At 38.0% G+C, this 139,674-nt stretch overlaps 7 protein-coding genes, 2 long non-coding RNA genes and 2 pseudogenes across 23 annotated transcripts; 3 read left to right on the forward strand and 8 right to left on the reverse strand.

The window, feature by feature from the left end:
- Positions 1-13,133: 13,133 nt before the first annotated feature.
- On the forward strand, positions 13,134-28,109 carry LOC131314918 (protein CNGC15b-like). Its single transcript, XM_058343849.1, has 7 exons — positions 13,134-13,192; positions 13,328-13,838; positions 15,471-15,683; positions 16,522-16,817; positions 26,339-26,450; positions 26,635-26,871; positions 27,249-28,109. The coding sequence occupies exons 1-7, from the start codon at positions 13,164-13,166 to the stop codon at positions 27,918-27,920; spliced, it is 2,070 nt and encodes a 689-aa protein (XP_058199832.1). The 5' UTR covers positions 13,134-13,163; the 3' UTR covers positions 27,921-28,109.
- A 354-nt stretch (positions 28,110-28,463) lies between these two features.
- Positions 28,464-31,640, reverse strand: LOC131314919 (protein CNGC15c-like; annotated as a pseudogene).
- Positions 31,641-31,796: 156 nt separating this feature from the next.
- LOC131314920 (uncharacterized) lies at positions 31,797-34,218 on the reverse strand. Its single transcript, XR_009196535.1, has 5 exons — positions 34,072-34,218; positions 33,685-33,792; positions 33,224-33,295; positions 32,160-32,315; positions 31,797-32,031 (listed from the first exon to the last, which is right to left on the reverse strand). It is a non-coding gene; the product is annotated as an uncharacterized LOC131314920 (long non-coding RNA).
- A 1,341-nt stretch (positions 34,219-35,559) lies between these two features.
- On the reverse strand, positions 35,560-40,607 carry LOC131314922 (magnesium transporter MRS2-F-like). Its single transcript, XM_058343852.1, has 6 exons — positions 40,073-40,607; positions 39,570-39,761; positions 39,294-39,422; positions 38,639-38,793; positions 37,964-38,093; positions 35,560-35,997 (listed from the first exon to the last, which is right to left on the reverse strand). Exons 1-6 carry the CDS (start codon positions 40,436-40,438, stop codon positions 35,716-35,718), a joined length of 1,254 nt encoding a protein of 417 aa, XP_058199835.1. The 5' UTR covers positions 40,439-40,607; the 3' UTR covers positions 35,560-35,715.
- A 5,235-nt stretch (positions 40,608-45,842) lies between these two features.
- Positions 45,843-56,101, forward strand: LOC131313868 (protein CNGC15c-like; annotated as a pseudogene).
- A 707-nt stretch (positions 56,102-56,808) lies between these two features.
- LOC131314921 (protein CNGC15b-like) lies at positions 56,809-64,193 on the reverse strand. The gene is made up of 8 exons (XM_058343851.1): positions 63,847-64,193; positions 62,637-62,734; positions 61,797-62,286; positions 59,920-60,132; positions 58,845-59,140; positions 58,638-58,749; positions 57,967-58,203; positions 56,809-57,698 (listed from the first exon to the last, which is right to left on the reverse strand). Exons 2-8 carry the CDS (start codon positions 62,663-62,665, stop codon positions 57,009-57,011), a joined length of 2,067 nt encoding a protein of 688 aa, XP_058199834.1. The 5' UTR covers positions 62,666-62,734; positions 63,847-64,193; the 3' UTR covers positions 56,809-57,008.
- Positions 64,194-66,989: 2,796 nt separating this feature from the next.
- On the reverse strand, positions 66,990-72,531 carry LOC131314923 (exosome complex component RRP41-like). Its single transcript, XM_058343853.1, has 7 exons — positions 72,216-72,531; positions 70,424-70,502; positions 69,796-69,898; positions 69,573-69,693; positions 69,085-69,173; positions 68,418-68,567; positions 66,990-68,025 (listed from the first exon to the last, which is right to left on the reverse strand). Exons 1-7 carry the CDS (start codon positions 72,352-72,354, stop codon positions 67,936-67,938), a joined length of 771 nt encoding a protein of 256 aa, XP_058199836.1. The 5' UTR covers positions 72,355-72,531; the 3' UTR covers positions 66,990-67,935.
- A 7,129-nt stretch (positions 72,532-79,660) lies between these two features.
- On the reverse strand, positions 79,661-80,605 carry LOC131314924 (protein CYSTEINE-RICH TRANSMEMBRANE MODULE 11-like). Its single transcript, XM_058343854.1, has 2 exons — positions 80,117-80,605; positions 79,661-80,007 (listed from the first exon to the last, which is right to left on the reverse strand). Exons 1-2 carry the CDS (start codon positions 80,305-80,307, stop codon positions 79,929-79,931), a joined length of 270 nt encoding a protein of 89 aa, XP_058199837.1. The 5' UTR covers positions 80,308-80,605; the 3' UTR covers positions 79,661-79,928.
- A 1,734-nt stretch (positions 80,606-82,339) lies between these two features.
- On the reverse strand, positions 82,340-96,727 carry LOC131314925 (receptor-like serine/threonine-protein kinase NCRK). 13 transcript variants are annotated; one of them, XM_058343857.1, is made up of 14 exons: positions 96,556-96,727; positions 96,170-96,427; positions 95,902-96,033; positions 94,354-94,423; positions 93,138-93,201; positions 92,633-92,731; positions 92,309-92,428; positions 91,097-91,207; positions 87,659-87,931; positions 87,243-87,475; positions 86,816-87,112; positions 86,248-86,484; positions 85,533-85,760; positions 82,340-82,947 (listed from the first exon to the last, which is right to left on the reverse strand). In XM_058343857.1, exons 6-14 carry the CDS (start codon positions 92,700-92,702, stop codon positions 82,696-82,698), a joined length of 1,821 nt encoding a protein of 606 aa, XP_058199840.1. In that variant the 5' UTR covers positions 92,703-92,731; positions 93,138-93,201; positions 94,354-94,423; positions 95,902-96,033; positions 96,170-96,427; positions 96,556-96,727; the 3' UTR covers positions 82,340-82,695. The 13 variants fall into 13 exon arrangements, with proteins under 13 accessions (XP_058199840.1, XP_058199842.1, XP_058199845.1 ...); XM_058343859.1 differs by lacking the exon at positions 95,902-96,033; XM_058343862.1 differs by lacking the exon at positions 95,902-96,033 and having other exon boundaries at positions 92,633-92,724; positions 94,354-94,440.
- Positions 96,728-99,458: 2,731 nt separating this feature from the next.
- Positions 99,459-105,601, reverse strand: LOC131314927 (E3 ubiquitin-protein ligase WAV3-like). 3 transcript variants are annotated; one of them, XM_058343871.1, is made up of 4 exons: positions 105,177-105,600; positions 100,900-102,734; positions 100,752-100,817; positions 100,644-100,718 (listed from the first exon to the last, which is right to left on the reverse strand). In XM_058343871.1, exons 1-3 carry the CDS (start codon positions 105,360-105,362, stop codon positions 100,790-100,792), a joined length of 2,049 nt encoding a protein of 682 aa, XP_058199854.1. In that variant the 5' UTR covers positions 105,363-105,600; the 3' UTR covers positions 100,644-100,718; positions 100,752-100,789. The 3 variants fall into 3 exon arrangements, with proteins under 3 accessions (XP_058199852.1, XP_058199853.1, XP_058199854.1); XM_058343869.1 differs by lacking the exons at positions 100,644-100,718; positions 100,752-100,817 and adding an exon at positions 99,459-99,949 and having other exon boundaries at positions 105,177-105,601; XM_058343870.1 differs by having other exon boundaries at positions 100,440-100,817.
- On the forward strand, positions 99,938-100,742 carry LOC131314928 (uncharacterized). Its single transcript, XR_009196536.1, has 2 exons — positions 99,938-100,064; positions 100,101-100,742. It is a non-coding gene; the product is annotated as an uncharacterized LOC131314928 (long non-coding RNA).
- Positions 105,602-139,674: the final 34,073 nt, after the last annotated feature.

A 139,674-nucleotide genomic window follows, 5' to 3' on the forward strand; every position in this document is an offset into this window, starting at 1 on the left:
AGATGCCAACCAAAAAGACGCCCCAATGGATAAAGCCCAGCATCGAAGAGGCCTTAATTCCCAGATAAGATAAATAAAGCACAAATTGGACGCAGCCCAACTCCAAATAAGGCCAAAAAGCCCCAATACATGGGGCAAAGCCCAACGAAAAAGCCCAAAAATCACCCAAACCCTCGGACAAAGATTTTGGAATTCGGACGCCAAAGCCGCCGCCGCGGTGAAGTACCAAATCTCTATGAACCCACTGTATGTCGCCGATCCCAAAAACGATTGGAGAAATGCTGGCCGCGAGGCAACCACGTCAGAACCGCCACACCTCGCGCGCATCACCTGAAAACCATTCCAGACGTCTGCCCCAAACAACTCCATCGCTGCTACCATCTACTTTCAACTGACCCGACCGAAACTAGCCCCCACTTGAAAGAAAACAAACAAAACACCAACAAAATGGAGCCCTAGCCGCCCCACCCAAAAACCCACAACTACCTTCAACCAAACCTCCGCCACCACAGCCGCGGTAGAAACTAAATCCACCAATGGCAACAGACAACGAAGGCCTAGAACCCCATCAAATGCTCGCCACAACCTAACAAACTCTGAGAATCCCAGCAGCCACCTAGCCAGTTTTCCCAGGAAAGAGAACCGTCAGGGGCCAAAACCACGCCACCACCTGTCACCAACGGGAAATGGCGAGATAGGGGAAAACGAAGCCGGGAAGGGGAACGACAATGGAGGAAGGAGGTGGTATCTTTAGATATATCGTCAAATGTAATCCTCCTATCGAATCAAATATAATGGGCCTTATTTGTCATCTTACATGGCATTGTAATAACTATATATATGGACCAATTGTTTTGTTTAGAAAAACAAGAGCATGATACAATATTTGTTAGGTTGGGATTTGGGAGACTTGAACCTTAAAACTAGATGAACTTGAAACAAGCACCCATTCACTCGGGCTAACTGGCAAGTTAATACCTACTCTATTATTTCAAGATCGATCATTTGAATTTTGAAGCAAGCACCGTTTTCCCGGCCATAATAAACTTTCAATGCATATAATTTTTTTTTGGGGGTAAGTATGATGCATATAATTTGTTATAATCTTTCTCCTAAACTTCAGTTCCGATCAAAGTATCCCGGAGCCGACAGCCAATCGAGGATGCACTAACAGTTCTCCAGTTTGCAAATCACGGGACTTGTAGTTGCTGGATCTGGTCATCTTCTTCATTAGCCTTGCATCATGCATCATTCCTCATGCCGGGGTACGATCAATATTGGCACATCACAAACAATTATTGAGGCAACTTGCAGTTACTCTTTTTTTTCCATTTTGCTGTGCAAAACCAATCCTTGGCAATTTTGGTTGAAAACAGCAAGCCCATTTTCTTAGTGATATTAATAAGAACAATTCATGAGGGGCCGTTTGGAGTCATGTCCCATCAATAGAAAATGAAATTGGTGCCAGTTTTAGGGTAAGCAAGGCAGAGGAAGGAGTAAGGAATCTCCCGAGCTTATTAACTTTAGTAGCCAAACAGGATTTGTGGTCCTAATGCAAAAAAAATATCACTACTGGGTCCAATTAATTAGACCAGCTGTGTTAATGTAGACACAATTTGCATAAGGTTGAAAATGCAGAGAATATAAGTCAGAGAAAATGAGCTTGAAAAGTTTATGCCAAATGATTGAACTCCACTTATCTTCTTTCTTTTGGACACCCAATCACTTTCACATTAATTCATATGTCAAATTGGATTTGTAAACCGCTGATAATTAGTGCCAGAGAGAGGGAGAGGGGCCCGCTCCCCTTTTCTTTTTGGAAGAAATGGAAGTGCATGTATGGTATCCCGTCGCCTTTGTCAGGGAGTATTATCCTGTCACATCATTATATTTGTAGGGGATCCCACCGCAACTTCGTCGATGTGAGAAGCTAAGGTTTCACCACGTGTAAGTGGTGGGAGTATGTTTAGCCCCGCAGGCTTGGACAACCGTCGGCAAGCGGCAACCAAAATATTTTTTATTCTTTTTGTAAACCCAACAATGATAATTTTAGTTTCAGATTAAACAAAGTTTCTTGGAACACAACTAACATGGTGATATTTATGGGGATGAATTGTTCCAAGAACTTAGACATTTGAAAAACAATATTACCGAAAGAAGTAACAAAAACGATTGACATCCTTGATTTTATAAGGTCTCATTGGGTTGCTTATTGAATGTTGTTAACTACATTGATTACATTTACTTTGGCGGAGAGGAGTTTTTTAAGTTGAAATTGGTAAAAATTTACGTTCGATCATGTCACTAGAGAGATTAGAGTTTATGATCTTTTTTCAATAGAAAATAAGTACTTAGATAAATTAAAGAACGATGACTTAATTGAAGAGTTTGCTTCAAAAAATGCAAGAAAAAGTTGTTCTCTTTGAATCTAATCTTACTAATCATAAAACACTATAACATAGGTTATGAGTACTTTTGATAATTCAAGCTAAAAGCACGGTTTAACCATGATTTTTTTCCATTTATATATCCTTTATTTTTTATAACTTGATAGTAAGTGGACAATCAAATTTGGGGCCAAACTCAGACAACCTAAACATTGGGGCCAACACTGCAAGTCTGCAACTAGAGGTGGCAAATGGGCGGGTTTGAGTCAAATTGGGTAAGTTATTAGTGGGTTGGGTCTTTAATGGGTCATGCCCATTTAGACTCATTAACTATGAGTCTAATTACCCATACACAACCCGACCCATTTACTTTATAGCAAACCCGATCCGCACATTAACACAATTACATATATACTAAAAATTATGATCGAAAAATTAGAAAAGTAAAAAAAATTATGATCGAAACTCATAAATTTTTTCAAAAAGACGAGAATAAGTAATTTTTTTTGTCTTATTGATTTTTTTTTGTCTTTATTCAAAAAATTATAAGTTTCGATCAAATTTTTTTACTTTTCCGATTCCTCTCATCAAAACAAATTAATAAGTCACAAAAGTTTGACACAAAACAAAAAAAATGCAAATTTTTTTTGAATAAGGACAAAAAAATAAGTCAATTTTTTAATCCAAACCCTTTGTGGGACTACCATGAGAGAAATTTATTCACGGCGGAGCACAATTTCACGGGTCCATTCGCGCAATTAATGGATGAGATGTGTTTTCAATTTTGACTGGTCAAAATAATTGTTACCGGTCATAATTGATTTTTAATTCGGACCATTTAAAATATTTTTGGACGCGTGTGATTTAGCACAAAATAATTGAATAAAAGAGAGAGAGAAGGCCATGCTCCTGGGGGGACTCCTCGGCTTCCCAATTGCAAAAGAGAACCCAATTAAGAGACGGAATTTGAGTTATCTAGATCTGAGCGGGAACGACCTCGATTCCGGTTTGGATTTCTTGGGCTTCCCAATTGCAAAAGAGACGGAATTTGGTGGGTTACTTTCATTACCCATTGGGTCATTTAAGTTGACCCAATTGATGCCCAATTAAGACCCAACTAATAATGGGTTAACTGTGTTTGAATCCATTCTTACCCAACTAATAAATAAGTTGGATTGGGTCTATTTTTTAGTTGATGGATCTGAATTCAATTTGTCACCCCTACTTGCAACCAGCAAACCAACCACTCCTGGTGTGGCGTTTCAAATGCTTGCCTTTACGGATACCAAAAAAATTTTTTGCGTGCCTTTAAGGATGGTGACTTTAGATCGAGAGAGCCCAAGCCCAAGCCCAATCGCATCTCCAGCCTTTGGGCCAATTAGCACGGGCCTTGGTTTCTCTCGCACAGAGAACCAGATTGATTTAGGCCTCTTATAAGAATTTAATTGTAGAGGACCAAGAGGTTATTCCTCATCCCTTACTCAAATTTCCTCTCTTGATATAATCAGGATCAGGTCAGGAGATATGGACCAGAGCTCCGGTCCGCACCTCCCCATTTCTCACATTTTCCGATTGAATTTCGATGATCCGAGCCGCTCAATGTGATCAGAACGTGATTTTAAGAGTACCCACGTTATATCAGCAAAAAAAATGACTGGAAAGAGCTTGATCTGAGCAGTTTTTTTTTGAACGGTTCAGAAAATGAATCAAATTCTATACTATATATATAGTATAGAATTTGATTCATTTTTCTGTACTTGCCCTTTTCTTTTCTTTTTTGTAATCTTGCTTCTTTAAGTTATCGTCATTGGTAAACTCAGTGATCGGGAGACGATAAATTTTAATAACGAAATGTATTGAGTGGTACTGAACTGTAAGGGCATTGAGCCTAATCGCCTTTGATATTTTCTTTTCTTTTTCGTGATTGATTTTTGCACCATTTTTTCCACAATCTAAACTCTATTTTTTTATCTTTGTTCATGTGAATACACGATGTAGTACGTCGTTTCATGTATGAAAATGATTATTAAAACTCCAATGATGTAAATTTTCAAGACAATGCATAGTAATTGCATACCATAAAAATGTGAAAACAACCACCCTCCTTTTCTTTTTCATTTTTTCAGAAGCAAACCTAATTTCTAGAATCCTTGTTAATTAGCACTTGGTATCAACCATACCAAGACCACAAAATTCTGTAACAAATGTGATGCAAAGAAGGTGTCAGTGTCCATTAATTTTTTGTTTATGAAAAATTTCCCCCCCCATCATCACATGACATAGATTTTTCATTTTTTTTTTTGTCAAAAAAAAAAAAACTCTAGAAATGTTCAGTCTCAGAACAACCCAAATGAAAAAGAGTTTATACAGAACACATCTCAAATTTTAAAATGTGAGATAAACGGTTGACACCAAAATTAAAAATACTCCAGCTGCAGCTTGTTGACAGCAAATTGAAAGGTCTAGAAGGGCACTGCATTTATGCTTAATCAACATTTAAGGCACCTAAACGAACAATATCATATTGACACGTGTTGAGGAAGAAGACTTTATACAGAATGAAAGTCGATGATCATCAAAATAAACAAAAACTTGTTGCAAATGTTTAATTAGTAGGAGTACCAATTAATGAAAACGGCATCTGAACCGGTCCATGTACCTTAATTTGGTCAACTCATATATTTTGGGATACTCATTTTGAGAAGATATGTGGAAAAACTTGTGAACGAGACAGGATTCTCTGTGCTGAAAACCCCTATGTCGCTGTGCCGAAGGGTTTTCCGGTCAGATTGATTTTGCCACTACCTTTTTTGTTAACGTCACTCCCCTGCAAGTGTATTTTTGCACCAAAAATACACTTGTAGCGGAGTGACGTTAACAAATAAGAGATTGATAAAATCAGCAGCCAAAAAAAAATTTACACAATCCAACCGCCGAAAAATCATCTGCACAGCGACACATATAGATTTTCGAGACAGGAGATCAGACCCCCTCATGAACATAATAGTACTCCCTCCGTCCCTTTATTACAGTCCAGTATTCCATTTTGGGCTGTCCCTTAATAAGTGTCCATTTTGTAAAGTTAATGGGTTAAAGTTGGTGAATTGTCTATTTTGTCCCTAAAAGTAGATTCCATTTTGAAAAGTTAGTGAATAAAAGTGTAATGATGATGGGTAAGTAGGGAAAGTGGAGGAAAAAGTTGATGTGAAAGGTATAATGATGATGTCTTTTTAATAAGTTGGAGTTACGAAGTAGGACATTTAAAAAGGAACGGAGGGAGTAGTAAGTTTGAGCCTATACAGACCCTAGTAAAACGTGCAATGTGAACAGACTTTTGCATTTTCACTTTAAATAAATGATCAAGTGGAGTAGCACAAAGACTCTGCTATGCACAAATCCAGTGCCGACTCCAGGTAATTTACAGTAATTAAACTGGGTAAGTTGATCCCATGGGGCTACTAAATTAATATATACTAACCATATCAACAATATGTACTAGTATACATAGAATTAATCCTCCACAATCTTATGGCCTTTTATTTCTTATCAAAGCTAGTGATGTGTCGGATTCAAGACCCTAGATAGTTTGGGTTGGATAGTTCGACTAGGACGAAGCATGATTTGGATGCATATGGTAGCAAAAAGCGATTTTTGACTTCTCTTGACCACGTTTTAAGCACAAACCTCTTAACCATGAAATTAATATGGTCCCCAAATTTGTTTGGCAACCCAAAATTTTATGGGAGACTTAAAGATTCATCCTCAGACCTTAATCGACGTATGTTTTCATCCCAGCCAATAAAATCGATTCCACAATTGTGAATAGATGTCACGAATATGATATGAGGCGATGGTTTCGTGTATGTTATAAAAATCATGTATATAATTAACCATGAAACACTTATTATAAATTTCTTTCCATTCATGATGTGTTTATTCAATGGGGATTTAGTGTGTATATGGAATGGAATGGAATGGATTTTAGTTACATTTTGGGAGACTTAAAAGATTCATCCTCAGACCTTAATCGACGTATGTTTTCATCCCGACCATTTTTTCAAGTTATGTTTTCATCCTCTAATTTTAAAAAACCCCATCTTACCCTCGTAGGACTATATTTATGGAATTTATTTGTTTTTTGGGAGCCTATATAGGCAATGATTTTTGGGACTGAAAAATAACTCACTACAAGAAAAAAACACTTTTGCCGACTAAAATAATAGTTGCCAAATGGCTATTTTTAGTCGCCAAAACCTTTCTGCGACTAAATTTTTGGTCGCCACTTTGGTCGCCGAAGTTTGTTTTTCCCGACAAAACACTTTTGCCGTGAAAGGCATTCGCGACTAACTTTCGTCGCCGCATCTAATTAATTCAAACCCTTTCGAAAAATCATATTTACATACGGCGACCAAACTTTTGGTTGCCGAATACAACTTTCCCCGACTAAAACGTTTTTGTCGCCAAATGTCATGCCAAATAAATAATATTAAAATTTTTTTGGGTGCCACGTGGCCCCGTCTTTGTACCGCCACGTGGACCAACCTGGATCCTCCACGTGGTGCGTGTGGAATAATCCAACCGCATGTCTTTGCCAAGAATCGAACTAGCGACCTTCCTTACCTTATGAGGGCGCACAACTACTGGGCTATACACTTAACTTGTGTTTTAGTCCTAAAGATAACATATTTATTACATAAGAAAATAAAATAAAACTTATAAAACAATATTTATATAAAATAATATATATTATATATTATGTACGAATATATATATATAATATAATTATGTTTATTATGATATAATATATAGTAAAAATATGGTTAGATTAATTACATTTATTTATAATTTACTGTAAACTTTATGCTCTCATATTAGAGCCATATGAACAAATGAAAAATGTAACTTAATCATAAAAGCCATAGAGACAAATATTAATTATGACCCTTTAGCATAAAATGATCAGAAATCCTCTTCGTATATTTTCCATTATTGATATAACTATTTTTTTTATTAAAATTCTAAAATTCCTAAGAACCTAATCTAAATTGATAGTCCACTATCGCAAAACCCCAACCGAAATCCTTTCTTCTACCAAAAAGGACTCTCTAAAACACTACCATTGAGTCTTCGACATCGAAAAAAAAAACTCTAACTTCTAAAAAAATTATCCTCGTCCCACTCCGTTTCTTTATCACATTGAAGCAACCTTCTTCTTCTTCTTCTTCTTCTTCTTCTTTTTTTTATAATTTTGTTACATGCCTAAGGTCATAATAGTCGAACATGTCCCATATCAAATGAGTTTAACGCAACTTTTTCCTGTCTTGCTTTTTTTTTTAAAAACGCTTAATGGACCTGTGGTTATGTCTTGCTAATGAACCTGGAAAGCGTAAATTAAATTAGTGTCTAATTTTTTTAGTGCCTTAGTAGTGTAGGAGGATTTTTTTTCATTGGAGTTAAAAATGAAGAAACCATGGCCAGATAGAGATTTGAGAAGTTCTTCGTAATTCATTTTTTTTTCATAGTGGGGTTTTTATGACGAGAATTTGTGCAATGTACCAATGGGCATCTTAGAAAAACTAAATGACCCACAAACGGTATGTTATTTTCATCCGCTTGGATACATTTTGTAGGTGCGCGCTATTTGATTAGATGATGAACGCGGATCTCCTCCTACCCCAGTAGGAGGACTTCCTCCAACATCAGACACACGACAACCTTTCATTGGCCTAAGCTCCTTTCTCCTTAATCTGCCTAACCTCTGCCTAACGGAAGTTAGCCCAACCCATATTCCACCGTAGGCAAATTAATCCTTTTCACCATTAACTCCAACAATTCAATGTCCTTTTTTTCTCATCGAGGAATTAGTTATAAGGCTAGACAATCTTTCTTTGTCTAAAATATAATAGAGAAAAATCCAAAAAAACCAATAAAATAACACGAAACAACACATATCCAATAGATGAACGCCAATGGAAAACCTTAAAAAAAAATGGAATAGCTAATTTGGACGTTCAATCAAATTCGAAAGAGTCTAGAGCAAAAATGTCATTGCCGTTTGAATTCCAACAATGTCATGCCGCAATTGAAAAATATTTTCATCGGTGTAGATGGGAAAAATGATATCGGTAACTCATTTTACAGTAGCTAGAAGTTGGACTGTATATGATTCATTGAATAACAAGATTATGCAATTTGATTGATCCTTGTAAAGATTAGCATAAGAGTTAATTGGATAAATTCTATTAGATTTTTCCTCTTTCTTATTTTAAACGAAGGTTTTCTCCATTCATAGGAGCATTTTTTTAATTTTTTTTTGCTTTGTTGAGAATATATGGAAGGGAGAGAAACTGAATTTAAAAAAAAAAAGGAAGTGTATGGAGAAAAGTGAGATTTAATTAAGGAGCTTTTTTTTTTTTTTTTGGTTACTTTGGTAGCATTTAACATTAGATTTAAAGAGTTGCCATTTAAAAAAAAAGTGAGATTTAATTAAGAAGTTAACGGTGGAATATGGGTTAAACTTCGATTAAGTAGATGGAATAAATATATAAGTTTATCATGATAAAATATATAAATTTTCGGCGACAAAATGACCTTTGGTAGCCAAATGGTAGCCTTTTGCCGACTAAAGATGTTTTAGTCGCCAAAGGTTCACACAAACGGCGATAAAACAAATTTAGTCGCCAATTAGTAGCTTTCCCCGACTAATATTTTTGTCGCCTAATGTTTTTCTTTGCCGACTATTGGTTGGTCGCCAATTGTTTATTTTCGGCGACCAAATGATCGTTGGTAGCCAAATGGTAGCACTTCGCCGACTAAAAATGTTTTAGTCGCCAAAGGTCTACAAAATCGGCGACAAAAAAGAATTTAGTCGCCAAATGTTTACGATCGGCGACCAAAACTATTTTAGTCGCCAAAAGTTGACAATCAGCGACAAAAATTAATTTGGTCGCCGAAAGTTGGTCGCCAAATGTGTTTTTTCTTGTAGTAACTTCAAAGGTCCCGTGCCGTAATTTATGGATATCTACACTTACCAAATCCCTAAAGTCACGCTTTCCATATCTATTTCAAATCTTCCAGGTCCTAATTGCTATTTTTCCGATTGTAATTCATATTAAATCCCTAAATTTTTGCTTGCCAAGTACTATTATAAGTAATTTGAAATTAGGATGAAAAAACCACCACACAATATCACATCCTCACGGAGAACAAATCTAAGAATTTATTTCTCGTCCTCCGTCGACTTCGTCTTCCATTGTCCATCCTCCGTTATCCATCCTCCATCCTTCATCTCTAGACTCAGTCCTCCATCCTCGCCGGTCCATAATCGACATCGCCGGAAAACATTAGTCATGAAGGAGAAAGAACGATTTTCGAATGGTTCCAGTTCGTAAGTGCCCCAAATTTATTTTTTTATGATTTAAATTGGCGTTTCAATGATTCACCACGTCATCCTCGCTTGGGGTTATATTACGTACATGCAGATGAAATCTGCCATGTTTATAGGTTCAATTTTTTAGAAATTTGCCGTGTTTTGAAGTTCCTGTTTAGATTCACGAAACATGACAGATTTTTATGTTCATGATCATGATTTTGAAGTTCATACAGAGGCGGCGAGGCTTGGGGTTGTATTACGTGCATGCAGATAAAATCTGCCATGTTTATAGGTTCAATTTTTTAGAAATCTTCCATGGTTGAAGTTCATGGCGAATTGCACAACAGGGTACTTGAATCGATTTATGAAATCTGCCATAATTTTAAAGTTTATCATTTGAAATCTGTTGTGTTTATGAAACCGATTTCATGGTGGAATCGATTTCGCGTTTATTTGTTGGGATTAACGATTGTCATGTTTTTATGGAATAGATGTTAGGTTTATTGATTCGAATTGCGTCATGATCTTAATATGTCATGTTTTAATAATAAAATCGATTCCACAATTGCGAATAGATGTCACGAATATGATATGAGGAGATGGTTTCGTGTATGTTATAAAAATCATGTATATAATTAACCATGAAACACTTATTATAAATTTCTTTCCATTCATGATGTGTTTATTCAATGGGGATTTCGTGTGTATATGGAATGGAATGGAATGGATTTTAGTTACTTTTAAAAAGTTTTGAAAAACAGATAACAAAGATTTGAATTATCCCCCTTCATTTTCAAATCATCAATTAAATCCCATTTAATTAGGAAACCATAATCACATGAAACCTAATTACATGCCACCTATTTAGGCAACATCTGTTATGCATATTTATATGTAAGGGTACAATTGGTATTGAAAAAGAGAAAAGATGAAAACATAAGCAAAAAAGTCAAAGGATGAAAAGTTACGAAGAGTGATGCATAAGGATGAATATTTAAAAACTCCAAATTTTAACTTTTGAAACCAAAAAGTGTGGTTCCTAATGCCATTTCCAGCTAGCTGTTGCAGTGGATGAGGCTCTCTGTTGGGATGGAACATAGACTGAGCTCGATCAGTCTTCTGTATCGTTCCAATTTTATTGGATGTCTCTGAAAGGACCTCTCAATCTCATATATGGGATCTTGTACGACCGATCACATGTTTAACAGAGGAAGGGACCTAGTCAAAGAAAGAGATCAGTCAATACAAGAAACATATATATCATGGGAAAGTTATTTGGTACGTAGTCTTGGAGTATATACCTTCATATATATGGTTCACAAGCATCGTCATCCACCGCATAAGATCTCTACTCGGTACGACCCGTAGAGCTCTACTTTTCCAAGATCAAAACTTAGCCACCACACTTCTTTAGTTGTATTAATCTACAAACATCATATGAAATTATAAATCCATCGATTAAATTAGGAAACATAATCAGGGGAAAAAAAAAGAAAAAAGAAAAGTGCCAGCTAATACACCTCCATTCCTCCCCTATATAAATATGCTACCGGTATTTCTTTCAATGATCATACTCACCCGTACGAGGTGGAGGCTAGACTTGAATATAGTACTACTCCCTCCGTCCCTTTTTAAGTGTCCTGCTTCGTAACTCCAACTTATTAAAAAGACATCATCATTACACCTTTCACATCAACTTTTTCCTCCACTTTCCTTACTTACCCATCATCATTACACTTTTACTCACTAACTTTTCAAAATAAAATCTACTTTTAGGGACAAAATAGACAATACACCAACTTTTACCCCCCTAACTTTACAAAATGGACACTTATTAAGGGACAGCCCAAAATAGAATACTGGACAAAAAAAAGGGACGGAGGGAGTATAAGAAATAAATTGCAAATGACTACCCTGAGGCAGTCCATGCCCTAGTTTTAAAGCTTTCTTTGCAATAACTACGTGGCACTGATGAGTTCTATTTGAAGCGTCACCCCTCTGACTTAAGAAAGGAACACATTTATAATCTGAACCAACTTGACCGTACCTCAATTCATTTCGAGGCTCTAAAATAACGACTGAGCAAACCTCCAAGGTATGGAATATTTGGCCTTCGTGAGATTCAAACTTGTGATCTCTTGGGGACAAGCCACTTAACTGTTTTCTCATGCCCACTTGGCCAAACCCCTTGAAATTGTATGAAAAGAATGAAAAAATCAATTTTTTCTGTAACTTTATGTGTGTTTAGTTAGCAAGAAAATTGTAGGATTTACGAGTTCAATTTTTCTACGAGGAAATACTTTCCTAAAAAAAAATACTAGGAAATACTTTCCTATAAAATATATAGATAATGGAAAATGTTGCATATATAGTTACACATTTCATATTTGGATGTTTACACTCTACATCTCCAAGATTATGTAGAAATTCAAAACATTTGGATATAAATTCACAATATTTATCTTATTCTTAACTCTCTCTTCTTTTTTTATAAAAATTAAGCATATTTTCACATAAATCTATTAAATCGACCTTGAATTTATAACATTTGCACGTTGGTAGTTTCGTCTTGATTTACGAATTTATATGCTAATATTGCGAATTTCTCGAAAATTCAAGTACACATATTGTGAGTTTCTATGAAATGTAATGAATTTAAAATGATTCAGAAAGGTTGATATTAATCTACTACTACTTTGCACGGTGAGCTTCCATTAAGGGATCTTTTAAGTTGTTAAGTTAAGGACCTCATGAGTATAACATCGTTCCCGCTCAAATTTTGATGATTTGAACTGTTCAATGTGTTTAAAACATGGTTTTAAGGATACTCCTCAAGAAATCAGCGAATAATATGATTGGGTAGGGCTTGATCCGAACAGTTTTTCATAAAAATGCATTTAAACGCTATAAATGAATTTTTGTGAAAAACTATTCGGATCAAGCCCTTCCTGGTATTATTTTTTCTGGTTTCTCGCGTGTACCCTTAAAATCATGCTCTAATCACATTGAGCGATTCGAATTATCAAAATTTGATAAAAAAAATAGAGATTCTTAACTTAACTCAATAAAAAATCCCTTATTGGAAGGGGACTGCTACTTTGCATTGTACTAGCACCCTAGCACTGCAACAAGGTCCAGGCCCCAGGCCCAAGTAACGTTCCAGGAGTTCCCTTTTTTAATTTAATAATAAAACTGCCGCCCTCCTCAAATTTTAAAAAACCCCATTAGAGATAGAAGACAAAAAAAACATTAGCATTATTGACATTCTTACTGGTGTAGTCGCCTATTGCGCTACCTAGGAAGTTTGTTAAGGATACAAACTCAAAAAACAATATCCATGGCTATAAACCTCCTGATATAAATATGTAGTTTTTGACACAAGTAAGCTTCATTTGATCATCACCATGAGTCTTCCGAATTCGAGTTCCATCAGGTATTTCTTCTCTCAATTTCCTTGACAACGGGTTTCGAATCCATTTACCGGATCGAACAAAATTCATTGCTATTGTATTGTATTTATACGCATGTTCTTACATATTGTTCCTTCTGATCGTCTGTGTATTTCTAGAACCCGATACCAATCCAAACCCGAGATCTATCCGGAAACCCAAGTCGACCGCGGCGGCGACACCATCAAATTCAGGTGCAACGGAAAATCCCTGAGCGCTAAGGCACTATCGCGAGTCTTCTCCGAAGACTTTGGAAAGCTGAAGAAGAAGAAGACCATAATCGACCCCCGGGGACAGTTTATCCGGCGATGGAGCAAGGTTTTCTTTCTAGCTTGCTTGGTGTGTTTGATCGTGGACCCCCTTTTCTTTTTCGTGCCGGTGGTTAACCCCAATGAATTCTGCCTCGACACCGAGGCGGGGGTCCTGCAAATTGCGCTCACAGTTCTTCGATCGATTACTGATTTGTTCTTCGTGATCAATATCGTTGTGCGGTCGAAAACGGCTTATGTCGGTCCGTCGTCGCGCGTGTTTGGGAGGGGAGAGCTGGTTATCGATCCATGGAAGATCTCGTCACGCTACCTTAGAAATGGTTTCTGGTACGATTTTCTGGCTGCGCTACCGTTCCCTCAGGTATTCAATTTTGCTTCCACGTTTAAAACTTGATTTTCTTAAAAAAAAATCAAAATTGTTTTTCTGCCTCTTCATCTTTTTCTTTGTTTGAACTACTAGACTTCAAATTTGAAGGTCTGATAGTATTTGTTGTCATCAATTTTCGGACCCGCACATGAAACTTGTTTCTGCATTCGCAATTTTTATTTTTTTATTTTTTAAAGAAATTCACTTTGCATGAACACCAAAAAGAGGTCTTTCGATTTTGGAAGTCGCGAGGTTTCCGTAGAAAAATTTTGATTGTGAATGTCTTAAATTTGTTTCCATCAAAAGTGTTTTCGTCTTTCTCACATAAGAAAACTGATTTCAAATGATGTTTTTCACTGTTTTCGTGTTTGCATTATTCAAATGTTCCCACAATAAACGAAATTTCAATTATAAGACCCTGCCAAGCAGGGGTGCTTGGGTGCTTGGCAAGGGTGTCGAGCGCATTTCGACCGTCTAAAAGTGTTTTGGACGGTCCGGATGCAAAAGTACCGAACGGATTTTTTTTAAAAAAAAAGGGAAAAAAAGAAGATGTTTTGATCCAGACCGTTGATTCCGAGATGAACTTTGAGATGAACGATCGGATTGACCGCTCAGCACCCGCTCGGCAGGGTCCCCGGGTCCCCCAAAACAAAGTTCTTCAACTTTTTAAAGATGTTACGGAGTAGTTCGTACTTTATTATGTAAAAGAAAGGACAAAAGAAAATTTGCGTAGGTTTTAGTTCATTGGTTTTCCAAAAATGAAACATATTCAAAAACCTAAAAGTATACTTTTAACGCACAATTATATTGCACGCGTGTGGGTCCACTCCGGATTCCACGAAAAATATCTACAAATTTTAAAATAATTTTTTATGGGGTTCTGTACAAAATCAATTTCAAAAGATATCGGTAAATATTTTTTCTGAATTCGTAGGGTGAAACTGGTCAACTACTCAGTTTCGCCTCTTCAAATTCAGAAAAATACTTATCAATACGCATTGAAGCTGATTTTTTTACAGGATTCCATTAAAGATTATTTTAAAATTTATGAATATTTTTTTATAGTATTTTTGTAAGATCCGAAGTGAGCCCCACAAACGTGCGGTATAAATGTGCGATAAAATTTTTGATTAAACCACAAACATATCATATATATATAAGAAAAGAAAAGTACAAAAGAGACACTATCGGTTCGAAAATACAAAAAATAACAAAACAAAATAAAGAAAGGAAACTAAAAAAACCGCTCAGTGTCAATGTGCAATAAGATTTGTGCGGCTAGAGTATCACTTCTGCTCACAAACAACTAAAAGTCAAAAACCGTGCAAATAAATTGAAACGGAAATCAAGAATTAACTGGCAGGGAATAGTCAACTCGACACACGGCCTATAACCCAATTCTCAAATCTCAAAACCTAATAAAGTATTACTAGTATTAATTTCCTCAGTTAATATTTATATTTATTTTAAATACCGGCACAACACAAATGATCCTGTATCACCATCGTCGTCATCATATACTATATCACTATTACGAGTGATCTTTCAAGACAGTTTAGTTCCGTTTAGCCACTGATTTTATCTTAATTAATACAGTAATTACGTATATTAATTATTTAATTCCAGGTGATGATTTGGTGCATCTTACCTAATTTAAAAGGTTCAACGACTTCAGGCTCCGGAAGTTCTCTACGGTACCTGATGTTGATACCCTACTTTCAGAGGCTAACCATAGCATACCCACTCAGTATCCAAATTGCCAAGGCCACGGGTATCGTCGTCCAGAAAGCCTGGCTTGGAGCTGCTTATAACCTCATGCTTTACTTGTTGTCAAGCCATGTAAGTATGTACTTCATCCCCACACAACAATAACAGAATCCATGTCTAGTCCCCGGCCAATTATTAAGGGTACGTATGGGCGGGAGATGATTGAAGACGGATCTAATATTCGATTACTAGAAATTGATCACACAGATACAAAAGATCAAGGCCGGCTCTGAGATTTTGGAGGCCTAAGACGATCTTCGAAAGTGAGGCCCTTAATTATTGTAAACGAAAATCAAATAAAAAGTCAATCACACTGAATAATTTTGATTCGGATAGAGTATTTGTTTGTAATGAGAAGTACCGGAGTAGTAGCGTTTAAGGAGACAAAAAGATGCATCCATACACCCACCACACTGAATAATTTTGAAAGGCCCCAGAGATTTTTGGCGATCCAGTGACCTTTTACTCCTCCTTTTTGTTTGTTTTTTCCTGCATTCTGTGTTCTATTTTTCTGGGCCATTGGGGCTTAAATATAAAATGTCTTATTGAGTTTAAAATTGATCCCTAAAACAACACATATATACTAGGTCCTAAAAATAAGTGGGGGCCCTATTTGTTTGACATTTTTTGGAGGCTTAAGGCCCACGCCTGTTGGGCCTTAGCCCAAAGCTGGCAGTGCAAAAGATAAAAAAGCATGGAAATGTGGAGCTCTAAAAACACCACCATTTTCAAGTTCATAAAGTCTACCCCTTTAGTTTTTTAGTACTTCACGATCACTGCACTTGATCCGACCGTGCTCATGCATCATTTAATTAATACTCTCAGAATGAGTGCACCGCGACATATTTTTATAAATTTGTATCCTAATACTTCTATCTAAATCAATCCAGTACATTGTGTTTGACATCAGGTTATGGGGAGTGTTTCGTACCTCTTATCAATACAACGCGAGGCAGCATGCTGGAGAAGCACATGCGATCAGAGTAACACAACATGTAGCTACGACTACTTCGACTGCATGACAATAGGGGACCCAACGAGGGAAGCTTGGATCCAGGCAAGCAATATGTTTAACGTTTGTTATGCAGGAACTGGTGGTACTTACCCTTATGGCATATACGCCCCCGGTGTGGTTGCCGGGGTCACGTCGTCTTCGTTCTTGCAGAGATACTTCTACTCTCTTTGGTTTGGCCTACGGAGTGTCAGGTACCAACCACTGCACCTACTTTGAATGGCTAAACGTACATGCAATTACACCAAACGCAAAAATTTAGGCACAAACCACTTAGCCTATGTAGACATGTGAAGCAACGTAGCATAGTTGTTTGATAACGAAAACGGCATGTCACGTCCTTGATTTTTAACATAAATAATAATTATTTACAATCAATACTGACGTACCGATAATACCCAAATGACATATTCTCCTCAGTTCTCAAAGTTAAAATTAAAAGTTACAATCCTAACTCAAAGCCCCAAGTTATACAAATGACAAAATAATATTATAGTTTTCACTATTCATTCTTTTAAATACTACTTTTAAAAAAAATGCAAATTCAACTCCTCCTTTATACCTCCGAGACATATGAACAACAAGCACGCGATGCACGCCATGCCGACTTCCTTGTTTTTTACCTGAAAATGATAGGTTGAGTTACACTAGTCCAGTAGAGAAATCTATACTCAAGTTATATGAAAAATACACCAAACGCGAATGAGACTCAACAAGTGAATATGAGATACAAGATGGGTTACCAAAATGAACTAACAAGTTTAGACTTCGGGACCCCAGACATCTTAAAGATAACCCTAACCATCCACACGTCAACTAGAAGTAGTATTAGGACTCATATCAATCAAACAAACAACGACAATAGTTTAACCATCCAACAACTTTCCGAATGAATGCCACAAACCACTTCCTCTTTTCATGCCATCTACCATAGAGCCTTATTTCATAAAACTTTCATTTTTTGATTTCCAAAACAATTTAGAAAAAACTCAATACCATCACAGGTCAAGCTCCATTGATTCGAGCTTGAATGCCGGAGTCCGTTGATTTGTGCCCAAATACTAGATCCCTTGATTCGCTCAAGAATACCAGAGGATTTTTGATAAAAACCCTCTTTTCAAAACAAAATTTCTTTCTTTAATAAAACATCAATAGAATCAACCTTTCATTTTCTTTTTCAGCAGCTACAATCTTAATCACCAAATAATCCAAACGTCAATATAAACTTCCAAAGTCAACCATAATTTTCTTCATTTACCACCCCTTGCATCACATTGAATTCTCTCCACCTGGGTTTTCGCATTACCACACCTTGCGTTACGGGCCCTCTAGAATCTTCGCATTACAACACCTTGCGTTGCAGGACCCTCAATTCAGAATTCAGAACTCACGTAAACATAAAAGCATTATCAATCAATATATAAGCTAACATCATTTTTTAAATTCACATTCGTTCATACATCATCAACAATGTATTACAAACTCATAAACACCCTCATTGCACATTGATAAATACTTTAAATCTATGTTATTCCTAATCAACCTTACGGTACATTCTCTACCTAACGACACAAATATTATACTTGAACGAGTGTCAAGAGACAAGATCGAACAACGAGCCATTAGGATACAAGAAATCATACTTGAGAGTGACTTAAACATGTTCTAACCATATAGAGAGCCATAACACGGAACAAAAACAACGTTAGGAGTAGTTACAGACATTGGCAGATTGACACACCTTTACTCAAATGGTCATAACTTTCTGTGTACTAAGGCTTTTAAGAAGATTCCTGGTGGCAATAGAAAGTTGACTTCAAGACCTTCGATTCGATATAATGTTTGCATGAAACGGACATCGGACGAGAAAGTTATGGACGTTCGAAGTTGGGCGCTAACCCAGAAAACGAGACAGATTCATGACCAGATTTCTAAAATCCACCATTAATTCAATTCTCAACGGTTTTGGGTGATTTCAGTGGCATTAGAACGGGCTCTAAGTCTACTCTATTTCATATGAAGGAATCAAAATTTATTTCCAAGTTTAAGATGATGAAAAACTACCATAAACAGCGACCGATTCTGCAGAATTTCAAAAATGAAAAGAACAACTTCAAACAACGAAGCAATGCACGATCTAACTACACAATCATTGCATAAACGCATAACAAGAGTAAGAAATTCCTACCAAAGTGGATTTTGAGCAAAACTCTAAGTACACCGAGCAAAGATCCATCAAGAACAAGCTTTTCCAAAGCAATACCACTAGATCTACAACCTAGATTATCCAAAAACGCGATCAATGTATGAATCAAAGTTAGGGTTTGAGAAGAGAAAGAAAAAGAGAACCAAAAATCATGAATCTTACCTCCAATAATGAGAAACTTGAAACCCGGTTGATATTTGAACGATTAACAAATAGATCTTGAAGATTTAGTGGTGTTTGAGGTGCAAATCCAAGGAGTTGGGAGAAGAATTGAAGAGAGAAGGTGGAGTGGCGATTTTTAGGCTTAGTTCGTGGTCTTTGAGTGAAAAAATAACATAAGGGGCTTATTTATAGTGTTTGAAATGCATGCTGAAATTTCAGAATTTTTGCAGGATGTATTGGTACTGGGAAACTACAGTACCGGTACATCAAAGACAGATTTGAAATTTTTTGTCAACGTTCACCGAATCAAACCCCGACTGCTATCAACACTTCCACACGTCATTTCAACACAAAAACTCAAAATTCAACTATTCTCCGGATGTCCAGTACACAACAGTAGGCATATCCGTATAACCTCATTAATAAACATATAAGATGATATAAATACGATCTTTTTCATATTAAACGATTAAAGAAAAAAAATTACGACTCTTTACATTCTATCCTCCTTAAAGAAATTTCGAGGAAACCAAGTCCAGCCAAGCCTTCAATCACATTACCTAATCCCATATCACAATTCCATAACCAAAATCTCATCCTTCCTTCCCTACGGTGACCTTCTCTTACCCTTTTTGCTCCACAAAACTACTCGCTAACGGTATGGTCCTACCACCCAACAGTCAATCTTGTATGCCTAGGATGCACATCAGTTTCTCCTCAATAACTACATCAACCTCCAATCGCTCTTCTAAAATCTCAACCTTCACAGACACTCAAATTCTAACATTCACTCCGGGATTCAACGACTTATATCCTCTCGTTCTTCATACTCTGAATTATGCATTCTCTTTTTCCCAATCAATGTCAACTATCCATCTAGAAAACCCTGAATAACCCTTGCGGTAATAAAACCCAGGAACCCAAAATCCAATGATTAGACTTTATAATGATCATCACCCTCTGCTCAGTTTTAACACCGACTCACCATAAATAAACTTCTTAGGTCTCAAAGCTATTGACATCTTTTTCAAATCCAAGAGTAAACACGTCTCACAATCGATTCAACTCAATTGATAATACTAAGGATAGACACCGATACTAAGTGCACTTGAAACCAACTGTTAGCTACGATCTCCAACTCACACCTTTACTTATCCACATGACACCTTATGAGCTCTGCATAAACCTCAAACACCCCTTCATCCATCTAACATTCAAACACAATCAAATTCTAACACTATTTCCCGTTCCCTAATCCATTTAGATTCATTATTGATTTCTACTTTAGAAAACTAAACGCACTTATGTCGTAATGTGTCATTTCTTCGTATCTCTAACACAACTCATTCTTGAAACCATTCGTATAAACTTCCAAATCCACTATTCTCCTTACCGCCAGTCACTAACCACTGCCAATTAAGCGTTGACAAATCATGGAAACCTTTCACCTCCACATCTTACAATATATACACGGAGTTAAATTCTATCATTTTCAAACTTTACATCTTACTATGGCTAGTAAAAGAAAGGACGCACGCCAAATTCCAACTAAAAATTCATTTCCTCATAGCACATATCTACACACCTCAGTATCTAATTTATATCGTATACTAAGAGAAAATTACACACATCGAGATTACATAGAGAGTCAAGCATACAAGTTAAAGCCAAGTAGTAGCACGTGTCACACACGAGTTATCTCAATAAATCAACCATACGATTCAATAGCTTACAACATAGAACATACCCACACATTAACAGCTTCACTCAGTGTCCAACAGACTCGCCACGTATCAACGTACCCATAATGTGTACATCATTTCACAATTCATGGCTTTAAAAGCCCAACAGTTATCTCGTTCTTTTCAATTTCGTAATGGCTCACACATCGTCTATTCACCTTACCAATCTCAAGCATTCCAATTCATTTAGTCAAAACAAAATCACATATTTCTCACATTTATAATCTTAAACATCACACCACAGATACACGTATTATCAATTCAAATTATTCATCTATTCTAACAACATTACAACCTAACAACATGTCTATACTTCTCGTTATATTCTAAGACTCCAACTATTTTATTACTAAAGAATCAATCTCACTCGCACCAATAACCTCTAACAGTTCCGCTCTCCACAAGTCGCATAGCTCACAATTTTCCCTCAATCAAGTAATCACGTCAACCTCAATATCCCTCAAAGGCATTCGCCACATCTACACTCAACTTCAAGAACAACAACTTCCATTACCACCACCATCCCTGTGATCACTATTATCTCTTAATCTTTCTTAAACAAACTCATTATCTCAATGGCACGCCTGAACATGTCCTATACTGTCATTAGTCTAGCCTACATACTCGGTTACACCCCACACACTATCTCTACACTCCAATCCTTCAATTTGCAACATACTATTTCTCCACATGACTATCACTTCAAGGTTCCCACGCAAGACACCATTTATACTTCGTCTCATTGTCAACCTTAACAGTTCACATTCGTATCGCACCCATTTCTGATAAGTCTCTCACCACACACTTACATCAATCACTCGGCTCAAGTCACATCGATATAGGTCACCTCTAGTCTTGTTGTCCCTCTTACAAGATTCCTATATATAGCCATATATCTCAATTTTCAAGCCAAGAGATCTATCCCACTTATACACAATCCTAGTGTCCAATTGACTTTCCGAGACTTCCATCTAGAAGGAGCGATGATCAAGTGCTTCTTCTAACTGGATCTCATCGGTAGTCGCTTGGATGTCCAGAAGACACATACAGTATCCCGACACCCTACCTATAACCCTTATTTTCCTATACACGATAACTGTCTCAATAACTACTACTACAACAACCAACCACAATTATAACCACAACATGTTTTTACCTTTCTAAACACATTCAAGAAACGCACTAACTCAATTCCTAACGCATATATTTCTCACCTTATACTTATACCATATACAACTCATTTCGTAAGTCATATCAACATTCTATCCCTTTCATCACATGCTAACAAATATCCTCTTTCATCCACCAATATCGTCACTACTCATACCCATCTAACATTTCATACAAAAGACATCTTACCACAAATGGTACGAGACCAAGACCACAAACTGTAACAATATCAATAACAACAATCGCAACCAAGAAAACTACAATGAGGTCAAAGCCTCCAACTTTTCAACAGGGGTTCACAATAAAATATCACTCTGCCATAGTAAAATAAAATAAATCCGACAATTCAATGATGTACTGACTCATTCATGCAAGCACACATGTGTTTTAAAAAAAAAATGTAGCGGATTTTAAACCCATGAGACTAAAAAGCCTCCCTACGTTCTCTAGGTATTCAAATCTAAAGTTTTGATACCAATTTGTCACGCCTTCGATTTTCAACATAAATAATAATCATTTACAATAAATACAATCAATATTGACGTACCGATAATACCCAAATGACTTATTTTCTCCAGTTATCAAAGTTAAAATTAAAAGTTACAATTCTAACTCGAAACCCCAAGTTATTCAAATGCCAAAATAATATTACAGTTTTCATTATTCATCCTGCCGAATACTACTTTTAAAAAAAAATGCAAATTCAACTCCTCATTTATACCTCCGAGACACATGAACAACAAGCACGAAATGCACGCCATGCCGACTTCCTTGCTTTTTACCTGAATATGATAGGTTGAGCTACACTAGCGCAGTAGAGAAATCTATACTCAAGTTATATGAAAATGCGATGAAAAATGCACCAAACGCGAATGAGACTCAACAAGTGAACATGAGATACAAGAGGGGTTACCAAAATGAACTGACAAGTTTAGACTCCGGGACCCCGGACATCTTAGAGATAACCCTAACCATCCACATGTCAACTAGAAATAGCATTAGGACTCGTATCAATCAAACAAACAACGATAATAGTTTAACCATCTAACAGCTTTTCGAATGAATGCCACAAACCACTTCCTCTTTTCATGTCATCTACCATAAAGCCTCATTTCATAAAACTTTCATTTTTTCATTTCCAAAACAATTTAGAGAAAACTCAAGACCATCACAGATCAAGCTCCGTTGATTCGAACTTGAATGCCGGAGTCCGTTAATTTGTGCCCAAATACCGGATCCATTAATTCGCTCAAGAATACCGGAGGATTTTGATAAAAACCCCCTTTTCAAAACAAAATTTCTTTCTTTAATAAAATCTCAATAGAATCAACCTTTCATTTTCTTTTTCAGCAGCCACAATCTTAATCAACAAACAATTCAAACGTCAACATAAACTTCTAAAGTCAACCATAATTTTCTTCATCAAGCGAGACATTCAACTGTGTTACCACCCCTTGCATCACATTGAATTCTCTCCACCTGGGTTTCCGCATTACCACACCTTGCATTGTGGGCCCACTAGAGTCTCCGCATTACCACACCTTGCGTTGCAGGACCCTCAATTCAAAATTCAGAACTCACGTAAACATAAAAGCATTATCAAATAGTATATAAGCTAACATCATTTTTCAAATTCACATTCGTTCATATATTATCAACATTGTATTACAAACTCATAAGCATACCCCATTGCACATTGAAAAATACTTTAAATCCACGTTATTCCTAATCAACCTTACGGTACATTTCCCACCTAATGACACTAATATTATACTTGAACGAGTGTCAAGAGATAAGATCGAACAATGAGTCATTAGGACACAAGCATTTATACTCGAGAGTGACTTAAACATGTTCTAACTATATAGGGAGCCATAATACGGAACAAAAACAATGTTAGGAGTAGCTACAAACATTGGCAGATTGACACACCTCTATTCAAATGGTCATAACTTTCTGTGTATTAAGACTTTTAAGGAGATTCCAGTGGCAATAGAAAGCTGACTTCAAGACCTTGGATTCGATATAATGTTTGCATGAAACGGACATCAAACGAGAAAGTTATGGCCATTCGAAGTTGGTGCAAACCCAGAAAACGAGACAGATTCATGACTAGAATTCTAAAATCCACCATTAATTCAATTCTCAACGGTTTTGGGTGATTCTTACGGCATTAGAACGGGCTCTAAGTCTACTATATTTCATATGAAGGAATCAAAATTTATTTCCAAGTTTAAGATGATGAAAAACCTCCATAAACAGTGACCGATTCTGCAGAATTTCAAAAATGAAAAGAAAAACCTCAAACAACGAAGCAATGCACGATCTAACTACACAATCACCACATAAACGCATAACAAGAGTAAGAAATCCCTACCAAAGTGGGTTTTGAGCAAAACTCTAAGTACACCGATAAAAAATCCATCAAGAACAAGCTTTTCCAAAGCAATACCACAAGATCTACAACCTATATTATCCAAAAACGTGATCAATGTATGAATCCAAGCTAGGGTTTGAGAGAGAAAGAAAAAGAGAACCAAAAATCATGAATCTTACCTCCAATAATGAGAAACTTGAAACCCGGTTGATATTTGAACGATTAACACGTAGATCTTGAAGATTTTTAGTAGTGTTTGAGGTGCAAATCCAAGGATTTGGGTGAAGAATTGAAGAGAGAAGGTGGAGGGGCAATTTTAGGGCTTAGTTCGTGGTCTTTGAGTGAAAAAATAACATAAGGGGTCTATTTATATTGTCTGAAATGCGTGCTGAAATTTCAGAATTTTTGCAGGATGTACCGGTACTGGGAAACTATGGTACCAGTACGTCAAAGACAGATTTGAAAATTTTTGTCGACATTTACCGAATCAAACTCCGACTGCTACCAACACTTCCACACGTCATTTCAACACCATAACTCAAAATTCAACTATTCTCCAGATGTCCGGTACACAACAGTAGGCATATCTGTATAACCTCATTAATAAACATATAATTTGATATAAATACGATCTTTTTCATATTAAACGATTAAAGAAAAAAAAATTACGGGTCTCTACACAGCGAATAGAAGCAAGGTTATTAGAGACCTTAGGAAAGCTCGGAAATTAACAAAGAGCAGCAAACAAGGTTTAAACTAGCGGTCATTACGTAGCTTATCGATTTTTCATCCGTCTCGTACAGTCGCACTCTATTGATACTCAACACGTATTGCTTTGTATAAGTTATTTTCTATCCAATCCCCGTTCTATTTTTGACGACTAGAAGAACTATTTTAAATCCTCCAGCTCCAAAGTTTAAAAAATATATATACAATCGCTACATCTGATTCCCACCACCTATTATTTGACGTTGTTGCTATCACTTCATGGCTATCATTACCGTTGCGCGACTTGCTACCTCTCTATTTAAAACCTTAAGGAGTACCTAATTAACAGAAACGTTAACTGATAATCCCACGATCGAGGAAATTAATATTCTTATAAAACCTTTACACAAAGTTCTAATTGACCGAACTTACCAAAAACTAAAAAGTTCTTGACCGCAGTGACGCAAATTAAAGTGATATTTCTTGTCGCATCATTAGGAATGTAAGGCATTTTAAAGGGATGAGTATATCTTATTGGATAGCATGCACTTTCGTTCTATTTTGGGGGGCTAAGGTAAATCGAAAATCCTATAGGTACCGACCGGTACCGTGGGAAAATCGTAGGAACGGCCGCGCCGGGCTGTCTCCAACCTATATATACGAAAATAGAGTATTTGGATCGAGCATCTTATTCGTGTCGGATGTCATTGAATCTCACGTAGGCCCCCTCATTTTTTTTTTTTTAGAATTTTTGGACTGTTCGGATCGGCCGTTCGGTGGCCGGAGACGGCCCGGTGCGGCCGTCCCTACGATTTCCCTACGGTACCGGTCGGTACCTGTAGCAATACTCAAGGTAAATTTTGTTTAACCAAAACAAAGATAGAACATCACACAAGAACTCAAACAAGACAACTACAAAGGAACAGGGATTGGTCTAAGACTTAGGAATTTTGCTTTCTCTTAAGATCTTAAATTCAAAACATTTTAGGTGTTATTAACTCCTTTAGAGCCAGAGAGTCAGTCAATTAATGCAGTGCTTTGCTATGAGTCGCCTATGACTTTAATAGAGACCCCCGCAGCGAAAGTGTACGATAGGATTGGTTCCCAACTTGCAGGATTAGACGTCGTTGTGCGTGTATGCGGGCCCGAACACCTAAGTTATCAAAAACAAAGTATAATTAGGAGAGCACTTTCGTTGGTATGTGAAATTACCTTATTGCCCTCCTCCAAAGGAGAGCACTTTCGTTATTTCTTGCGTATATGCTATGACTCTGTGTTTTGCACCATCCATGTCATGTGACAAAAATAAGATGTACTCATGCATATGCATGCATGCAATTGCAATTGCAGCACCCAAGGGCAGAATCTGGTCACAAGCATATTTATTGGGGAGAATATCTATAGCACCATCATTGTGATTCTCGGCCTGCTTAACTTATCATTGCTTATCGGGAATATGGAGGTAAATAGTAAATACTACCGTACTTACTACTAATTCATGATCACATTAATTAATAGACCACATAACAATAATTAACATTCTTAATTACTGTATTATAGAAAATTTACAGTTTTAATTTTATGCTTGTTGTGTGTGTATATATATATGTTCTGTTTGTAATTGGGGTACTGCATGGCAACTGCAGGGATACCTTCTATCGAGTAATCAGCGGATAGAGGAGTGGAGGGTCAAGAAGAGCGACAAAGAGCATTGGATGCATCACAGGCAACTCCCCCAAGAACTAAGAGAATCGGTGCACAGATACGATAGGTACAAGTGGGTGGCTACTTACGGAGTTGACGAAGAAACCTTACTCTCTGACCTTCCCAAAGGTCTCCGCCGCCAAATCAAACGCCATTTGTGCCTCAATCTTGTTCGACGTGTAAGAACCCCCGGCCCCTCATATATCTACCTATATATAACTTCTCGTTTAATTCAGGACCCTGAAAATTAGTTGAGGTTTCAAGTACTTTAAAACCATATAGATTTGTCCGCCCAACATCGATCTTATTCATGAAAATCTACCAATCGTCCAGTTAAGATTTTCGGAAAAGTAATTATTGCCCTCCTAAGATTTGTGCTAAAAGCATATATACACACACACACCCCACCCTAGCAACGTATGTAAGAATCATTATCGTCCAGCCAGCTTGCACACACCTTGACTAATATCGCAGCCCTAAAGATAACAACTGGACAAAACCCCTAGTGGCATCTGAAACTTTAGTTGTATTACTGTTCTCTAAAATTGCATTGCAGGTACCCTTATTGGAGGAGATGGATGATCGGATGTTGGATTCGATATGCGAGCGGCTACAGCCAAGACTTTGGACCGAAGGCATGTTTGTAATACGCGAAGGTGACCCTCTCAACGAGATGCTCTTCATAATCCGGGGCCACCTCGACTCCCACACCACCAACGGCGGCCAACTCGGGTTCTACGACTCCTGCCGGATCGTCCCGGGCGACTTCTGCGGCGAGGAACTGCTTACGTGGGCCCTCAAGAAGCATCGAAGCGACGTCCTCCCGTCGTCCACGCGCACTGTGAAGGCCAGTTCGGACGCGGAGGCATTTGGTCTGGGAGCAGAGGACTTGAGGTTCGTGGCGTCGCAGTTCCACATGCTGCACAGCAAGAAGCTTAGGCACAAGTTTCGGTTCTACTCGCACCAGTGGCGTACCTGGGCCGCTTGTTTTATACAAGCGGCCTGGCGAAGGTTCAAAAGGAGGAAGGAGTTCCGCGAGCTTGGTGCTGTGGAGGGTGGTTCAGGCTCGCCCGGGAGTTCCGGGTCAGGCCGAGGGGAGGTTTTTGTGGCCCGACCGGGGTCTGGCTTGGCCCATTTTGCGTCAATGCTTATATCAGACATTAGGAGCAAGCGTTACGGGTCGGAATCAGGGGTGCTTAGCCCGTTACCGAAGCCGGAAGAGGATTGAAGGAACGGGACTCAAATGAGGCTTCAATATATTTTGATCACTTGAAAATGCGTAAAGGGAAATTTGAGATTTGCTGGGTTGTACATATTTTTTAGGGGGTTTTAATATCAAAATTGAACCGAGTCTCTGCATGTTACTCGTATTTTTCAAGGCCTGAATTAGTACATCTGTGGTGAAATTGAGATTCAATGCTTTCCAAAGTGTTTTTTGGCTGAGAAAAACTTCTTTACGGAGAAACCTGTAAATAAAGTTTACAACGCTCAATCGCGTGCGTCCAAAGGTATTTTGGACGGTCTGAATTTTAAAAAATTATTCGCTAAAATAGTTACTATTGATTGCCAAGACAGACGGCTAAAATTGGGCGGAGCCGTGAATAACTTATTCAGTTTCTCTCTTTGTTCTCTCTTTGTTGCCGCTTGATCATTTATGGCAACTATTCATTTGTTAGGAGGAAGTGCTATAACTAGACAAAGAAGTCAAAGATTTACACACAGATTTTACCCACAGACGTTTGACAACAGAAAAGATAGGACACATGAAAAGAAAGCATAAAACTGTCCATGAAACAACATTGGCGGTCCAGATTCACACCTTTCAACTGGAGGTCAAATTTGTCCACAACTATGGTTAACAATTGCAAAATTGTCCAGAATTCTGCTCTGAGTTTTTTTTGTAGGAGTTTTGTACAATGTCAAATGTCCACTTGTATGGCCAATTCAACAGGAAAGACAGAATTGAAGCTTCTAAACCTATTTATTGTCCTCAGTCTTCATAAAAATCAGGCTCCGCTGGCTTCGGCTGCGGACTCATAAGGCCCGAGTCTGACCCAAAGCCGTTACTCCTTGTACTCATCCGCAACCTCGCCGCATACCATGCCAACCCTGACCTCAATTGGGACCCCGATACCTCCTCTCCATTCACACCCAAATCCATGAACGACCCCAAGCCATTGTGTTCCTTCAAATGAAGCTCCGCCAGTTCCTTCCGCTTCTTATACCTCCTCCATGCGGCCTGTATGTAACACGCGGCCCACGTCTGCCATTGGTGTGAGTGGAAGCGGAACTTGTGCCTTATTTGCTTGCTATGTAGCCTCCTAAACTGAGACGCCACAAATTTTATGTCCTCCGCCACGAGGGCAAATGCCTCAACGTCAGAAATGGCCTTGACAGTGCACGTGGAAGAGGGGAGGATTCCGTTTGGGTGCGGGTGGAGGGCCCACGTTAGGAGTTCCTCGCCACAGAAGTCGCCGGGGCCAATCCGGCATGAGTTAAAGAAACCAGTGCGACCGCCGTTGGTGGTGTACGAATTGAGGTGGCCTCAGATTATGAATAGCATTTTGGTAACGGGGTCACCCTCTCTTTCTAGGAACGTGTCCTTGGTGCATAGGGTGGGCATCAGCCTCTCGCATATTGAGTCTAGCATCCGATCATCCATGTGATCAAACAACGCGACCTATCGCATAGGCAAATGATGAGGACATTAATCCATGAAGAACTAATAGTATTGGTGCTGTACATCATCAGAATATTTCAACGAAAGGTTCATTTCCTATGTGTCTGCTCACATGGCGTATTGGGTTCCATTACTTTTCAAAAATTGAACACCACACATGGACACAGTCCGTAAGTTGATTAAAAACACAAAGAAGGTGAAAAAAGGTAAAATATATACGGTTACATATGCTATTTATCTTGATACTAAGCTCATTGAATAATAGTTGTGGACTTACTCGTCAAACTAAGTTGAGACATAGGTGGCATTTAATTTGTCGTCGAAGATCAGAAGGGAGGTCTTTGAGAATAGCTTCTTCATCAACTCCTTGAGTGGCAACCCACTTTTATTGATCATATTTCCGCACGTACTGTCTTAGTTCCTGCGGTAGTTGCCTGTGGTGCATCCATTGCTCTGTATCAGCTCTCCTGAGCCCCCACTCCTCTAATCGTTCTGTTGCCGACATGATATACATCTGCCAGTCAAAAAACTTACTCCCCTTTAGACAATATTATTTAGGAACATTTGTTGAGTTCAGAAGGCCAAGACTTAGTATTATTTATTTATTTTGGCACTATTTTCTTTTTGATCATTGACCAAGTAATCTGCCACCACACTAAAATACCGCCCCCCTTTAAGAACCCTAATCAAATGTACTCAGACTTTATCATAACCTTGCAAGTTAACCTGAATTCTATCCCCTGAATGGGGAACGGACGGTCCAACACTTGCCATAACCCATGAGAGACGGGTAGGTAGGTACCTCTGCCTCAGTAGGGATCACATATTTTGAACAACCCAACCTTTATCTCACATACCTTGGACTAGACTGTCTGATCCACACATCTTGGCATTGAGAGACAAGCATCCCAAAGTTTCTATAATAGTTTCATTTCCTATTAATCAACAAACCTGCATATTCCCGATGAGCAAGGCAAGGAGAATCAGCCCAACAGTTGCAATAAGGCAGGAGCCGCAGGAATAAAAATTCTCTCCAATGTCAATGCTAGTTGACTGATTCTGTCCAGTAGAGCTGCACAGATAATTACATACACCAATTACACACTCAAAAAAACTTTTGCTTTTGATTTAAGTGTTCTATTGACAAGTTCTAGAAACTATTTTTACCTCAGATTCCTCGGGCCAAACCAGAGCAGGAGAAGAACTTGTTGAAGAAAAGGCCAGAGGTAATCCCAAATTGTGCTGCGGGACCATATATACCCCACTGATAATAGCTACTACTTGGGTTACAGTCGGTTGTGACATTGCTTGAAAGAAACCAAGCCGTTCTATTGGGGTCATTGATCGTGCTGCAGTCGAAGTAGCTGTAAGTACAAGAAATCGAGTTTTCTTGGTCACAAACACTCCTCCAACAGGCTTCTTCTCTCTCTAGCGACAAAAGGTACTAAGTTCCTCCCACAACCTATATTATCACAACAAAATGGAAAATAAAATTGTAGATTTGCATGAAGTTTTGAATCGAGGTATCTGAAATTCTGAATATGTAACAATTGAAGTGGCGGCGTAATAGTATTAAGAGTATTGACTGATACAGTATAGGTATTGGGAATTGAGTGCCCAGTTGTGAATTTTGCAAAATGATAGACAAGAAAAAAAAATTGAGTAGGTGCGAATCGGCTGTGCAGGTGTTTGGATTTTGTTTCAATTAGGAAGTCCGTGACTCTGTCATCCTCTTTGGCTTTTGCTTCAGAATTATCATCTCTCGTCCTAAATAAAATGTACCGAACAAGCCTAGAGCTATCGACTGGATAGCAGATAGGTTATGTACTGATGCATAATGTGAACCAGCCGATGCACAGCCAATTTTGATTTCTACCAGCATGATGCATAACAATACCAAGTGGCAGAAAAACACAAACATATTGGCTGGCTAATATTTAAAACCATAATGACAACAAGAGATTAAAAGGCGCTAGTTTCTTTAACTTATCTAGACGCTCACATGGCGAGCCTACCACCATGAACAAGATAGCGGATTGGTTATGAAATGATACATATTGCGAACTAGCCATTGCATATGCTATTTTGATTTCTTTAAGTGCACTGATTCTACTGAAATGTAATGGCAGCTGAGAGTCGAAAAAACAAAAAATATCATCCGCACGATATTCAAAACCCTAACATGTCAAAGGGAGAGAAAAGCTTTTAGTTTCTTTAACTTATTTGGAGACTTACATGGCTACCCAGCATGTAGAACATGAGGTTTTATGCGGAAAAGGGATGTTTTTATCATTTTATGTCTCCACAGCCAGCCAAGAAAAGATTTGATGCCCCATGTGAGGCCAGCATGCCAAGTAAGTCCCTTGGCTGACTTTGAACAGCAAGCAAATACCAAGGCTAATGACTTTCTCTTTCCTAAAAGAAATTCTCTGTCCCAAAAGAAATTCTCTGTCCCGACTGGATTCATGGGTGATCGCTAATATTTATTTGTCCCATGGGAAACAAAAATACAAAATGAAGTGGGACACTATGACGTGCCAACAAAAATGTCCTGCACTACAGTAAAACACAATTGAAGAGTTCTTACCTCGGATCAAACCACAACTTATCATATGAACGGGGACATTCCAAAGAGCTCGAATACAACTTTCTCAAGAAACTGCAAGCTTAATTTTTCTTCATGAGGAAGGTGTTCTACTTTTCAAAATATCATAGAGGAGAATATAAATGAAAAAAATCCAGTGACTATTTTACTTAATAATTACCAATGGAAATATGTTCGCCCACCTGTTCTCAGAACATGAAGGAAAAATAGCAAATCCCGTAGTCTATGTTTTCCTTCTTTGACTTCTAAATCAGGGGAAGAAGAAGCCCACTTGTTGACGGTATTCTTGCAATGCTCCTAGTCATTTTTGACGAGAGAGGCACTTATTTTTGAAAAACCTGGTAAATAGTCAGGAAAGTACAAAGAATTAAACAGTAAGTTAAATAATACAATCAGAATACACAAGGCTAGAGAAACTGTAAGAAAGCTCTTAGCCTATATATATTCACTTCAAATATCCAGTATCGTTGAATTCCACATCTTGAAGTCATGGAAATATCAATCATAATCCCAAGGGGCTAAAACCAAGACCATATCTTTACGTTCTGAATTCATTTTGTCTGTTCAGGACATCCATTAGTACTACAGAGTTCAAGATATTAGGACATGGCCAGTGGCCAGTGGTTGCTCAGAATTCATGAAACAAGCGAAATGGGTTAAAGGATATTCCATGACAAATTTGAGATGGTTAAAGGCTCCATGATTCATTTTCAAGTAATAATATTCCATTGACAAAAAGGGCACCATGGGGTTACCACATGAATGAGTGGCACAACAATAGAAAAACATCGAAGAACGCCAAAAGAACAGGCCACAACAAAATCTCAAGCCTCCAACATGGTTTTATTCAAGGGCACCGCAAAATTACCCTGGAAAACTTTGGTTTCGGGAGTTTATAGAGAATTAGATCTGTAAAATTCCAACATGTTTTCAAACATAGCAATTGGATTGGGCGGCTAGGATCTCGGCAATCAGTAGCAGGTGTTATGGGTGTAATTACATCTGGTAACAAGGTAATCTCACACAAGCTAGATTTAAGCCTTGAAATCGCGGTTAATTACACATTCTTTTCAATACCAAACATACAAAATACCAGCACAAGCTCGGTTTTAATTACCTTTGCAGTAGCTAAAACCTTCTTCTTTACCACAAAATAAGAAAAGTCATAGGCCTTACCCAGGAGTTTTTCCCCCATTCAGGCCACAGAATTTTAAAAATAACATTAGTTTACTTGGTAAAAACATACCACATCCGAGGAGCACCAGCAACGCAACACACTTAAGAGCACAATCCATCCAGCTCAGTTCAGCTCTATTTACTTCACTTCAACAAAACCAAAAGGAAAAATGCAAACATGCCACTATCAGAACCCATCAAACAAGGAAAAGAAAGACCAAAAAAATCCACAAGTCAATTGTAAGGGTGATAAAAGAGCCGAGCAATTAGTTGTTCAAGCTTGGTTTGAAAACTTAACGAGCTTCAAGGCTTGTTCAAGCGTAGCTTGTTTAACAAGACAAGCCGATCTCAAACAAGATTTAATTGAGCCGACCAAGAGCCTGATCTCAACTAGCTCGAATTTGTTATACATCATAAGCCGAACGAGACAAGCAATAACTTGTTTGAGCTTGTTTTGGAAGCTTAACAAGCTTCAAATAAATTTACAAGCTTCGTTTTCTGACGAAAAAACAAGCTTTTTAACTAAGGAACCTGAGCTGGAACTTGAACTCGAATAGCTTGGTTTGTTTATCAGCCCCACTCAAATGTCAACCTGCTCAAGTTGAAGTCTTGCAATGCAATTTGGAGTGATAGAAGCAACTGCAATCCAAATTATAAAGAGGTAAACACACAACGGTAAAAGAACAGATCAAACCGTTCAACTAAAGAAAACATAAAAGGAAAAAAAACTGTTTCATCAACTAGGAGGTTGCGGCACCTACCGAGGAGTCCCCACCAATCAAACCGAGGAGAGAGAAACAGCACAGAATCAGACTTTTCAATGCACATATATTATATATGTATATATTTGGCATGTACATGAGATAGGGGCCGTCGAAAGAGGCGATTATTGAGATGGGAGCCGAAAACTTGGAATACCTGTATCTACGAGGTTTCGAGATCTCGTGCTCGTAAAATCCCTCAAAAACGGTGCTGGAAAGTCCCACTTGACAAAGCTCACGATCGGAGAGGGTTCAAAGTCCAACTCCGACCGAAGCTTCAAGCTCCCCTCGATTTTCCCAGCCTTAAAAATACAGTAATAAAGGCTGTTTTTCTTTTTGTCTTTTCTTTCTCTTAAAAAATCCCATTTATGGCCTGAGAGGAGTGAGGGGTAAAGGGGTAAAAAGGAGAGTGTTGTGTTTACATTGTGAATACGGGAAATTGATTTTTACACTTTTTTTTTACAATTTATTTTATTTTTTTTGTCTTTATTCACTTAAATTTATTATTTTACCATTTATTGAATACATTTTTCACATTATGACAATATTGTAAATGCATATGAATAAAACCAAAAAAGGGAGCTTGGATAGTTAAAAGAGAAGAGTGAAAATCATTTTCCTTTTAATGTCCGTAATATGGTAATCGGAAAATTTGTCTAAAGTATTACTTAAAAATAGTGGTTCATTGGGCCATTTAGCTCGGGTTACTTCGGGGTTAGCTTTCTCTAATTATAGTTTGGATGAACTAATAATTAATTGGGCCTAGTTCAGTTGATGTTCCGGATTTATACTTTGTATTTCATATATAATGTAAATGATCTTTTCTATCGATTTAAAAAAGAAAGAAAGAATAGACTAATTGTAGTTTGACACCCTATACTACGGACTGTTTGCTAAAGCCCTCATAGATAATTTGATTCTTGGTAATCTACTAGTACTTGAGATAATCAGATTGTGATAGAATAGTTCAAAAAAAAAAAAAGAACACCCAATGATTTACCAAAAAAAACCACTCAATACTTGAGATAATCAGATTGTCTAGTCTTATGGATGTTAATATTACCTATACATAAACTTTATTTCCTGCCGTCTGTCCAAAAACTTCCAGTTTATTTATACCGTATTTTGTGAGGACAAAAAAAGTATCTACATAGGTGTCAGGGCCCTACGATTACCTTCACTCCTTATTAACTCGATGATCTTTGTGACCAGAGCCAAGCAGCTTTCTTCCTTCTTCTTTTTTTTTGATAGGCAGAAATAATTATGTAAAAGAACTCGATAGGGGTACATCGAAAAAGTGAGAATGATCACCCATTCAAAGGTTGGATGAGGGGAGAAAAAGAAGAACGGAAGAAAAGAAACAGCCAAATACAGAGTAAAAAACTTCATGGTTCTAAACCTTAATCCTCGTAATTCTATCCAATCATTGGTTAAAATCATCCGATAGTGTAATTAAGCATCAAGATTTGCGTTTCCCTGTATCCAAAAATGTTTGTCCTTGTCTTAATTAACCATGTCCGCCAAATCCTCATCATCCACCATTGCTCTCCAGGTTGACCATATAGCACCACGAAAGAAACAGAAATGGTCTCCCTATAGGTTTTCCCCAGATCAGAATAATACAGTAAGAGTTAGAAACGCCGGAAGAACAGAAACATTCAAAATATGTCATTCAAATTTTTGGGTGTAGACTTCACAGATATCATTACAACACATCGTATCCAACACGTCTTAGTTGCGTTTGTTTTGAGACAGATAGTGAATCTATTAACAGTTATCGATGCAAATTACAAGATACTCCTCAACCAAGAAATCTAAACCACTTCAACACCAAGATAACCACGATATAAAGAAAGACAGAACAAACCAAACAACCTCCAACGGCTCCAAACCATTGGGTATAGGTTCCAAAAACTAAGAGACGAACTCCGATATTCATGCTCAAGAAACTAAAAGCCACCTCTGCTAAAGTGATCATGAAAGTTGCCATAGAGATAAGAAGACCCATTCGTAGAAGTTGATTCTGTTTGTCGTCCAAAACGATGTTGATGTAGTCCTCAGTGTTGCGGACATATTCGTGCAACTTTAAGATCAAACAAGAAGAACGGCATTAGAAAAATCACCACGAATTATGAAGAAACATCGGCCTATTTTATTATTATTATTTTTTTCCATTTTCGGTTTCCTTTGTGAATGGCAACGAAATAAATTAAAGAGGAATAAAGTGGAGTACAAACAAATTAAGGTGAGTACGAGGTAACCTATTTATCAATCCTCTAAGTTGGCAAAAGATAAAATTGTACGTTTTGGGGAGACAATTTTTTTTGAACCTAAAAGTTAGGAGACTTTAGAAATGGAACTAGGATAAGGAGTCCATTAATCATGAAAAAATTTCGATATAGCCCTTAATATTATGCCGAATTTCTATCGATCACTTTAGCCATCAACTTTGGGTAACCCCAAGGTGGGGTGATTGTCACGCATAATGAAAAACCTGCAATAAAAACAAGGAATATACTTGATGCCGCATGGAGATTTTCAAAAACATTATTTAAGCTTAAGTAATATTACATTTATTTTTTTATTATTTTGAATTTAGTTATTTTGGTAGGAAGTCTTCCTCATTAGACTTTGACACCATGTTCTTGCTTTTTTAGCTCACTTCCCTGCATTGGTTGGTATTAGAGCCTGCTTTTAAATCCTGAGGGATGATTCGAGGAGGTGGAACTGTATCCAACGAAGGTAGAAAAGCTACCGTTGAAGACGAGTATGTGCGGGAGGTCATTGCACGGGTGGAGGAGAGGTGGTAGGCTGATAGCAGATAGAAGCAGGCCAAATGGCAATACATGAAATTTTTGAATTCGGTGATTAATAAAAAAATTTATTGATCAGATTGCTGCATTGTTAGGGCTTGTGGCTGCTCTAGGCCCTGGAACTCGGCCTAACCACCATTATCCTAACAGACATCCTGAGGAGGACAAGGTACGTTACGGAGGAGGAATAGGATGATGATGTCAAGGAAGAGAATGGTTGCCCGTTTGCTGCAAATACGACAGAGAGGGAGGACCCATGGTGCAAGGAGATCATTCTACATGATAGGAGTTAGGGCGCTTCAATAGTGACACATCGACGGTCAAAGGTTCTGTGCATCTGGAAGAATTTATGGATTCTATTACTGTGGTGAAAAAAGTCCCGGTTGAGGGGCCAGAAAATATTATTCTAGATCCAATTGTGGATCGGAATAAATAGCCTATTTATCATGAAGGATCTACGGGAGAAATAAGACTTGGTGCATGTTTGGAGTGCGTTTGCTATAATGATATGAGAAGTGGTCATGTCTCTCTCTTTTCGGTTGAGATGAAAAAAGAAGTTGTCCAAGCGATAATTCAGCCCACTCAGGAAGTGGTTGATTTGAAAGTCGATGTTTCTGACTATTTGGATGATGGTGAGGTAATTGTTCTTCTAATTTTTGAAGGCTTATCAAAATTCAGATTCGAGAAAAACAGTATGAAGTATAAAATCGATGCGGACAGGCAAAGGAGGATTAGATTGTTTCAACTTTCAAGCCATGCAGAACTTGAGGACGAGTTTTCTCAAGCTGAGGAGACTGATGCAGGTGGCAATTTTAAAATATATTATTTAAGCTTGAGTAATAATATATTTAGTTTTTTAGGAAGTCTTTCAATTTGAGAAATAAGTAGAGTATTTAGTTTTCTAATTTAGTTTATCCAGTCTCCTTTTAATATATGCTTGGTCGAAAAGAATGGTTAGTTTCTAATTTTATTGTTTCCTTTTTCTTTATTTCCTAGAATATAGGTTTTCATCTCTATTATAAAATGAGTGGTTAGCCTTACGGCAATTTGGTTGAGTTTGAATGACGAAGAAAACAGAGAGCTGTCTCTCAATTGTGCGCTTGTTCTTGTGTTGTTCTTGCATTTTCAACAAGATTCCATGCATCACTACTCTACGGAAGAGAAGTGGCATAGCGTCATCTGAAATGAAATAGCAAAAGAGGGGAAAAAAAGAAAAGAAAAGAAAAAAGAAAGTACTGTTGATAGTTTGTTTAAGATTCCCTCAATTTGCACAAAGTAGGCTCCCAATAGCATTTCCAACTCTTCTACATTGGGCTTGAGATCACTGGCAGCTACAGTGCTGCTTTTGCTGCTCATGTTTCCATCGCTGAAAATGAAAACCAAGAGGCTTGATGAAGGATATTGAATGAGAACTCTAGTGAAAACTGAGAAACATTCTTGATTTATTAGAGGTTAAAGCTTAGTATGGTAGTGATAAAACCCCCGGCAGCATCCAAGATTAACTGGGATGTGAGCCAATATACATTATAGTGAACATGATTTGGTCTCCAAAGTCCAAACTCCGAACTCAACTAACAACTTTTTTCGATAAGTCATCTGGTGAGGTAAAACTTTTCTAAACTTTTTTTTGTCACACGTTAGAAGAATTTATAATATTCCAACCTCTACCCAACGCATCAACAAGGGTATCAACTTCGTTTCTATGTATAAGAGTTGAACCCACAACCTCACTGTACCTAAGTGCAGTTAACACAACCGTGGGATCAAGTGCTAATTATCAAGTGGAAGAAAGAGAATCGTCTGACATGTTAGTTTAGATTTTTCAAAAAAAGGACATTGGCAGTGAAGTTTGTGATATAGTAATATGTCGATCGGAAAGTTATTACAGAATTCGCAAGGAAATCTACTTACATAGCACCACCCGCTAAAAGAACGTCTTCTTCATCATCATCTATCTCATCCTCAGGCACCAAGCCTTCAGATTGCAAGGTGGCAAGCTTATCCGTCAAGTACATCTGAGCCATATCTATGTCATCATCCAGTAGATGTTCAAATTCGTTCCTCACCTATAAACAATATGGCAATATATTTCATATCTATCAACCACTTAACCAAATGAGCACAACCTTACATAGAAACAAACCAAAAAAACCTATCGATAATTATTCCTAAGCAAAGCTCAAAATTAGGAGGTAGACAAAATTACAGCAGGCTCATTAGATTCAAGTTAGGAAGACATTGAATTAAGTTGGAGTTTGGTTACATAGATTTCAGTTTCAAGTTTTCAGGGTGAATTGGAAACTGGATAATATTATCAAAGATATCGTGAAAATTCACAAAAGTAATCATAATGTCAAGGTGTGAACTGTGAAGTTTCATTCTAAACATAGGCAGTTTCCATTACACCAAGAAGGAATAGAAGAAGACTTTTTCTTTCTTATTTTTGGCTAATTGAAATGGTAGACATAATTACGAGCTAAAGACAACTTATGGTAACTCATGAGAGTATTCTACCCTTATTTCTATTGAAGGAAAACTGTTAAAAATCAATGAGATAATACTATACCTTCTGCACACGTCCATTCAAAGCAACCAAACGACCTTTAATGACTCTCACCCGTTTGAGATTATTTGTACTGGTTTTGGCCGACAATTGATCCAAAGCAGGATATGCCTCTTCCTCCAACGTCAAAGTCTGGAATAGTATGCAAACATTTAATTTTTTTTTTTTAGATGAATAAATTTCTCTTTTTAGTTGTTAATTACTTTAAAAAGAAATAGACAGTGAAGAGTAGAAATAAACACAAGTAGTCCATGTATGCTAGTCATATATTATATATACCTCAGATTCAAGGCTCTTGCAGACAGATTCTAGGCAAATTTCAAGAGCTCGAAACTCAAAAGGTAAAGGTTTTGAATTTCCCCTCCTTGAATCGACCTGATCAGCTGGGGCTTCTTCACACCTACTACCACTTGCTTCTGGTGGCGTATCTGTGGGTGATTGCTCCATAGAATTATCGCTTCTCATAGTAGCCTACATGCAGGATGCAACATAGTCAAAGCCTAGCCTGAAGATACTTCAGTGCTCTTGGAACACCGGTACATGGTGCTCCATGGTCATTTTCCACCACACACACTTAGTGATGAAGTTCACACAAATGTGTCATGTGTGGTGGAAAAAAAATTCATGGAGCAAGTAATTGTAATTTCCTGTAAATGTGGGAGGGGAGAAAACTTATAAGTTAACACTGCCGCCCCACTGCCGCCCCCAAGGATAGTTTTTGTACTAACTACCATTCTGCGAAGGTTGAAAAGAATAAAAAGTAGAAAGAAAAAACTGCTTACAACGAAGTCAGAGAGCTTGAACTCGAGATCGTAAACAAACGAAGCGATACGAGGGTCTCTAGGATTCGGAACCAGAACTTCGTTGGCAGTTACAATCGCCTTGATATGCTCCAAATTCACAACCGCCGCTCTCTCCCTCCTGAGGATCGTAGACGGGTACGAGAGCTCCGGCTCGACCACCCTCAGGTCTCGCGCCGTGATTCCGTTCTGGCGCATGACCGTCTGCTTCCCCAATTCTTCGACGCTGACCTGGCCTGATTTGGAGACGACGAGCCACGTCCGCGATCCGGCGCCCTTCCGCTTCGCCCGACTCTGAGAAGGAAGAAGGGGAATATACCTCCGACTGAGCTCGATCTGATCCCTCATTTTTTTCCCCAGGGAATTGGTGTTGGGATTAAGGTTTTGGTTTGGTGGGTGGACTTTGAACTTTGAAAGCAAAGATTTGACTTTCCGTCCATTGAAGTAGAGTACAGTGTGGAGCTAAATGGTGGGGAGATTTGTGTAGAGGAGTAGTTATATGGGAGAAGTTTTCATAGGTTCACTGTGTAAATCTCTTCCCGCGTCCCCCACCCCCCCCAAATTTATACAAAACACATCTCAAATTTAAAACGTGAGATAAACAGCCCAAATTTATACAAAACACATCTCAAATTTAAAACGTGAGATAAACAGTTGACACCAAAATTAAAAATACTCCAGCTGCAGCTTGTTGACAGCAAAGAGAAATGCTACGTGCAAAGAAAATGAGCAAAGAATTGACCTTTAAAGTGAATCTGAGCCGTTCAAGTGCACTTTAAAGGTCAATTCTTTGTCCATTTTCTTTGTCCCTAGCACTCCTCAACAGCAAATTGAAAGGCCTAGAAGGGCACTGCATTTATGCTTAATCAACATTTAAGCACAGTGAATCTGAGCCGTTCAAGTACATTTTAAAGGTCAATTCTTTGTCCATTTTCTTTGCCCCGAGCACTCCTCGACAGCAAATTGAAAGGCCTAGAAGGGCACTGCATTTATGCTTAATCAACATTTAAGGCACCTAAACGAATAATACCATATTGACACGTGTTGAGGAAGAAGACTTTTTACAGAAAGAAAGTCGATCATCAAAATACTAACAAAAATTTGTTGCAAATGTTTAATTAGTAGGAGTACTAATTAATGAAAATGGCGTCTGAAACGAGGAACCGGTCCATGTACCTTAATTTGGTCAACGCATATATTTTGGGATACTCATTTTGAGAAGATGTGTGGAAAAATTTGTGAACGAGACAGGATGAAAATCTCTCTGCCCTTGTGCCGAAGGATTTTTCAGCCGTTGAATTTAAAATATAAATAAATAAATAATTTACACAATTCAATGGCCGAAAAATCACTCGACACAGAAGCACATATAAATTTTCGAGACAGGAGATCGGACCCCCTCATGAACATAATAGTAGTAAGTTTTTTTTTTTGACAAAGAACATAATAGTAGTAAGTTTGAGTCTATATAGACCCTAGTAAAACGTCCAATGTGAACAGACTTTTGCATTTTCACTTTAAATTAATGATCAAGTGGAGTAGCAGCACAAAGACTGTGCTATGCACAAATCCAGTGCCGACTCCATGTAATTTACAGTAATTAAACTGGGTAAGTTGATCCCATGGGGCTACTAAATTAATACTAACCATATCAATAATTTAGTTCAATTGCGCCCTGTTTTCTTTTTATCATAAAATAACAACAAATTCATGATAACATTTGAAATACGGAGTAATGTTGTTTTTATATCCATCTTATTTATGTTAAAAAAAAATGAAGTATTATCATTGATCGGATTTATTATTGTTGAGAAATCAAAACATTAGATTTAAGGAAAATGTAGGTATAATTTTTTTTTTTTGATCCGAAATTCATTTCAATAAAGCCAAACGGCATTTACAGCGAAACCATCTGAATACAATGTAAAGGAATCTACAAACTACCCATCACAGGAAAAAAAAATACATGAAAACACAAGGACAAAGAGACAAGCTAGCGTCTAGATCTATGCCGAGCCTAAGCTCCGTCCACACCGCCTCAAAGGGTCGGGTCACGTGGCGCATAAATCTGTCCACCAAACTACCTCGGGTAGGCGTAGAATCCTGAACAAAGACAGCAACCAAGCACAGATGGAAACAGATTGAACACAAGCAGATCGGTTGCCCCGCCTCCTTGAGAAGCCCCAAATAGCACGCCGGCTTGCTCTGGCCGTAGGATGCACGCCCGACGTCATCAAATGCTAGGACAAACCACAACCGAAGCGATGGAGCTAAGAAACTCCGGCAAGCCCTCGCTATCACGACGGGCTCCGGGCACAACGAATGGAAAAGAAATCCTCCTGGGCTAAAATTTCGAACGACCCATGACCACGGCGGCCGATGAAACGAGGCACCGCAGCTTGTTCAATCCCAAAGCTGAAACTGACAAACCCCTCCATGGGCAAAGCCCGGGAGTAGCGTCTTCTCCGAGAACCAAGCCCGAAGTCAACACAGCAGAACCAAACCCTAAGCTAGCATTATTCGCCCACCACCACTCCCTTCGGATCTAGGAAAACCAGACCGAAAAACTAACCGAACTGGGGAAAACCAGCCGGTGGAAGAAAAAAGAAAAGTCGGACCAAGCCAAAAGACCACAGACCAAACCCTAACCCTACCTCTTCGATTATTAATGCCCACCACCACTGCCGACCTCACACAAACTAGATCTAAGCGGGTGAGGAGGAGCCAGAAAGGAACAAGCCACCAGCCATTGCCGGAGATCCACCCACCTGACAACACAACGCTACAACCTCCAAACCGGAGAGAAAGAACTAGACCACGGAGGGGGGAGAGGGAAGAGGGAAGGAGAGGGGAGAAGGACGGGGGTGGGGGGCAGCTCCCACCCCAGGAGAAAACTCTAACGGCGGCGCAAGAGGAAGAGAGAAGGGAGAGGAAAGTTAGAGAGCGAGTCTAAAATGTAGGTATAATTTGATGGATAAACAATACGACTGTTCCACCTGGGACTCCCATAGCTACTCTAGAAATAGTTCCCTGTCCTTGTGATTAATATGTACTAGTATACATAGAATTAATCCTCCACAATCTTGTGGCCTTTTATTTCTTATCAAAGCTAGTGATGTGTCGGAATCAAAACTCTAGATAGTTTGGGTTGGATAATTCGGCTAGGACGAAGTATGGTTTGGATGCATATGATAGCAAAAAGCGATTTTTGACTTCTCTTGACCACGTTTTAAGCACAAATCGATCTCTTAACCATGAAATTAATATGGTCCCCAAATTTGTTTGGCAACCAAAATTTTAACTTTTGAAACCAAAAAGTTTGGTTCCTAATGCCATTTCCAGCTAGTTGTTGCAGTGGATGAGGCTCAGTTGGGATGGAACATGGACTGAGCTCGATCAGTCTTCTGTATCGTTCCAATTTTATCTGATGTCCCTGAAAGGACCTCTCAATCTCATATATGGTATCTAGTACAACCGATCACATGTTTAACAAAGGAAGGGACCTAATCAGAGAAAGAGATCGGTCAATACAAGAAACATATATATCATGGGAAAATTATTTGGTACGTAGTCTTGGAGTACCTTCATATATATGGTTCACAAGCACCGTCATCCACCGCATAAGATCTCTACTCGGTACGACCCGTAAAGCTCTACTTTCCCAAGATCAAAACTTAGCCACCACACTTCTTTAGTTGTATTAATCTACAAACATCATATGAAATTATAAATCCATCGATTAAATTAGGAAACATAATCAGGGGAAAAAAAAAGAAAAAGAAAAAGAAAAGTGCCAGCTAATACACCTCCATTCCTCCCCTATACAAATATGCTACTGGTATTACTTTTGGCTGCTGATTTTACGACTTTATTTTTTGTTAACGCCACTCTCCTGCAAGTGTACACTTGCAGGGGAGTGACGTTAATAAAAAAAAAAAAGTGGTAAAATTATTTCCCTTACTTTTTCTATTTCTTTTTCTTTCAATGATCATACTCACCCGTACGAGGTGGAGGCTAGACTTGAATATAGTATAAGAAAGAAATTGCAAATGAGTACCGTGAGGCAGTCCATGCCCTAGTTTTAAAGCTTTCTTTGCAATAACTACGTGGCACTGATGAGTTCTATTTGAAGCGTCACCCCTCTGACTTAAGAAAGGAACACATTTATAATCTTAACCAACTTGACCGTACCTCGATTCATTTCGGAGCTCTAAAATAACGACTGAGCAAACCTTCAAGGTATGAAAATTTTGGCCTTCGTGAGATTTAAACTTATGACCTCTTGGGGACAAGCCATTTAACTATTTCTCATACCCACTTGGTCAAACCCCTTGAAATTGTATGGTTTCAATTTTCTACAAGGAAATACTTTCCTAAAAAAAGATACTAGGAAATACTTTCATATAAAATATATAGATAATGGAAAATGTTGCATGTAAGTTACACATTTCATATTTGGATGTTTACACTCTACATCTCCAAGATTATGCAGAAATTCAAAACATTTGGATATAAATTCACAATATTTATCTTAATCTTAACTCTCTTTTTTTTATAAAAATTAAGCATATTTTCACATAAATCTATTAAATCAACCTTGAATTTATAACATTTGCACGTTGTTAGTTTCGTCTTGATTTACAAATTTATATGCTAATATTGCGAATTTCTTGAAAATTCAAGTACACATATTGTGAGTTTCTATGAAATGTAATGAATTTAAAATGATTCAAAAAGGTTGATATTAATCTACTACAACTTTGCACGGTGAGCTTCTATTAAGGGATCTCTTAAGTTGTTAAGTTAAGGACCTAATGAGTATAACATCGTTCCCGCTCAAATTTTGATGATCTGAACTGTTCAATGTGTTTAAAACATGGTTTTAAGGGTATTCATCAAGAAATCAGCAAATAATATGACCGGAAAGGGCTTGATCCGAACAGTTTTTCATAAAAATTATTTAAACGCTATAAATGAATTTTTGTAAAAAACTATTAGGATCAAGCCCTTCCCGGTCTTATTTTTTACTGGTTTCTCGCATGTATCCTTAAAATTATGCTTTAATCACATTGAGCGGTTTGAATTAGTATCAAAATTTGATCGAAAAAATAGAAATCTTTAACTTATAACTCAATAAAAAATCCCTTATTAGAAGGTGACTGCTACTTTGCATTGTACTAGCACCCTAGCACTACAACAAGGTCCAGGCCCCAGGCCCAAGTAACGTTCAAGGAGGTCCCTTTTTTAATTTAATATAAAACTGCCGCCCTCCTCAAATTTTAAAATACCCCATTGGAGATACTTCCTCCCTCCGTTCCTTTTTAAATGTCATACTTCGTAATTTTAATTTATTAAAACAATATTATCATTATACTTTTCACATCAATTTTTTTTTCCACTTTTCCTACTTACCCATCATCATTACACTTTTTACTCACTAACTTTTCAAAATGGAATCTACTTTTAGGGACAAAATAGATAATGTACCAACTTTTACCCACTAACTTTACCAAATTGACACTTATTAAGGGACAGCTCAAAATGAAATACTGGACAATAATAAGGGAACGGAGGGAGTAGAAGACAAAAAACATTAGCATTATTGACATTCTTACTGGTGTAGTCGCCTATTGCGTAACCTAGGAAGTTCGTTAAGGATACAAACACAAAAAACAATATCCATGGCTATATACCTCCTGATATAAATATGTAGTATTTGACACAAGTAATTAAGCTTCATTTGATCATCACCATGAGTCTTCCGAATTCGAGTTCCATCAGGTATTTCCTCTCTCAATTTCCTTAACAACGGGTTTCGAATCCATTTACCGGATCGAACAAAATTCATTGCTATTGTATTTTATTGTATTGTATGTTCTTACATATTGTTTCTTCTGATCGTCTGTGTATTTCCAGAACCCGATATCAATCCAAACCCGAGATTTTTCCAAAAACCCAAGTCGACCGCGGCGGCGACACCATCAAATTCAGGTGCAACGGAAAATCCCTGAGTGTTAAGGCACTATCGTGAGTCTTCTCGGAAGACTTTGGAAAGATGAAGAAGAAGACCGTAATCAACCCCCGGAGACAGTTTATCCGGCGATGGAGCAAGGTTTTCTTTCTAGCTTGCTTGGTGTGTTTGATTGTGGACCCCCTTTTCTTTTTCCTGCCGGTGGTGAACCCCAATGAATTCTGCCTCGACACCGGGGCGGGGGTCCTACAAATTGCGCTCACAGTTCTTCGATCGATTACTGATTTGTTCTTCGTGATCAATATCGTTGTGCAGTCGAAAACGGCTTATGTCGGTCCATCGTCGCGCGTGTTTGGGAGAGGAGAGCTGGTTATCGATCCGTGGAAGATCTCGTCACGCTACCTTAGAAATGGTTTCTGGTACGATTTTCTGGTTGCGCTACCGTACCCTCAGGTATTCATTTTTGCTTCGACGTTTAAAACTTGATTTTTTTTTTTTTTTTATTTTTGTTTGTCTGCCTCTTCATCTTGTTCTATGTTTGAACTACTAATTTGAAGGTCTGATAGTATTCGTTGTCATCAGTTTTTAGACCCGCACATGAAACTTGTTTCAAAAACTGTGTTCGCAATTTTCTTTTCTTTTCCTTTTTTTTTTTTAAAGTAACTCACTTTGCATGAACACCAAAAAGAGGTCTTTCGATTTTGGGTGCGATTTCAGTACAAAATTTTTGATTGAGAATGTTTTAAATTTGTTTCCATCAAAAGTGTTTTCGTCTTTCTCACATAAAAAAACTGAATTCAAATGATGTTTTTCACTGTTTTCGACTCAGCACACGGCCTATAACCCAATTCTCAAATCTCAAAACCTAATAAAGTATTACTAGTATTAATTTCCTCAGTTAATATTTAGTATATTTATACCGGCACAAATTAATGATCCTGTATCACCATCGTCGTCATCATACACTATATCACTATTACGAGTGATCTTTCAAGACAGTTTAGTTCTGTTTAGCAACTGATTTTATCTTAATTAATACAGTAATTACGTATATTAATTATTTAATTCCAGGTGATGATTTGATGCATCTTACCTAATTTAAAAGGTTCAACGACTTCAGGCTCCGGAAGTTCTCTACGGTACCTGATGTTGATACCCTACTTTCAGAGGCTAACCATAGCATACTGATAGGTACGTAAATATGCCTATTTACGCTCCTTAACTTAGACTTGTTATGTCCGTTTAGCGCGCTATTTGGGTTTTGATACCTGTTAATTGTGTTTCAGGACTCTCGGAGCCGATGGATAATATTTGCAGCTAAAGCGCAAAGTTCAATTTAATTTGGTGCGAAAGCATATCCGGTGAACAAATTAATTCCAGACGGTTGTTCTGAGCTCTGATTGGAAATTAAGAATAAATGGTTTGGTTGAAGCATGATTAAGGCTTTGCAACACATGCCATCGACGTAATTGACTTTGCCATGGCCAATTCATTGGCTGTTGATTTGGCATAGGAAATCACAATGTACTTGCATAGAATAAAATTGGACTTGTGGATCCAATGAAAAAAAGGCACACATGTATTGGCTTTGCTATAGTGGGCCAAGAGGAGAATAAATAAAATGGGCTTTTCATGTTTTACACGGCCTATTACAGAGTATAAAAGCACCAAGGGTTTTATTGTTTAGGGATCTTTTTTGGACCCGAGGATTTAACAGTAAACAAAAGCAGCTGCCGAGATCACTTTTCGAGGGGAGGAAGAAAAAGAACGCAGGCTGCCATCAGGAGGTTTTGTTCCGAGTATTGTTCTAGCAGTTCATAACTTGTTTTTTCTTTCGAGTTTGATTTCTTTTTAAGTTATTTGAAGTTTTGTTTAATTACTCGCACTTCAATAACTCGTTTTAATTTTTGTTCTTTATAAAAGTTGTTCGTTGATTCCTGTTTAACTTAGATCTTTTATTTATTTATTTTTATCTTGCGTTTTAAAAGCATGATTAATTCTAGAGTTCCTTTCCTTTTATTTCTAATAATGAGTGAGCAGTCGTATGGGTAGGGTTGCAGGATGATTAGCACACTGTGATTAGTTCGGGCACTGCTCCTTTTATCAAACAATGTAAAAATGATTTTAGATTGGAAAATACTTCCCGCGGACGAACCCAGGCATTGTCGGAGCCCATGTGAACGGGAGAATGGGGGTCCAAAACTCGTTCTTCGCTGCGCATGGGTATACGGCGACCATAGGGTCTCGCATCTTGCGGGGTATCTTTTTCAATCTAAAATTAAACGTTTTTAAGAACTTCAAACAAAGCAGGTTAATCCGAACTAGTTACAAGTGCTATGAACCCTACGACCGTGCCTCCTTTTAATTTTCTGAAAGTTGCAATCAATTTCTAGATTTTAGTTAATCTCAATCAAAACGACAAAGGGTGGCCACCTAAGAGCCCGTTTAAATTATAACAACCCGAGTTTTTAGTTAGCACACATCACCATCTCAGTGGATTCGACTCCGGACTTACCGGATATTGTGCTACATCGGTTTCAGCCTTACGCTTGGGGCAACCCATTATTTTAGGATTAGGAATCGGTCAAGCACATACCCACTCAGTATCCAAATTGCCAAGGCCACGGGTATCGTCGTCCAGAAAGCCTGGCTTGGAGCTGCTTATAACCTCATGCTTTACTTGTTGTCAAGCCATGTAAGTATGTACTTCATCACCACACAACAATAACAGAATCCATGTCTAGTCCCTGGCCAATTATTGAGGGTACGTATGGGCGGGAAATGATTGAAGACAGATCTAATATTCGATTACTAGAAATTGATCACACAGATACAAAAGATAAAAAAGCATGGAAATGTGGAGCTCTAGAAAAACCACCATTTTCAAGTTCATAAAGTCTACCCCTTTAGTTTTTTAGTACTTCACGATCACTACACTTGATCCGACCGTGCTCATGCATCATTTAATTAATACTCTCAGAATGAGTGCACCGCAACATATTTTTATAAATTTGTATCCTAATACTTCTATCTAAATCAATCCAGTACATTGTGTTTGACATCAGGTTATGGGGAGTGTTTTGTACCTCTTATCAATACAACGCGAGGCAACATGCTGGAAAAGCGCATGCGATCAGGAGTAACACAACATGTAGCTACGACTACTTTAACTGCAGGGCGATAGGGGACCCAACGAGGGAAGCTTGGATCCAAGCAAGCAATATGTCTAACGTTTGTTATGCAGGAATTGGTGGTACTTACCCTTATGGAATATACGCCCCCGGTGTGGTTGCTGGGGTCACCTCGTCTTTGTTCTTGCAGAGATACTTCCACTCTCTTTGGTTTGGCCTACGGAGTGTCAAGTACCAACCACTGCACCTACTTTCAATGGCTAAACGTACATGCAATTACACCAAACGCAAAAAATTTAGGCACAAACCACTTTAGCCTCTGTAGACATGTGAAGCAACGTAGCATAATTGTTCGATAACAAATGCACCAGCTGCGAGCAGAAGGAAGGCTATTAGAGACCTCAGGAAAGCCCGGAAACAAAGAGCAGCAAACAAGGTTTAAACTAGCGGTCATTACGTACGTAGCTTATCGATTTTTCATCCGTCTGGTACAGTTGCACTCTATTGATACTCAACACGTATTGCTTTGTATATGTTATTTTCTATCCACTCCACGTTCGATTTTTGACGACTAGAAGAACTATTTTAAATTCTCCAGCTCCAAACTTTAAAATATATATATATATATATACACACACACACACACATATAGACACACACACACTCGCTAAATCCGATTCTCACCACGTATTATTTGACGCTGTTGCTATCACTTCATGGCTATCATTACCGTTGCGCGGCTTGCTACCTCTATTTAAAACCTTAAGGAGTAGCGTATATAACCTAATTAACAGAAACGTTAACCGATAATCCCACGATCGAGGAAATTAATATTCTTATAAAACCTTTACACAAAGTTCTAATTGACCGAACTTACCAAAAACTAAAAAGTTCTTGACCACAGTGACGCAAATTAAAGTGATATTTCTTGTCGCATCATTAGGAATGTAAGGCATGTCAAGGGGATGAGTATATCTTATTGGATAGCACTTTCGTTCTATTTTGGGGGCTAAGGTAAATTTTGTTTAACCAAAACGAAGATAGAACATCACACAAGAGCGCAAACAAGACAACTACAAAGGGACAGGGATTGGTCCGAGACTTAGGGATTTTGCTCTCTCTTAATATCTTAAAATCGAAATATTTTAGGTGTTATTAACTCCTTTAGAGTCAGAGAGTCAGTCAATTAATGCAGTGCTTTGCTATGACCAGTGGCGGCTCCAAAGATTTATAATAGGGTGTTCATAAATTACCTTTAACTCTACTAGCTAGGGCTGCTCAAAAAATTCGGTGAACCGTGAAATCAGTCCGGACCGAACCGATCCATACCTTTTGAATTTTGTCTGTGGATTAATGGTCCGGACACGGATTGAAAAATTAGAAAACCGTGACTTGCGATTTGGTCCACAGATTTTCATTACGAAACCGTGGATTAACCGAACCGGACCGTGAGATATTTATTTTATATAAATAATATATATATATATGTGTGTGTGTGTGTGTGTGTGTGTGTGTGTGTGTATTTATATAACAAATTGTTAATAATGTTAATACTTTTTTCCACCAATTTTAGTATTTTATCTTAATAATGGGATATAATGTAGATGAATATAAAATATAAGGAGTAAATCGTAGTTTTTTCGTATAAATTACGAGTAACCCTAGTTGAGTTTCAGTAGTTCGTTTTTTTTTCGGTTCTTTTATGTTATGTAATTTACTATAATGAGACAATCCTACTAGTGTTTTAGATTCTTTTGAATTTGATTTCTAAAGTAAGCCTTTGGTGGTTTATGTAACAAGTATTTTCTGGTGGTGTTAAACTTAATTCTGAATGTCACCGTCTTCTCTTTTATTGTGGGATAAATGCTTGAGATTTATTTTTGCTAAAATCCGTGGACAAAACCGTAATCGATCCGTGAGTCACAGATCGGATTGGAACCGGATCGTAGGACTTTTGGTCTAGACACGGATTTCATTTTTTAAAAACCGTGACTAGCGGTTCGGTCCTCGGATTCCTAAAAATCCGAACCAAATCGGACCGCGAGTAGCCCTACTACTAGCTGGTGTATTGACCAATAATATATATGAAAAACCTCGTATATTAGTACTCCCTCCGTCTCTAAATAAGTGTCCAACGCGCAAATCTAGGTCTTCAAAAAGATTCATTTGTTTCGTTAAAAAAATCAAATTTTTTTTACAAATCAATAGATAGCAATGAGTTCTATTAGATTGTGAAAAAAGAATGAATTTTTCAATGAAAAACATGCATATTTTGTAAGGCTTAGTTTTGCGCGCTGGACACTTATTTAGGGACGGAGGGAGCATAAATAGTACGGATAAAAAAACGTAACCTCTATTCTAAAATAATTAACTACAAGGCAAAATAAGAACTTAAAAATATACACTATATTATTAAACAAAAATTTAAACTTTTTTTACGTAGTAGTAATGCGTAGTAGACAGTATTGAGACTGACCTTTTCGAAAATATGTTGTTTGTTTGGATGACATGATGAGATTTTTTATTGTCGCCTTAAAGTCGAAGGAATATCATTCAAGTTAACAGGATTTTGCAATGTAGTTGATTTTTTTTACAACTTTGTCTGTAATTCTACAAGCTAACTAGACAAAAAATAATAAAGTAGTTATTGCCACGAATTATACCATTGACAATGGAGATAGATAGAGAACGCAGAGCATGATACATAAACCACTAGATACTTCTTTTTCTCTTTATTTTTTTACTACTATGATTTTTTTTTTTTTGCTCGGCGCTACTATGATTTTTTTTCCATTAGGATTGCGAGTTTTGTTTGAAATAATGTGTTAGGTGTTCAAGTATGAATTGCCTAAATTGATGGGCTGTAATTGGATTGTAATTGAGTGTTCTAATTAGTTGTTGGGTGTTCAATTGTTTTTCGGTACGTTAGATGTTCAAGATTATTAGAATTTGGTGTTCATTGATATTTGAGTTGGGTGTTCAAAACAAGACTAGCAAATAATTTTTACATGTATTCTAAGCAAAAAAAAATAAAAAATTAGTGTGTTCATGTGACCATGGATTGCTCCATGTCCAGTCGTCTCTGGCTATGACTTTAATAGAGACCCCCGCAACGAAAGTGTACGGTAGGATTAGTCCCCAACTTGCAGGATTAGACGTCGTTATCAAAAACAAAGTATAATTAGTAGAGCAACTTCGTTGGTACGCGGAATTACCCTCTTGCCCTCCTCCAAAGGAGAGCACTTTCGTTATTTCTTGCGTATATGCTACTCCTTCCGTTCCAAAATGAGTGACTTTTTTGGGATTCCGTGCCATTTTAAAATGCTTATATCTTTCGATTTATGAAGTTTTATGTGATTTTGAAAACTTTGTTTAGTAGAACTAATTAAAATCTATCAAACAAGATCCATATTGCATATTTTTTAACACTCATATTGAAAGATATAAGCATTTAAAAATAACGCGCTTTTCCAAAAAGGTCACTCATTTTGAAACGAAAGGAGTTTGACTCTGCATGTGTTTTGTACTATCCATGTCATGTGACAAAAATAAGATGTACTCATGTATGTGCATGCATGCAATTGCAATTGCAGCACCCAAGGGCAGAATCTGACCACAAGCATATTTATTGGAGAGAATATCTATAGCACCATCATTGTGATTCTCGGCCTGCTTAACTTATCATTGCTTATCGGGAATATGGAGGCAAACAGTACTCCCTCCGTCCCCTTTTTAATATCTAGTATTTCATTTTAGGCTGTTCTTTAATAAGTGTTCATTTTGTAAAGTTAGTGGGTAAAAGTGGGTACATTTTCTATTTTGCCCATAAAAGTAGATTCCATTTTGAAAAATTAATGAGTAAAAGTGTAATGATGATGTTTCCATAGAGGGTAAGTAGAAAAAATGGAGGTAAAAGTTGATGTGAAATATGTAATGATGATATTTTTTTAATAAGTTGGAATTACGAAGCGGGACATTTAAAAAAGAACGGAGGAAATAGTAAATACTACTGTACTTACTACTAATTCATGATCACATTAATTAATAGACCACATAATGATAATTAACATTCTTAATTACTGTATTATAGAAAAATTACAGTTTTAATTTTATGCATGTTGTGTGTGTCTATATATATATATAGACACACTTCTGTTTGTAATTGGGGTACTGCATGGCAACTGCATTCAGGATACCTTCTATCGACTAATCAGCGGATAGAGGAGTGGAGGGTCAAGAAGGAGAAATTATTCGTTGCCCTTGAGGCAACACGTCACTTTTGACAACTGTTGCCTTTTAACAAATCAAAATTTGCCTTATGGGTAAAGTGGCCAGTTACCACTTACATACATTTTCTCTCTCCGCTGAAATTTTGAAACACAACATTCTCTCTCTAAAAATAGGCGCCTACATCCAAAGTTGTTCTCTTAAAATAAGCCACTTAATTTATTTTTTTGTCTTTATTCAAATATTTTTCGCATTTGTTAGTTTATCGTCAATTTTTTGGAGATTATTGCTTCATCATAACGAGAGGATTCTAAAAGGTAAAAAATTACGATTGAAACCCAATTTTTTTGAATAAAGACAAAAATAAGCCAATTTTTTCGTCTTTATTCAAAAAAAATTGAATTTCGATCATAATTTTTTACTTTTTAGATTCCTTTGGTCACGACAAAGCAATAATCTTCAAAAAAAATTAACGAAAAACTAACAAATTTAAAAAAAAATTGAATAAGGACAAAAAATAAGCCATTTGACTTATTTAGCAGAACTTACCCAAGTTCTCTGAATCAAAAGAAATCGCCTAATTTTTTAGTAATTTTTTAATTTTTCGATTTCCATTTGACGAAACAAATCAATAATTCAAAAAAATTAGGCGCAACGTTAAAGAACGCAAACAAAATCTGAATAAGAATAAAATAAAATAAAAAAGCCCAAAATTTTAGCGGAAAGCCTTTTTCTTTTGATTTAGAGAACTTGGGTAAGTTCTGCTAAATAAGTCAAATGGCTTATTTTTTTGTCCTTATTCAAAAAAAATTTAATTTGTTAGTTTTTCGTTAATTTTTTGAGGATTATTACTTCGTCCTAATGAAAGGAATCTAAAAAGTAAAAAATTATGATCGAAATTTAATTTTTTTTAATAAAGACGAAAAAATTGGCTTATTTTTGTCTTTATTCAAAAAAATTAAGTTTCAATCGTAATTTTTTACTTTTTAGATTCCTCTCATCCTGACGAAACAATAATCTCCAAAAAATTGACGATAAACTAACAAATGCAAAAAAAATTTGAATAAAGACAAAAAAAATAAGTCAAGTGGCTTATTTTAAGAGAACAACTTTGGATGTAGACGCCTATTTTTAGAGAGAGAATGTTGTGTTTCAGAATTTCAGTGGAGAGAGAAAATGTATGTCGGTGGTAACTAGCTACTTTACCCACAAGGCAAATTTTGATTGGTGGAAGGCAATACCTATCAAAAGTAACGTGTTGCCCCAAGGGTAACGAATAATTTCTCGTCAAGAAGAGCGACAAAGAGCACTGGATATATCTAGGGCTGCAAACGATCCGAGCCGCTCACGAGCGGCTCAGAGCTCGGCTCGATAACGGCTCGGCTCGGCTCGGTTCGAGACACAAACGAACGAGCTCGAGCTAGTCGAAACTCGGCTCGAATTGGCTCGCGAGCTCGATTATATTATATATATTTATATATATTTGTTTCATAAACGAGCCGAACTCGAGCTCGAGTCCTGCAACTCGTCACGAGCTTGAGCCGAGCTCGAGCCAACTAAATTTTTAGCGAGCCGAGCTCGAACACTCTAAAACTCGGCTCGACTCGGCTCGTTTGCAGCCCTAGATGCATCACAGGCAACTCCCCCAAGAACTAAGAGAATCGGTGCACAGATACGATAGGTACAAGTGGGTGGCTACTTACGGAGTTGATGAAGAAACCCTACTCTCTGACCTTCCCAAAGGTCTCCGCCACCAAATCAAACGCCATTTGTACCTCAATCTTGTTCGACGTGTAAGAACCCCCGCGCGGCCCCTCATTTATCTACCTATATATAACATCTTGTTTAATTCAAGATCCTAAAAATTAGTCGAGGTTTCAAGTACTTTAAAACCATATAGCTAGATTTGTCCGCCCAACATCGATCTTTTTCATAAAAATCTACCATTCGTCCATTTAAGATTTTCGGAAAAGCAATTATTGCCCTCCTAAGATTTGTGCTAAAAGCATATAAATCACCTCATCATCGTCTAGTCAGCTTACATCACCCCAGCAACATACGTAAGAATCATCATCGTCTAGACAGCTTGCGTGCACTTCAACTAATTCCGCGGCCTTAAAGATAATAACCGGATGTAGCCCCAGTGCCACCTGAAACTTTAGTAGTATTACTGTTCTCTAAAATTGCATTGCAGGTGCCCTTATTGGAGGAGATGGATGATCGGATGTTGGATTCGATATGCGAGCGGCTACAGCCAAGACTTCGGACCGAAGGCATGTTTGTAATACGCGAAGGTGACCCGCTCAACGAGATGCTCTTCATAATCCGGGGCCACCTCGACTCCCACACCACCAACGGCGGCCAACTTGGGTTATACGACTCCTGCCGGATCGTCCCGAGCGACTTCTGCGGCGAGGAACTGCTTACGTGGGCCCTCAAGAAGCATCGAAGCGACGTCCTCCCGTCGTCCACGCGCACCGTGAAGGCCAGTTCGGACGCGGAGGCATTTGGTCTGGGAGCAGAGGACTTGAGGTTCGTGGCGTCGCAGTTCCACATGCTGCACAGCAAGAAGCTTAGGCACAAGTTTCGGTTCTACTCGCACCAGTGGCGTACCCAGCGGCCTGGCGAAGGTACAAAAGGAGGAAGGAGTTCCGCGAGCTTAGTGCTATGCAGGGTGGTTAGGGCTCGCCCGGGAGTTCCGGGTCAGGCCGCGGGGAGGTTCTTGTGGCCCGACCGGGGTCTGGCTTGGCCCATTTTGCGTCAATGCTTATATCAGACATTAGGAGCAAGCGTTACGGGTCGGAATCAGGGGTGCTTAGCCCGTTACCGAAGCCAGAAGAGGATTGAAGGAATGGGGCTTCAATATAATTTGATCACTTGAAAATACGTAAAGGGAAATTTGAGATTTGCTGGGTTGTACATATTTTTTAGGGCGTTTTAATATCAAAATTGAACCAAGTCTCTGCGTGTTACTCGTATATTTCAAGGCCTTAATTTGTACATCTGTGGTGAAATTGAGTTTTTCAGTGCTTTCCAAAGTGTTTTTTGGCCGAGAAAAACTTCTTTACGGAGAAATCCGTAAATAAAGTTTACAATGCTCAATGACGCGTGTCCAAAAGTATTTTGGATGATCTGGATTTTAAAAAACTATTCGCTAAAATAGTTACCATTGATTGCCGAAATAGACGGCTAAAATTGCGCAGAACCGTGAATAACTTATTCAGTTTCTCTCTTTGTTGCCACTTGATCATTTATGGCAACTATTCATTTGTTAGGAGGAAATGCTATAACTAGACAAAGAAATTCCAAGATTTACACACAGATTTTACCCACAGAAGTTTGACAACAGAAAAGATAGGACACGTGAAAAGAAAGCATAAAACTGTCAATGAAACAACACTGGACAGTCCAGATTCACACCTTTCAACTGGAGGTCAAATTTGTCCACAACTATGGTTAACAATTGCAAAATTGTCCAGAATTCTGCTAAGTTCTTTTTGTAGGAGTTTTGTACAATGTCAAATGTCCACTTGTATGGCCAATTCAACAGGAAAGACAGAATTGAAGCTTCTAAACCTATTTATCGTCCTCAGTCTTCATAAAAATCAGGCTCCGCTGGCTTCGGCTGCGGACTCATAAGGCCCGAGTCCGACCCAAAGCCGCTACTCCTTGTACTCATCCGCAACCTCGCCGCATACCATGCTAACCCCGACCTCGATTGGGACCCCGATACCTCCTCTCCATTCACACCCAAATCCATGAACGACCCCAAGCCTTTGTGTTCCTTCAAATGAAGCTCCGCCAGTTCCTTCCGCTTCTTATACCTCCTCCATGCGGCCTGTATGTAACACGCGGCCCACGTCTGCCATTGGTGTGAGTGGAAGCGGAACTTGTGCCTTATTTGCTTGCTATGTAGCCTCCTAAACTGCGACGCCACAAATTTTATGTCCTCTGCCACGAGTGCAAATGCCTCAACGTCAGAAATGGCCTTGACAGTGCGCGTGGAAGAGGGGAGGATTCCGTTTGGGTGCGGGTGGAGAGCCCACGTTAGGAGTTCCTCGCCACAGAAGTCGCCGGGGCCAATCCAGCATGAGTTAAAGAAACCAGTGCGGCCGCCGTTGGTGGTGTACGAATCGAGGTGGCCTCGGATTATGAATAGCATTTCAGTAACGGGGTCACCCTCTCTTTCTAGGAATGTGTCTTTGGTGCATAGGGTGGGCTTCAGCCTCTCGCATATTGAGTCTAGCATCCGATCATCCATGTGATCAAACAACGCGACCTATTGCATTGGCAAATCGTAATCCATGAAGAACTAATAGTACTGGTGCTGTACATCATCAGAATATTTAAACGAAAGGTTCATTTCCTATGTGTCTCCTCACATGGCGTATTGGGTTCCACTACTTTTCAAAAATTGAACACCACACATGGACACAGTCCGTAAGTTGATTAAAAACACAAAGAAGGTGAAAAAAGGCAAAATATATACGGTTACATATGCTATTTATCTTGATACTAAGCTCATTGAATAATAGTAGTGGACTTACTCGTCGAACTAAGTTGAGACATAGGTGGCGTTTAATTTGTCGTCGAAGATCAGTAGGGAGGTCTTTGAGAATAGCTTCTTCATCAACTCCTTGAGTGGCAACCCACTTATATTGATCATATTTCCGCACGTACTGTCTTAGTTCCTGCGGTAGTTGCCTGTGGTGCATCCATTGCTCTGTATCAGCTCTCCTGAGCCTCCACTCCTCTAATCGCGCTGTTGCCGACATGATATACATCTGCCAGTCAAAAAACTTACTCCCCTTTAGACAATATTATTTAGGAAAATTTGTTGAGTTCAGAAGGCTAAGACTTAGTATTATTTATTTATTTTGGCACTATTTTCTTTTTGATCATTGACCAAGTAATCCCCACCACACTAAAATACCGCCCCCCTTTAAGAACCCTAATCAAATGTACTCAGACTTTATCATAACCTTGTAAGTTAACCTGAATTCTATCCCCTGAATGGGGAACGGACGGTCCAATACTTGCCATGACCCATGAGAGGGGTAGGTAGGTACCTCTGCCTCAGCAGGGATCACAGATTATGAACAACCCAACCTTTATCTCACATACCTTGGACTAGACTGTCTGATCGACACATCTTGGCATTGAGAGACAAGCATCCCAAAGTTTCTATAATAGTTTCATTTCCTATTAATCAACAAACCTGCATATTCCCGATGAGCAAGGCAAGGAGAATCAGCCCAACAGTTGCAATAAGGCAGGAATAAATATTCTCTCCAATGTCAATGCTAGTTGAGAGATTCTGTCCAGTAGAGCTGTACAAATAATTACATACACCAATTACACACTCAAAAAAACTTTTGCTTTTGATTTAAGTGTTCTATTGACAAGTTCTAGAAACTATTTTTACCTCAGATTCCTCAGGCCAAACCAGAGGCAGGAGAAGAACTTGTTGAAGAAAAGGCCAGAGGTAATCCCAAATTGTGCTGCAGGACCATATATACCCCACTGATAATAGGTATTAATTGGGTTACAGTCGGTTGTGACATTGCTTGAAAGAAACCAAGCAGTTCTATTGGGGTCATTGATCGTGCTGCAGTCGAAGTAGCTGTAAGTACAAGAAATCGAGTTTTCTTGGTCGCAAACACTCCTCCAACAGGCTTCTTCTCTCTCTATCGACAAAAGGTACCAAGTTCCTCCCACAACCTATATTATCACAACAAAATGGAAAATAAAATTGTAGATTTGCATGAAGTTTTGAATTGAGGTATCTGAAATTCTGAATATGTAACAATTGCAGTGGCGGCATAATAGTATTAAGAGTATCGACTGATACAGTATAGGTATTGGGAATTGAGAGCCCAGTTGTGAATTTTGCAAAATGATAGACAAGAAAAAGAGTTTGAGTAGGTGCAAGTCGGCAGTGCAGGTGTTTGGATTTTGTTTCAATTAGGAAGTCTGTGACTCTGTGTCATCCTCTTTAAGAGGCTTTTGCTTCAGAATTATCATCTCTCGTCCTAAATAAAACGTACCGAACAAGCCTAGAGCTATCAACTGGATAGCAGATGGGTTATGTACTGATGCATAATGTGAACCAGCCGATGCACAGCCAATTTTGAATTCTACCAGCATGATGCATAACAATACCAAGTGGCGGAAAAACACAAACATATTGGCTGGCTAATATTTAAAACCATAATGACAACAAGAGATTAAAAGGCGCTAGTTTCTTTAACTTATCTAGACGCTTACATGGCGAGCCTACCACCATGAACAAGATAGCGGATTGGTTATGAAATGATACGTATTGCGAACTAGCCATTGCATATGCTATTTTGATTTCTTTAAGTGCACTGATTCTACTGAAAAGTAATGGCAGCTGAGAGTCGAAAAAACAAAAAATATCAGCCCCACGATATTCAAAACCCTTACATGTCAAAGGGAGAGAAAAGCGTTTAGTTTCTTTAACTTATTTGGAGACTTACATGACTACCCAGCATGTAGAACATGAGGTTATAAGCGGCCCCAACCCATGCTGTTGCAGTAACAATCCCAGTGGCCTTGGCTATCTTCATTGAGAGTGGATATGCCATGAATAGTCTTTGCATGTACTGTATTAGGATAATGAACCTTATGGCAGCATTTGTGTTGGAAATCGTCGGACCTTTTAGGTTAGGTAAAACTGCCCAAAACATCACCTGCAAATTCACATAAATGGGTAGTTGACCAAGTAAAATTGATAAGCAAGATATGATTGATTCTTGAATGGTGATGAAAAATCAGGGCTCTCTAACAATCCGGAAAAACCCTAATAGGATGAATGCGGATCACTAAGTAATACTACCAGCAAAAACTACGCAAGCAATCAATCATACAACGCAAAGATATACGTGGAAAACCATGAATGGGTAAAAACCATGGAAAGGAATCAAATCACTATAATCATTGTGCAGTTACAGATATATCTATCCAAACGAAGTAAATCCTCACAACGTTCTAAGTTACACCGCACCCAGTCATCTTGATCACCAACAGCCTTGAGTCCACAAACCCTCCAATAGACCTAACAGAAATCACCCTTAGGAATAGGTCTCAAAAACAGCCGCATGTCTTTGCTTCTGCCGCTTTTTTTTTTTTCAATCACAGTACACATTTGTATGTGGCTTGCCCACCTTTTGCTTTTGATGCCCCTTTTCTTTTATATCGCTGTGGTCAACCCTAGGAGGAAAAGAACAAGTCTATATTTAGACCTCTTGATTGGACCTCTTTTTCACGTTGGTTTTCATTTTAAAGGACAGAAGGTGCCGATTGATAACCAAATCGATCCCGTCTTTGCCAAAATTCGTCTCGCTATAGTCGACCTCCTTTTTTATCCAATACTCTCACTCTCAATTACAAATAATGACTTCTTCCACTCTAATCCTAAGCATACTCACTAGCCCATAAAAAAAAAAAAAAATACAATTCAATATAAATATAAATGTGTTTTGTTATACAGAATTGCCAATACAAGGAGACTCCCTAATTTCGTCCTTGCAGGTGATGATGTGTATTATACAATATCATATGAGGTTCGTGAATTCTACCATATTCAGAGTAAGACACCATTGTGTCTAGATCCAGTAAGAAAATAAGACAACAAGCAATGCAAACCAAACAGGTCCTATGGTCACTCCAAATTCAACCAGCAAATAATCCTTTGGATCTCGTCCTTATTTTCATAGTTCTCAGAAATCTGAAAAACATCTTGTTGAAGCTTCGTAGAAAGAGCTGTAATCGACAAAAAATCAGCAAACAGTTTTCAAGCATTTTTCAGCGCACAAATGCTAGCATTTAAAAATAAAAAACAGGAAACACAGAACGAACAATGAAAATGACACCAATAAAAGCCCAAATGCTTTTATTTCTGCACAAATAAACTAGGAGAGAAGTATTTTAGACTTACATTTTAGCAGATGCAATCATTTCCGTATCGAAGATGCTCATTTTAGTGTCTAATGTTCGGAAAACTCGAAAACTACATTTTGGTTTTACCGCAAATTGTGCTATTTTGACTTCCCATAAACATCTTCGAAAGACAATATTTGAAAATAGTGAGCCAAACTAGTTTAGCAGGTGTTCTGGAAAGCAAAAACAGGAAACCAGAGAAAAAAAAAAGTTACAGAAACCATATACTTTTTGTTCAGCCGGCAAAACAAAGAAAAAAATAGTAGCCATAAATGGTTGCCATATTGCAACCTGAAACATTTTATTGAAACAGTTCCAAATTCCAAAAAATGCTTCAAACCAGGTACCAAAGAAAACAGAAGAAACTGTCATCTTAGAAGCCAAAAAAACAAGGAAAAACTACTAGAATGAATACCTGTGGAATGGGCAGTGCGGCCATGAGATCGATCCAGAAACCTTTATTAAGGTACTGTTTAGCAATCTTCCACAAATCTATGATAAGCTCTCCTCTCCCAAAAACGCGAGACGAAGGAGCAACAAAAGCAGTCCGAAAGTGGACAATAATATTGATCACATAAAAACAATCTACAAGTGATCTCAAAACTGTAAGTACAATTTGAAAGGGAACACTGGTTTCCACACACATCTCTGGAGTGATTTCCTGCAAGAAAAAGAAGAGAGGATCCACCACAAGAGAAAGTAAACAAGCTGCTAAGAAAACCCGGTTCCATCTCCGTGCGCCACGGCTTCTCGGGTCCATTACAGATCTTGTTCTCGTTTTTTCATAGTCTTCAGAGAAGACTCTTGATAGAACCCTAGAATTTCTGCCAAATCTTTTGGGGTTCACCATTGCATGGTTTTGCTGGGTTGTAGGGAGATTTCCTAGTCCAGAATCATCTATGACCCTGAAAATAGCTGAAAATATTATAACCTGTTGGTTTTATGTTTTCTGCTTTCATATTCCAAAAGCCACAGAAAACTTGTCTGGTTGACAGATTTCCAAAATCGCTATGGTACATAGATTTGTTTTGTATCCTTTTCTTTTGGGGGGGGGGGGGGGACCCAAAAAAATGATGTTTGAAGATTCTTGAAACCAAATGAAAGAAATATCGGAGGTGTTTTTGTTTCAGATAGTGTTTTGGAAAATAGATTTTGAAAACAGCAATCAAATAGATTGGGACATGACAAATGTAAGAAGAAGAAATTGATTTGGCCTTGATGGTGACGATTAGTAATGGGATAAGAGGAGGCAGACCTTTTAAATCTCGATTTCCCGAAAGGCATGGTGTTGGAATCGAAGTCTTGATCTAGCTTCAATCAGAAGACTTGTTATGCATAAGACATGTTGAGTACCTGAGATATTAGGCCAGAATTTAGTGTTTCTTTGGTTCTTTTGAGATAGTTAGCAAAACAGACTGGTATACACATCTATAAACTAAGAACATTTCTAGCTTTTGACCTCAACTCCTTAGTCTGTCAAACATCAACATATTTCAAGACTTATAATTTGATAGCAATGTCAATGGATATAATTCAAATCAGTGAGTACAATAAGGAATGGATGTTAATGTTGATAGCAGTGTTTGGGTTTTTTATTTTTCCATTTTCATGACTACAATAAGGAATGGAGGACTTTTAGGTATATTCTGTTTGTTGTGTGCATTCCAAGGAGTTGACAATGGGATTCAAAACTCAGGTTTTACGAATACTACTACCTCCCCCTGTTGCTTACTCACTCCTTTCAAAGTTGCCTACTGAGACAAGGCATCATAAAAAATTAGAACCTAATTTTATTCTATTAGTAATTGTATTGAATATGGACCCTTCCATATCATAAACATTAATCAATTTATTTATCAAGTTTTCACACACAGATTCATTCAACACTTTAGTGTGTCTCAACTCCAAGATGCAGATTGATCAGCATTATTAATTTAAAGCGAATATGCTCCCCAGGCCAAAATCACACATTTTTTTACAATACAAAAAAGGTTATTGATTTTGGCGCTCCAAAAATTACTGATGTGCTCCAACAAGTGGAGTGCCAAAATCAATTCCTAATACAGATTGATTTTGGCACTCCACTTTTGGAGTGCAACAGTACTGTTTTTATATTCCCCAATTCTGACTTGTTCTCTCACAGTTGGCAACTATCTGTCCCAACCATTGATAATTGTTATTCCAAGGTGGTTTATATAGTTTAATACCAGTACCGTGTGGGGATTCCTGTTGCAAATTGATTCAAAATCTGTACTTGCCGGAGTTTCCTCCTTTTTTGTTGATAAATGTAACCGGAGTTTCCATTATTCTCAGTTTAAGTCCACTCATCATTTTCCTTCGTCAAAAAAATAAAAATTTTCAAACCCTAAAAGTTCAACAATCAGAAGTATTCTACTCCAGCCCGACCCAGGGTTTGAATAAGGAGATTTGAGTATAGAAATTCAAGCATTTAAGTAAAAATTTACCTCTCCCATGCCAGAAGAAGCTCCAATCGATGGTAACCATATCTTCTTCCACATTATTCCTGCACATCGGGTTGTAAGCCCACTCAGAACCGTCGGCGACAATACCCGCCGCCCGTGATAAAACCATCACCACCAAGCTTGGCCTAGTGGTCAGGGTCTCGAACTCAGGGTTTGCTCAGGCTTTGCTATGCTTTAATTGGGCTCCACAAGTGTTCTCGCATCTCGAATTAGCGTGAAATTCAGTTGGGACCCAACTGAGGGGGTGAGGGTGTGTGCTCATTTAATTTTCCCGGCACGACGAGGATAGTGGTACTGAGGTAGAATATATTTCTCTCTCCTCCCAAACAAACAGAGTTGAGGTCCCATTGGCGCGAGATGGGTGCTGTAGTGCCGCTGATTCGGTTGTTCATTTTGGTAATAGATAGTTTGAATTTTCAACCGAGTAATGTACAATTAAGATTTATAGAAGTTTGAATTAAATCTGAGTTGTTCGTACTGAAATGAACAACAGGATCGATCGAACAGCACGGTCTAGTGTAGTGCAGCAGCAGTAACCCCAAACAGCGAGAGACCCATCTGATTGGAGCGAGAAACTAGGGTTGAGCAAGTATGATTAGAAACTTCAAATTATGGTTTCAAACGTCAATAGTAATTTTCTTCCTTGCGCAAAAGTAATTCGTTTATAAACAAAAAAAAAAAAAACCGAAGTCCGATTACCTGATTTTTGGCATGGATATTTTGTAGACAAGTTTAAGCTTTGTTTGTAAATTTTGTAATTTAGGAAAACTGGGAGAAAGGAAAGTTAAAAAAAAAAAAAAATCTCTCCTATTGTCTGGACTGGAGAGAAAATAAATAGTAATTCAAGTTTTGTGAATAGTAAAAATTTTTCCTCATTTTCTTTTCCATTATTTTTCCTAATCCTAAGTTCCAAACAAAGCCTAAAAGAAATGAACGATACCGATCATTTTCTTTAGTGCAAGACGAACCTAGAAAGTTGATCTTAAACGCACTTGATTGGAACTCAAAGCATCTCCAACCGAAGCATGCCAAATTTGAGGTGGATATTCAACGTAAATTTTTGACAGCTTCCTCCGTTCCAATCAAGTTGCCTTTCCTTAGACCAAGTTCATGTGTAATTGAAGCTTGCTCTAAACATGTCAATTTTGGCATCAAGCTAGTGGGATGCCAATTTTTGAAAAACATAACCGTGTGAAATTTTTGACTGTTTGAATTTGAAAAATGTCGTTTGACATAAGGGTTGGAGAGGAATAGATTGATGTCAAATAAAAAGAATTAGGTTTAAGGGTTAGAAAGGAGGTTTTGAGAATTGGAAATGCCAAAATGCCACATAAACCTTCAAAAAAAAAATTGACATCTCCAATTTGAAATCAAGTGTTGGAGATGCTCTCAGTGTATCTCTCGTGTGCTCATATCCCCTATCCAACTACTCTTATGTAATTACTAATAGGGCCGTGATAATGCCACGAACACTTTCTTTAGTGCCACGACATGATGTGCTCTATTGACTGCTCCGGGTAAGCAAACTTTCATCATTACTCTTTCTTCTTCTTCGTCCTCTCTCTCTCTCTGTATATCTTTTTTTTTCTTTTCCTATCCGCTACTTCCCTTGCCGACAAGCACCATCACCCTCCACAGATCCACATTCTCTTCTTCCTTTTCTTCTCATCCTCCTCCATCACCATAAGGCCCCTATTTCCACCACCGCCCTATTCTGTTATCCTTCTTTATTGACTGAAAAAAATAGAATTAAAATCCATGCCTCATTAAACCTCCTTCAATAATTCGATTACATCCCCCTCTATGAACCATACATGCAAATAAATAATTACCGGAGATCATCATCATATTTTCGTTGTGTAAAAACCAATTACTTAATAGAAAACGCAATCAGCCATTTCTCTCTCTATCATCATATTTGATGTTGTGTTCGATTCCTTTTCACAATATTAAATAGTAACATAAATCGATCTTGCTTATCCCAAAAAAAAAAAAGATAAATCGATATTAAAATATAAATTGTGTAATGGGTATGACTGTGTTGCAGGATTTCATTGATCAACAACTGCTATCATGGTTGTCATTACCGAAGGAGGAGGGTGTCGATCTGGGCTTAACCTGCGCGATCGAGATGGGTCTACATCCAAGAAGGGTCAAAGGATATGAAGACAAATCACAAATCATTGCCCTTTGCGATGGTATCGTCGGCGACCGAGAACGAATTGATGAGTGAGAGAGTAGAACGACCAAATAAGAAAAGTGATTACAGAAGCAGGAGAGAGAGAGGAAATAGGGGTATTATTGTAAGACAACTTAACACTGTCGTGGCATTAAAGAAAGTTTTCGTGGCATTATCGCCACCCTTACTAATATCATAATTGTATAATTGTATAGTCGGATATTTATATACAATAATAAAAAACTAATTGTATAAATGTCCGACTATATTTAACAAACATACTTGTATACATCTCACTGGCTGAGATAACTGATTAATTCTTTGTTTCAACTTTCATTGTATGATTGATTGACTTGATTTATAATTATTGGTTTACTAAGTGTTTGTCTATTTGAAACATTTATTTCTTCACCGTTATGGAGAAATGTACTATTAATTAACAATTATTCTAGAATCACACTCAACTTTCACACCCAACTCATATGATTTGTGGCCCCCACACACTTACACATCCAATGTGTGTGGTGACTACAAATTATGTGAATGAGTGTGTATTTGGATGTGTAAATTAGATGTGATTGTAGCATGGTTGATTAATTAAAGCCATCAATAAAATCATCTCTGTCATCCTAAAAACTTGCCCCCCAATCAATTCCTTTTTTTGAATTTTGCATTTTTCTTTGTAAATTGTCTTCCATGAATTATTCTCTTTTTAATCACCCTATATGTATACATATGTATTTTGCTATTGGCATAATTTGGCAAAAAAATATGGCAAAATGTGGACCATAATTGATTGGTCGAATTTGTAACCAGATCTTAGCAAAAATCATTATTGGTTCAGATTCGACACCAAGTTTAGCTTTGGCAAACCTTGCAACATCAGCTGCAAAGAAAACAACAAATAAATTTCTGACAGAAAATCAGATCCGAGCCTCTCAACCACAAGCTAATTTCATGGCAATCCCTCCGTTTTAATCAATCAGTAAAAATAAAGACTTACAAATTCTTCAACTTGAGAGTTAACCCAGGTTGCTGATGGACCCTTGGAATGTTTCAAATCCACCTAAGGATTCAACGGTGACAAAAGCAAGATAAAAGGGATCCAGTATCTTAAAGATGTATTGGTAGATAGATATCGGTACAATTTCATTAAGGGGGCAAGAGCCATCCAACGGTTACTTTTTAAGATCAAACTTTTTTTTTTCTAAAATAGCAATGCAGGGGTGGAGCAGAACAGCCATATTTTTTGCTATATATGTCGTTTTACGGCGAAGTCATTTTGGCACCGACGGTGGACTTGCTTCAAAGAGCCAAAGCTAGATAAATCGACAGAATTTGCATGAATACAAGGATCAAAATTCAGGCCAACCCACATCGTGGAAGTGCATAATTTGTTGACCTGGGTACAAGGAAAAAAAAAAAGAGGAAAATTTATAGAAATGGTCCTAGTTTCATCCGAGTCTTATTTTCGTCATCCAAGTATCAATTACAACTCTTTTGACATTCAAGTTTGGTTTTTGTACCAAATTGGTCCAATTGATAACTCTCAGCCAAACTGGACGGAAAAAATCCATTTGATGGCAGTTTGCACGTTGCAATTCGTACCAAGTTGGTCCAATTGATGACGTTTGCCCTCAATCTCATTTTTTCCATCCACTTTGGTTGATAGACGTTATCAATTAGATCAACTTGGTACAAAAACCAAATTTGAAGGTCAAAAGAGTTGCAATTGATACTCGGAGACAAAAATGAGACTCAGGTGAAACAAGGAGGACCATTTCTATAAATTTCCCCAAAAAAAAAAAAGACAGCCATAATCAGCAAAATTAAAACAAAGAGACATGTATATCGGTGCCACATAAGAGAAAAAGCAAATGATTACTTGATTTCTAATCTTGTACAGGAGAAGCAGCCTCTTTCAAACATGACCTCATGATCTTCCCCAGTTTAGAGCAAGCATCAAGGCATAGCTCCATTGCCTGTCCATAGAAGTTAAAGTTTCGTAACCATATATAAATAGTAGTTGTAGTTAAATCATCAAAATCAAACTATGAGAATCATCTTTTTATTTTCGTGTCCCAAAATAATCTTGAGTTTTGGCATTTTTAACAAACACCACAGAAAGAACAACTTCCGGACGAGCAATTTCTCACTGTGATGCCACCTAGGATACTTTAAGTGATAAGCTGACTGCTAAATATAAGAAAAATGTGACCACTGCCATCAGTTCCCAACCACAGAATACAGCACTGAATAGTGTGCTTATCACATACTCTAAATTTGAGGTATAGACATCCATAAGTGGCCAAAGAATAAAAAGAAAACAGTGAACAAACAAAACACAGGACACTAGTTGAGTTGATTTCCATACCTCGTGAATCTTCGGGGTTGACCATTCTCCAGTAACAGTCAGTTGAGTAACCTCGTTACGGGAAGGCATACAAGTTATCATTAAGCTTCCATCTTGGTAGCTTTCTTCTTCTGAAATGGGATCGATGACAAGGTTCTTCCCTAGACAAGACTAGAGAAAGAAGGAAAGAAAATGATGTGAGAGTTCAACCATAGTACTCTACAGCTTACAAGAAACACAAAATCCTTCCTAATCATGTAAGCAGTATACATATCCAGATACTCAAAGGAAATGGCTCATCAAACTCCTGGTGTAATTTTGTTAAAACCACTTTGATATGTGGTAGATGTCTACACAATTGTTGAAAAAAAAAATGCCAAACAAATTACTTGCTCGTCCAAGGATCAGACATGGGAAGATACTCAAAAATAAGAATGAATAGTTCATCTGAATCCTATTCTGGTTCAATCGAGTCTTTCAAACATTTTCTTTCACAGGAAAAGGAAGCGCGATTTAAATCAATGGGGAAATTTTTTCTAGAGAGCAAACCCTTTGTTTCCACTCAAAGCAAAAAGCATCCTATACGAACAACGAATGCCCCCAAACTTATCAAAAAAATTGAATGCCCCCGACTCCCCATAACATGGAATGTGGAAAATAATTTTCTAATACTGGCATGCATACATACCACAGAAACAGAGGCAATCAAGTCATACATCATAATCCCTGCATCCGCTAGTGCTAGACTAGCACATGATATCACCACAGGAAGATCACCTGCAACAACATTCTTATCACAGTATGAACAAACTAATAGTAATAATGCCTTTTCTAGTTATTATCTAGCAAGAATGACAGAAAGGGCAAGTCAATTGCCATTTCCTGTCATTTACAAAATCAGAAGTCCAAAACTCGGGTCACTATTTACTCAGCAAAAAGCCATTATTTAGTAGTGGTCCCATCAGTACATGTTATTGTCTGGATAAATTGATTAGTGGCAAACCATAAATCACCGAAATGGAATACTTAACCCTCTACAAGGAAAAAAAGGGACGGTATTACAATAAACATAGCCCAAAATCTCTAGTTCATCTTTCATTAAACCAAGCTTCTATGCGTAAAGGTTGATAAAAAAAAATTGAGACTAATGCACTGCTGAATTAAACTCAAGCTTACCGCCACCAGATTCCAACACCAATGCAAAAACATCCACAGTAGTCTTAGGAAAAGAATCCAGTATTATACCACCTTCCAAAGCTTTATGAAGAATCGAAGAAAACTCCTTGTGGTCTGATCCCTAATACATGGAGGAATTGGACATTCAGTATAACAAGAGTAAAACAGGACACGGAAGCAGTGTGATAATATTGTATATACATATTAGTAATATTACCCCTACCTGTCCACGAACTGGGGTAGCAAAAGTTGTATAACTGACATTGCAATTCAGCCGCCCTATATCACTGTACATCATTGCTTTCTTACTTTCCCTTGGCCCAAATCTGAACCAAACAAAAACAAGAAGAAAAATCATGGCCAGATATAATTAAACAAACCAGATGGTTTAACATGTAAAACCAAAATGAACTGGCCCACAACATAATCAGAATGCAAGGGCTATCTTGAATAGTTTTCACTTCAGGACTGTTATTTTACTCCTAATCGGCAATGAGAAACTCAAATTCAGAGATCTAGCATGCAACATCATTGTGTTATTCTAACAAGCCAGTAAATATAAGTGCAAAACCAAAGACAAAAGTGGGAAGGGTGATTTCTGCAATTCGTGCACTAGAAAGCCCATTCAATCCCTCACTGCTGGTCCCGATCTTGTGGTGGGGATGGCTTGCAGACACAGGTACAAACCTAAAACCCATTTACCCATTACACAACGTAGCTTTAGTCAAACGTCATTCCCATGTTCAGCAGGCCCAACTAGTTACGATTGTGCCAGCTGCTAAGTTACCAGACAAGAATGATGATCATAGGAAACAAAAAAAGTCAAGCATGCATGCAAACGAGATACCCACACGGACACGATGACCTTTGTATTCCCAAATTCTGCATAAGCAGATCCAGAAGCTGAATTCACTGCACCAGTCCTTAAAACTGCAAACCACAAACCACAGTGTTCATGTAACTTAGTTGAGCAGTAACTACCCAGTGCCATAGCTCATAGCAATTTACAAGAAAAGGACACCATGAACTAAACACGAGCGCATAAGACAATAATGATTAGGTTCAGAATGCTAAAAAGAGAGATCATAGTATATATCCACAAGTTCCCTGGAAGATTTTTTTTAAAAACTAAGTACCCAAAATACTTCAAGGGATGCAACAACATGAGTTGATTCCTATCCTCTATGCTCAACCTCCTTTAATTAAATATTGCCATCGTGATCGAAAACACACTAAAAAGTCCAATAATGCGAAACAATGAAACATGATTACTAGGAGTCTATGGTCCACAAAAGTGGATTACAAAAAGGTGAGCAGGGAAAAGAGGTACCAATTAGTAAGTACTGAACTACAAGGTTACAGATGACATGCTAAAAGATCATTTGCATTATATTCTAGGAAGTTTGTCTTCAGATGTTAATTGTTGCTTTCCTTCTTTTATGAAGAACAAAATATGTTTGCAGAAGACCCACTTGTTTTAAACTTTAATGAAAGAGTATGTAGTAAGAAAAAAGTATCTTAAACAAGACATTCCAGTGCTCATTAGAAAAGGAACAAAGTTACTTTCCATAGATGAATTTCCACACAAAATGGCGATCTAACAGTGCATCCCAACTATCACCAATTCACCATTATCTAATGTAACTCAAACGGCAACCAATTCATTGCAAAAATGTGCAGTAGAGTGAAGAATGGGTTTGATCAGAATGTTAGAAGAAAGACATCACACACATTGGGGTAAGCAATGTCCAAGTTTCTCCACAACAAAACTGTAACATGAAAGGAGATATCCAATAACACCAATAATGGAACCATTTCAAAGGTTGGGCAGTGAAGATAACAAGACACTTGAGCATAAGATATTTTACGACTAAAAGATTGCAAGCTAAATGAGTTTCACAAATAAGAAGACAGGCCATGCAAGAGAAGCATGCTTTGCCAGTGCAAAATAATTTGTCAGTCACATATAATGTTAGCACTGGTTATAGCAACATGTATGCGAAGGCAGATAATGCTTGCAGTTGACATAACTCATTTTACGTGTCAACAAACTATGCAGGACGCCCAAACAAGCAAAAGAATATAGGAATACCACATAAAAAGAACAAATCAATGTGCACGTAGGCTAGAGACTCTCTCGTAAAGGTTCTTTGACATTACAGAGGATTACAAAAGAAGTGGAAGCTCAATAGTTACTAGCGTGACAATTTCAATAAATACCACAGAAAACGAGTGAATGCGCACTAAGGTTGGTATTCAATTGGAAAGGTTCTTTGATATCACGGAGCATCATCTAAGACACCAAATCTCTACAGTTGCAATTGCACCAAAATAGCTTCCCAACAAAACGAAACCACATACTAGCAATGTACTAAATCACGAGGCCTGGAAGGATTATCGCACATAAAACACCGCGAAAACGTAAAATTCTTAAATGTTGCCACTGGAGAATATTAGTGTATGATATCACACCTCCTTGATTCTACAGACACTACCCCGAACACAAAAGGAACAGCCTTCAAGGCTCCAGAATCAAGTAAAGAAGAAAACATTTACGTGGCATGATTAATTAATTTGGATAACATCATATTAGAAACCCTAGCGCGACAAAACAAACTAACAGTAAAGGGGGGAGAGGCGTACAGGCAGGGCGGCACTGATGGAAGCCGCGGCCGTCGGGGCGAACCCAGTCGACGTCGTTGAAAATGGGCGGTCTCTTCTTGTTCTGTGTAGTCGGCGACGGCGAGTAGGTCGTCGGAGTTGCTCCGGATTTGCCGGCCATTTCTCTGTGTGTGTGTGTGTGTGTGTGTGTGTGTGTGTGTGTGGCTTCTCACTTTACGAAGCGCAGGGGTGCAAGCGCAGTTCGCAACCTTTCTTCTGCCAGGTTTAAAGAACTGGAAAAAGAAACGCTCATTTCGACCCGACTTGAAGCCCGGTTAGGGAGCCCAAACCCATTTTTCCGGTGGGTGATGATGGTGGGCAAAATAAGTTTTTATTTTGGCTGTGTGTTTGGTTCTTGGACGTAGTATCTAGCGCGTGTTCGTGGTCGCGCGGTTCGTTGGTTTCGCCGGCATTTAGCAGCAAAGGATCGTAGCGATTGACCTTTTCGGTGGATGTTTTTTGGATGGTTTATCTTAGGGATTGATAATGTTTAAAAATAGCAACGTATCCTTAATGGCTTAGGAACTGATGTAGGACAAAAATGTAGAGTTTTTGTATTTTATTTTTATTGTTTTAGAATAAAATTTTGGCTAGGAAGATTTTCGTTTAGATTAGAATTATAAACTTTCCATATTCAGTTTGATTTTGATTTCTACATTTATTAGGATTCTTGGTCTATAAGAATTAGGATTTTATTTTAATTAATTAGGAATTATCTTTTATTTAATGCCGCTTGTTTTGGCATGATTTATTATTTCTTCTTTTACAATAGGATTTCTAGGGTTAGGGTCTTATAAAAAGGGCTGTAACCTATTCAATTATAAAACTTTTATAGCTTATTATCAATAATATTCAGACTTTGTCTTTTTCTCTTGAAGATTCAAGAACTGCTCGTGGCTACGAGTACCTATCATTCGTTTGATTAGTACGCAACTAATCTCTTTGTTAATTCCGCTGCGTCAAGTGGTATCAGAGCAAGGCTTTGCCTGGTTCGATGGCACCAAACATAGAAGAAGACACACCCATTGACGTTGGTCGTGGGCTTACTGACCTAAGGAGGATGATGGAGGATAACCGAACACAGTTGCAGGATCGAAGCACTCTATTAGCCGAGATCCGTCAAGATACTCGCACCCAGTTCGCAGAGATCCGTGAGTTGCTGCAGGGGTTAACTCTACAAAATTGCCAAAGGCCAGAAAGGGTTGAGAAGGATCGCACGTTGGGATTTGCCCATCGCCAACCTCCTAACCAGAATAGGAACTGCGTTGAGGGATTTGCCTGCAACCAACCTATTCACCAAAACGTCTCCGGAGGATATTCTTATTATCACTACGATACTATGAATGAATTTGAAGGCGAGCTATTCGAGAACCATGATGATTATCAGTCGATGAAGCGGCAACCAAATTTCAGGTATTATAATAATTTACCTAAATTTAGTGGTTCTGAATATTTTGAGGATATTCTAGATTGAATACTTAATCTTGAGGATGCTTTTGAGTATATGAAAATCTCGAATGGAGAAAAGTGGAAGTACGTGTTGTTAAAGCTTACAGGTCCAGCCCTAGATTGGTGGTTAGACTTGCAATCTTCGCGAGATCAACAGAACAAACGCCATATTTTTGCATGGTTAAGAATAAAAAAATGTCTGATGGTGAGATTTTTGCCGCATAATTATAAACAATTATTGGATGAAAAGTACGAATCAAATCAACAGAATACAACTACTCTTGCCAAAGATGTGATTGAAGAAATTGATAAGGCGGTCATAGAGGGAGTTGATGGTAAAAAAGTTGAAACAGAAGTTGGCGACCAAGTTGTTAAGGACCAAAACAATTATCCATTGGAGATGGTTGATACTAAAATTTGTGTTAAAGAGGAGCCGAGCTCGCTTCAAGTGGATCACGTTGACCTCGACAATTGGGTTTTGCTGACTAGGGATGATTTTACCAAAAACATCCCAAGTAATATTAGAGAGAAAGAGGATGGGGGGAAAGAAGAGATGTTTGTTGATAGCCCAGATGAGTTAATTCTTTCTGTTGCTAATTGGGAAGCAATGACTCCTGAAATTGAAGAGAGTTCGGAGGAAAGAGATGATAGGCGGGATGCGGGGGTACATGAGTCAACCAATGGGCATCACTTCAAAGCTCTTATTGGTCAACATTCATCACTTGAGGGGAATATCAGTGGTCTAGTTGATGGACCTCATGAACAAGAAAATCAACAAAGCCCGACTAGCAATACAGAACTATTGGCTGATACTAGTCAAGAAAGGACTCGTGATGGTGAAGATGGCAATGGTGAAGTTTTAGAATTGAAGGCACATGACTTGTCTGTTTTTAATCTAGCAACTTCTGATCCTTGCATAGCCGACTGCAAAGGTGATGTTCCACTTACTTTAGGGACATCGAAGGAATCGGAACTAAATCAAGCTCAAGATAATTTGCAACATCAACATAATGCTCATTTATTAGATTTTCTTGGAGTGCATCAATTTGCTTGGGTTCCCAACATTCGTCTAGTGAATCTTGTCAACAAATTGAAGCATGAAGAGAAAAGATCATTGCATGAACACTTTTCTTTGAATGATTTTTGGAAGACAAGCGAGAGGTTGAAGTATTCCCAATACCTATTTCTTTGGAAGGGAAGGTGGCAAGTTTCTAATGAGAATTCGAGGGCGAGTTCTTTTGAAGAAAAGGAGACTGATGTAGGACAAAAATGTAGAGTTTTTGTATTTTATTTTTATTGTTTTAGAATAAGATTTTGGCTAGGAAGATTTTCGTTTAGGTTAGAATTATAAACTTTCCATATTCAGTTTGATTTTGATTTCTACCTTTATTAGGATTCTTGGTCTATAAGAATTAGGATTTTATTTTAATTAATTAGGAATTATCTTTTATTTAATGCCGCTTGTTTTGGCATGATTTATTATTTCTTTTACAATAGGATTTCTAGGGTTAGGGTCTTATAAAAAGGGCTGTAACCTATTCAATTATAAAACTTTTATAGCTTATTATCAATAATATTCAGACTTTGTCTTTTTCTCTTAACGATTCAAGAACTGCTCGTGGCTACGAGTACCTATCATTCGTTTGATTAGTACGCAACTAATCTCTTTGTTAATTCCGCTGCGTCAGGAACTTTCACTGCCGTGTAGACAATCACATTTGTCTTTATTGAGTATGTTTTAGTTGTGTTTCCGGGATTGCTTATGGAGTTTTCAATTTGTGTTGGGTGCATCCGTGCATGCCATTTGTTCTTTAGTGTATTGTATCTCTGTAATTCGATTTTCAGATTTTCTCTTTAAATGAAATGACACCGATCTTATTATTTTAAAAAAAACTTGAAAGAGTTTTTAATAAATTACTAATAATTTTGCTACAATCACAGACAAAGACAACGTGTATTATTTGTGCAACCCGACTACGGCCACCAACCCCGGCATGCAAGGCTCACTCTAGGTTTCGCATGGATGGTCCGAATCTTTCAATAACTTTTGAAAAAAGACCGAGTGGACCCGTAAAAAATCAGCTTAATTGGATATTTGTAGGTACTCAATACTAGGGGTGATACGAAAAACTGAAAAAACCGACCGAAGTAATCGGTTCGGTTCGGTTTGGGGGAGGAATTCAGTTCGGTTCGGTTTTGTTTATAGAAATTTGTTTTTTCGGTTCAGTTTTCGGTTTTATTGAAGTTTCAACCGAAAAAACCGAACCGCCGGGATTGGGGGAAGCTGCTGTGCAGCTTCGTGCTGCACAGCGTGCTGCACACCTTCCGGGGAGCCTTGCCGGCATCGGTCTGGCGATCGGAGACGTTCACCGCGTAGAGCTCGTCAAGTTCTACGCGTGCGCCAAAAATCAGCTCGATCAAATATTGATAAGTGTCTCATCCGAACACATATAACTTGAAAAAAAATTGATTCAGTGGTTTTGATCCAGTGTTTTGTATCCATTAGGATTTATTTTTTTCAAATTATATATATTCCGATGAGGCACTTAACAATATTTGATCAAGCTGATTTTTGGCGTACACATAGAACTCGATGAGCTCTACGCAGTGAACGTCTCCGATCGCCGGACCAATTCCGGCAAGGCTCGCTAGCGGGTGCGCAACACGATGTGTAGCACAAAGCTGCCCAGCAGCTTCCCCCAATCCAAATTATACATAGCCTACCATAGTTTTTAATCCTAGCCATTCATCTCTGAAAGTTTGGATCATGTATTTCCATTTTACCAAAAAAAAAAAATTGGATCATTATTTTTTTCGGTTTGAAATTTACTGGCTCAAATGAAGCTTTAAAAGTATAAAATTTGTTTATGTATTTTGGCCCAAATGATTTTGTAGTGTGTTAAGACATATATCTTGCATTTTTAGCCCAAATGGGCCTAATATATGTGTGAATTATTACTTTGTTCTATTTTTTGAGGCCCGAAAGAGGTCCATAACTTAAAACCGAATGAACTGAAACCGAAAAAACCGATACCCCTTTCGGTCGATTTCAGTAGGTGAATATAGAAAACCGAACCGATATTTCGGTTGCTAAGATTCCTAAAAACTGAACCGACTAAACCGATATCACCCATGCTCAATACAATCTTCCAATTTTTCATTCAGATTACATAATCAAATCTCATAAGGGTCCCACCACCAAGGAAATCGAAGCCTTCACGGATAGAATTTAGTTTTACTTTGTGGGTTCGTATTAAAGAGTAGTGCTACATGTACCGACCTCCCCGGTACCGAAATCGTACCGCCGGCCGCCGGTGGGCCGTCTCCGGCCACCGGACGGCCGATCCGAGCCGTCCAAAAATTTTAAAAAAAAAAAACGAGGGGGCCTACGCGAGAATCAACGGCATCCGAGGTGTGTAAGGTGCTTGATCCGAGCACCCTTTTTTCGTGTATATATGTATATTCGCGGGAATATACATATATACACGAAAAAAGGGTGCTCGGATCAAGCACCTTACACACCTCGGATGCCGTTGATTCCCGCGCTGGCCCCCTCGTTTTTTTTTTTTAAAATTTTTGGACGGCTCGGATCGGCCGTCCGGTGGCCGGAGACGGCCCACCGGCGGCCGGCGGTACGATTTCGGTACCGGGAGGTCGGTACCAATATCATTTCTGCGTATTAAAAGATGGACCTTTGAGAATTTTAATGACCTAGTAACTTAGGCATAAGTGTTTTATCTGCCAAAAAAAAGAGACCTGAAAAAAAGCGGCAATCTCGTCTGTGTATTCTCAATGCCGGCCATTCGAGGAGAGAGTAGGAAATAAAATGTTTTATAACTTTCGATCCAACCAACACATTAGTTTTCATCTGCAAGTTTGAAGATTTCACCAATAAAATATATACCTCAATTGTTGAGGCGAATATTTGTTACAACTGCACTCATCTTATGTTAGCTTAAATACATTTTCATACTCCACCTTATGCATAACTCGATTGTGGCAACAACAATTTTCATATGAAACCTCGAACTTTGATATTCAACTCTCTCTCTCTCTCTCTCTCTCACAGCGGCCGTCCCGCATCTCCTCCTTCCCCTTCCCCAAGGTTTTACGCCCCAATGGGTGACGGGAGGGGAGCGATTTCTCTCCCTCGTTGGGTTTTTCCATCTCCTAATCTTAGATCTCGGAAGTTTTTTCTCCTTCCCCCTTCACCCCCATCCTCCTCCTCCCTAAACCACCATCTGCCGCCCCTCCACGATCCACCTCTTCCGTTGTGTAGTACAATGACTTTTTGAGGTAGTGCCTCCCAGATCGTGGTCGCCGAAGGCGTCCTCCCCACCGGGTTTTCTCTTTTTTGTTCTCTTTTTTGGTGTCCCTTGTGTGGGATTTCTCCCCGTTTGTGGGGCTTCTATCACCTTTGTGTGACTGTGTGAGTGCTTTTGGTTGTTTTCTGTAGCAATAATGATTTTCACACAGATTTTTGTGCACATATCATGCACATACATTTTTGTGGGGCAGATATTGGGATCCTACAAAATGATCCAAACCACTCATCTTTTTTAAAATATTTTTTGGAGGGTTCTCATAAAAAATTAACTTCAACGGATATCGGTAAGAGCTTTCTCAGAAATCGTAGAACAAATCATTTTGTTTTGTCCTACGATTTCTGAGAAAGCTCTTACTAATATTCGTTGGAGTTGATTTTTTATAGGAACCCTCCAAAAAAAATTTTAAAAAAGATGACCGATTCGGATCATTTTGTGGGACCCCAATATGGACCCCACAAAAATGTATGTGCATGATATGTGCACAAAAATATGTGCACAAAAATATGTGCAAGTAGCACTAGTGTTTCTATAGTGCTCCGACTATTTGGAGCAATGAGTTTAGTTGAAGTTTGGTGTAGTCTTTGGATAAAATTCCCTTCTGTTTAGTTTCTTAATCTCTTGTTTAAGGATGAAATTTTCTCTTGATGTATTATTTCTTAGATCTATAATATCATCTTATTTCTTAGATCTATAATATCATCTGTTATCATCGTTTCGGCCCAAAAAAAAATGGTAGGCTGGTAGCGTCTTTGCTTTCCCATCCCATTTAGGTTTTTTCAAATTTATCAAAATTTTCCATCCGAATGCTGTGATTCCAATGAATAAAAAGCCGATCCCAATCACACTAGAGTCAACGCACATGTAAATATATGGTAACAGTCCGGATCAAGTCTACACCCCTTTCCGTCTGCACCTCCCATTTTCTGACCGAATTTCGATAATAGAAAGTCTACTGGTACAGACCAAAAATCTGTACCAGTGGATACAAATCCCTTTTTGGGTCTTAAAAAAATGATCGGAGTCGCTCATTTTGTTTAAAATACTTTGTTTGTAGTCCCTACAAAAAATAAGTTTAATCCGGTATTGGTAAAAGTATTTACGAAACATCCAAACTTTACTTTAGAATTCAATAGAGCAAAGTTTGGATGTTTCGTAAATACTCTTACCGATACCGGATTAAACTTATTTTTTGCATGGACCACAAACAAAATATTTTAAACAAAATGAGCGACTCCGATCATTTTTTTGAGACCCAAAATGGGCCCAAAAAGGGATTTGTACCCCCTGGTACAGATTTTTAGTCTGTACCAGTAGCACCATTCTTTCGATAATTTGAGCCGCTCAATGTGATCAAAACATGATTTTAATGGTACCCGCAAGAAATCGGCAAAAAAAAATATCCGGAAGAGCTTCATCCGAACAGTTTTTGTTTGTATTTTATTGAACGGTTCAATAAAAAACTGCTTAAATCAAAGCCCTTCCCGGTATTTTTTTTTGCCGATTTCTCACGGGTACCCTTAAAATCACATTCTAAACATATTGAGCGGCTCAGATCATCAAAATTCGATCAAGAAATGGGAGGTACGGACGGAAAGGGGTGTGAACTTGATCCGGACTGTATACGGTAAACGAGGCTAACACAAAGAGATGTATAAAAGGAAAATTGATGTCAGACACATTACCAGTTCCATGATTTAATCAATGGAGTCGAATTGTTGAACAGTGTGGTGCAACAAAGAGAATAAAAAATCCCAAATCAACTGACGTTTTCCGCATATACCCACAAATTCCTCCCTAGATCCAACCTCCAAATACAACCCGAGGGACAAGAAGAAAAATAAACTTGTCAATCAACATTTTGTCCTATTTTCCTCACGAACACAACCCACTTGAAATTTGTAGTCTAAGTAATGTAGTTCTACGGAGGCGGAGGCCCCGGCTCGAACAGCGGAGGGCAGCAGCTTGCGAATAGACCGCAGCAGCACAGAAACGACAACCTGCAAATACAGAGGGAACGAAATTTCATGAAAATAAGTTCAGTTCCAACTTGATTACCTCTAAAAGAGAAATGGAAGGAAAGTGGAAAAAAAAACCCAAAGAACTTGCCATGATTCCAGAAATCCGCCACCAGCGGGTGGCGGCGGCGGTGGTGCCGATGCTGGTGCCGGTGCCAGCAGCGGTGCTTCTGGTGATTCCAGAAATCCGCCACCAGCGGGAGGCGGCGGCGGTGCCGGTGCCAGCAGCGGTGCTTCTGGTGATTCCAGAAATCCGCCACCAGCGGGTGGAGGTGGATCCATGACTACCGACAGACCGATGAAAACTACCACTACCAGAGCTCCCGAGAGAGAAAAACAACAGTTTGGTTTATGTGAATCTCATGCGTATATATATGTATACGTAAAGTCCAACAATCTTTCATCAGTCACACCTCCATCCACCAGTCAATGCAAATTTGAGAGGGCAGTCACCATCTACACCTAGCTAACACATGAACAAAGTCTAAAAATCTGATCATTTGACCGTTGTATGCCGGCATTTACGGCAATCAGCATGACATGCAATCCGATCACTGGATTTGAAAACTGAGATTTTCAGATGCCTGTTCCCGAATGGTGACTGGAATAGGTTAAAACTTAAAACCAAATACTAGGATGGATGAAAAGGTACAACTACCCAGCCGTAAAAAACTGAGAGAGAAATGATGCTGATTGAGTCAACCCTCAGATGAGGTTAGTTTGGCGTTCCAACAACAGCAGCAGAACACATCTAGTCCACAATTATTGGCAGGTGGGAGAGAATTGGAGACAAACCTAATATTTGACAATATATACACAAAGTGACTGCTCTCATAATATAACGGGAAAGAATTGGAGACAAACCTAATATTTGACAATATATACACAAAGTGACTGCTCTCATAATATAACTGGAACAGTGGTCCAAGAACCAAGGAAAGTTTTCCTGCGGAACCATGCCCCCAAATCAAAGCCAAACCGAAAGGCATCAGAGAGGGCAAGCCAAGAGACGCAAATCAATTTCTGTGCACATATCAATTTGAAGTAAAAATTATTGGATCTATCTTTGGCACTTCGTGTGAACTATGAGCAGCACAGTTCGCTGAGCACCTACAAGTCAAGCTACTTTGACTCAGTGGCGGAGCCACCCTATTCCCACTGGGGGCACCTGCCCCCACTGCACCTCTTTTCTTTTTTTTCTTTTTTTGAAATTGGTGGTTTGAATTTACCAAATATTTAAAGCAAGACACATGTTATTAGATTAAATACTTGTTAAAATATGAATGACTTGTTTGAATTGTTGCACAAATAAGTTCCACAAAATCAATGTCTGCAATCATATCAAAGTAAAGATTCGGTGAATTTATTGAAGAGTAATACGCACATGTTCACCTAGTGTTTAAGTACATGGGTGAACAAAATAGTACTACAAAACTTGAAAACTCTCCATTGTAACATGATGTAACAACTAACACGAAAATCACGCCGCATCACTAACGACCATCAAGTCATGGGTCAGTGGGATGTTGTCGGGAGTTGGCTATCGTCGGAGATTTTGTTTTTATAATGCCCCCACTGATGTATATTCCTGGCTACGCCACTGCTTTGACTGTTCATTGACAGTTTTTATTTTTTTATGTCAAACTATGTGAGATAGATCTTAACAACTGCTGTATTTAAAGTAATAATCCCATTTTTCTGTTGTTGCTGTATTTAAAGTAATAATCCCATTTTTCTTGTAACCATCTCAAACCCTCTCCTCTCTACTGCACCTTGGCTCGAATCATGTCGTAGAGAAGGCATTAAGTGAAAGCCAGGCATCCTAGAGTTATTAATCATGTTGAAGATGAAGCATACCTGTTATTAATCCTTGTAACACTACTTTAACGGTATTTACATAATAAAAATACTCGCCCTAGATAAACAATTTTGCTTCTCGATCAGACATTAATCTCGACTGAGCACCTTCAGTTTAGTCAGCCCGTCTGGGACAACTGGCCAACTCGAGATCTGTACCTATAAAGAGCTCAAACTTTCATAATAGAAGGCTTCAAATCTTCTGAGTTAAATCCGTTCACCTTATGTTGGCGACGATTTTAGATCAATGGACCTTGAGAGACTGCTTTGGGAGTGTCCAGATGATTTCATAAGATAAGATATAGGCAAAAGACTTTAGCTGCTGGCTTTTATGCCAATAACATTAGTACTTCATTTTTGTCCATTATCTTGTACAAATTATAGTAGCTAATTTGCCAAGGCAACCAGCACCAACATAAAAGTCTATCATCATAAGTTCACACAAATATTTGGCGCATCTTTTTGGTATTAACAAATAAATAATTTACATTAAAGAATAAATTGATAAACAACTGCTTTATGATGGGTCCTGTGACAAAAAAAAATCAAATAGAAAATTCTACCACAAGTCATTGCTAAAACAGTTACCCATATTCCTCTCACTTTGCTCTGTGAACAACTTAGAACCCAGAAGGTAACCACAAATCAATTTTCTAACAGATTGTTTACAGTTTCCCTCTATTAACAAGGAAGCACAATAAGAAAGTAAGTGAAGTAAATGTGTGCCCCCAAAATGAGTGTTACCTAGATTCGATGTGCCAATTCTGCTGTAGCACCTTCACTCGTTAGCAAGTTGTAATTATTCAGCGGGACCTAAAAATTTTCCATGCAGAACGATTCAAACCTGGGCTCGGATAAGTCCACTGCTTCAACATCTTGGGAATGCCAACTTCTAGCCTTCGAAGAAACGAGAAACAATTCATTAATTTGCTCAGCGGAAAAGGTGTTTACTTCTTTTCCATGACTGGAAACGACTCGCTTGAGCTCCTCTATTTCAACATGACTCTCAGTTTGTTTGTCAGCCGTCTCGATGTCAACATCATCTTTAATGAGATGAGTGGAGCTCTGGAGATGGATGATATATATTTAAGTGAATCAGTTGATAAACTAGAAAAATCATTCAAAAAGCAGAGTATCAGCAATTTAAGTCCTCTCCACTGATAAACAATTTGTTCATCAGTTTTCCAAACCTTACATGTCCATTTACAGCAACACATGTGGGGAGGGAAACAGCAGCATATGAACAGGTAATGGTCTAGGATATTTAAAAATGGTGGCCAAAAGAGAAAGGGCCATTTAGGACAGCTAAAATAGGTCAAAAAGCATCATCTGAACATCAACTCTGGAGCACCAAACAATCTCCTAGTGAGTACGATATTAGGAGGGTGATGGCATTTGATAATCCAATTTCGAACAACACAAAGGTGGCATTTTTTTCAGCATTAGCACACTAGCTAATCTATTCTAATACATTAAGGGCGAGCAACCTTTGGTGTGGACACCTTTTTGAGGCTGGCTCACATTTTGCTCCCCAAAAATGCCCCACCAAAAAAAAAAAATTTACATTGTACTTCACCCCTACACCTAATAACCGTTCGGGCAAAAAGGTCAATACCAAAAACACAGCACACACACGTACAAAACCTTAGCAGTTATCAAACTCTAGAGCAGTTTCCCGAACAGTGTTTTGTCCATCCTCTGCCCGCAAAAGCGCGCTTCTGAAATCTGTTCCAAGGGAAGATTGGTACTCTCTCTCTCTCTCTCTCTCTCAAATTGACTGTTCCACCCGACACATAATTTCTTTTGTCTTTAACGGAGCTTTACCATGTAGGTATGCATTGACAGTAAATCCAAGGGAAGGAAAAAGGGGCAAAGGGCAACCCTTGATGTCAAAAGGTGGGTTTTTCTTATGTTTTTCTGTTTCCTAAAAAAAAAAAAGGAATTTTAAGAACAATTCACTTTGATATAAGTTCAAGTAAAAAAAAAATGGAGTGGATTTTGAGGTGTTTTTTACTTGAATTTTCTCAATTGATTTGAGTGAAGAGTATTAGTACAATTCACTTTAATATAAGTTCGAGTATTGAAGTGTTTTTTACTCGAATTTTGAGTTGAAGTGGAAAAAATACCGTAAGGTCTTGAGATGCTCTAATGTACACAACAACGGAGAAGGAATTGTTCTTAAATATATACTTCTTATTGTTTCCAATAGAACAGTTTCGCTAAGGCAATGTTTGATTGGCTTGAATGATAGATGTAGATGATATTTTTGCTAACGCAGTGTAGACGATATTTTCGCTAAGGCAGTGTTTGGTTGGCTGGAATGATGTGTGTGCAAGTTAAAATTTCACAATTTTTGTTAAAATTCAACTTGCACACGCATCGTGTGTGCTCCGGCTGCTATACTAAAAGTGTTACTACTGCTATGCAATTTTTTTTTTTTTGTATTTCAGAAGAAGCGTTTTCAATGTGGAAGTTAGTTTATGGCTGAGTTTTGTTGTTTTTGTTTCTATTGACTTCTTGTTGTATTCTCCTTTCAAGTTTGATGACACTAAGACTAGAGGCTGGGGCATATGCGATACATGTGCAAGTTGGATTTTTTCAAAATATGCACAATAACATCCCATTTATTATTTGATTGAATTTTCACAAATTTTGACAAAATCCGACTTGCACACGCATTGTGTGTGCCCCGGCCTCTAGTGCTGACTTAAGCAAACATCCTTGTGTGTAGGATAGGACACATCTAAGTTCTTCATAACAGCGGATTTAAGCAAACATCCTTTGGTGTAGGATAGGACACATCTAAGTTCTCCATAACAGCTAAAACTTCAGAGACTAAAAGGGATTTTACATTTCGAAGCATTTGAAAAGATCTTTTATATGATGCATAAAGTATGTATTAATCCATCTCTCGTCAATCAGAATGTCTGTTATACCAATATCTTCCAAGACTTGCATGTCCTTCACTCCACATGAAACTTATAATTCCAACATCATAGAGAAGGAAAGTTCAAGAATAACATGAATATTAGCTGTAGAACTCCAACAAAATGAATGAAAAGAAAAATGCTTCCTAAGTATGGTGGGATCACAGTACATATTAGAACTTGTCTCGCACCGAGTAACTATCACCTTCAAAACTAGTACATGAGGCTGGATAGCCTCTTCACTCATTGCCAATTGGTGTTATGTTGGATGCTTTTAGATGGTATCAAAGTTAGGCTTCGGAGGCTATTCGGCAATACTCTAGACTGACACCCCTTTGTTTGTGTCATACATGCTCTTTGTTTCGTTATGATCCAGAAGTGTTGGATCCTTTGAGTACCTCTCCACATGTGAGTTAGGCATTGCACGTACAAAGGAGTGTTAGAGCTTGTCCAAAACTAGTATAAGAGCATGGGCGGCCTCTCTACTCATGGCCAACTGTTTTGAGTTTTGCTTTAAGAGTACACATGCCAATAGCATCGATGCAGACATGGGTAATGGATATGACATGATAAGATACTGACACTATGGATTGACAGAAGCTTCGGAAAATTATGACACGGATAAAGACCGAATGAATAGACTTAAAGATACAACGATACCTCCATGAAAGGAGTACGCAAATTAAAGAAATGGAATTAAAGACATGATCAAACTATACATACCGGATAAAGATATATGGGAAAGTTTTGCCTCCTAGATTTTTCTGGAGCAATAGTTGAAAGTATTTGCACAACCTCACTCATAGATGGTCGAGAATCAGGATCCAACAACAAACACTCCTTTGCTAAGTAAGCCATTATATGCATCTCTTCTTCTGGGAAATTCCCTTTCAGTTGCGGGTCAGGAAGCTCCATAATCACTCGCCCACTATCCAGTAAACGAGGGGTAGCCTGCAAGAAGATGTAAAGCTTTGGATCAAATCTACTGAGAAATGTGAGCAGCCAAAACCCCAGGGGAAAATAACTAATATAGGGGAAACAAATAAAAGACACAAAAGCAAAGAACACTTGCAACTGGGTTATTGAAATAAACAACGATAACAAAATAAAGTGCTGAACTGCTGATACTTATGGTGACAACTAAACCAAAATGTGTAACCCGTCATATTACTTCCAGTAACACCATGAAGATTTGAACTATGTACAAAAGCTACAATCATCAACTTAATGCCTAAGGTTCTCATTATGTCAGCTCTAAATTGATGGTATGGCCGATCAATTTACAATAGAGTAGTCCATCAAGATAACATCCTATAACATGTGAATGTCAGGAAAGCACCATCAGGTTGTGGGAAAACCAAACATATGGAAACTAATTTTTACATGAAATGCTTGCATTTCGTGCACAGTTGCACACATAAAAGGAACGTGGTTATACCCAAATGACAAGGCTCTCTTCTGCTTTGTTGGCTGTTTTATGGATGGGTTGCCGACCACAGATCAGCTCAAGAAGAACTACGCCAAAACTGAAAACATCAGACTTAAGAGAAGCTCTTCCAACAATCGCATACTCTGGAGCAAAATAGCCAAAAGTCCCTTGCATTCTAGCCGGAGAACTGGGATGGCTGGGAATGTCATCAGTCATCAAATGTTTGGCCATCCCCAGATCAGTAATCTGCAGATATTAGGTGAACTTAGCAAGGGTCACATGTATCTCTTCTGGAAAAACAATTAAGCATCACAAAATTGGATGCATAAAATATTATTAGCACAGTTAGACTTGATTCTCAATGCTGACTCATTGCATGAGAGAGAAGGGTTTCTTCTTTTTTCCTGGGAAGTGTGCGAGAACCCAGATTTATCGGCAATACAATGGGTTGTTTCTTTCTTTTAGTCCATGTTGAAGATTGAAAAGCCAAGTTGGTTTGGATGGGGTCATAATCAACACAGTTTTTCGCTTCACACCCATTTGCTCACATTTAAGAGCTAGTGGAATACAGTCTTACCTTGGCTCTCCAGTTCTCGTCCAAGAGGATATTTGTAGATTTGACATCTCTGTGCAAAATTTTTGGTGCAGCTGCTTCATGGAGATATTCCAAACCCTTGGCAGCTCCAAGTGCAATTGCGACACGAGTAGCCCAATCCAGGTTTTTCCCCAAAGCCCCATCCAAACACTCTCTCAGATTACCGTTGCACATATACTCAAATACAAGCAGCCTCTCAACATGCTTTCCTTGGTTTTCTGAGCAGTAGCCCAGCAAAGGCAAAACATGACAATGATGGAGTCTTGCTATCAACTCAATCTGACCAAAACAACAGGTCTCAGAACTCAAGAATACCACATAACATGTATTAATTTTTCCTTTTTGCTAACCCAAGGTGTCCGAACATCACAAAATCATGTAGCAGATGAGACGATAAATCATGTCTTACCTCTTTTAAAAAAATAGCTTCAGAGTCTGGCCCTCCTTGAGTTTTCAGTCGCTTAACTGCCACGGTTTTACCGTCTTTAAGATGACCACGGTACACATGACTGCTGCCCCCAACACCTATCAAATTAGAATCAGAGAACTTATTGGTTGCATCCTCCAGCTCAGGATAGGAAAATTGTAGAATTGTCCCATGTATTGTTTCTGTATTGCTTCTGAATAGTAATCGAATGCAACCTGCAGTTAAGGACAGATCCATAATTGTTTTAGAAAAAGCTAAGGCCAAGTTTTTCTTAATTCTAATTCAATGACTGACACTAAGATGCAACTTGTGTATTCAAAGTTCTCATCAGTTAAAAGAGACATACTCTAAATATCCCGGATTCTTTTCAAGCTTGTATAAAAGAAGTCCTAACTTACCTGTGATAGGTTTAATTGGTGAACCAGTATAAACTCTTGATCCAGGTGCTGAAGAAGTTCTGTGACTTATAAGGTTTGTAGCACTATTGTAACTTGTATAGTTGTCTGATAAGAAAAGAGATCTTTGTACATGACATTTTTCCCTTCCGTAGACATAGCATGCCACTGAAGCAATAAATGCCAGAGTAGTGAACAGAACACATGTTAACAGAATGATCACAAGAATTTTAATGGAAAGATGCTTCTTCGACAAATCCAGCTGTTCAGACAAGCCTGTGAAAAGCAGCAAAACAGCACCCTAGTAAAAACTTCAACTTTATGTAGCCTATTCAACAATTTGATGTGGTTTATTCAACAGATTACAATGATTTATCCTACCAAAAGTGCAAGCATGGGGACATATGAATAACCAGACCAAGGCATTATTCTGTATGACCAAAAATATGAAAACCAGATACCCACTTTGTGCTAATCCCTGTCAAACCAAAACTGAAAACTAGGGGCACAAATGAGCTAAGTCAAGCTGACCACTGGGTTGCTCAATCTCGGTCAAAATTTTGAAGTGATCTACCCTACTATCACGAATAGCAGTTTAGCGTTTAGGGATGATAATAATCTAGTATTCAAGTTGCTTATGAGCTAATAAAGCAAAGGTCGTTGTCAGTGCAATGTTAATGAGCTCAAGATTCAAATTGAGCTTTGCTTGTTTATCCGTTTTGCGATCACATTGAAGTCTCCAGTCAAGCCCATCATTAAAAACACTTAAGCCGTCTAGTTCATCTTACCATGCAACTGAGAACTTCCAGTAAAAAGTACCTTTGGAAACGTGATCTACTGCACTTTCCCATTTATGAATGAACTGATCAAGATGAAAAAATGAAAAAGAAGCAGTAGCCAGATGCCATATGATGCATAAAATGTCTTTAAAGAAAAAATCCTATAATCACTCTGCATATTGAATTTATGCCTTCCCGAAAATATGATATACCAACTGACCAACACCACCAAAATTTAAACTACATATATATGTGTGGGCAGCGTGCCCGGAAAAAGGGGCAAATCGATGAACGCATTTTTTTGGCAGACGAGCGCTCAATTCAGAGTCGCCACTTGGGTTTGAAGGTCCGACACCCAAGGAACCGAACTTGAAACGCTCGCTGCGCTGTTTGATTTGAAAAAGGTGAAGGCACCAGTCCGTCATAACCATATCTGGGTTCAGGAGCCAGGTTACGAGAAGGGAAGGGTTTTAAGGCACCCCTCTCGCCCAATCCGGAGATCGGTCTCTACTTAGGCATTTGCGAAAATATTTGTTTGCGATTCTATTTGATTAATCAATTTTTAGCCAATTAGGGCCGGGGAACAGTTTAATGGGGATTAAAACCGTAAATATTTACAAGATGTGATAGATGGCATGGATGATCAATTAGTATAGGATGAAAACAGACTGCTGTGGGAGTTTAAACAAACTGGGAAGCCCCTGTTTTGGAGTGACGTGCGCAGGAAGAAACCAACATGCACTGAACAAGTCACCGCATGCTGTTCACACCTAAGAGCAACTCCAAGACGCGCGCGCGCCAGTGAGCTCAAACCCACAGCTCTTATTCTCAAACCTTCTGGGCTCTGGAAGGACCAGTGCACACCCAGGACAAACCAAGCAGTTTATAGGCAACATAATATACAGTTCTAAGCAATGTTTAAAGGCTAAAAAGCCCTACAAACTAACAAAACACCCCATAAATAGTGTGGGGACAAAATAATGGCCTAAGGTCGAGCTACCCGTGCAAGGCCACTTACTGGTCAGAGGCAGACTATCGCGCGCTTATCTCACTCAGGCGCGCGACGGTGCGCGACGGTGCGCTCCGGCGGGCGAGGGATGCGGCCTATCGCGCGATTGTCTGAGCCTTTTAACCAGTGTTTGGTTTACATGTTTTTGGGTTCTGGTACATGTCCAGAATGATCCCAAGGGTACTCCAAGACAGCAGAAATGCAAATTAACTACAAAGCTAACAGTTTTTACTAAGGAAAGCAGTAAACTAGTTTTTTACATGCTTGCAGAGTGATCTATACGTAAATAAATACACAAAACAGTAGGACACCAATCCTCACGCGGTACATCGCACGCAACCACGGAGTGTCGCGCGCGAGAGTGGGACCATTGCGCGCTGGTTCGTACCATGACGGTTTTTGAAACCTTGCCAGCTTTAGGACAGGATTGATATTGATTACCAATCTTGGCACTGCCAGCCCTCCTCAAGGATCAGAACAGAAAACAAAACAAAGGTAAGCTATACCTTTGGTTTTTGAGTTTTGAAAGAGTATTTGAGCTTTGAGCTTTGAGGTTTGAGGTTGTTTGAAAAAGGATGAACAAGCTATGTTCTTGAGGGCGTATGAATGATAGAACCAAGGAAACAAGATGGCTTGAGTTGTTTGGAACTTTGTAACCTTTTAAAATTGTAACCCTTTTAATGGATGAACCATGGGGGTATTTATAGGGAGAGATGAGGTAGGTATGGGCTGCAAATAGAGGAGTTCAGCCAGTCCACGAGGCTGGCTGAAGGTGCATTGGTGCCCAGGTTTCCTCCTCAAGAAAAGTTGGTGGCAGTTTGGTCCGGCATGCGATGGAGTCAATCTGTTGCGCGAGGGTGCGCCCTGGTGCGATGGTCAACGGTCAAACTTTGACTGTTGACCACCACCTGGCAGTTTGACCATCGCGCGAAGGTCTGGGAGCAACGCGCGTCAATAGAGTTTTTGGCCTTTTGAAGTGGCTTAGGATCAGGTTAGGTTCAAGGGTTTTTCAAACACTCAAAGCTCAAGCACTTATCATTCCCGGGGTGTTCTTGATTCATTTCATCATTGGAGAATCAAAAACCGTAAGTAAACTAATCCGGAAGCCCAGATTGGGGTGTCTACAATATGATCTGAAATTCACTATCTGCCAAGAGCAAGGTCTCACCCCCTTACAGAAAGAGCATAGGCCTACAGGTTTCTATAAAATTGGCTAGGCCTGCAAACCCTCAGTGAGCTGAAACAACTCAAACATTGTATTATGTACAACACAACATTGAAGCATATGTATTGATAAGTGTAGGTTTCTTTGTTTTTAACAACCCTTTGGCAATATGTAATCTACTAAATTTACATTTAGAAGACCAAGCTTTGAATCACAAATGGCTGCAATTAGGAATAAAGAGTAGTACCCTAACACAAAAAACGTCATCATAATGACCCTCATAATCAGAAACAGAAGAACAAGATTTTGAAATTAGAATCTCCAGAAAGGCCTAGTGATTGAACTATATTTACCACCAATACAATCCGTTAAGCAACAGCATAAAAGCTGCTCGTACTGCCTATGCTGTGCATAAAAAGTAATACCATATTTAAGCAATGATTCCTTAGAGAAAAATCATTACTTAATAGATCAGTGCAGAAAAATACCAGAAGTGCAATTGCAGGCTGTAAAGCAGCTCGTGCTGTGATTGCTAGCTGCTACTTCAGGGAACCCAGAACCACCACACAAGCAAGTCCAATTATCTTTACTTGCTCCCTCTGCAGCCAGATAAAAGATCAGCAAACTTAAATGATCGAAATTTAAGAAACATGACCATCGCTCAGTACTATATGACATGAATCAATGCATCTAGGGATCTACCAATCAGAAATTCTGTCCCTTGTAGATTGTATGTTAATCAGAATAGTACAACAACAATCCTAAATATTTATGTGCATCAATATATCAACGGATCAACCAATCAGAACTTCTGTACTTCTTTGATAATGCATTAATCAGCATCCAACCATAACAATCCTAAATAGTTATGAGCTAGATCTCATTCCTCCCACAACACATGAAGACCTGGTTCTTTCAGTCCACTGTGTAACTGTTGGTATGATGGTATCAGAGCAAAAATCAAATAGGGTTCATCTCTACATATAAGAAGGTTACCTTAAGCAAGGTAACGACATGCCAATCATAAAAGGGAGCTATTATAAAGTGTGCGCAGCTAATGATGTTGGCTTCAGAATCGAGGAGGCATGCTATGTGCCCAACCCTAAGGGTAATAGGATGTGCTCTCATGCATTCCATCAAGTGGAATCATTTGCCAATAGGTCAGGTTCATAACCCCATACAAAGAGAATGTCTCAACGGTTTATTGCAACATGAAAAGTACATAGACCTGACAGAAGCATTCACCAGTCATCAGTAAAGCACATACTCTTGACTGTTTCATTTTCCGCTGACTCAAAACCTCCAACTACAGTTAAAGCAGGACCAGAAAAGTTTACCATCATTCAATCTCAACTATGGGAGAAGTGATAAACCTGCATTGTCTTTAATCTACTTCTAACTACCAAGGCTGGAGTGACTAAGTACATCTATAAAACTTTCTACCATTCAAATGATATACCAAATTGAAATATCACCATTCTGGGCATTCCCTAAGGCTGGTCCCATCAATCTGTGTTACTTGGAAAGCATAGACAGGGTACACACCAAGCTTCAGGCTTCCAGCCAATCCAAGTTTCTGGCATCCTACTAAAACATATGCAGTGCAGCAGTTTTCATCCCCAATAGTGCAATTTATTAGGGACCAAAAATGATGCTATGCTTCTATAATGTTAGTATTCTCGATGGAATTGTTGGCGTACCAGGACTGCAGTCACATGAGCTAGAGCAGTTGGTTTCAATAGGAAAGCCCTGGTTCCCCTGATATGCCGAAGAACAGGTACAAGTCCACTTGTTCATGTTGGATGTATTAGAAACTTCATCTGCCAAAGGGGGAAAAATATCTTTGTAAATGTAGAATCCAGAATATAGAACTTGACAAAAACAAGATAGGTGCTATGCACATAGAGATGTTCTCTCTCTCTCAGAACCAGATTTTCTTGCATACGGTAAAGCAGCTGAGGGGCTTTTGACTTCTACACAATCAATACGAAATTACTTAGTGGAGTGCAAAGGTTTCCACTAACCACAAATAATTTGTTGAATCCAGGTCATGCAAATGAGACAAGCAAGGGCAACTGCTGCTTGGAGCTTCATTTATTCTAGCCCAAATTCTGTACTGAAAGCTAAAGAAGCCAGTTAGGACATGACATCAGAGTAAGAAAATATATACCGCATGTGTAATAAACAAATAAAAGAAAATGTGTCTCGTGATGGTCAAAGTTCAGTATACATACATGGGTATACAGAAACTTTAGCTCAAATCCTAACTAGTTGAACATAGGGAAGCTTTTCTAATTAATAGAAGCAAGGACCTATCTCACGTGTTTACAAAGGAAAGTTTCAAATCATTGACAAGGTGAATCTTGTTGCAAGATGAGAAGCAAATTTTACTTTCACACAAAAATAGATAAGGGATGCTCTGGCACCCAAGGATTACAATCTGAGGAATCCTTAAAATGTCAAAACCCGTGTGGTTTATGGGTAAATAATCCCAATCATGAAGTCCAAAGAGTAGAAATTACGACTAACCTTAATAACAACGAGAAACACACCCATCAAACATCCAAAATCTCCAATTTGGTGGCTGTTAACACTGTTTATTTCAACATAAAGAGTAGATGATTAGGGTTTACTGAAAATGGTAAGAGTATAACCAAACCAAACCAAACCAAATCAAACCGAGCCTTATGTCCCAATCACTTGGGGTCGGCTACATGAATCCTATCTAACACCATATACACAGAATTGTGGCATAATATAGCAAGACAAGCTGCACATCAATCCCGGGACTAACAAACTATAGATGGGGTTTTCAATTATCCATTTGAAACCGATTTGCTATTGGAATACGACTACACACCGTTCTAATTGATTTGCAACAAAATAGAAAAATGCGTAAAGTCTTTGTTTTGTTAAAGTTTTGAGGGAAGTTTTTTGGGTAATGAGTGGAGGGAGAGACATAGAAAAATGAGAGTAATAATTTGAGAGATAACTTATTGGGGTCTGTGTACAGAGAGAGAGACGGGTTGAGTCTAGAGACTCAAAACGAACATAATCAAAGAGCTCATGACAAGTACGAATTACTGAGATATGGTGGGTCAACAAACCTCTTAATGTTGTAATTCATCTCAGCCCGCATTTCAAATTATGAGCAATAAAAAGGTAGGGAAAGGATGCCTTTTGTTTTGTAATTTGCAATAATTTTTTTTCCCTTTTTTTGGCACTCTAATTCAGGTCAGTTCACAAAACAAAGTTATCCGAGATATACACAAAACAAAGTTGGTCATCTAAGGTACCAAATAGCAAGACTTTAAGATGATGATACAGCTAAATGGGATGTCTAAGCAAGGGCACATGACACTATTGCCAAAGAGAATCACGTCAACATTGTTGCCTCGTAATTCATAAGTAAGATGAATGGTAAGCTCGGTACATGTTCTTTTTTGTATATGTGAATGTGAATCCAAACTTAGCTCAAATTTAAGTGGATAAAAAGAAATGAAGAGAGGTACCCAGGAAATACAATTTGGTCCCTCCAGAAACACAACTATGGTTAACAAATAACATAACAGGACAAGAACATATGTCATCACGATATGGAACCCCAGAAAAGCAACAGAAGGGTGGGGCTTTCTCCAGTAAATAAGAGCGGATAAGAACCATCAATGAAACTTTTCCAGGACAACTACAGAATAACCTGAAAAATACTTGAAAGCTACAGAACAAAATAATCTCCTGGCCTTACTCTTTCATAGTATAAACCACTTGAATTCAGATGACAGCAAAAGCACACCCAGAGCAGTACAACTTGTCAACTTGATATTCAACCGTGCTAAGGCCCATCATCAGCAATAGGAGAAAGGCAAAAAGGGTAATGTAGAGGAGACGTATGAGAGCAATAAGACAGAAAGAGAATTTTGAATTTTATGTTTACTCATTCAGACAGGAAATTGTTAGAATATGTAAGAGTTCCATCAAATGAGGTCTACAAAAGCAACCTATCACTAAACTGAAAGAGACCCGCCAACAACATTCAATCTTCTAACCTGCCCTAATTAATAAAAAAACATTATCTTTCATAATTAATTCTTTCCCATAACCTTTTCCATGATATCTCGTCGGATTCCAAAATAGCCAATCATTTCCTGAAGAATATGCATTAAAGAGGAAAGTATTCAAATCCTTTGAATGATGTATGCCAACGGTTAAATTATATCATACTACTTGCTTATTATACTTTGCTTCCAAGACATACTGAGAAGAGTGACATTCTATGAAGCACCGACACCTCTAGAGGTCGAGGTATCGCAGTGTCGGACACGGGGACACGTACGGGACACGCCACGTGGTGTGTCCCATAATTTAATTTGAATTTTTCACGGGGACACCGATGGGGACACAGCAGGGGCCAAACTGCAAATTTAAAAAAAAATTGGAGGCCAAATTGTAATTTTTGAAAAAATTGGGGGCCAAACTGTAATTTTTTTAAAGTTTTGGGTGCCAAACTATAATTATTTATTTATTTATATAAATAAATAAATAAATATACACGTGGCGTGTCCCCCGCCGTGTCCGTGTCCCCATTTTTTTAGAATTCCCGTGTCCCGGTGTCGGTTTCAGTGTCCGTGTCCGTGCATCATAGGTGACATTTGAGGGCCATCAGACTTTAGAGGTACTATATCACTGCCCCAACCTCTTGGTGCCGGTGGTCGGGACTACAAGATAGGAATACCAACAGAGCCACCAGGGGCCATATTGATTCCCCGACAGGGCTGGCCTTGACATTTCAAGGGTCCAAGGCGAATCTAAGAGGCTCTCTATGCATTTTATGGCCAAAATGATAAATAAATAATTAATTAATTAAGGCAACCTCAAAAAGCAAAATTATTAGTATTCAAAAAAATACAATCTTCAAATTAGAAAAATCGTTACAAAGTTTTAAAACAGTCTCTTAAAGATCACTATTCTTGCATTTATAGTTGAAAAACTGCCAATCATGCTCGTAAAATCAAAATTTCACTTATTTGACATGCTCATTTTCAAAATGTATGTAATATTGATTCATATTATATACTTTTTGTGATGAATACTACACAACTTTTTGGACTGTAGGATTTAGTCCGAGGTGCACCCAAGCTGGATCAGGACACCCTGCATTAGGAAAAAAATATTTTTGGACCCCTTATTTTAGAAAAATTTTGGGGTCCAAGGTGTGCCGCCTTTGCTCAGGGCTGGTACTAAACCCCGACCGTCGATCAACGTCACAATCAGCTAAACCGTCCAATTAACTTACGGTGAGGTACAAACGAAGAAGAACTCTGACTTGGTGTGCCTCAGTTTTATCATTTTTTCTTGATAACTTTAGTGTTCGGGACAGCAAAGCTACAGGCCCAAAGGAGTCACAGTTAATCAATTTTCCAGCAACCTACAACATGCAACGCCCCATTCGAGACGCTAATTTGCTTCGAGGGCGGCTAGATTGCTGCTAAGATTACTATGCAAGGAAAATGACGAAAGCGAAAAGTAGTCATCTTCAAATAAGAGCGATTAAATCGGCCTACCTGCTCAACGAAAGAGTCGAGAAATTAGGGTTTGAACCTCGGAAACTGTTCCTTCATCCACAACCGTAACTAGTCCCTCGTCACTTCCCTGGTTACTGAGCACTTCTTACGATCGAAATGCGTGACCGTGTTGCAGGAGTGTATGTATTTCTTTGTACAAATCAACCATTGAGCACATAAGCTCAAGTTTAAGCTAGGGATCTGTGAGTGAACCTTGAAAACCAATCGATTCGAACATTCGAACACCTTCGAACGAGCCTGAAGAAATTCAAATGGAAACTAATCGACTTTGGATACGAAGCGAAGGCTAACGGTCGAACGCGAGAGCGACATCACATTATTAGTATCAGGTATCAGACTGTGGAGAGAGAGAGTTTAAATCTTACTGTAAAGAGAGAGCTCTTCGGACTGGAGTACAAATGTCGAAGATGGCGCTCAGCTAGTCTGAAGTCTCTCTCCTTTATTACCGTAGAGTAGAGGAGGTCGTTAATACTGTGGTTCCCACTTCTAATTTCTTTTTTTCTATCCTCCAACCGATTTACGCTTTTTATACGGTGGTTCTGTACTTGACACTGGCGGTGCAAATCAAAGGAGCCGAGCTTTATAGAATACGAACTCGGCTGATATATTAAATGAGCTTAGAAAACGAGCAGAGTTTTTTGGTTACTCTTTTGGTTACTCTTTTCGTTTGCATTTAATAGTTTTTTATTTTATTTTAATCAAATAAAAAATTAATTATATTTTTAAATTGGTGATAAATTATATATCCAATATGAATCTAGTTAGTTTTGTAAATCAATATTTTTTAAGATTACGTAAATTATTAGTATAAATTACAAGATATAATCAATTTGAGAGTGGTACAACCTCTCAAAAGAAACTATTAAATGGGGGCAGAGGAAATAATTTATTTATTGAACCTCTTTAAACGAGCCCAACATTTACAAGCCGAATCGAGATTTGAGTGATGAGCTCGTCTTGTTTACTAAACGAGGCTAAAATTTGAACTCAACTTAGGCTCAATTATTAAACGAGTCGAGTCGTGTCCTGATCACAAGCTGCTCGCGAGAAACTTGAATCGTCTACCGCCCTATTTGTCGCAGTCTCATACTATCATTGTCCACGTGGCTCATCAGATCTCGTTTCTGTAGCTTTCATGGTTCTACGGTCAAAAAGTAGTCTCATCGAACGAGAGTGGGGACAGGGCTGATGATCCGCTGATTGGTTGCCCCGAGGATGCATCGGAGACTGTTTTCTGAGAACATGTTATAGTCGTAGATCCGAACATGTGATAGGAGTACGTAATAATGTTAGTTCTTTACGGAGCTAATCGCGATCGTCCAAAAATATTTTGGATGATTCGGATGTCATTGAAACTTTTTCGGGAAAGAGTTAAACTTTTTCCAATTTTTTTTATTAAAATTCGGACCGTCCAGAACACTTTTGGACAATCGCGATTGGTTGTTGCTGTAAAGAACTTTTTCACAGTTGAGCCGTGAATAAGTTTCTCTCATTAGTATATTATTGGATTTTGATTTTGGCAATCCAAAATTTACTGTAGGCAGATTAATTTTGGCACTTCACTTGTTGGAGCGACGACAATAATTTTTGGAGCGCCAAATCAATATCTTATATTATTTTCTGTAAATTTTAGTACTCCTACACTATTTTGCCGCTTTCTCTTTCCCCCGGACAAAAAATTTTAGGAATCTTTACAATCTATTTTTTCAATAACTCTAAGTTATCCGAGTAAGTTTATGCACATCTCGATTAAATCCTAAGGACTTAGTTACACCGACTATTAGTGGATAGTTCAATTAAATCCGAGACAAATCATGCATGAGCTGACCCGTAAAATCTGATAGCATTTGAGAGATGTTGAAAACTTAAAATTTAAAGAAAAATCAAACCTCTAAGTCTTAAAAGCTCGATGATGGTGGGGTATATGCTAAACACATCACTCTTCCCGTTTACATAAAACACATAATCAGCTGATTTGGAATGAATTTCGAACCAAATGCAAACTTTAAAATCATTCTAGATTGAGAAAAAAAAGATGGAATAATTAATTGGACCTACAAAAACAAACTTGCCCACTGTAACCACAAAAGTCAACTGAACCCAAGATCTCTGAAATTATCTTTTTCCCTTGGATCCAATGATCAAAATGAGTAAAATACTAGTACTAAAAAGGGAAGAGTAATAAGATATTATTGATGCGTAACTCCACATTAGGTGGCCAGAGGCCGAGAATGGAGGAGTAGAAAAGTCCAAATCTCAACAAACAAGAATAGGTGTACCGTACTTGTTCAAAGGGAGCATTATTATCTTTGGTTGTCTCCAAAGCCAAGAAACAAGGGCCTGAATCTTCACGACGACTCCAGTTTCACATGACGAGGCGCCAAACCAAAACCAATACTAGTAAAATGCATACTCCGATATTGTTTGTTTCCCTCCTAAAACAATCGGTAGTGTTTCAAATGCATGTAAAGGGCTGCGAGGGCAAATAAAAAAAGTAGTAATCTTTGACAATTGAAACCAGCAGATCTATATATAGCTTTAGGAAAGTAATCGAGCCATTGGAAGGAATTTTATTCCCAAAAATAAAAAGAGGGAAACTCAATGAGCCATGTATCAAACTCAAACTTCATCTCTTTTCCTCTTTTGATTTGGTTCACTTTTCTTTCTTTTCTTTTTTTCCGGCTTTGACTGCAGATTTCGATGAAGCAATTCCAAACCGAGCACTCAAATTTAGTGATTAAACCACTCTCAAGTGTGAAGTGTATGAGAGAGAGAGAGAGAGAGAGAGAGAGAGAGAGAGAGAGAGAGTGACTATTTTGCGCAAGTGTGGGTGCAACTTCTTATGTGTGGTGTGGTTGGTTGTAGCAAGATTCACAAATAGGTTCTTTTATCACTAGCAATTATTCTCACAAAGTTCTCAGTGCGCGTTGCAATAGTATGGGCTTTTCATTGCGCCACATTAAACGTAGTACTATAAAATAGGTGGCTTGCTTAGAAGCTCTGCGATGGGCGCAACAAAACGATATTGTCAATCTTCTTGTCTACACGGATTGTTTAGAACTTGTAACTGGACTTCGAGATGTTCCAAGGCTGCTTTACTTCTCCAACCGGTGATAGAAGATATTAGATTATTGTTGGGTTATTTCCAATCTGTTTTTGTTTAGAAAAATGATAATGCTAAAACTGCTAAAACTATACCTTTTTTATTGGAACACAAGGTTCTGTTCGGTTCGGTTCGGTTTGGTTTAGTTAGCAATAAAACTCAAACTTTTATTTTTAGGAAATGCATCACACATGACACATAAATATGAAAACAACCACATACAATGTTTAACCCATATTTCTCAAAGCCGTAGTAGCCAAGATGTGGGCAAGTTTAACATTATAATGAACAACTTTAATAGTGGGTGGTGTTAATGCCAAAACTGTTTTTGTTAATGTCAAAACTGTTGTGCATAAAAAGCTTGTACCATTTGCAAAGTATAAGACTTTTATGCACAATAGTTTTGGCATTAACAAAAACAGTTTCGACTAAAGCCGCAAAATCTCCTCCGGTCTGCTCTCTCCAACACCTTGCCCAAAGAGAGAGAGAGAGAGAGAAGAAGAAGAAGAAACTTGGAGCAGGGAACCTTTCACAAATGCCCACCAAACCCAGTGGCCCGTTTGAAGTCCAACAGCTCATACCACAAAAAGTCACATTTCAAGCTGCTATCAGGCTGGCCCATTAATGGTTCTGAGTTCTTGAGATCATCAGTCATGCTGCCACATGATTCATGTGAACGATTCACAAACAGAATTTTTCACATAGAAAAGTACTCTATTTAAAAACTCCCTCAGTACACTGTAGCATTGACATTTCTCTGGATTTATATAAGTAAAAACAATTGGGGTGCCCACTGGATGCGCAAAGGGTTAGACCATCCTGTGCATTAGTCCTACATTGTATTCTGTTCGCACGGTCATAAACAGAATATTGACTGGTATAAAGTCAAATTCCCCAGCAATTCTGTCCAAGTGAAGTGAAACCCAACAAGAGGGTGCTGTGGCCGCTACTATAAAATAAGAAACCCGGCCTTATTTTATCCACCATTCCATGGGGATGGATGACAGAGGAACAGGCATTGCGCAATTTAAGCCGTTTATCTGAAGAGATGACTCGGTACTTTATTCATTACTCACATGTCCAAACCCCCGTATTCAGCAACGAGGAACACCATATTATAATAGTATCGATAAGCGTGGAAACTGATTGAGAAACTAAAATGAACAACTGAATTGTATGCATTACTGCTGCAAAGGAAATGTTCAATTAAGAATCAAGAGCGGATATGTTCAATTAAGAAATTTTCCTCAGTGTCCCCACACTTACAAGGATATACCCCCCCAAATCTCCTCAAACGGAAAAGGTAAACAAAAATAACACTACTTCTCCTTATATACCTTTTATTTTAATATATATAGAATTACTTCTCCTTATATACAAAATCATAAAATTGAACTTCTAGGCCCTACATCCCACCTTTCCCAACTCACAACGATCCCCCAAAGCCGTCTTTCCCACCTCCCCCAAGATTTTATTCAAGCCAAAGAATACCTAAGTCACTGTCTTCGAATAATGCCCCACTTTCTAGAAACCACCAAAAAAACAAAACAAAAAACAAGAATCAGAGACGAAATAAGTTCCAAAAGTAAGCACGCGATCAGTTTACCTTGGTTGAGGTTGGGCAGAAAACGATTGAGGTGGTCTAACCGATGGGGACGAACCGCCAAACGATGACAAATTCTGCGAGTGAGTAACCATGTCTGTCATCGTCTGGGTCTGATATGTCTGGACCATGCTTGTACTGTCCGTAGAATCCCCACGCGCCGTTGCTCTCTGCCCCAAATGCGAGCTCAACCCAGACAAAACATATGCCCTTCCGGACGACTCATAAACACGTTGGTTCGCCATCCTTTCTTGCATTTCCCTTATTTCTGCAGCCAAAGCAACACACAGCTGGTCTCCGGCTTGAGCCGAAACCGTTTCCGATAATGCCTCGAGACACCGTCCCAAAACAGACACTGCACCAGATAAATCCCCCCGTTCAGCAGCGGCTCTTGCTTCTTCAATCGCCTCCGTTGCCTGCAGCCTGTTGCGCTGCCTGTCCACCTCCACAGACACCACCAAATCTCCTCCGGTAGTTTCAGGCCTCTGAATCTTCACTTCATTAATATTGGCTTCTCCCAAAGTCACCGATTCTTTTGTAATGGGGTCACTGTAATTACATTTAACCTTCAACAGCGACATCTCATTACACGAGTCGCCAACCGGATGAATATCAACTGTTACTAAAAAATCCCTCTCTTCTTCAGCATACAAGTCTCCAAAATCTATGATACCCGTCTTTGAACCAGGCTCCAATGTTGCTTTATAACTTCCTGCTTTTACTGAACCAAGCTTCATCCTTGGGTTTACACACTCAAATCTGACCTGTAATTCCTGAACCACTACACTCAAAAGCCCACCAATGCACTGCGCAAAAGCATCCTGTATCACACTCTCGGCTTCTATGAAAGAAAATGTTCCCCCCGAGTTTTCAGCGATAGAGTGCATTGCTGCTGCATCGTGGTCCACACCAAACCCAAAAGCATGAACTGGAATACTGATGCCCGCATCACTGTTCCGATTAATGGAGGATGATAAAAGCAACAAGTAATCATTTTCTGGACTGGAACCACCAAATCTGGGGACAGTATACGTATCCTGCCCATCTGATAACAGTATGATACTCCCAACTGGGTTCTTCCACTTTCGGTCCATCATCACTTTGGCACCCATCCTCAAGCCCTCGGCGATGTTCGTCCCACCGTTTGATGACAGCCCATTAACGGCTTGTAACGCTTCCTGCCGTCCGCCATCGGTCATTCGACGAAGTGGGAATAGGCGGCGGGCAGTGCCAGAGAAGGAAATTACTGAAAGCCTGTCAGATGGGCCAAGGTGTTGTATCACAAATCCCATGGCTCGTTTTAGTAGAGCAAGCTTGGTACCCGCCATGCTTCCGCTTACGTCGAGCACTGTGATGAGATCCACCGGAGCACGCGAATTCTGCCTTCTGCTTGAAAGAGCTTTCAGATGGATTAGAATGGTGAAGTTATTATGAGTGGCTGATCTTGATACAGCTGAGAATTCTGGGTATATCTTGACATCTATTGCTTCCCCATTTAATGAGCCATTTTCAGGTTGATGATCAACGTGTTCATCATCATCAAAAACACTGGTGGGCTCATGAGGAGGAGGAAGCTGTCTTAAACCATACATAAAGGCATTATTCGCTCGGGGCATAGCAATAGTGTTTGTCCTTTCCCTTTCCCTTTCACGGGAAAGATTGGAAGGATTATGAAAGGGTATTTCCTTCCATTCTGCCCTGCAAACCGGGCAACATTGGTTTCCATGACTCACATTTGAAGTGATGCAATGGAAGTGGAAGGAATGGGAGCATTCTGCGGTGAAAATGGCATGGCCCTGGCCTGGTTTCATTGTGGTCAGGCATATCGCACAAGTCCCCTACAATTTACATACAAACTGTAATGAATCAAAAACTTAAAAGTAGGAAATATAAAGGACTTTTTCAATTAGCTTTGCATAAAACTAACAATGCAATTCCACCTGTACAATCTGGAGACATTTTAGTTATCCATAAAGCCGAAAATGAAGTGCATCTCTCTATATTTTAAGAAGCATTGTAACCACAAGCTTTTCTATGAAACAAGAATGACTGGCATTTGCAGCTGCTTCAAACAAATAAATACTAGCAGAATCCTACGGAACAAGAGACTCATTCCATCAATTTATAATACACAAAAGTGGTCTGAAGTATTGGATCCTAAATACACCATCATGAAGGAAATATTAGTCAAAGTATTCCTTTAGATGGCCTCGATTGCAAAGCCATCCAAATCTATAAATGTGCTAAAGACTACTGATAAGCCACACTATTGAACCAGGTGCATAAAAAGAATATAATAAATCCAACCTGCACATCACATACCCCAGATCACTTGTGTGTTGAATTGATTACTATAGGTTAAAAAGGAACAATTTATCTACTCAAAAAGGAGGAGAATATACTGGTAAATTAAGAAAATCAATTTATAACTTTTTAAAAGAAAGGGCAAACAAGGTACTCTCAGACTCATGATGAAGCTTTTGATACAATAAAAAGGGCGGGAAAAATTCCAAATCCAATTTATTAAAAGGAGGAGAAATCATTAGTTCATTGCATCCAGGTTTTTTTTTTTTGTTATTTTTGAGCTCCCATCTTCCTTTGATGAAGCTTGTTGTAGGAAAGCTCCCAATCAGTGGTCAACAGGCTTTTCTAAGATTACCATGAAAAGGAGAGAGGGAGTAGTAGTGCAGCTGGTGAATAGACAAAGCACTTCCTGTCCTGCTCCCCCTTGGAAGGAGGGAAAGGGAAAAAAGTAAGAGTTTACTGTAGTTTTCCTTCTTGGTACGAGGCGTCGAGGCCACAGATGATGGTGCAGATTATCTTGTAAAGAGTTAAGAGTTCACTGAAAAAAATCACTCAGGTGCAAATGAATGTTTTTTTTTATCGGAGGTGCAAATGAATGTTGATGGCACATCAGAGGCATATATGTGTTTGAGCTTATATGCGGTCTATTTCCTAACAACAGATGTTATCCAATGCAGTTCTTTGCAAAGTAAAAAGATGAACAGTTTGACTCATCAACAAAGATTGGGTACACCCACAGGCGGCCAACTTGCTCATAAAGTTAAAAATTATAAAGTTAAAAAAATTATACTTAAGATAAGCATAGTCCTCTCATTTTTTATAGTTTACCCCGTCAAGCCATTGAGAGCTGAAAACTACGAGACAGACCAACAGCCAGCCCGTCTTCACGCATCACCATTTTATCATTCTCCCAGAATTTGCCGGCTTGAAAAAATCGCTTATAATAACAACTTGCATTGCAATTTGAAACATTTAACCCCATGTATATTAGAAAAATACAAATGAAGAACCCTATTAATCAATTCTGCTGTCTACCATTGTCAAACTCAGACACAATCCTTCTTACTACAGTAAGAACCCTCGTGAATTGACTCCTTAAACAAACTTAGCAATACAAGTAAAGCAAACAAGAATCTTAACCACAGTTACTTATCTCTAAACATAATTGACGATTTCACTTACACCCCAACAACATAAAAATCTACAAAGGACAATCCAGTAAGGCAAAGGCGACACCAGAAATGAGTCAACAATTAACAGTTGAAATTCATACTTTTTAGATAGCTCTTAGCAGAAAATCGAAATTAGTGCTTTTGAAAAAATATAAAGGGTCCCAATTAACAAGATTTCAGAAATCTTGCGGCGGAATGGAAAGACCTTTTCCCAAAAATCACATCCTAAATAAAGCAGTAATCTAACTGCTTCCAAAAGATATCTTAAACTAAAAGCTCAATTCCTTTAAAAATAAAAATAAAAAGGTTAGATTTAATATCCTTAAAAAATGTTTCTTGGTCAGTATTAACTATTAACCCAAACATTTTGAATGTGATTACCTCAGATATTGATTCATAAAACCACATAAAAATACTCGCAAAATAAGAGCACATACAAATCTTTACGGTAGTAAATCCAACGGGTGAACAAACCTTTCCACATATGAAAGGCAATACCAATTTCTAACAACATATACTACAAAACAGTATCAAATAAATTATCCTACATACTTTCAATCAAACTATACACGTACGAAGATATAGTTATGTACTACTCTAGATGCATAAAATTTTGTGCATCCACCAAAGCAATGCAAACCTATGGAACAACTAGCGCAGCAACCCACCGCCACAGGCGCTCGCTTAAATCCTGAGTGCCTCCGGGGAGAATCAATCAAACACTGCCATGTTGCAGGCACAGGTGCGCCTTTAAATTTGACATTTTTAAGCAAAAACTACCTATAATTCTAAAGAAACACGAACCTCTGTTGATTCAGAAGATCTCGCCGCCGCCGAAAGCGACCGAGAGATGAAACCGGAGCCGAAGGACCTCCGGCCGGCGGACTGGACGGCGGGAGGCGAAGAAGAGTCCTCTACAGTGCTGGAGGCGTGGAGGCACGACAGGGCAACCCTCGCTTTCCTCCATTTGCTGCTGCTTCCCATTGGCATTGATTGAATCTGATGTACCAGAAGAAAAGAAAGAAAGAAAGAAAGAGAATTCTATTCTACCTACTTGTTAGGTATTGGAACCAAAATAAAGCCACATATTCGCAATATATATGCGTGGATGTGTACGTGTAGAGCGAGAGAGCGAGGATGGGGAGAGAGAGAAAGTAGTAGGGAGGAACGGAGGGGATGTGACTTTCAAGATTTGAGAGAGAGAGAGAGAGAATGCGGCCAGGAGAGATCTGGTTTTGACATTCAATGGGTAGTAGTATTTTGTTTACTTTTTTATTTTATATTCAACGCACGGAAGAGATGTTAGAGAGAGAGAGAGAGAGAGAGAGAGAGGGAGAGGGGAATGAGGATCGTAGTAACCGAATGAGGAAAGTTGGGGTTTTCCAACCGACTTTTTCCATTGATGATAAAATTAAAATAAAAAACCGACTTTTTTTTTTAAACCTTGTTTCCAGTATTTTCCCTTTTACCCTTTCTTCGTGCATTCTAGGGATGCACATGGCTTGAATTGGTCTGATTTTTAAAAAAATTAGTAATCGGATAATTTCAAACGGTTCTAGAAAATTATGAACCAAAAGATAACCAATATATGTATGGAAACTAACCGAAACCAAATCGCAAGACCGGTTCGGTTTTGGTGGGATTCGGGGGTGCTGTAGTGCACCCCCATATAGTGCACGTGTAGGGCGACACACAGCCGTCGATCTCATCAATCCACGATCCACATTAAAAATTAATTATGACCGGTAATAAATGATTCTTACCAGTCATAACTAAAAATTATATCTCAATCATTTATTATCAAAATCGATAGCCCGTATACGCTCTACAGGGTGCATTGCAAGGCCTTGCAATACAGAATTTCCCAATATGGTTTTGGTTTGGTTCGGTTCTGATTCGATCTAATTAGGGGGTTTAGTAGGGTAAAGTAAAGATATAGGAAGGTATTCTGCTGGAATAGAAAAGGAAGGAGACAAAGAATTGAAAGAATATAAATTAAGAGTTTCATAAGGTAAAGTGAAATCTGAAAAATAAATAAGTATTCGTGTAAAAGAAAATAAAATTGGATACACTCAATACTGTTAAGAACCCTTAATGGTTTGGGTTCCTATAAAATATACTACTAGTATATTAAAAACTTTTCTAACAAATGAGATTTCTTCTCTAAATAAAACAACTTTAGAAAAGAAAATATTAGCTTACCAAATAAAATACATAATTAAAAAAGTGTTGTTATTTCACGAGTATCTGTTGGGATTATTTCTCTTTCTAACGGGGTTATAAGTTGGGTTCGTTTTATAAGAATTGTGAACCTATTTCCAATTTGATATAATTCTAATACTTGTATTCTTTCCCCTGCTTGTAATAAGAAAATGTAATGCCAAACATTTGACTTCATGATAGTACACTACGCCCTTTGCTGCCATAAGCTTGGCAATCTTGTTTGGAATTGTTGAGGAGGCTATATTGATTTTTTTTTAAGAGAAGTTAATAATACAGATTTTGTTCAAAATCTTTATTTTAATAAGACAATTTGATTTTTGCGATTGCAGTTGCAAAAATTAGTGCCTCAAACAAAATTTCGGGCTATTGAAATAATATCTGCTAGCCGGTTTGGTGAGATTCTAGGAATGGCAGTGGGGATGGAGCTCACAAATTCGGAAATTTGTATACCTTCAAACCCTTCACTATGATTCTACTGTGAACCTTGCTTTTTAAGTTAATTGAATTTTCGACGTACAAAAAAAAAAAAAAACCCTTCCCGATCCCATCAACAAAATTTGCAGTTCTAGATCTGGATGAAAGCATAACATATCTAATATTTTCTATTTGTTAAGGTTTGTGAAGAAGTTCAAGTTCAGCTCAAATCCAAGCGAGCTTGGCTCAAGCTCGACTCGTCAAAATTTCATTCAACGAGTTACAATAATGAAATACTACATTAATTATGTGAAAATTGGCAATAATAAAATCAAGCCCGACATAACCATACAAGAAATAGCCCACATGGAAAAGAAATAAACTAACAACGAAACACTAATATACTGGAAAAGTAATAATCAATTTTTTTTTCATTCGGCAATAGTTGACTCATTAACCTCTTTTGCGCAGATTGTTTGTGCAAGGATGGTCAACTAAACTAGTCCTAATTGGTTAGAATATGATACTCCATTATTGATCCTATCATGATTGCTTGGACTATGAAAATTATAAAATCTTTCACTATTAGTTCGGTTAAACAAATTAGTCGGGTCAAAAAGATAAGAGAAAATTTTAAAATAGCCCCTGAACTTTCACTCCAATGTCACCGAAACACCTGAACTTCACTTTATTTCAATTAAACACTTGGACTTTCAAAATCCCCAAATTGAGACACCTGCCATTAGCCTCTATCCATTTCCTTCACAAATCGATTGATGTGGCTCATTTCTGGCGTTAAAAGGCCCTACTAGACATGTTAGGAAATGAACTCAATGCTCACAATCACAACTCATGTCAACCCTACTTCATTTTTAAAGTTTGGGTATAAATTAGTGTACCAATTGGAATTAGCTATTATTCATTAGTAATTGAACAGGTTTTTTTTTCTCACTAAATAGTGGTGCTTGGGTACCAAACAATAATCTGTTTTTTACCACAAAAAAAAAACAACCTTACCATTAAGACATCATTTCATAGATAAGCATAACATATTGCTTACATTAAAACAGGGGGCAAAAGAGCACTAAACCCACATTCTTACATCAAACCCTACACTTCAATCTATGACCCAACAAAACACGTTGTTCTCTTCTTCCACTGGGAAGTTAGAGTTCTTCCACCCGAATTTGCATCAGTCCATGAAGTGCGAATCATACGCTCACTGATATAGAGAATGCAAGGGTTGTCGTCCATGGTTGAGCTATCAGTGGTCTTCATGCTTGAACTGTCAATGCTCTTCAGAGTTGAACTCTGAGTGCTTTTCATGGAGGGAGGGGAAGGTCTAGTGTTGAAGAGAGGTTATAGAGCAGTGAGAGAGAATGGAGACTGATAGTGAGAGTAGTGAGAGAGAATGGATACTTATAGTGAGAGAAATGGAGGGAAATGAATTAGGTTAGGTTCCCCGTTTTTCCTCCAGAAGTGAAGTAGAGTTGGCATGAGTTGTGATTGTGTGCATTGAGTTCACTTCCTAACATATCTAGTGGGGCCATTTATCACCATAAATGAGCCACATCAGCCGATGTGAAGGAAATGGATGGAGGCAAACGGCATGTGCCTCAATTTGGAGATTTTGAAAGTCTAAGTATTTAATTGAAATAAAGTAGAGTTCAGGTGTTTCGATGACATTAAAGTAAAAGTTCAGGTGTCATTTTAAAATTTTTCCAAAAGATAAACCCCAAAGTCAAAGATATACTTGGATAATCAACTCATACAAGCATTGACATCAAAATCCGAAAAAGATAATGCTCTGCTGCGTGCAAATCCCAAAAAATTACTTGTTGACCAAAGACAACACCCACCATTAGAATATACTAGTAATAAGTCTAGGTACACTATCTCCAACCACTACATTATTCATTAAATTTTTTGTAGGATCCATCTCGGATTTCAAAAAAATACAAAAAAATGTTCATAAATTTTAAAATAATATATTATGGGGCCTTGTAAAATTTATTGACATTTTTCTGTATTTTTTTGGAGCCCGAAATGAGCCTTACAAAAAATGTAATAGATGGTGTAGTGGATGGATGGTAGTGTATGTAGCATCTCTCATATACTAGTATTATACATTAAACAAACTTCAATATATATATAACAATAAATGAGGTAGGAAAAAACAACATTGAAAGCTTCTAGTGGAGATGGTTCATTCTTCCCTTTAAACAAATTCCTTGTCTTATATGAAACTCCTTAAGGTGGAGTGTACTATTACGACGGTATGACTTGTGAGTAGGGGAATATACAAATTAAGTATTCATTTCAATTGCAAAAAGACACGTTATGTAGTCCAGATTTATTATTTCGTAATTTAGTTTATTGTTTTTCTAACAAAAAAAGAAGAAGATAAAAGTATTCATTTTTTTTTATCTCCATTTTATAATGCCATGTTTTTCTTTCGTACGCCGACCCATTTGGTTTCAGTTTATTATTGTCTTATTTGCTTAATTTGCGTCTTAGTTTGGATACAAATACAAAATAAGCCACCATGATGATAAGACAATAAAAAAAAGATGACCAAACTTTTTAAATTTTTTTATCTCCATTATATAATGCCACTAGTGCATGCCCGTGCCTGAAGGCACAGCTCGAATTTGGTATTCAACAAATTATTCAGTTTTGTCCCTCTAACCTTTTGAAGGCCAAGACCCCATTAGCAAAATTCGAACTACACAACAACCCGTGCATATACAAATAAACGCTATCTAAAGCACGACGCCACATCAACACGAATACAAATAGAAGACAAAAAGATCCATGTGGAGATAAAAAATGTATAAATACAAATGTATGTATTTTCATTAACCCAAATAACCCAACCATAACATTCAATCAAGGGAGCATGGTACCACCACACTTTTAGCATTTGCCCAACAACTAATGAAACAAAGAGGAGTAATAAGAATAAAACGATCAGACCTATTGACATATAAAAATCATCTTCATCTTCATTCCCAATGAAAGCTTCCAGGAGGACACCCAGAGCATTTTTTTTATAGCTTCACTTCAACCCCATTCTTTGAAAGCCTTGCAAGCTAGCCTTGTGCATGCATGTACCAAAAAGCAAACGTAAATGTACTAATTCATTTTGGCTAATTAATTGCATGTGCCTTATCAAAATTGGCCGACCTGTTCAATATAGGGGAACCAGCTTACGCACTTATCCAATCCAACAAATTCAACCTCATTCCTCCCTAGTCCTCCTTGACAATCAGTTTCATAAAGGTAAAAAAAAAAACTATTTATACCTGGCAATGACCAAGTAGATCCTTTGGTGCTTTGAGAGGTTCTTGAGCAATTGATAAAAATCTAAAGAAGCTTCATGAGCCGCCATTCAAAACCATAAAACTATGGCAAATATCTATGTAGTTGCCAACTCTTACAACAATTATCGTAGATGATAAAAACAAAAAAAAATACTACAAACTTTGAGTTAGAACATAGATGGCAATGGCATTAAAACTATGTCGGAAATAAACTCAAACTATCACTCGTCGGTAGTCTCTAATCTGCCGAGTCCATCAAATTATACACATCAAACCAAACAAATAGGATTTTTGCTACTAATAAACCCAAGCAAACAAAACTGACACATAGGGCTTTTTGCTTATTACTTTGAATCAAACTCTCTTAGGAATACCCAACCTATCAAAAAAAATGAGAAAAGAGCAATCTTCATTAGCATCAAAAGCATGTACTACAATATATTTGATAACCCAAATAATCAATGAGTACTTTTTAAGTTTTTTTCCATGATACAAAGGGTTGCCTACTTCACATATATCCCAAAACTTTTTCCAAAGTAAAAAGGATGTTCTATTATTGAGATAAGATCCTACCAATTATTGGCAAAAAATGTATATCGAACAGAAAATTAAAGCAATTTCGCTACCAGAGCTTACTTTTTTTCCCTTGGTCCAATGAAACCAGAGCTTGCTTACATTCTCACTTGATGAAACCTCCTCTACAGTAAGGAAAAAAAAAAGTTACAGGAAACATGGAGAAAGGGAAGATGATGACCTTGAAACATGGTAAACCGATAAGGTACATTCTAATGGAATATCCTGTATCATGATTTATCGGTAAATCCATAAGTTAAATGACCTGCATTAAGGAAAAAATAAAATGTTAGGAATTGAAATAATCCATACCCTGAACTTAGTGGACTACAGTTTCAGTTTCTAAGGTTTACCTCTGACCCTTTCACAGCATCAATCTATAGCTACGAACCATTCATCGATTGAAAGGATGGGGAGAAAAGTTTGAAACAAAAGGGATAGAGGAGGATAAGTAATATGGAGAGGAAGATATAGGTCGATAAAATGGGAACAAAATTAATACTTACAAATTAAACTTCAAAAAAAATATAAAAATTGTATAAGAATTGGAATATTGGTAATACTTACAACACCGTCACTCCTACAAATCGGAGTATTTGCAGAAAAATTCACTTGAAAATTTCGTATTACATGCCATCACTCCTATGAATCTGCAAAAAGAAAATAAAAAGAAAATTATCAGTAACTCTATAAACAAAGGGAAAACCATAGAAAGTGTAAACAACTTAATGCATAAAGGAGATCTTTCAATTTTTGGAGATTTGTCAGTAAAGAGTTTTGTTAGTAAAGAGTTTTCTTTATAAGCTCTTCCAATTTTTTTTCAAGGTGATAAGGTAATCACGGAAACAAAGGATTCCTTTTCGGTAATAAGGTAATCACAGCAATAAGCTCTTCCTAATTACCAAAAAATCTTTTACCAAAATCACGGAATCCTAATCACGAAATGCTGAGGGAAATCACCAAATCGTAATCACCAAAAATCACGGAATGCTTTCCTTTTCAGTTTGGAAATCCAGCAAGTCATGGGGATTAAAATGTGGAATGTAAAACCATCATTACCAAAAATTCGTTTATGTAGGAAAAAATTAATGGTTAAGATTTATGGAGTGAATTTATGTGGTTCCCTCATGGTCATGAATTGTATTATAGATGATCATATCAAAAATTCCTTATTACATACTCTTTCTATAATCTAGATGCCCAAATCATGGAATCAATTATGGCATTTCTTTGGTCAATAAAATTTAAATTAAAACTTACTCGTATTTAGGTAGTCATAAAATTTAAAGGGAAATGATTTTGCCACTCTATTTTTTGTTAACGCAACTCCCCTGCAAGTGTATTTTTGCACAATTTTGGTGGAAGACCGCTCTGTTTTATAATATAGATTTTTATTTCAAATTTTGGCTGATTATAGCATTAGGATTAGTCATTAATTTCCGGAATATTATTAGTCAATAAAAGAAATAGTTGAGATTAGGATTAGAATTAATCAATAAAAGAAAGACATGATTGATTTAATTTCCGGAATATAGCATTAGGATTAGGATTATACAATTTTGGCTGATTAAACAATCATGCCTTTCCTGAAAATTGGCTGATTATACAATTAGCATTAGGATTATACAATCATGCATTTCCAGAATATCATTAGTTATAGATTACCATAATTAGTCACTAATTTTATATTAGGAAATATTCATTCGATCTGATGGCTACAAAGTTAATAGGAAGTGTGATTGACGGTTATAGAGATGCTCTGTTTGTATGAATGGACATTTTATATTCATTCGATCCGATGGCTACAAAATTAATAGGAAGTATGATCTGACGGCTGGAAGAGTGCTCATCTTTGTATGAGTAGACAAAAGACCGCTCTGTTTTATAATATAGATGTTCTTAAAAGTTTTTTGTAATAATATTTTGTTACGTCATGGATAGTATACATTGCATGATTGCAGAGACAGAGGGAGGTGTGGGCATATGGGGGCCAAGGCCCCCGCGCGGTTTCGGGGTTTTTTTTTATTTTTAAATATTAATGTTTTTTTTTGTTTTTTTGTTTGGTGAGAACATCTAAGTATTGTATTTTGTATTAGATATTATTTAGACAAAAAAATGTGTTCGTTTTTTGTCCCAAAACCCAATTTCTCTCTCTGTGCACGGTTTTCCATAAGTTTTTCCTTCACTTATTAATCTCATTTCTTTTTCTATCTCTTTCTACTTACTACCCAAAAAAACCTCTCTCAAAATTTAAACCAAACAAACTATTAGATTCCCGAACCTTCAAATTTCAAAATCGTGTTCGTAGGTTGGCTCCTGTGTTTACAAGATCTTGGTCATGATTGTATATATGTTATACTTTGACTATGAGAGTGTTTTGCGATAACTTTTTCTTTGATTTATATCAAAGTCAAGATATGAGTTCCATCCCCCCTAATGAGTAACAATAATTTCATTTAGAGTTTGAAGAGTTTATCTTTGACGGACCAATGCCTATGATCAATGAAAGCAAACTTAAAAATTCGCTATGAAACGGTTTTCTATCACAACTCACAAGCATGTGATATTTGACAATTTTTAAGAGCGTTATATCATAAAAGCCATCACTTTTAGAAATTTTGGGTATCCCTATCTATCCCCACTGAAGAATTGGTTTGGCTTCAGATGAGCTGAACTTTGTGATGAAGAGTTGGAAAGACTCATCAGTGGGGGTTGCTTCATTATGTCATAACCTTCATTTATTCTTTGGCCTTCTACGTGTTGGTTTAAATTGAGATCTTGATCATAAGTATGAAGGTGCTTATTAAAATGTAGTGATTTTTGTATTTTTACTTTGCCTTTTGCACTCCCATTTTTGTTATTATTTACTTGAGTTTACACTATTGTTATCAGATGAAAGAAAGAGAATTCTATTTCTACCTACTTGTTAGGTCTTGGAACCCAAAAAAGCCACATATTTGCTGTATTGTAGGGGTGTTTTTGTTAAAAGCCCCATGAGTGCGACAAGTTGTATAATCTAAAATTTTCAAATACAATTACTTTGGAATTGTTTTAAAATCGAATTTGTCTACACAATAATAACTCTGAATTTTAGTTAGCTACGGATCAATCTATTTACCTATTTACCTCAATTCACATATGTTGTGGGAAAAAAATACGTACTTGAAAAACTTGTATTCAAGTTTTTTTTTCAATTGTCGTGCATAGTACTGGTTGATGTTAAGTTAAACTATAATACGTGATAAAATATTCAAATTTGAATTAATACGTTTCTATGGTCCGAAGTAAACATGTATCAGATATATGCACAAGATATGATACATATATACCGGAAATAGGTAGCGTAGTGCTTCGCCAAAACCTAAACGTTGAAATAGGTAGCGTAGGGCCCTGGACTAGGTCGTTGTCAGCATAAATACCGGAAAGTCCGAAATCGTTCCCACAGAGATAATCTTCATAACTTGCTAGGATTTTTAGATGTAAGAGTTTGTGGCGTTTAGACGGCCAACTTTTGGTTTTCCTTTGAGAGGTGGAGAAACACTCTTATGGAAAAGACTAAAAATGAGTTTTAACTAAGAATTAAAGGCGGCAAGGCAATGGAAGTTTATAACACTCGTAACTTAAGCCATCTAACAATTCTCATCGAAAACACGGTTGATTCGCACGGTATAGGCTATCAACCGGAAGATATAGTTATGAAAATGGTTAGACTTGATATAGAGTTTAAATAACAAGCTAAACACAAGGCGTGACATCGCTCCTGGAACCATGTGAGCGAGCACATGATCACTGGAGATTAACAGTGCCAAGACTTGCATTCAAACTAAATATCAAGGTCAAGAACTAGAATCATAGTTTGGAAAAGCGAGCAAGTTCTTTGGTTCTTCTGGCAAACACGAGGCGAGACATAGCTCACGGAACCATATGAGCGAGCATATGATCACCGGAGGTTAACATCGACAAGTTTTGTTATATAAAAGGTGAACCACACACATTTACAAACCAAACCTCAAGTTCTAAGATTGAGAAAAACAAGATTGACTTAAGTCATGAAGCATTATTCACTCCATGGCTAAGCGCAGTCGACTACTCACACATAATTAAAGAACTAAGCATGGTAAGAAATTTGGCCATAAGATTTAACCGATAAGATTGAAAATAAACTTGATATTGTAAAAGATCCAATGCTTACAAACAACTTTAATACTCGAGAAATTAACGGAACGTAAATACCTTGAAATGTGCTTGAAGAAAAATAACTTAAAAGCTTGAAAGCTTTAATGGAGTTCTCCAACTTTAAAAGACTTAAAAGCTAATAATGAACTAGATACCAAGGAGAGAGAAAAAAAACCCCCATTTTTACAAAATGGGTTTTATCTCACAAAATATCTAACAAGCATACTAATAAAGGCAACTAGTCCATAAGTGAAAAGTCCAAAAAGTAACAAAATATCTGGCCGAAAACTCATAGTATTGATACTGATTAAGCAAAGTATCAATACCACGCTACTAAGTGGAAAAAGGGCCATTTTCTCCGTAGTGCTCCCGTATCGATACGGATTAAAGCCGTATCGATACAACATTCTCTGACTCTCCACGAAGCTAATGTGTATCGATACTAATTAAGGCTGTATCGATACGCGTAGCTTATCTTTAGGTCTTCAGGCCAGCCTCCAAGATTGCCACCCGACGGTTCACTGCCTTGCCCGATGCCTCTCGCCTTCGATCTTGGTCATCCTGGCAGAAGTTCTACCGGGCGTGGGTACTTGAACTTTCTTTGAAATTAGCCTGGCAATCAAAATACGCCTTTTAAGGACGTTTTACCTGAAACAGTCAACAAACTACCTTACAAGCAATATTGAATAAAAACGATAAATTAAAACTAATAACACTACTAACTAACGGATTTAAGCACCATGATCAAGCAATCTTAGGTGCTTATCAAAAAGCTTGAACCCAATTCATACAGTGATGAATATTAGCGCAATTGAATTCCTGGAGAGTTATACATTTGTGTATTGAGACCATTCACAATTCTTGAAACTCAAATATGCAGTATTTACAAATAAAAGTATTCAGTTATTCGAGAAAAATCAATATACTTTTAATGTCGAATCAGGATTAACTAGGACTAAAATAAAGCATTGGGTCGAACTCTGGCTTCTTTGGTGACGGACCATACCGGTTTCAAATTAGAGAAATGTTATGGTAAAATTTCATTTGAAACGATATGGTTGGAAGACTAAGAAGACGAATAATCCCTCCTAGAATTATTTGTTCTCCATATTTATCTTTTCTATTTTCTGCTTATTTATCTAGTTGAATTTGATTCTATCTTAATTATGATATATGGTATTATTTTTTTGATGTTAAGCGATAGAAGAATTGCATTCAACGAATTACAATAATGAGGCACAACATTAATTTGTGAGGTTTGTCATAATAAAATCATGCCCAATGCATAACAATAGAAGAAATAGCCCCATATGGCGAAAAAATAAACTAATAATTAATGAATCACTCATATTGAGAAAAACTAATAATCAGTTCATGCGCGCATTTGACAAGATTTGACTCATTGACCTCCGTAGAGAATGTGTATATACATATATGTGTGTGCAGTAAGGATGGTCAAGTGAGTCTAAGATTTGGCACTATTAATCCTATCATGATTACTTGGATAGAATTATCTATGAAATTATAAACCCTTTCACTATTAGTTTGGTCAAACAAACTAGTCCGGTCAAAAAGATAGACCCCAAAGATATTTGCATACTCAACTCATATGAGTATGGACATCAAAATCCGATCGAAGAGATAATGCACTACTGTCGCTGAATCAAGATATAAAAACTTCACCGAAAAAATTTCTTGTTGACAAAAGCCATCGAGAAATTTTTTGGTGCATGCCAAGCGGGTATCATGTGGCAGTACTTGTTAGCGATCTCAACCGTTACAAACGTATTTTAGACGGCCCAGATTTATTCCCTCTCTCTTCCCTCATCTCACCCCACCATTCTCTCTCCTCTTTTTCTCTTTCTAAAATCCAGACCGTCTAAAATATATTTGGACGACTGGGATCGCCGACGGAATATCATGTATATGTGGCACCTGTCCGGCACCCGAAAACTTCTCAAGGACAACAGTCGGATATCTACAACAGTACCCCTCATTAGTGTGTGTGTGTGTGTATATATATACACAAATTATCAAGTGAGGGATCCCTCACTTTGTTAAAATGCAGGACTTTCATTTCCCGATCAAATTTTGAAAATCCGAACCGTTCAATGTGTGCAGAACGTGATTTTAAGGGTCCCCACGAGAAATCAGCGAAAAAAATGACCGGGAAGGGCTTCATCCGAACAGTTTTTTTTGAACCATTCAATGAAAACTGCTCGGATGAAGCCCTTCCCGGTCATTTTTTTTGCTGATTTCTCGCGGGGACCCTTAAAATCACGTTCTGATCACTTTGAGCGGCTTGGATCATCGAAATTCAATCAGGAAGGGGAGTCCAGCATTTTAAAAAAATGCGGGATCCCTCACCGGAACCCGACTGTGTATATATATATATATATATATATATATATATATATATAGACACACACACACACATTAAACATACTTCAATAAGTACATAACAATCTGAGATAGGAAAAATACAACATTTGATTGTCGAGGATTAGGTGGCAACCTAGTTGTGATGTTATATGCTCTAGCCTCTTTTCGTTGTTCGTCACTCTGTAACTTTCTGTTTTGGCTTATTAATAATATTCGATCACTTTTTTGCTGTTTTTTTAAAAAAAAAAAGAAGGAAAAAACAACATTTGATAGCACAACGTTAAGCAAACGATGGGTTGGGGTCGTTTTTCATTTATTTGCTAGGCTTCCTGTGGAGCTGGTTCATTCCTTTTAAAGAAATTCCTTGACTTATATGAGTATACGGTGTGACTTTGAGTAGAGGAATATAAACATTATATATTCATTTTATTATCTACATCATATGGAAACTGATTTTTGCACTCTATTTTTTACTGATGGCGCTCCACTTTTAAATGAAGTAATTAGTAACTTCATGAACAAAGTAAAGCACCATCAGTAAAAAGTGGAGCGCAAATATCAAAATCCATAATATAATGCCATGTTTTGCTTTCATACGACCCATTTAGTTTCCGTTTTTAATTGTCTTATTTGCTTAATAATTTGCGTCTTAGTTTAGATAAGATGACAAGACAATAAAAAAAGAATGACCAAACATTTTTCTTTAGTACTTTTTTGTAATAACATTAATTTTGTTACGTCATTGGCAGTACTATACCGTGCATGATTGTATGTTATAGTCTGCCTATCATGAGGGTTGTTTGTGACAGTTTTTTCTCAGATTTAATTATATCAAAGTCAAGATATGAGTTCCCTCCCCACTAATTGATGACTATTTAATCATTTCAAGCGGAAATAAGAGTAAATACCTACTAATTTGTTGTTCTTAATGAAGAAATGACTAACGATAATTTCATTTAAAGTTTGAACTTTTAAGGGTTTATCTTTGACGGGTCAATGCTTATGGTGAATGAAAGCAAACTTGAAAATTCGCTATGAAACGGTTTTCTATCACAACTTACAAGCATGTGATATTTGACTATTTCTAAGAGCTAGCATTATGTCATACCAGCCATCACTTTTAGAAATTTTGGATATCCCTATCCCCACCCACTCTTGAAGAATGGGTTTGGTTTTTTTTTTTTTTTTCACGAAATGGGTTTAGTTTCAGATGAGCTGAACTTTGTGATGAAGAGTTGGAAAGACTCAATCAACGGTGGGGGTTGCTTCATTATGTCACAACCTTCATTTACTCTTTGGCCTTCTACGTGTTGGCTTAACACTACAAGAAAAATGAAAATTAGTGACGAAAAAGTGGCGACGAAATTTAATTTTGTCACTAAATGAGTATATTTGGCGACGAAAAAATAAATTCGTCATTATTTTGATAACTTTCGTGACGAAATAATTTTTTCGTCACCAAATGCTTAACTTTGGTGACGAAAAATAATTTCGTCACCATTTTAACGCTTTCAGCGACAAAAAATATATTTCGTTGTCAAATGGATACCTTTCGTGATGAAATTAATGAATTGCGCTTTGTCACTAAATGTATTTCGGACATAACTCTTTACTAAAATCTCCGATTGAGATAATTCAAATTGGGTTTGAACAATAACTCAATTGCCTACAACTTTCATGTTTATCAAAATTGCTAATTCTAATATTTAAAGGTCCAAAATTACATTCGAAAATATATTTTTCATGTTAAACATATGTGTTATATATTAGATATTTCAAATATTTACTGAAAAGTGTGTGTAGTGCAGTTGGTTGGAGCTTGCGCGAAAAACTCAAGAGACTCGGGTTCGAAACCTAGCAGGAGCAAGAAAGATGGATTTCTTTTCCCATATGAAAACATCTTTCGCAACGAAAAATTTCGTCACCGATTTCTTATATTAGTGACAAAAAATTTTGTCACCAATGTGACCCATCGGTGACGAATTTTTTCGTTGTCAAAAAGCACAATAAGTGAGGAAAAAAATTTCGTCACCAATTATTCACTTTTTAGTGACGAAATATATCGTCATCAAAAGGCACTATAGGTGACAAAAAATAAATTTCGTCACCAGGTAGGAATCCTCGACAACCTTTAGTCGACAAATTTTTTTTCGTCACCTATATTATTTGTGACGAAAAACATGCAATTTGTGACGATTTTCATTCGTCACCCAATTGAATTTTTCTTGTAGTGTAAATTGAGATCTTGTCCGTTCTCTCTAAATGATGAGAGAATGATGACTAATTAGATTGTCACACCTGAACCCACATAAATGATAGGTTCCGTTCAATTTCAGAACGATTTAATCATCCCTCCCTGTAGGTTTTGTGGTCCCAACCAATGCAGCTGCAGGTAGCCTCACGAAACAGTGACTTGAACCGGAACCTATATATGTTTGTTGATTTTAAGAAAAAAGATGAAAATGTGAAAGCAAGAAGTGCTTGTTACCAAACCCTTGTTGTGGGCTTTAACAGAAGTTAACAGTGTTGTGATCATGTGTTGCCTTGGGGCAAAGTCACTATCATGATTGAGAAACTTAACCTAAGAAGTTGACAGTGTTGTGATCATGTGTTGCCTTGGGGCAAAGTCACTATCATGATTGAGAAACTTAACCTAATAATTAAATGACCTCTCGGCACAACTATTGGACCATATGGGTTTCAATATTGATTGATTAAGGTTTAAGATAAGACAGTACCGATCCTTTCTTTCAACCTTCTTTGTTTTGTCCTTGGATCATGTGGCAAATATTGAAGCTAGCTAGCTAGACAACCTAAATTTGTAATGGTGATTGACACCCTTTTGTTTTTGTGCCGAAAAGATGACTCTGTGGGAGTAGTACTATTGATTAAGAGACAAATTGTCAAAAGAGTCAAAACTATCTTGGGAAAACACCCTTAGAGACAGTTAAGTTTGAATTTGTTTTTTTCTCCGGACGATAAGATATTAGTGGTTATGTAGTTGTTAACTTTGAACAATATCTTTATGTAAAACTTACCATAGGTTCAACAAAAGAGTAGTTTGTGCAACATATATACCAATGATAAGCATATGAAAAGTCAAAAAAAATTCGACCACATACACTCACGGAAACACTTTTACATATACACTCACGTTTGTATTGGGTCTCACCCACACTACACGTACTCATGTTGGATTTCACACACTACATGTACTCAAAACACTTTTACTCACCCACTCACCCACTTTTACACACATTCACCTACTTTGTCTAGTATTAGACAAAGCCATGGTCCTAAATATCCTTTTAGGGGTGCCATTAGCTGGGATGCTCCCTTGGAAAAGCCAGCTTTCTGGTACTTTTTTGGTTGACCTGTTTCACAAAGTATGGCAGATTTATGGATAGAATAGGGAGCTCCAACCCCACCAAAAGGAACCCGATACATAAGGGTTCTTTAATTTGATTCTCCACTAGCTAGACTGCAATTCCTCTCTCTCTCTCTCTCTCTCTCTCTCTTGTTGGAAGCATATCTAGTCTCAAAAGAAGTTTAAAATGGAAAAAAAGAAAAGAAAAGGAGCCATTGTGACATTATATTAATGGGTCCCCATATTCATATTGTCTTGTGGTGAGGAATAATTTTGACCACATGCATCTAATGGATGGAGCCCCTTGTTTTTCAAATGGGCCATCTTGGATGTGATATATCATGGCCTGTCCAATTCTAAGTTACGTAATTTGAGTGCGGATGTTCACACGAGTGTGAAAGAGTCTTTGAAATAGAACACAAGTTCATAAAATCCGTGAGAGCAAATATTAATAAAGAGCCTGAGTGTAGTTCAAAATTTACGAGCTAAAACGATGAGCATTTGAAAGGATTACATGACTGAGGTCCAACCTCGCGGGTGGGTGTTTCGGAAGTTGAGTTTCCTAGTGCTAGTGGGTTGTTCACAATTGGTTATCCCTAGCGTACCTTTATAGCTTTGAGGATATCACAAGTTCCAACCCTCAACAAGATTTTGCTGTTCAAAGAAGATTGACAGGTTGTCTTGCATGATATCGAAGTGGGCAAAATGAATGGTAATTATCTGCTTATATAATTAAGGCTCAAGCTATCTGTATAGACTGTATGGGTCATGTGGTAGTTGACAAAATTGATTGCTTGCAAGCTTTTTCATGATTTTTGGAATTGGAGGTGAAAGAAATCAATGGATGGCATGTGCTGATGATCTACTCGATCTGGGCTTGTTTGTTTTGGTATTTGGATTTTAGATTTTGAGTGGAGAGAGATAGATAGAGAAATGAGAGTAATAATTGAGAGAAAATTTATTAGAGGTACGCAAAGAGAGAGAGTCCAAATTCCCAAACCAAACAAGGGGATGTTTGGGGTTTAGAGAAGAGAAGTAAGAAGTAGGAGAGAGGAGAGCTCTTTAACTTCTCATTTTTCAATTTTTTTATTTTGATTAACAAAACGACCTACAGAATGTACTCTGCACATATCTCTCAAATACTAATCATGTTGCAAAATACATTCTGCACATATCTTCCAAACACTCTAGAGTCTACCATATATATTCAAAACACATTATGATCAAAATTTAAAAAGTCAATAACCAAAATGCAAAAAGCCAAAAAATAGGGTAACCAAACACCTCCTAAAAGACACATGAAAATTATGTGGAATTTCGAGACCAGAGATTTTTATAGTGCTGCAATTTAGATTTTCAGAGTCTAGACACATACATATATTCATGGCCCACCTAATTATATCAAGGGTTTCAGCTCTCCCAAAAATCCTTATGCAGCAAAATCCCTCAATCTATTTATTAAATATACTTCTTGGGAATAGAAATATATTTACAAAATCATGTTGATCGAACATTTATAGATGCATGAATAAACTGTGCATGTCCATGTGACTTTTAGCATAAACTGACCATTTTATACTTGGAGAATGTTTGCACTCAAGTGGCAAAATTTGTTCCACTTAACACCCTCCCAAAATTTTATCTCCATAAGGGCATTCGCATCAGGCTCTTTATATTTTGGACCAATTTACACCTCAAAAAGTTACTTTATTACTTTAGCTATTCACTTTTAAAATCTCTACTGCATCAGACTCTCTATATTAAAACTATTCCATTAAAAAATTGTTTCTTTATTCTAAAAAAAGTGTCAAACAATCTCATTCCGAGCAACTGTTCACTTGTTATTTATTAATTATTTTTAAATATAAACAGTCTAAAAAAATCACGTGCTCCAATTTTCAATCCGTTTAAACCGCTATGGAGATCTTATTTTTTTAATTATTTTATCCGAAAGAGTTATAATTAATATTTGTCCCTAGGGCTTTCATACGACCCCAAGAGAATTATAGAACCAAATGAAGTATAAAATATTAAGTTTGAACAAATACTCCAAAACTACTGCACCAAACAGTAATAGAATACTGGTAGCGTGATGAACAGTGGCTCGTGGGATCAAACGAGTCACTGTAGAAAAACTACAACTATTGTAAAGTAGCAAGGAAGCCACCGAGTCTGATGCAGCAGTTTTTGTTGAGTTTTGCTCTTTATAATAGCATTGAAGGAGAAATAAAGAGAGAGATGTGGATGCTCTAAGGCCCGTATTCGGATTAAATTTTAACCACAATAAATTTATTATACACGAGCATAGATGGTTAAGGTATACACTGAGCATAGATGGTTAAGGCGGCGGCGCTTCGGATTTCAGATCTTGTTATTAGGTTTTGGGTGTTTTTGGACTTTATTGTTGGGCTAATCTCCTTTATTTGGCCTTTTAAGTCTTATATGGTTTTTAGGTTGCGTCCCACTAGGTCTTTACTGTTTGGGGAAATTCCTGGCCGGTCCCATTTTTTGCTTGGAGTTCCATGCAAACCCTTTTTTGTAGAGCTATCCCATTCAGCCCCTTTTTAAAGATGCTTTTACTATTTTACCCTTGTCACTATTTCAACACTCTTAGAATTCACACCCCACCCACATAATTTACACCCAAAGAATTCACACATTTAAGAATTCACATCTCACAGAATTCACACCTCCACGAGTTCATACCCTCCAGAATTCACCCACCCACAGAATTCACACCCTCCAGAATTCACACCCCACCCACAGAATTCACACCTCAAGAATTCACGCATTCAAGAATTCATACCCTATAGAATTCACACCCCTTTTAAGAATTCACACTTTCACGGATTCACACCTTCCAAAATTCACACCCTTTTGTACTATTCACAGTCCTAGAATTCACACTAGTTTCAGAATTCACAGCTGTTCATTCTTGAAAGGGAGTGAATTCTCGTGAGTGTGAATTCTTGAGCAGGGCAAAATTCACACACCTTTTCAGAATTCACAACCGTTTGGACTACCTTAATTTTCAAAATTCACACCCCATTCTTGGGAGGAAGTGAATTCTTTACCTTAATTTTCAGAATTCACACATTTAGAATTCACACATTCGATAAAAACAGAATTTATATTTCATAATTAAAAATTCACACATTCGAAAAAGACAGAATTTACACCCAAATAATTAATTCATACCTTCGAAAAAAGACAGAATTCATGTCTCAAAATTAAGAATGCACATCCTGTCTCGATGTGGCTGTGTAACGTTGTCCCTAACAAGCTCGTGGTTCATAGCCCACAGGAATTTGAAAAATTCACATATCTAGTCCCCTCAAACCAAAAAAAACAAAAAAGATTGGAGAATTGGAACAGTCCTCTCTCCTCTGGATTTCATCTCTAAAATTCACACCAATGCCTAGTTTTCACCTTAATCCTTCTTCTCAGTCAGACACAGCAAACACAATAAATGACTAGTTTTCATCTTGGATTCCATCTCTAAAAATCATACCAATTAGTTGTGAAAAAATCTCATTCTTCTCTCTCTACATACTGTACACACACGCACACACACATATATCTCTCGAAACTCTTACTGTACAATTTCTAATCTTCGCTTTCATCCATTCAATCGCTTCTCCTTCGACTTCAATTCATCGTCTGATGAAGGCTTTACGGTCGGACAAATCCATGTCGAACTCCGCCTCGAAGGCGTGATGGAGGACAGAAGATTGAAGTCGCCTTCTGTGAGTTCTATTTCTACGACGGCGACGATGGCGGTGGTTCGTTCAGCTGGGGCGGCGGGCAGTGAAATCGGAATATGTAGATCGACGATGTGATGAAGCGGAGGAGGATGCATGACGGTGGACGAGGCGGTGGAAGTGGGGCTGTGGGGGTGAAGGTGAGAAGAAAACGATGAGATGATGAAACGGGGCTTCAATCAATCCTATTTCAGTCTAAAACGTACACATGAGGGTATTTTCGGTGTTTATTTAAAACGGGGCTCACGTGGAAGGGACTTGACATTCAGTGGACTTGAATGGGTAGGATATAACAAAATAGGGCCGGCCAGAAAGAATTAGCTCGGCTTTGTGGCTTTTTAAGTGATCGGCTTTGGCTTTTGGGGTTTTCTCCTTGGTTGGCATCTTGCCAATCAAGAATTTTGATCTCGAATGGGCAATTGTTTCTTGGGAGGCTTAATTATCCATCATTAAATCTCATCCAACTTAAGTATTCATCCTCCATTTTTTGAACAGTTATGATTTCATCCCTGTTTTTTTATTATACCAAAAGTGCCTATATATATATATATATATATATATATACCAGAAAATGAGACCAAAACATAATATTTCCCATCCCATCCCACTATTTCCGTTCAATCCCTAAAATTATGGATCCCAAAAATTCAGGTGGGATTATATATAAGTAAGCATCTCTCTCTCTCTCTCTCTCTCTCCAAAGTCCTCCATTCATCCTCCATAAACAGCCGCCGCCATTCACACGTCCTCCGGTGGGCGGCGATCCACTCGTCGTCCGACGTCTTCCGCTCTATCGCCGCTGTTTCCCGCCTCCCTCTCGCCGATCAATCATCCTCCGTCATCATCAATGAAGCCGACAGAAATCTCCCTTCGGTACCGTTGCTGTCAACCGATTCCCTCCTCCCTTTCGCCAATCAATCATCTTCTATCGTCAATGAAGTTTAACGGAGAAGTGGGCGTTATCGTTGTCGCCGGAGCAAATCTTCAAGATGTAGTGATTTGAATTTTTTTTTTTGTTTATATGGTTTGGGTATTCATGGTTTATTAACCATGAATCGGCAATTGAATATTCATGTTTTTTTCTTCGTCTTGTTCATTGATTTTTTTTATTTATGGCTTGTTTGGGTATTCTTACCATGATTATTAATGAAGGTTTTCATGACGATACACATATTGAATGGTTTTTTGTTTATTTGAACCATTTACCATGAAATATTTGTTCGAATCATGAGATATTAATCGTGTCCACGTAGTAATCGTCATGGTAATTTAACCATGTAATGTCATGGTAATTTAACCATGTAACGGTTTGAATATGTCATGTTATATATATTTTTACGGTAATTTAGCCATGTTCCATGTAATAAGATCAATGAAAAATATGACTTTCTGTTATCTGGTTGGCCAACTCGAAGAATGAAGAAAAAATGCAAATATGTGGTCAACTTATCATGTTATATTCCTAAAAATAAGTAATCAATCATATTGAAATTTACCAAATCCCATTGAATTAGGAAAATAATCCAATCCAATCCCACTAAATTGGGAAAACAATTAAATCCAACCCCACTAAATTAGGAAAGCAATATAACATTGAATTAGGAAAACAATCAAATCCAATCCCACTAAATTGGGAAAACAATCAAATCCAATCCCACTAAATTAGGAAAGCAATATAACATAATATATGTATATCATAGTGAAAAGGGTAAGAAAGATAATTCATACACTAAAAGGATGAAAACGTAAGTATGAAAAAATGGCGGGATGAATTCTTACATGACATGAATAAAGAGGATGAATATTTAAATATTCCTTGTTTCTTTTCTATTTGCTCATTTTAGTTTTTGTAATCACTTTTAAAGATTAATAAAAAAATTCGCTGTTCAAAAAAACTACAGTGAGAAATACTATATTTTGAATAGAAACTCCCCTATCTTTGCATGTGGGATTTGAAATTTAGAATTTTACCACCATCTCGCAAATTTATTTTCTAGCTTTGGCACCCCCGAAATTCTGGTTTGGGCTCAAACACACAAATTTGGTGCACTTACGGGCCGCTCCACTTTCTGGAGCCTAATTCCCACCGGCGCTAACCGACCCCGATCTGAAAAAACACGCCTAAGTACAAAGTGAATTATTCGGACAAATTAGCCCTCCCTCACTTGCTGGATGCTCAACCTGACCGCCATCCTCTACGCCAAGTGCGCCATCAACCACCAGGGCCACGGCCTCTCCAACCACATCCCCGACATCAATCTCGTCGTCGACGATTGTGTCTCCTCTTCGAATCCTTCTGCGCTCGCTAAGCATCGTCCTTTCCTTCGTTCCTCTACGGGGATTCGCTCAGCGGCGCGATGGTTTTGCTCATTGCTCTACGTCGCGGTGGCTCGAACTGGGCTTACGATGGCCTCGTGCTTAAAGGCGCGATGTGTGGAATACTTTCAAATCATGAAATTCACTTGGTGGTTGTTGTGTTTTGAAAATCTAGTGAAATTCACGAGCTCGAAACCAAGTTTTGGAACTCAATAAAATTCGCGAGCTCTAAGTTTATGAAATTTACTAGGTCATTCTTATGCAGTTTTGAAATTTCACCAACTTTTGTAAAATTAGTGAAATTTCAAAATTATTGAATTTCACTAAGTTTTTGTGAAATTTTGGTGAAATTTTAGAATTAGTGAATTTCATTATTTTTTAAATAAAATTAGTGAAATTTCACCGGCCGGAAGTTTTTGCTAGGTGGAGGTGGGAGGGGGTGATGAAAAGATAGTAAATTGTATTTAGTAAAGGATAAAGGGTAATCCTCATCATAAGGCTGTCCTTAGAGGTAAATAAAAATTAAGTTGATTCTTATTAATGGAAAATTGGAAATTGACGTGCACTTTTCTATCCTTTTCGTAGAGGTAATTTGCTGTTTACTTAATTTGGGCATGTATGCAGGCCCATGGCTGCCAAAAATGCACACTTGGGCCATTCAACTTTTATCGGGCCTTCAACAGCCTCTGGAAAAAGACCGATCCAAAACCCAAGTATGGGCTGTACCCAATTCCACTCTCGGTATATGTACAAGCAAGGATATGACATTCCAATCACAATTTCATCGCAACGAAATACATTTGAGAATAACTCTCACAGTCTAGTCCGTCCAAATAATAAATAAAACTACGTTTTGGGTGCAGTGGGAGCCCTGTTATCCAACTTCACTTTTTTTTTTTTTTTGAGAGAGGACAAGAGGGTAATTTCACCTGCCAAACTCACCTAGGCAATTGCTGACTTGATAATGGCATAATTCACAGCATTTTCGAATATTTTTTAACGTATACGATGGCTGCTTTTTCCATTATATGACTGGCTTTTATATAACTTTTGAGTCTCAATTGTTGATTTAGGCATTTGATGATGTAATTTCTACATTGAGCCACTCTAGTTTTAGGTCACAAAGCATGAAGAATTTGATATTTGGTGTTTCGTCACGGGTTTGGGTGCGAAGATGTTCCGGGTGACAATTTGACGTTGTTCTCTCGGGGGACTGTGCAAGGTAAATTAGGAATTTTTTTTGCCTTTTCTTGGAACTAAACTGAACTGGATAAGTATTTCTGAATGCAAAAAGTTACCAAATAATATTAGGGAATATATGAAAAAGAATTAATCAGTCTATAAAACTGCCACACTAATGGGTGCATGATAAAAAAAACCACTCAACAATTCATATAAAATATATGTACGTACCTAGCTAGCTACGGATCATGCATGTTCTTCCTGGAGCAATCATTGTGCACGCATTTCTCCATATCTCTCAATTCCTGTTTTCATTTTAAATTCCCCAAGGCATTCAAGAAATGTTGGAAATCGTTGCTATGCAACAATTACAACAAACCTCATCGCGCCTCTCCAACACCAGTAGGCATTTTCCCTACTCAAAATACATATACAAAAATACCACTTTTATTTCGTCTGGTCACTTTTTTAAAAGCGTGGTCCGACACAATTACGTTTAATTTTGGCCTACTCACGGTGTAAATGTAGTAGTAGTAACTTCAAACACGGTGGCTAAAGAGGTGTCGCTTTTTAACCGGTTAAACGAATTCGCTTTTTAATCGGTGTAAAAATGTAGCCAGCCATCAGATTAAAATGCAAAATACAATCTGTCTCGCACTTATTAAAAGTAAGTACGTTTGACCCAATTAAATAGAGAGCGGCCGGGTTTTGGAGATGAAAGGCGTTTCTCTGAGGAGTGTTAGGGATAAAGAAAATGGGCAAAGAAAATATCATTAAAGTGTACATAAAAGGCTCATGTACACTTTAAAAATATTTTCTTTGTTCATTTTCTTTGCACCTAACATTTCTCCGTTTCTCTTCTTCCTAAAAAAATCTGCATTAAAGAACGTCATGGTCATTGTGGATAAGTTTGTTTAATGTGAAAGGAGTTGTACTGAAGGCTGGGGGGGTAGGTACGTTGTGCTGCCGATAGCACTCCACGAGTCTCATGATTGAGTTGTGAATTAAAAATCCCATCCGAATTAATTAATTGGCATTGCCTGAATTGTTTGGTCAGTGATTACATTTATGAACTTACTTCCGTAGCAGTTACCAAAAGATAAAAAGAGGATTTGCATTTATGAAACACTGTGGTAGGAGTTGTTGCATTTCACGGTCATGTGCCATGGCCATGTTCTGGCTTTACCTTAGTCTGTCGCATGATTCTTCAAAATTAATGGGCACCGCTTCCGCTCTCGATACTCTCTCTGCGGCGCTCGCACTCTCAATTTTCCCACTCACAAATTTTAGTTATTTTTTGAGGTTTTCGGAAGCCACTTTCACGCTTACTCTCTCCCCTCTCATAAAGTTGGACCCCAAATTTGGGTTGGAAAAAAAAGAAAATAGTACGGAAAAAAGGAACAAGTTGATTAGAAGCTGCTTTTTAGGTCATAGGTGGGTAGTTGAGAAAACGATTGCTATCGGGGGAAACAATTATCCGTAAAGTGTGTTACTAATTAATTTATAAATGCTTGACGTGTATACCAAAAAGTGTTTATGTACTTATCATTTATCTGGTAAGGTCTTGACAAAAAGGGACAAGGAATTAAGGTTAATAGGCTATTATTGTAGGCGCCTTAGCACAAATCCTCTGCCATGCCTTGATGCCTGCAGCCTGCATCTATTACACGTTTGTTTACAGCAGCACGTCTTACTCACCCTATCGTGCTAATGGGCGGAGGTTAGCATTTTTCATTGAAATATTCAATGTAAGTATCTAAATGATCGACCTCATCCAACCAAATGCCTCATCTTTGTACACCATGCACCGGTAAATTGTTGTACTACATTATAGTCACACTTGTATCATGCATATCTATACATGCATGTATTCTCCCAAAACCTACATTTGATCAAAAAAAATTCATTTACAACGATTAGGCAAAGTTTCCTCTAACTTGGTACGTATTATCTAATGTTTGATGTAACATCATACCACGTGAAAAAAAAAACATGAAGCATGAGCAGCATAGGAGGTAAAAGAACACCGAGTTTGAAGCAGGCACCAACAAATACAACCAGGAGATGCTAGGAAGTAGGAAAATAAGTGAAAAGAAGTATCACTAGCTTTGCGTGCCAACCTAGTTGGTAGACATTACTTCGGCTTTGATGCGAATCCACTTTCTCGTATTTTCTTTTATTTACTCCTCGATGTACCAATTTTGAGTTAATTGATAATTTTTTCTTTGGGGAGCAAAACACACATAGAAGTTATGTACAAGGGTTTCCTTGTTTTAGCCAATATCCATTTGGCATGCCAAAACTCACCTAACCGGCCAGCTAGCTACCTAACCACCAGATGAGAGAAGCAGAGTCATGCGTGTAGGGGCCGGGAGATGAAAAACTATTCGGGCGGCATGATAGAAGCAGCTAGCTAGAGTTTCCTTTCGATTCGGTTTTTCAATTCGGATTTGATTCCATGGGATACCGTAGTGGGATTTGACATCATAGATTCATATGATATGATATGTATCTATCTTGAACAAAACCTCAGAAAGGTGGGTGAGGTTTGTGAGTGGGGTTGGTGGAACGCGTGTGACCTACCTCTCTTTACCAAACCTCCTCATTAACTTGTGTTCCAATATTTTGTGTTTTCTTCTTTTTGGAAATTCATGGTATTTCGGATTAGCTTGCGCACACATCAGACTAAATTTATAGACCATTTTCCTTTACGCGTGGAAGCAAGGTGGCCCTAGGAATCGCTGATGAGAGAAATCGAACCTAAGTCTAGGATGGAACAAATTCCTAACTCCCGAGAGTCAAGACCACCAGGTCAATCTTTAGAGGTTCCGTTTCTTCTTCTTTCATTTGTATTCTATGTGGGTTGTATTCCAGGGTTGTACGCAGTAGAATAATAACTACAGAGAAAGTACATTGTTTGGTTGCTTCTGCGGCCAGTGACTTTCGGACTCAAATGTGGCCGAACCAATTTCCATCAACTCGATCTAATTACGTGTACTATGACAAATTCTACCGGACTCAGGCCGGTCCACGTGGCCGTGTAGTTGGTACTAATTGGTTTTTGTTTTTTTTAACAATATTTAAGACTCAGTATTGAGTTTTGGAAGATCCAGATACGCATCAAGCGAGAGCTCCAGACTCCACCGTCGTCGCCATTACTAGTACTGGTGGGAACTCCACCATCGTTGCCTGCCTCCATGAAGTTGTCAAACGCCTGAGCTCCTGATCTACAAAAGATTTAGTGGCGGTCAGCCCAAAAGTAGAGGGAGAGGGGAGATCTAAACTCTCACTTGAAGAAGAGAGATGTTCTCAATCAAAATCCGCAAAACAAGAGAGAGGAGAGGAGAGGAGAGATGAAGTCCAAAACCGTAGGGTGGATTGAGAGGAGAGGAGAAAGAAGTAAGTGAGAGAAAACAAAAGTTGGGATCGATGCTTTTAAACTAAGACTTCGAATATTTTGCTACCATGAAATTAAACAAGTTGAGTCAAGCAGAGTTGAGAAATTAACGAGCATAAAGATATTTTTTAAAGTTTGAATTCTAAACACATTATATGGAGATATTTTTAGCCTAAATTTTCCCAATTCATCCGTAAAACCAAATAAATTAATCACATGGGTTGAACTGATCCTGGTCAGTTTACCGGTACCACCGATTTGGTTGGAACACATCTACCATTCTCTTCTGTGAATAGATCCTTAAAAACAAAATATTCAATGGTAATGCAAAAAATTAAGGAAATGATATTAATGTGTTTACTCCGAAGTCTCCAATTACTGAACTGCATGTTCATCGAAACAACGTTTAAATATGAGATAAACTTATTCACGGTTCAGCCGAGAACAAGTTCTTTACGGCAGCAACCAATCGCGACCGTCTAAAAGTGATCTGGACGGTCCGGATTTTAATAAAAAAATTTCGGGAAAGAGTTTAACTCTTCCCCGGAACAAATTTATTAACATCTGGACCGTCCGAAACACTTTCATACGGTCGTGATTGACTCCGTATACAACTACTCACGGCTCCACTATTAAAAAGATTTTCTCTTTAAATATACTGTACTTGTTCCAACAATGATATAATCGTGCATGTAATGTAGCCTGTAGCGGTGTAGCCAGGATGCATGTGGATTCTTTGTCGAAAGATTTTTACCTACAAATAATGCCATAATTCAGGACAGTACGTACAATTTACAGATTTGATTCATAATGGGATTTAGACTTTGTAATGGAAAAAACAGACAGTAAAGTCATGCTGCTTGTTAGAATAAAATAAAGATGGGAAAAATATGTATTGGATTGAATAATAAACTGAACAATGAGGTCCCTATTTATACAAGGTAAGAAAACCTAACTATGGAAGGAAAATCAACCTAATTACAATCAAATCATAATCAATTACAATAATAAGGCCATCCACATTGGCATAATAAAAAACGGATAACCAAAAGTTGACACATCAGCTTTTGATTATCCATTTAAGAGATTGCTAAGCTTAACAATGTTGAGGTCCACAATGGTCACTTCTAGTCCATAACTAAAATAAGGGATACACTACAATTTCACTCTCTCTCCCTTTGTGTTTTCCACCATTGATCACTTCCCTCCATTACACTTTTTTTTTGGCAAAAGAATATCGATTTTCTCCTTTAATTTTGGGGAAAAAATTGGTGACTTCCTTCCCTAATATTATGAATTTCGAAAAAAAATCATGCACTAAAAAAAAAAAAAAACAGATGTGTTCTTGAATTTGTAAAAAAATGTAAGGTTCTTTATGTACTCAACCACAGGGGGAGGAACGAAAAAAGAATTAAACAAAATGGAAAAAAAAGTGAAATAGCTTAATGCGGCGACAAATGTTTTCCACCATTGATCACTTCCCTCTATTACGGTTTTTTTTTTGGCAAAAATATATCGATTTTCTCCCTTAATTTTGGAGAAAAAATTGGTGACTTCCTTCCCTCATATTATGAATTTGGAAAAAAAATCATGTACTAAAAAAAAAAAAAGATGTGTTCTTGAATTTGTTAAAGAATGCAAGGTTCTTCATGTACTCAACCACAAGGAGAGGAACGAAAAAGAATAAAAAAAAAACGAAAAAAAAAAGTGAAATACCTTAATCCGGTGACAATGAGTTGAATTATAAATGATTGAAAGATATGAGCTTCACTTTTGGAGGGAAAGAAAAAGAAAGAATTTGTGGCTAAAGCAAATGAGATATAGAGCAAGGGAAGAAAATACCATTTGAAACACACGTGTACATAAATTTTAGAACCAGTTAACTTATGTGGTGTGAGATCCACAAATTTTGATTATTGAAAAGGGTTGCTAGTTTTGGTTATCCAAAGTCCAAAATTTGATTATTTCTAAGAATGTTGTTAAGTTTGATTATACCATTGTGAGTCATCTTTTACTCCAATATTGTTAACTTTAAAAATAATTTGCTTTTGATTATGCCACTGTGGATGGCCTAAGAGATCAAGAAAATCATATAATATCATAACCATATCATATCATGATATGATTACGATATTATATGTTTTGATATTCTAACATCCCCCTCAAACTCAAGGTGGTAGTGCAGACACAGGCTTGAGTTTGGACACCAAGTCATGAAAAGGTTCAGGAGGATGAGCCTTTGTGAAGATGTCCGCAGTCTGATCGGATGAGGAAATTGAGAGAAGGCGAACGCTACCCCGAACAACATGTTGTCGAATAAAGTGGTAGTCGATCTCAATATGTTTGGTGCGATCGTGGAACACATCATTGTGGGCAATCTGAACAGGACTCTAATTATCACAATAAAGTGTAGTAGTGGTGGTATGAATAACACCCATATCACTGAGGAGCCAGCAAAGCCATATCAACTCTTGAGTAGTGTCAGCAATAGCACAATACTTCGCCTCAGTACTAGAACGAGAAACAAGAGATTGCTTCTTACTTCGCCAATAGATGAGAGAGTCACCAAGAAAAAAACAGTAACCTGTGGTAGAGCGACGATTAGTGGGGTCAACAACCCAATCAGCATCAGAATATGCACATAACTCAAAGGAGAAATGTGCTGAATAGTAGAGGCCATGAAATAGAGTGCCTTTGACATAGCGAAGAATTCGAAGAACAACCTGAAAATGAGTCGATCGAGGAGCAGACATGAACTAGTTAACTATGTGAATGGCATAGGCAATGTTAGGCCGGGTGACAGTAAGATACACAAGACTACCAACCAATTGGCGATAAAGAGTGGCATCAGGGAGTGGTGCACCATCCAGAGGAGTGAGTCGAGTTGTTAGCTCAAGTGATGTAGATGCAGTCTTATTATCGGTGATACCAGCACGACTAAGAAGATCTGAGGCATACTTAGCTTGAGTGAGATAGTAGCCATCGAATGTAGATGAGATCTCAAGACCTAAGAAATAGCTCACAGTACCTAGATCCTTCATCTGAAATTGCTTGCTGAGGAAGGCTTTGAGATCATAAATACCAACATTATCATCGCTAGTAATAATCATGTCATCAACATAGAGAAGAAGAAAAATAATACCATGTGCAAACTTCCGGATAAAAAGTGCAGAATCATACTGGCTACAAGAGAATCCAAAATTCAGAATAGTGGTGTTGAATTTGGCGAACCAGGCATGTGGAGCTTGCTTGAGACCATAAAGAGCACGATTAAGTTTACACACTTTGTTCGAAGGATGATTATACCCAGGTGGAGGCCGCATATAGACTTCTTCGGTAAGATCACCATTGAGAAAGGCATTCTTGACATCCATCTGATTTAGATACCACTTGCGTACAGCAGCAACCGCAAGTAAACTCCGAACAGAAGTGAGACGAGCAACTAGCGCAAAAGTTTCTTTATAGTCAATACCATACTCTTGAGAAAAACCCTTTGCAACCAGACAAGCTTTGTAACGCTCTATAGAGCCATTAAAACGAGTTTTTATCTTGTAAACCCACTTAGAACCAATAGGAGTCTTGCCAGGAGGAAGGTCGACGATATTCCAAGTGTGTGTTTTATCCAAAGCCTGTAATTCTTCTGCCATTGCTTGCTGCCAAAGAGGGTTAGAACTTGCCTCACGGTAGGAATGAGGTTTATGCTGAGAAAGATAGTAGAGAAACAATGATAATCACGAAGATGAACAGGGTACTTCCTTTACCCGAGTAGATCGACAAAGTGGCGAATCATCAGATAGAGGTGGTGCAGAAAGCTCAATAGGAGGAGAGCTGGGTAATGTGAGGGGCTCATTGGGAGCAGAACCAAAATGTGAAGGCTCGGGAAGGGACGAGCCAGAAGGTGTAGGAGTAGGGCCAAGAGGTGCAAGAGTAGGATCATAAGACAGAATTGGCACCTCGGGATAGACCATAGAAGAAAGCTCAGAAAACCTATATCAACATCATCAAGAAATATATCTACAGAAGGGCCAGTGAAAAACGATGAAGTAGACACAAGGGGTAAGTGAAACTTGGACATAGAAGTGAACATTTTGTGTTCTTAAAATATGACATGACGAGAAATGTGAAGGCGTTGAGAAGAGGGATCCCAACATTTGTATCCTTTATGCTCAATCGAATACCCTAAGAAGCAACAAAGACAAGCACGAGGTTCCAATTTTGTGCGCTCATGGGGTTGTAAGAGAACAAAACAAGCATATCCAAAAACCTTAAGAAGATCATAGGCAGGTAATATACCATATAATCGTTCATAAGGCGATTGATTTCCAATGGTAGGGGATGGGACACGATTAATGGTATAGACAGCAGTGAGAGCAACCTCCCCCCAAAGTCACTCAGGACAAGAGGCATTTATAAAAAGGGCACGAACAATATCCAAAATGTGTCTATGCTTACACTCAGCACGACCATTTTGTTGAGATGTGCCAGAACATGACCTATGTGGCAAGGTTCCATTTTGGCATGAGACATGGAGGAAAAAATGGCAGAATCAGATGTCATATGGTTACAACAAGCTAAATCAAAGAACCATAAGGATGTACCTGTGGCAGCAGACAATACAGTAGAGTTCTTACCAGACTCGAATAAAATATCACATTTTGAGAGAATGTCCGCAAAAATATATGTCAGTTCACTTTTGGTAAACTGAGTTGACTAAGGGTATTGCTTGAGCCCTTCCATAATGACTTGGGCATACCCCGATGCGTCAAATTGTTCCATAGTGCAAGGCACAAAGACGGTAATGTGATAACAGGCTTCAATTGATGCGATGTGGGTCAGCGAGATTGAAGAGCACCTCTAGCGATCATGGTAAAAGTGGTCTGATTGTAATCGGTGGGTTTGGAAAAGGTGGTCTGGTGGAAAAGGCGGTGGGTTTTTGGTTGATGGGGTATAATGTTTGACATGTGGCTTTAATAGAAATTGAAGAAGTTTTAATAGGGCGATGGTTAATACGGTGATGATGAAAACGGTGATGAACGGGATGAATACGGTGACGATCGATAGTGACAGAGATGTCGGATGAAAAGCTAGGTCGTGAACCATAGCTTTGATACCATGTTAGAATAAAATAAAGATGGAAAAAATGTATATTGGATTGAATAATAAACTGAACAATGAGGCCCTTATTTATACAAGGTGAGGAAACCTAACTATGAAAAAAAAATCAACCTAATTACAATCAAATCATAATCAATTACAATAATAAAAGATCAAGAGAATCATATAATATCTGTAGACACCCCAATCTGACTTCCCGATCGTTTTACTTCGTTTTTCGGTTTCTTGTTTCCCCGATGATGAATCAGGTCGAAGACAGTCTCGAGAATTTGGAATGGCTTGAGTTTGGCATGTGTGGAACCCATCCTTAGCCCTGAAAACCCTTAAATCCAAACCTGGGCCTCAGGTTTTATAGTCGCACGACGGTCTGGAACACTCGCGCGATGCTTTGTTTGCCAGGTGGTGGTCAAAGTCAAAGTTTTGACTATTGACCCTCGCGGAGTTAGCTTGACTCTCGCGCGATGGTCTCACTGCCTCGCGCGATGGCCAACACCTATCGTTTTCACCCAGATTGCGTGGTGGTCAGGGGGCTACAGGCTTATGTGACCCCGTTTCGTCGACTGAACAGCGTTCTGGGGGGGCTCCCCTTGCACCACCTCACCCCCCATTCTCCCATCACCTTTGCCACCCCACTTCTCCACCAAGCAATTGTGACCAGCTTTGTTGGCTGGTTACATGGCCTTGTCTAGCCACCAACCAACCCATTCTTCTATAAACCCCACCCCCCCCCCCCCTCATGCTTCATTTCAAGGGTTACCAATTTCTCTTCAAGAAAGAAGAAGGAAAAGCTCAAAGCACAATCATCCAATATCACACTCACTCCCACATAATCACCCTCTAAGCCTCACCACCTCATTCAAGCCATCTCCAAGACACTCAAGCAAAGGTATAATACCTTTCTGCTCACTGTTCGAACCCCTGAGGGGGGCTGGCAGGGTCAAGACTGGTAATCAATACCAGTTCTGGCCCTAAAGCTAGCAAGGTTTCAAGAGTCGTTACCAGGAATTCCCTCGCGCGATGGTCCCACATACTCGCGCGACAGTTCTGTCTGCGTGAGATTGGACCACGTGGGGAAGAGATGCTGGTCTTTAAGTTTCTTGTTGTGTTCATAGTCACTTTCAAGTCTTTTAAAAGTATTAACTCACTGCTTTGTATGTTAAAAATCATAGTTTAGCTTAGTTTATAACTTCTCTTGGTTTGGAATGCTCTTGGGATGCTCTTGAACATGTCTCAGAGCTCTAAGTGTGCAAAGCAATTCCTGGAAGTCCAGTCTAAACAATCGCGCGCCTGTATCACTCTGTCGCGCGATGGTTCTGTGTTTTCCAGGGACTGCCCTTACATGAGCAGCTTGGCCTTGGCCTCTGTTTAGACACCCCCACTGTTTAGGGGTCATGTTTCCATAATATTTTCACCTGTCTGTTGTAATATTGTTTACTTTCAAGTACTTAGAAACTGCTTGGTTTGTACCTGGGTGAGCACTGGTCCTTTCAGAGCCCAGAAGGGGGTGAAATTCAAACCATTGGTGAAGCATCAATACTCGCGCGAGTGTATGGTAGTGTCGCGCGATGGTTTGCTTGCATGTAGATGGATTCACGCATGCAAGCTGGCCGTTTGTCCGTGCCAAAATCATACACAACACTGTCTTGATGTATGATCGATATTTTGAACTTCATTCCATTTATTACTTATCATCTCGCCAATCCATGCCATATCTTATCACATCCTGCAAATTGTTACAGTTTTAATCCCCGATTAACTGTTCCCTTGCCCTGATTGGCTAAAAATTGATTAATCAAACAGAATCGCAAACAAATATTTTCGCAAATGCCTAAGTAGAGACCGATCTCCGGATCGGGCGAGAGGGGTGCCATAAAATCCTTCCCCTCTCGTAACTTGGCTCCCGAACCCAGATATAGTTATGATGGACTGGTTTCTTAACTTTTTCAAAATCAATCAGCGCGGCAAGTGCTTCGAAATACAGTTCCTTAGGTGTCGGACCTTCAAAACCCGAGTGGCGACTCTGTATTTTGCGAGTGCTTGCTTCCCCGCTCGCGCTCCCTCGATCTGGGCCCTTGCGTTTCGGAATCCGAAAATTCCGAAGGGCATGCTGCCCACAATATCATAATCATATCATATCAGAATATGATTACGATATTATATGTTTTGATATTCTAATACTGCTTTCTACCAACCTTTAATTTGTTAAAGTATTATTGCCAACTGGCAATGGAGCCCCAGTACTTTTATGGCCTAATTACAACGTTTTTGGAAGATGACTAGCAATAGCAATAGCAGGCATGTTTTTTCCGTCTATCAATTGAAGAAGTTGGTTTTTGATCAAAAAATTGAAGAAGTTAGTTAGGAAGTAAAGATTTTTGCCCTTTTATCTTTTAGCTATGTAAAAATGCAATATTGCCCTTAAAAGTGCCAGAAAGTGAGATCATTAAAGAACAATGTTGTAACTTCACATAAATAAAGACAAAAAGAGGAGTGCAAAATGGTTGGGTATGCAAACAACCCTCAGCAACGCTGTAACCCAGGTGTGTGGGGGCGGTGGGCCCAGGACATTTCAAGTGCTGCAATTTGTTGAGCGATTTTAGGAGCACAACGAATTGCAGCGAAAACGGTATTTTGTAATTCAGCAAGGAGAATTTTGGCCATTGGTCATACCTATTTATAATGCAGTTTGTATTGTAATTAGGGTTAAAAGAGTTTTCATAGAAAACAGAGAGGGAGGCGAGAAAAAATTGTTTTCAAAGAGAGTAAAAGAATACTTTTACTCCAATTTTAATTATAGTAAACTGATGTGGCTTCCGTGAGTTTTCTCGTGTTGAGGTTTTTCCCGTATATTTGTGTGTCTTTCTCGTTTCTATATCATACTCACTTTTTCGTTTGCTTTGCGATTTTTGTAATTTTAGTTTTCAAGATCCACAGGGGCGCTGTGAGTTGAACGGGTAGTTCAATTCCTAATAGAAAATCACTCCCCAATTTAAAAATGGGTCATAATTAGCTGAAAAAATGAAAGAAAAATGTTCAATGACGTACCATTTTCATACCTTAATTACTATCTATT

Source organism: Rhododendron vialii, chromosome 13a (assembly GCF_030253575.1).
Source record: "Rhododendron vialii isolate Sample 1 chromosome 13a, ASM3025357v1".
NCBI lineage: Eukaryota > Viridiplantae > Streptophyta > Magnoliopsida > Ericales > Ericaceae > Rhododendron > Rhododendron vialii.

Excerpts from the sequence above, each read along its gene's own strand:
- LOC131314918 (XM_058343849.1), top strand. The coding sequence starts at position 13,164 with ATGAGTCTTCCGAATTCGAGTTCCATCAG. Across the intron at positions 26,451-26,634 it reads TGCTTATCGGGAATATGGAG|GGATACCTTCTATCGAGTAA; the intron begins GTAAATAGTAAA and ends TGGCAACTGCAG. Across the intron at positions 26,872-27,248 it reads GCCTCAATCTTGTTCGACGT|GTACCCTTATTGGAGGAGAT; the intron begins GTAAGAACCCCC and ends ATTGCATTGCAG.
- LOC131314922 (XM_058343852.1), bottom strand. The coding sequence starts at position 40,438 with ATGAGGGATCAGATCGAGCTCAGTCGGAGGTATATTCCCCTTCTTCCT. Across the intron at positions 39,423-39,569 it reads GCAAGAGCCTTGAATCTGAG|ACTTTGACGTTGGAGGAAGA; the intron begins GTATATATAATA and ends ATACTATTCCAG. Across the intron at positions 38,094-38,638 it reads CTTTTAGCGGGTGGTGCTAT|CGATGGAAACATGAGCAGCA; the intron begins GTAAGTAGATTT and ends TTTCATTTTCAG.
- LOC131314921 (XM_058343851.1), bottom strand. The coding sequence starts at position 62,665 with ATGCCTTTCGGGAAATCGAGATTTAAAAG. Across the intron at positions 60,133-61,796 it reads CCGCACTGCCCATTCCACAG|GTGATGTTTTGGGCAGTTTT; the intron begins GTATTCATTCTA and ends GTGAATTTGCAG. Across the intron at positions 59,141-59,919 it reads TCTACATGCTGGGTAGTCAT|GTTGTGGGAGGAACTTGGTA; the intron begins GTAAGTCTCCAA and ends GTGATAATATAG.
- LOC131314923 (XM_058343853.1), bottom strand. The coding sequence starts at position 72,354 with ATGGCCGGCAAATCCGGAGCAACTCCGACGACCTACTCGCCGTCGCCG. Across the intron at positions 69,899-70,423 it reads ACAAAGGTCATCGTGTCCGT|ATTTGGGCCAAGGGAAAGTA; the intron begins GTGGGTATCTCG and ends TGTTTGGTTCAG. Across the intron at positions 69,694-69,795 it reads CTACCCCAGTTCGTGGACAG|GGATCAGACCACAAGGAGTT; the intron begins GTAGGGGTAATA and ends TCCATGTATTAG.
- LOC131314924 (XM_058343854.1), bottom strand. The coding sequence starts at position 80,307 with ATGGATCCACCTCCACCCGCTGGTGGCGGATTTCTGGAATCACCAGAA. Across the intron at positions 80,008-80,116 it reads GGCGGATTTCTGGAATCATG|GTTGTCGTTTCTGTGCTGCT; the intron begins GCAAGTTCTTTG and ends CTGTATTTGCAG.
- LOC131314925 (XM_058343867.1), bottom strand. The coding sequence starts at position 92,702 with ATGAAGCTCCAAGCAGCAGTTGCCCTTGCTTGTCTCATTTGCATGACC. Across the intron at positions 87,113-87,242 it reads AAGCTATTTTTTTAAAAGAG|ATTGAGTTGATAGCAAGACT; the intron begins GTAAGACATGAT and ends TGTTTTGGTCAG. Across the intron at positions 86,485-86,815 it reads ACGAGAACTGGAGAGCCAAG|ATTACTGATCTGGGGATGGC; the intron begins GTAAGACTGTAT and ends TAATATCTGCAG.
- LOC131314927 (XM_058343869.1), bottom strand. The coding sequence starts at position 105,362 with ATGCCAATGGGAAGCAGCAGCAAATGGAGGAAAGCGAGGGTTGCCCTG. Across the intron at positions 102,735-105,176 it reads GATCTTCTGAATCAACAGAG|GGGACTTGTGCGATATGCCT; the intron begins GTTCGTGTTTCT and ends TGTAAATTGTAG. Across the intron at positions 99,950-100,899 it reads TCTGCCCAACCTCAACCAAG|CATGACTGATGATCTCAAGA; the intron begins GTAAACTGATCG and ends ATCATGTGGCAG.